Source organism: Ostrea edulis, chromosome 1 (genome assembly GCF_947568905.1).
Source record: "Ostrea edulis chromosome 1, xbOstEdul1.1, whole genome shotgun sequence".
Taxonomy (NCBI): domain Eukaryota; kingdom Metazoa; phylum Mollusca; class Bivalvia; order Ostreida; family Ostreidae; genus Ostrea; species Ostrea edulis.
This window is the reverse complement of record NC_079164.1, coordinates 67,781,423-67,904,423: the sequence shown is the minus strand read 5'-3', so window position 1 is coordinate 67,904,423 and position 123,001 is coordinate 67,781,423. Positions and strand designations below refer to the sequence as shown.

Below are 123,001 nucleotides of genomic sequence, written 5' to 3'. Positions count from 1 at the left end.
CAAAACCCGGGCCTACTTCTGATATCAAATTTGCCATTTTGGTAAAGGACTACCTACTCTTTCTAAACATCCATTTAGTTTCAATTCAGTATCAGTAGCACTATAGAAGTTATTTAAATGTTTACACATAAACACTGTATCAAGTTTGGTCTCGCTCTGGGGTGAGAACCCCTACCCCAGTGATCATAAAATTTACAAATTTTGTTAGAGGCCTTCCTGCTCTACATCACTATGCATTTAGTTTTTCTTACACGTGCGGTTGTAGAGAAGATTTTTGAAAATTTGTCAATTTTTGCTCTGCCCCTAATGTCCCAGGAGTCCTGAGATAAAATTTATGTCCTCCTTGTCCCAAAGATGCTTCATACCAAATTTGAAAAGAATTGGAATAGTAGTTAAAAATGTTCAATTGTTAATGGACGACAACCAAAATTAATGATTATCCTTGTAAAGCTTGCTAATTGGGTGAAATATGAACAAAGGGGTATATTATTTACATACAAGAGGCCCAAGGGCCTAGAATCGCTCTTCTGATAAATTGTACAACCCCACCATTTCTATTCTTAGCCTCTTAGTATTCTAAATCTTTAGTTAAATCCTAAGAATTCAAAAAAAGTAGGTCAATTGACCTACTTTTTGGTCTACACATTTTGAGAACACAAGAAATATCAACTGACAAAGTTTGATGATTTTAAGCCAATTAGTATCTGAATATTGAAATATAGCTGTCAAATTCCAGTCGTAGGTCATGGTGACCTACTTTTTGGTCAGCGAACTCCGAACATGCAAGAAACATCAACTGACAAAGTTTGATGACTGTAGGTCAAATAGTATCTGAAATATATAAATATAGCCGTCAAATTCCAAAAGTAGGTCAAGGTGACCTATTTTTTTCATCAACACCCTTCAAACATGCAAGACCCAACAACTGACAAAGTTTGATGACTGTAGGTCAAATAGTATCTGAATTATATAAATATAGCCGTCCAATTCCAAAAGTAGGTCAAGGTGACCTACTTTTTGTCAACACCCTTTGAACATGCAAGATGCATCAACTGACAAAGTTTGATGACTGTAGGTCAAATAGTATCTGAAATATATAAATATAGGTGTCCAATTCCAAAAGTAGGTCAAGTTGACCTACTTTTCGGTCGAAACCCTTCGAACATGCAAGACCCATCAACTGACAAAGTTTGATGACTGTAGGTCAAATCGTATTTGAAATATATAAATATAGCCATCAAATTCCAAAAGTAGGTCAAGGTGACCTACTTTTTGGTCGATACACTCCGTTGACTCAAGATGCATCAACTGTCAAAGTTTGATGATTGTAGGTCAATTAGTGACTGAAATATATAAATATAACTGTCAAATGCCAAAAGTAGGTCACAGTGACCTACTTTTTGGTCAATACACTCCGAAGACTCAAGATGCATCAACTGACAAAGTTTGATGATCCTAGGTTTTACAGTGCCCAAAATATGCATCTAAAATTGAAAATGTGAAATTTGAATATCTGCAAAATTCAAAAAGTAGGTCACTGTGACCTACTTTTTTATAAATATGTTTCAAGGCCTCAAGATGCATCAACTTACAAGATTTGATGATTCTAAACCTCTCGGTATTTGAAATAACAACTTAAAATATATCTATAAATGATAAGCCATAAAATTCAGAAAGTAGGTCATGGTGACCTATTTTTCAGTTGACGCATTTCAAGGTCCCATGATCCACCAACTGACAAGTTTTGATGATCATAGGCTTCAAAGTGTCCAAGATATGCATCAAAATTAATTTTAAAATAAATACCTGCAAAATTCAAAAAGTAGGTCACCGTGACCTACTTTTGAGACAACTTGACACAAGGTCCTAAGATGCATCAACTGTCAAAATTTGATGATCCTAGTCCTTATAATGACTAAAATATCAAAGATTTAAGGAATTTAAAAAATTTTTTAATTTAGGTCAACTTTGAAGTGACCTTGAGACCACGCCCTTTGCCCCAGGGTAATGCCTTGAACAATTTTTAATCTACAACATATCCTCATCCTTATGTGTAAGTTTGGTGATAATCTGCCCTGTGGTTCTTGAGAAGAAGATTTTTTAGCAACCACTATTTTTTTTTTGTATTTTCCTGATTATCTCCCCTTGTTAAAGGGTCACATCCCTCTATTTAGTATGTATGAAAGCCCTTGGGCCAATGATACCCTGTAACAAATTTGAAAAAAATTGGCCAAGGGGTTCTTGAGTTATAGCCCTTTTTCTAAAAAGTTTACGCACACCGCACACCGCACAAATGGCCATAGCATTAGCTCTTTGAGCCTTTGGCTCAGAAGAGCTAATAACTGCACTCTTGTGTGTAAATATAGTCAGCAACCACATACAGGTGTAGAGGTGAATTATATTAAAATTGATTTGTGAAAGTGACTGAACTCTCCAGCTAATTGCTGGTCTTTCACACAAGACTTACTCGAGTCATCTCGATTGACCTTGCATAATCAGTCTTAAATCAACACAATGTAAGGATGCTTCAATATCAATGTACAATATGATCATTAATTTTAGCTCAAATTCAAATTTGAAAAAAAAAAAATTAAAATCCACACAACTTGGAAATTAAAAATATGTGTGAGCCCCTGATACTCTTATACATATCTTTTCTAATTCTCATGTAAAATTGTAACACCCACCCCTGCCCCAAGGGCTGTGATTTAATAAAAATGACTCTGCACTACATTCAATCTCTACCCAGAGTTATCATTCCTTTCACTCACATATACCCCTGTCAACGTCTTATTCCACATTTAAATCCACTTTTCATGGCTAATAAAACTAAGAACTATTTTATAAAATATCAGGAAAATGTAGAATAAGCAATTATTTGTAGCCCCCCCCCCCCCCCCTCATTACTATACATTTTTCATGTACCTATGTATAGGTCTGGTGCAATAGAACAACCCAATATCCATGTTTCAACCCAAATCAATGCTTCTTGAATCACAAAAAGACTCGACATCTGCTCAGTATTTATTTTCGAATATTTTTGTAACTGAAGTCAAAACCATACTTTATTTGAGCATACGTGCCATTTTACAAGAATCTTGCAAAACCCGTGACGTTGACAGGTGTATGCTAGAGCAAGGAATGACAACTCTGGGTAGAGGTTGCGCTACATTGGAACGCTTGCATATCAATAATTGTTGTAGAACTTGCATCTATGTTATTCAATCCATAGACCATGTGTCTTGATTTTTTTTAAAACATGAATAGGTAACTTGCTTCAGAATCCAACCTTTTTAATGACTAATCTGATACCCTGGAAGAAAATAACTAACAGGAAGGGATATTGGACTAAAAAATGTAACAGGAGAGGAAAAGTGGACTAAAATAACTGTAACAGGAAGGGATAGTGGACTAAAAATAACTGTAACAGGAAGGGATAGTGGACTAAAAAATGTAACAGGAAGGGATAGTGGACTAAAAATAACTGTAACAGGAAGGGATAGTGGACTAAAAATAACTGTAACAGGAAGGGATAGTGGACTTAAAAATGTAACAGAAAGGGATAGTGGACTAAAAATAACTGTAACAGGAAGGGATAATGGACTTAAAAATGTAACAGGAAGGGATAGTGGACCTAAAAATAACTGTAACAGGAAGGGACAGTGGACTAAAATAACTGTAACAGGAAGGGATAGTGGACTAAAAATAACTGTAACAGGAAGGGATAGTGGACCAAAATAACAGGAGGGGATAGTGGACTAAAAAAACTAACAGGAAGGGATAGTGGACTAAACTGGAACTTAATCCTATCAAGTCTCCAGTATCCTAAAAACTGACCTATCTGGTCAAAAAGATAATTCAAGTCTAGTCTATAACAATTTTATTTGAACTACATATTGATTGGAAATTTTCAAATCAATACAAATATACATTGGTAAGATCTATAACAAGTATGTTCATTCAGTATTAAAATGAGAAGAATTATAACATCATGTATATAATGTAATTGTAAAAAAGTTCATAGTAATTTCCACTGAAAATTTGGGTCAAAAGTTCTTATCTAAAGAACTGGAAGTCAACCTGAAATGAAAAGGGAAATGCTTTAAATTTCTTAAAACATCTTATATTAAGAAGAGAAAATCCAAGTAACAAATAATAAATAAATATATAGGCTGTTATAACATTCTCAAAAAAAAATCCATGGTAAAAAAAAAAATCAAAATTTTGGACACTTTCCTTCCTGTCAAAAACCATAGTTCGATTTTATTTAAATTTATAAGGACACATACTATAATTGAAAGTAACAACATCTGTTGGAACTCTTCAATAGGCAGTAATTTTATCTAAAGGGGGTGACATCAAGCACTGCATAGTGGAAATATTTAAATATAAATATTGTATAAGGAAATCTTATTTCAGATATTGACAAATATGAAAACAGTATGCCTTACAATGAATAAATACTGTATATACATATAGCAGATTAGTAAACATCAATCAAGGAGATCGTAAATGCTTTACCACTGGATAATTCTACGCAATAGAGGTGACCTTCGACCTCCCAATCAGTTACTAAACTAAGGACTTAAGTAATTGTTAGTATACAATTACAGGTATGACCAAATGTTGTACAACGAAAATTTTTGACAAAATACAATTCAGATCTTCTCACATGTTAAGACAAAACTAGAGGTATATCTAATTTTAAACATTTTTACTCTGAACTTCAATAGGAAATTGATATACCTAATATTTTAAAACTAATTTTGTTGGTACCCCTGTTGATTTTCCCTTTGGCCTTATGACCCAAAGCAATAGGTGTCATCTTTCTCCCAGGTTGAGTGTTGATAAGTAAATCAGTTACGGCCAAAAAACTTTTCCCTTTAGTAGTACTCTGTTGACCTGACATTTAACATTATCACCTCGTAATCATCTACAAGTCTGAACAGATTAATAGTAGCAAGAAGCGAGAGGTTTTCAAAATTTCTTAACAAAATGAACAGACAGATGGATAAGGGTGATGCCAATAAATTCCCTCAACTTTGTTTGCATGAGTAGGAGAGGGGGTAGAGAGGAGGTGGGGGAGGGGGGGGGGGGGTAAGTAAGGTGTACAGCAAGTCATGAGCCCCGATGCCCACCTGAATCTTTCCCTCGTAATGGTTTTAAAATGTAAATCTACCATTATCTTAATCCTCAAAGAATGCCATGTTCAGTTGTTCCATGATAAACCATAAATATCAGCATGGTTTATCAGTAGAAAATTCAATTTAAATGTTCTCTTGGACAAGAGATTATTCCCCATCAAATTTGACAATGCAGTCACTCTTCCTTCAAAAAATGATAACAAAATGCTCACAGTCACCATGAAGGAGAGTAAATCTGACCCGACATTGAATAGGGGCCATGAAAACAGTATTTTGTTCCAAGGAATACAATACATGCAGCTTTTTTATTGGGAGAAGTTAATACCATTGATACATACTGTACAAAAAGATTAATTTTGAACAGAAATGTTCATCTGAGCCTATTGTTAAGGTGGGCTGGGAAATACCTACAAATTGTGTGACGAGACATAAACCAATATACAACACATCTGAGCCTATTTCTACAGACAGCAAATTTTGGCATCCTTGGAACAGATACAAATATGAATCATATAAATGAATATACATATATCTCTAGGAAAGTGTATTAAATGTAAAAAAAAAAAAAATAAAAAAAAAAAAATAAAAAAAAAAAATTCATTTTCAACATAAACAATTCTAAGCACAGGTATATTTATACTGTCTACATTTCCCTATTTCAAAAATCTGACATAAAGAAATAAATATTTCCATTTTCAACATTAAACAATTCTAAATACAATATGTATATTTAATACTGTCTACATTCCCCTACTTCAAAAAATTTGAAAAACATTCAAGTTGTCTTCTGACAAACACTGCATATAAAAATATATAATGATATTTCTTTATCACAAATTTCTGTTCACATTATAATTCTAAGCAACATTATTGATCATCACACCTAAATCATGTCACCTACTGCATCCAACTACCCACGAGTCTATAATCTGGACTGGGAATTACCCATGAGTCTATATTCTGGACTGGGAATTACCCATAAGTCTATAATCTGGACTGGGAATTACCTCTGACACTTTTCAATCCCTCGCCTAGAGCCTTGAGCACTTTCTGAACATTGTCAGGTGTAGCATTGTACCCCATGATTCCAATTCTCCAAATCTTCCCAGCTTGAGCTCCGAGACCTCCAGATATTTCAACTTTGTAACTAGAAGGGAAACAGCAATTTTTCACACAAAGCACACTGCAAATTTAGGGCTGTACTGCGACTGTTGCATGACTACCCAGTCCACATGATTGATCATAAAAACGATTTGAGTTTTTTAATTGAGTTTTCATTACAGCATTACCATACTTTTACTCAGCATCTAAATTTCTCTGTATACAAACTGTGGCATAGTACAGTACAATCAGACACCATGCCCTCTTACTTACTCTCATATCAGCTGTTTTAGTTCCATATCTTTCCAAACTTGACAGCGATATAAAAATGTCATCAAACAAGATAAACTTTGAATATACAGTGAAAACTGCCTAATCTGACACCTGTGTAATCCATCTCACTGGGCATTACAACCCTTATTTTCATTCTCAGATTCATATTTTCATTGGTTTTTTTACACTTTTTATTCTGACACACTGTGTACTACGAAAAAAAATGTCTCCTAGTGCATGTCGAATCAGACAGGTTTCACTGTAATTAAAACTGGCTTAGTCAGTTATGAAGAGCTTGCAGAATTGACACTTTTTCCATTAGTAGAAGCTTTAACATACTATTTCATGACTTACTTTTTCATGGCAAAGTCTGATACATCCTTCCATTTCACTCCCTCTGGGACCTTAATGCCATTGACACAGGGAAGTCTGTTGGCCTTTAAGAATAAACATGCAGCATAGATAATACACGCATATGGATAACCCAATAACATACGTAAATCATGCTGATGCTGAATCAGGTGATAGCAAATTCACAGTTTATGATAAAATACTCATTCATGCAAAATAATGGAATTTCAATCTAACTTTAAGTTACAAATTATTGAATAGAGCAAAGCAATTTTGACTGTTCTTCCATGTTTGTAGCTCTATATCACCAAGGAGGCTTACAATATAAGGTACAGTTGAACTTTGGTGTCTTGTACACTGATATCTCGAATACCTTGGATATCTTGAAGTAATTCAGAAGTCCCATCTACTTATTCTATAAGTATTTTCCCCTCAATATCACAAATCCTCGGATATATCAAATTTTTATTTTTGTTCTATCAAGTTCAAGATAACGAAGTTCGACTGTATATTGATATTTTGCCACCTGTCCAAAATATTTCAACATTTTTCTAATGTCGATGCAGTTTTCCAAAATTCAATGGGTATCACCTATTATTTCCTACGATGACAAAAAAATGCTGCTGTGTGGGAGGAGTTTGAGGTATTAAAGTGAAAACAAAGACAATACCTTAAACTCCGAGACAAACGAGCTATACAGTATGTACATGTAGGTATGACACATTGTTATAAGTACAGATCTTTTCTCCATTATTTTTCTCTTCGTCCAGAGGTTTATTCCCATAATACCCCTCTTTGTATAAATTACGTACCTCATCTTGGACTAATAAATCGAGGCCCAGTTTCTCCCCTCTCTCTGTATGATGTAAGTACCTTGTCTTGGATATAAACCAGTAACTTGAGTCCCAGTTTCTTCACTCACTCACTCTGTATGATTTGCATACCTTGTCTTGGACCAGTAACTCAAGGCCCAGTTTCTCCACTCCTTCCCACAGCATCTCAGCACATTTCCTGTGAGTTTCCCAGCTTTTTTCCAAACCCTGTACAATAAGTAATCAATTCAATACCATCACTGTATTGCATACCTTAATCAAAGTTATATACTGAAAAACTAATCAATTCAATACTGTCACTGTGTATTGCATACCTTAATCAAAGTTATATACTGAAAAACTCATTTTAAAACCCTGTAGATTCCTCAGTATAGACAAATAATTATCATTCCATTTAATTTGAGAGAAGCCTTCCTCACAAGCTATCACTAATCTACCATTAATTTATATGGAATTGATATCTTGGAGTGTAGCTCTTGTGGTTTTACATTCTCAAAAACTGACAATGAACAGCAATTTCACCAAATCAAGAACTCAAGTACACCGAGTCTGCAGTAAGACCATACGTCTCATCACAAATCTCTCACCTCCTCAGCTAGCCTGGCCAGTCCCTCCCTGATGGCGTAGACACTAGAAATGGGAGCGGTATGGTGGTACCTGTAAGAGTTTTAAACACAAATAAATTAACTCAAATATTCACCAACAACTTTGGTTATTTAGTTTTGGAAAGTATCTTTAAAATCATTCAAACAAGCTAAATACGTATGTCACAAGGTGATTTTTACACACTCCGTTTTGTTGCTTTATTCATCCCATTTGAGAATTTTTCACTCACAGAGACATCAACAGTTGTAAGTGAAATACCACAAATTTCAAAGCAGCAAGGCTTCTTTATCAATGCCAATGCCTACTGTGACACAGGACCTCTGTTTTGAAGGTTATATCTGAGAGATTCACAACATTCTCCTCAAATGTTGGGCCCTTGACTAAGGAACACTCATTATCTTAGGTTTAATGTGGCACTGAGATCGTCAAACCGAAGATGTTTAACATAGGGAGTGACATTTCCTATATGCCAAATGCCTGGCATTAAAAGTGAAAGTCATGGGTCTTTCAGATCAGCTTTAAAAACTGAGGTCCCATGTCAAGGTAGGCCTTATTTGCAAATATAATAAATTATCGGTAGTTTATCACATCTCATTTTACTCACATTCATAGTAGATTCCTGTATACAATACAAACTTCCTACAGTCATTTGAGCATTTATTCAATTGTACAATAAAAAGAATATATATAAATGACATGGAATTAGAGACGGTATGATAAACAATATCAATGATAGTTAATCACCCCGTGACGCACATTTCAGCTTCAAGACACTATTCTTCTACTTTTATTTTAGAACAATGTCTAACAGAAAACTTATCTATTACTGAAATTAAATTTAACTTATTTTTGTGAATCACATTATACTGCATAATGCATTCAAATTGTACGAGTTACCTCCTTGGTTGTTCATCACAACCCCAGTAGTTGGCCAGTTCTGTCATATCAAAGTAGTAAGATCTCACCGGGGTTTTCCTGTTTAATACTTTACTCCTACAAAATAAAAACAGGACAAAAGATTCCATGAAACTGTCTGCAACATACAGTCTTACTTACACGCAGTCCAACTTTCACTGACGATAAGACCAAACCGGTGAAATTAAAACTACAGTGAAATGTAACCTAGCCATAATATTAATATGCAATAGACAAGGATTTAAAACTGTGTGAAACTGTATTTTGACAAGAAACCGTGAAAGTAACAAGAAGAAAATGTACAGCTGAATACAATGACAAAAATTTACATGAAATTCAGATACGTCTCAAGTAGAACACCCCTTTCACAACGCTGACCAGGTCGAGTTCTCCTAGAAAATTCTATCAAATACATGTCTGATAGGTTATGTGACTTACTTGGCTCTGTCAGAGAATGACATAGGACTTGCCCCTGGGGGTGCACTCAATACCTTCTGAGCACCTGTGTAGATGGCATCAATTTCTGTATCAAAAACAAACAAAAATCATGTGCATAATCTAGAAGTCAAGAAACAGATGAAATAAAAAAAAAACATCATATAATTACATCAAGTATTTCACTCAAATCTTTTTTAGCAAATAATGATGTCCATACATGTAGGACATGCAAGTGTAAAACCATAAAATTTTATATCAAAGAACCTCTACTTGAACAGAACTAAGTAAAGAACCTCTACTTGAACAGAACTAAGTAAAGAACTTCTACTTGAACAGAGCTAAGTAAAGAACCTCTACTTGAACAGAACTAAGTAAAGAACCTCTACTTGAACAGAACTAAGTAAAGAACCTCTACTTGAACAGAACTATGTAAAGAACCTCTACTTGAACAGAACTAAGTAAAGAACCTCTACTTGAACAGAACTAAGTAAAGAACCTCTACTTGAACAGAGCTAAGTAAAGAACCTCTACTTGAACAGAACTAAGTAAAGAACCTCTACTTGAACAGAACTAAGTAAAGAACCTCTACTTGAACAGAACTATGTAAAGAACCTCTACTTGAACAGAGCTAAGTAAAGAACCTCTACTTGAACAGAACTATGTAAAGAACCTCTTCAATAAGAATCAGCTCTTACCCCAATCATCCACAAACAGAGGGACACCACCACACGCCGCCACGGAGTCCACCAACAAGAGGCTGTTGTATCTGAGGAAGAAATGTTACTCCATCTTATCTGGCACCATTTTTATAACACCTATTGTAGAATCATTTATATCCAGGGGCAAGCAAACAAATATATACATGTAAGTATATCTGTAGGGACTTAAATTTGCATTGAAGAGTTGTTATTTTACACTAAAGTTCAGCTTCTTTTTTATCGTGGTGGATACGTCTTTACCAGAAATCTCATGAAAATCAAATCTTAAAATCCATGATTTTAGACATTATTTTTGTTCATACATATATATACTTAAAGCACAAACATTTTCATGCAAAAGAATACAAGGACATCTTTCACAAGCATGGAGGTAATCAAAACAGGAAACGTAATTTGTAACCAATACGCAAGTTCTCTGATAATCTCCGGCTTAATAGTCATATATCTGAGATAAGCTCAATTTTGGTCTCCTTAATTTTTTATAATGAAAATAGGCAATGAAATCTGTGATTTATTGCACATCAGAACTGAGGGTGAATTATGTCAGTTTCATGCTCCTGAACCCAGAACAAGTTTAAAGCTATTTTCAACAATAGTTTTACCTCCTTTTGATATAAAAAAAATCACTACTTGTGCAAAATATCAATAAATATTTTTCTAAGTGATTCATCATGTAAAGTGTGATGGTATAAGTCATCTATCTATTTTTACTTATGGCAGAGCTGCCCCAGCCCCTCCAGGGGCTGTAGAGTTGACCCTGAGGACTCTCCGTGTGTCACAAACACCAACACTGGCTTGTACTGCTGTAGACCCTGTCAAAATTCAGACAGTTTTCATGCAATTTCAGGAAAACAGGGATGCAAATCCAATATTAGTAGGAAAAGATCAATGAAAACATGCTTTGTTTAAAACTGAATGTGCACACTGTGATACACGCAGTCCTCAATATCACAAAATAAAAGTACACTGTACACATACTCATCCTAATGGTAATTAATTTCCCAGTAGACAGTCTGACTAAAACAAAATCTTATTTTGACATTTCTCCAGGAACAATGTAAGTGATTCTGAGAAAACATATAAGAAATGAATTTCATTTTTGAAAATACATGAGGGTATACTTGGTGCAGTGTGTTAGCGCCTTTTGTAAAGTATGCCATTGCTGTTCATACCCTCATTTATGTTTAAAAATGAACTTCATTTCTTATATTTACATCCTACTTTCATTTTTGTTAGAATTCCCTGTCAATAAAATAGACATAATATATTTATCTGTATTTAGTTGCACATTGTTTACAACTGTAACACATTCATGAGGAAATGGCTATCATTACGATTTATAGAGATATCAAGGACAAAAACATGGAAATGTAAATATTGGTACAGTCCACTCCAATTATATTGCAGTCACTTATATTGCCCAATCTGTTATATTGAAGTTAATATAATCACCTGTAACATTATTTATATAGTTCAACATCAGTTGTATTGAATTTTGGATATAAAGAACAATTCAGGTTGGTCCCCTGAATTTCAATTTATCCGGCATGTCTGGAGTAGACTATAATTTACAAATTGAGAGCAAATGCAACATGCAGTATCTCACACTTGTCATGCTCTGCTTTTAGAGAAATCCCATCCACCAATTAAGACTAAAAGTTTTAAATCAGTTTGCAAGCCAGATTTTCACCCCAGTTTGCTGTTGTCATACATCTGTAGTTGTAATTCTGTTAGTAAACTTACTGCTTCAACATCCTGAAGTGTGAACACTTGTCCCATAGGCTTCACAATTTTCTGAACAACGGCTCCTAAAACAGCGAGAAGTCAAGTTAAACTTCTGCACAAAATAAATCGCATTGTAACAGCACACACCCTATATAAACTTGAATTTGGAATAACTGCAGTATCCATAATTTTTGTTTTTAAAAGCTGTGCCAAAGGTCTTTGTTTGCTTCATTATTGAATATGGCATGAAATATTATGCACTGTCTGTAAGATTAGAAAAAGGATGCATTTTTACATGTTTAAGGAGGTATACTATACCAGAGAAATTGGATATGGATGAAATGTGGAGGATATGTACAACACTATTTTGCAATTGAAAACTTTCAGATTAATTTTACTTTATTTAGTCAAAAAATGCAGTTTTAATTAGAAAGTAAGCTGGGGGAAAAAAGAAAACCTCTGCAGTACTCGAACTCGTGATCTAAAGATTTGCAGTTGACATGCTAACCAATACTGAGCTACTCAGTTAATTAATTAAATCTAAAAGGAATAGTCAAATATAGCTGATATTTATATTTTCATTCATGTTTTAATAGGAAGTCAGCCATTATGACAATGAGAAATACCCTCTTAAATGAATAAGTCAATTTGAGTCTTACTCTCCTTAATTCTTTTACTCACCATTTCTTATACACATGTCTGCAAATCTCTGACCCCAGAGACCATTCTCACACACCAGGACTGTCTCCCCTGGCTCCAGCAGATTTGTGCAGGCAGCCTCCATGGCAGCATGACCTAAGACACACGATCAAGAATTTACAATCACTGCTGCTGTAAATGTGTGTATTTCTCTAAGACACACGATCAAGAATTTACAATCACTGCTGCTGTAAATGTGTGTATTTCTCTAAGACACACGATCAAGAATTTACAATCACTGCTGCTGTAAATGTGTGTATTTCTCTAAGACACACGATCAAGAATTTACAATCACTGCTGCTGTAAATGTGTGTATTTCTCCAAGACACACGATCAAAAATTTACAATCACTGCTGCTGTAAATGTGTGTATTTCTCCAAGACACACGATCAAGAATTTACAATCACTGCTGCTGTAAATGTATTTAATTCTCTTTTTCAATAAAACAGTTAAAGGTTAATTAAAGATGAGCTCATGTCTATTCTGTACATATTTTTTTTACATTATTTACTGTACACATCTTTTATTCTGAATATGCATTGCTACAATAATATATTTTCTATATAAATTTACATTCATGGTAAGATTTTTTTTAAACTCAGTTCTGCTACTAGCCAACTACCTGTTCCAGATACACAAACTGTCCAAGTATTTTTGGTCTGGAATGCATACTGAATGCCTGCTTTTACTTCATCCATTATCTAAAAGAATGAAATTCACAGTCATTCAAAACTTGTACATATGAAGTATTTATTATGAGGCACTGTTCTTATATTCATAACTGACAAATGATATAACCTATTCTGAATAGGAGATATTACTAATTCAATTTAAATACTCATTATCATTAATTGAAAACCTGAATAGGTGATGGGGTTTTTTTTGTAATACCAAAACGATACCTCATTTAAGCTTTGGTTAGGTTCAGTATGCGACTACTGACCACTGGACCTGACGCGAGTTTGGAAATGACTAGTGTTGAATACAGTGTACACCAGTCTTTTCTAGTGGCACGGGTTAATAGCCAGGTTAACCCTTAGTGCAGTCGGAAATAAAACATTTAATTTCAAGTCTAATGATTGAGTGCAATTCACAAAGGAACACCCTTATACCTGGTTTATAATATACCAACCAACACCAGAAATATTGCTGTTTGAATGGATGGAGTGGATGTATGTTGTTTAACGTCCCCCCTCTCTCTCTCTCTCTCTCTCTCTCTCTCTCTCTCTCTCTCTCTCTCTCTCGTCTTTTACTCTGACATATGGAGATGTCACCAATGCTGGTGAAGGGCTGCAAAATTTAGGCCTATGCCTGGTGCTTATGGTGTTTGAGCAGGGAGGGATCTTTATCGTGCCACACCTGCTGTGACACGGGGCCTAATGGTTTTAGCGGTCTCATACGAAGACTGCCCCAATTAGTCACCTCTTATGACAAGCAAGGGGTACTGAGGATCTATTCTAACTCAGATCATTGCTGTTTGGCAAAAGGTAATTGTGTGAATGCATCTGGTCCTCATGCAGTGAATTGTAGTTCTTAACAGTGGCTGCAATACTGGACTAAGATTTGCAGACTCTCATTGATAAAATTGTTGGCTATAGATTGCAAAGGAGCAGCCAAAGTACCGTCAACATAGACGTACCTCGTGATCGAATCTGGCAAGAGGTCAAATCATTGACATTTACCATTCAAGTTCTACCAGCCAACTTTTGTTAACTTACAATTAGGCCTAGTAGTTTTTCTCAAGTAAGCTTTCATGTTGACCTGCCTCTCCAAAAAAATCATTTTATAAAGATCACTCAAATAATATGTATACATCTATACTCTGGTCCTTAAAATTAAAGAATATTATCTGCATTGACACCAAATCTTAAAGATTATACTAAAACTTTGAGACGACCCCTTTCAACATTCGACCTACATAGTTACAACTATATATTTCTAGATGACTAGTCATCCATAACATGAAATACGACATCAGTTATCATTATCTACCCTGCATTACGTTTGTTGCAAACGCGGTGTCCACAAAATATCTTTAACATTCGTGGGTACCTGAGTAAATTCGGGGTGCAGGTGCCCTAACAGCGGTAATGTCGAGGCATTCAGCACGCGTGGTGGACAGTTTGAAGGTCCTGGTCCCATCAACAGCTTATGTGGGAAATCCATGGGCTTCAACAGACTCTGGGGTGGAGGCGAAGGGCTCGGCATTTTGGATGATACACACCGCACACGTTCTATCGTCCACTTTGGCTTCACTCTGTTCAACACGCAATTCCGGACAACAGTGCAGAAAGGGGAAGCAACTCGCATTGTGCGTTGTCGCCACATGTTATGCACCTGTCCAAATAAACACCTCGGTTCAAAATGTGGAATTACATTAGGGGTCACTAATTTTGCTACCTGAGCGGTGTGGAGATATCATATGACCGGATTCTAACAAAATACCTGTCATCCGACTTGAATATGTACATGAGTGGAAAATGCCTGAGGTGCGTTCAAGATGGTAGCAGCTACGGGGTGCACGACGGTTCGAAACGCCGGGAGTTTGGACTCATGAATAGCCTGCTGCAAGCCTTTAGTTTACTACGAATTCATTGAATAAATGATTACCACTTTATGGAGCGATAAATTAACATAAACTCAAATAATTGAAGACATTGTTGATTATTTGAAGATATCATCAATTTAATTATTACGCGCATCAAATCAATACACGTATCAACACTTCGCCGCAAGTTACGTCCCTTTGCGGGGTCAGCCAAAGGTCAATCGGTGAAAAACCAAGTTTTCCTTCTTTACCTTACCAAATGTAAGATGTTATTACTTTGAATTTTAGCCAATTACCAAGTTTTCATACAAGTTAATGGGTTGCCCGAATCTGGGGCATATTGTAGTTGACTGCAATTGATGGAAAAATAACAGATGTCAAAGCTACAGATAGGAAAATTACAAAGGCCAACGTAGGGAAATACGATTTTTATCCGAGAGATGGCGGACAAGGGACGTAACTTTCGCGAAGTGTTGATACGTGTATTATTGCTCTCATCATATTGAATTGAGGCGCGCATCAATTCAATTATTGCTCTCGTCAATTGAATTAATGGGCGCATTAATTCAATTGATGAGATCAATAATAGATTTGATGCGCGCATTACTTCATTGATGAGAGCAATGGATGCGCAATCATTGCTCTCATCCATTTAACTGATGCGAGCAGTGTGGTGGAATTATTGCTTATAAAAATTGATTTAAAGCTCGATATAAATTATTTGATGATCTCTTTAATTCAATTGAAGATATCTTTAATTATCTGCAATGCCTAATTGGTATAGGGAATTGATGCGCGCATTTATGGAGCGCCAAATTAACATAAACTCAAATAATTGAAGACATCTTCAATATGGATTATTTGAAGATATCATCAATTCATTTGGTGCGCGCAACAATTTAATTAAAGATCTCTTCAAATAATTAATGATATCTTCAATTCTGAATTATTGCGCGCATTAATTGAATTGATAATATCATTAATTCTTCAGCTGAATTGATGCGCGCTTTAATTGAATTAATGATCTCTTCAAATGAATTAATGATATCAACAATTGAATTGATGCGCGCTACAATTCAATTGAAGAGAGCAATAATTGAATTGATGCACGCATTAATTCATTTGATGAGAGCAACAATTGATTTAATGCACGCATTAATTCAATTATTGATCTCTTCAATTGAATTAATGATATCTTTAATTCATTTGAAGAGAGCAATAATTCTTTTAGAGAGGGCAACTATATAATTAAAGATATCTTCAATTCAACATATCCACAATTGATTTAATGATCTCTTTAATTGAATTGTTGCTCTCTTTAAAAGAATTGATGCGCGCAATTAATTCTTTATACAAAGGCATGGTAAATAATTAAAGATATGTTCAGTTGAATTAAAGAGATCATCAAATTATTTATACCTTTCTCTAAATTAATTATTGCGAGCAATATTTCTACGAAATTGATGCTCTCATGAATTGAATTGAAGAGAGCAATAATTGAATTAATGCGCGCATCAAATCTATTATTGCTCTCGTTAATTCAATTGATGCTCTCATGAATTGAATTGAAGAGAGCAATAATTGAATTAATGCGCGCATTAAATCAATTATTGCTCTCATTAATTCAATTGATGCGCGCATCAATTGAATTGAAGAGAGCAATAATTGAATTCGCCCCCTGGACCCCCACCAGGGCTTTGCCCTGGACTCACTGCGGCATACAGTGGCGCCCCCTGTAACCACAATTCCTGGATCCGCCCCTGTATGGAGCGCCAAATTAACATAAACGCAAAGATATCATTAATTATTTGAGGACATCATGGATTCAATTATTGTGCGCATTACTTCAACTGATGCACGCATCAAATTAATTATTGCTCTCATCAATTGAATAGATGCGCGCATCAAATTAATTATTGCTCTCATCAACTGAATGTATATGCGCGCATCATATTGAATATTGTGGGCAGTGATTGATTTGATGCTCGCATCAATTCCATTATTGAGGGTAATATTATAATTGAATTTATACGCTCATTAAATTATCTATTGCTCTCGTCATTTAAATTGGTGTGTGCATCAACGAGGTGGAATTAATTAATGCTTGCAAAATTTCATTTGGAGCTCGGTATAAATGATTTGATGATCTTTTAAAATAGATCTTTTATTATTTCCAACGATTTTGTATAAGGAATACATGCGCGCACCAACTTTTTGTAAAGAGAGCAACACTTCAATTCCAGAGATCATTAATTCAATTTAGGTGTGTTGAGTTGAAGATGCGCGCTTCAGATCAGTTATTGCTCTCATTCAATTCAATTAATGCGCGCTCTCATTAATTGAATAGATGCGGACATAAAATTCAATTCTTGTGCGCAAAAAATGATTGATCATATATTCAAGTAACTAGAGATATAGATAAGTTAGACGATTAAGTGGGGACAAGGACAAACAAGGGATTCCTCCTCTTCCTCCGACCCGTTTTCCTAATCCCTCCTCCTCCCATATTGTCGTTCAACCCCCTTAAATTCTCTCCCCAGTCCGTTTTCCTCCCTCCCTCGATCCTTCAACCCCCCCCCCCTTTCCCGATCAATCTTGAAATTAAACACAGGTAAAACCGGCAAAGTGCTTCAGATTCGATTATCTATTAAATATTTAGCATAAGTTCAAATATGTTCCTATCAATTGTCAACCCAAATCCACAGTTAGCCATTTCTAGAATATGACCAACAAGCTGATTCTCTTGATCCGATGTTAAGTACACGGTTGGTCGGGAGGCTGGGGCATCAGTATCTTGTTCTCATTTCACTCATTTCATGCGTAGATTTTGGTACTGCATACAGTAATTCTGCAGCTCTGCGAAAGCTTAGTTTATCACATGAAGGCTTAATTTTTACTGCTTTTTTCATAGACGATTAAGACCACTTTACTTGTTTGGGATTTTGGATTTTATTTCGTCTTGCCATTACACCTATTAAAAACACTTGTTCAAACATGCATATACCATATGCATGTAATCATAATCAAAATAAAACGACCTTTATTTTGTTTTAAATCTAAGATTATTAATTGAATCAAATCTGATGTGTTCTAAAATAGAAAATTTTAAATTTATTATTTATCCTTTAAACATTATGAACTATCCAAAATCCTGCACCATTCACCAGTTCTAAGGATATCATTTTATTTGAAATGCATAAAATCTGAAACTATTATTACAACTTGAACGACTGTCCCACATGTCCCACTTACCCCAATTCAAAAAGGAAATAGTCATGTGGAGAATAAAATATGCATTTAAATAATTGTTATTGTAATTATTGTACTGGCATTACTACCAACACCTTAAATGAATATAACGAAGATTTGGAAACAGCGGTGGTTTTAACAGAAATGGTTGAGAATAACCCCACTCGCAATATGTGTTTATCAAAATTATCGATTTGTGACGTCACAATATATCAGACCACAGCATCCGGTACAATGTCCTATATTAATTAAATTTCGTAAATACTCTGATCAATTTTATTGTGATAAGATATAAATACTTTGGAAAAAATGTTTATATCAATATTAACATATGAAATGTCCCGCTTCTAAGTATTTTATAAGGTGCATGGTTGTATTTTGTAAAAGACGTCATGAAAATAAATGGTGTTTTTATCCCGAAGGAATTTCTTATTCTGAAATTCAATGCGTCATTGATAAATTGCATGGTACTCATCATTTTTTGCGACTGTTTGTTACGTTTTACAAATTGAGGTATTGGAAAGTGATAAAAACGTTTATCCATATAATTTTAACAAATCAAATTGTTAAATGATTTGTATGATAACAGTTAGAATATCTACATCGACACCCCCCCCCCTTCTTACTGCGTAACATACGCAAAATGTGCTTACCTTTCGGATCAAAGACTCAATAATTGTTCTGTTTATTTCGCCTTCAGATGCCAAATTTCACTTTTTAGCAGACGACATTGAGGTAATTTTTCAACAGAAGAATTTCATACTAGGGCTATATAACGGATTTTTTTTAGGTACAGATGAAAAATATTACAGTGTTCCAGTTACCCCAATTACCCCTATCTGAATTTATGTTGATTTGGCGCTCCATAAATTGTCAAAATATTTAAGCAACTGGTGGCGTAATTTTGAGAAAAATACCGGTATAAGCACAATAAAATAAAATCGGTATAGACATATATATTATGCGATTTCCACCTATCCCTTTGTACCCGCTCTTTTTCCCTCCTTCCACCCCCCCCCCCCCTTTTTTTTTTATCTCTGTCCTCGCCTCCTTTTTATACAATCAATAAATATTCACAAAATAAGCGAATGTAAGTAAATCTCCTTCCTTCTTTTCTTTCTATTGTTCTCCTTCCCTCTCTGATATATCACGTTAGCAAATCAGCCAACAGGCACTGAATGCGATATCTGTTTTATTTAGACCAATCAAACGGCTTCTTACAAGCACATTCTCCACATGGAATAGGACTTCCGGATACTTGACAGGTAAATATAAATAAACGTGGGAGAGTAAGCGTCCCGTGATGAGGTTAAAGGTTAACAAGGAATCGTGCTCATCTTTAAAATCGTATATGAGGTAAAAATCAAAAACAAAAAACTAAGTCTTTGCGTTTTCACACACTACTGTAGGCTGTAGATGCATGGTGTCACATTACTCAATGTCTGAGAACAAGATTCGAATGAGGTACGGGGTAGAAGATATTTTCTGCAGTCCATTTAATTTGGAACCCGTATACAATTAATTATTTGATAAAGGAAGATCTTTTAATGAGTACTGTTGTCATTGCAGGAGATGATTGGCTAATGATGAGAATGAAAGGGTTAACATGAAACTGTTCTATTATGGAGGAAGAAGAAACCCAGCAGAATAAGAATAAACGTTTTTCACAAAGTACTGACTTGGTAAGAAGTGTTACGTATAATATCTTATACATTGGGTTAATTGATATTGCTTTTTCCAAAATTCCCAAATACTGAAGGTTTGGGAACTTAATTGCTGTAAAACGCAGTCGGTTTGAAAAGGCTGGCAATATTACTCTTAGAAGTTGGCCAATCCTGTTTAAAATCAACCATTCCTAATATATTGACGGTGCTACGGTTTGAGCGAGCGCAGCTTCATGTATGTACATATTTTGTAATGTTCATGCTTTGATCAGGTTCAATTTAAACAATATCTACTTGCCAAATACTCATGACATGAATTTTCTCCCAGGGTTTTATATTGAAAATCATTAAAACGTGTATACATGAATGTGATTGAAATATTTTTATGCTATATATACATTTATTTCTGCTGCTTTCACTTTGACTTGCTTAACCTTTGATGCACGACTTGTTCTGAACTGTATGCACTCAGCAGTCGACTGCCTCTACTTTCTTTTTTTTTTACTCTCAATCTTTTCAAGTTACTAATTGTATGATGTAAGAATGCCCAAACCTTTCAAGTTTGTAAAACTGTGTTTAAACAGCCCTTTGAACATAAAACACATTTCAAGATAATGCGCTCGCTATCAAAAATTAGCCAGGCCTGTTTAAAATTAATAATTCTTATTAGAAATTAACCAGCTTATTAAAAAAAAAAATTGAAATCTAAAAACAGTAAAATCTTCGACTGAAAAATTTGGAAACCTGCCGAATTTAGATGGCTTTGATTATGCAGAAATTTAACTTGATCAAGACTGTCAAACGAACTCTAAATGACTGTTGTTCATCCTGTATGAAAATTTTCCATCTGAGGCAATCAGTCAGGCTGTAGTGCCCTAGTCTGGATTTCTTACATAGTGTAGATGTACCCAGTATAGATGTCCAGATGTACAATTAGCTCAAATAATTGACCACCTCAGACATTCCAGCTTGATATACTGATACATAGTTAATGTTTTATATAATTCATATGAATAAGCAGAAATCTAACACCTAGTGAAAATGCATTTGTTATTATTGCATGATTAACCACAGGTAATTTTAGCTTTGAATGGCCATCATCAGGGCCATTTACTATGACTCTGATGATGGTGGTCACCCAAGGCCACATCGGTCAACCACACAGTAATGTTAGTTTGCATTTCCACTAGGCATTGCATTTCTGTTTGTTTATGATATCATTCTCAGATCACAAAACATTTTGAATACTTTAATTATCCACCTGTCTAGATCTGGACTCCGTTTCTTCCAATTCAGTGTCAGAGAAATATTGTCAAGGAATGAGGATCAAATGCTTGATTGTATTATGAATTTTTGTGTAGATTTCTTTTGGTTTTTTACAATAAAAACCTCACTGACAATAGCAATTAACGGATTTAGACAAGAGCTTATCGAGCATTGATGTGAAGTCCTGTACGATTCTAAGTTACTGTTTTACAAAGCCAAACAGGTAGAGCAGCAAAAACTGCATGTTTTTCATATCTTTAGGTGATTAAAGATTTTTCAGCAGTGATTGAAATTCATATATATTCAAACATTGGAAATATGTAAACATGTAATTAAATTTGAATACTTTGTGTTTCATCCCCCTATTTCATGCTTGCAAGAATTACTTCCCATATCTCATATAAAACATAGTACATATATATTTACCTTTGGATAAGTGTTTACCATTCTTGATAATAAAAGTTTCCCCCTTAAGCTATTCAAATAAATACTGCTACATGTAATAATGTTTATTTGTGAACCACAGGAGACAAATGTCGACCAAAACAGATATCCCTTTACACTGAAGGAGTAATTTCATATACTGAATGCTAATAGGTTAAATACCACTCCCTACATACTTGATGCAGTTTTGTGTTTGTTAAATAATAAAACAAATAGTTGATAAATTCACTCAAAAATCTACATAATCAAGATAATTTTGTTCATGCTTCTGTCTTGTGTACAGCAATGTTCAGCAAGTTTCTTGAAGAATCAGCTTATTTAGTACGGTCAATAAATGGAGGTAGAATCATTACCTTTAGATGATGTCATTCACCCCAAAATACTTTAGTGCTTCGCTATTGCTTATTTTACTGATCATTAAAGTAATTGCAAATGTAACGAAAATAAAACCCACTCGAATATTTCCCCCTTTAATACAGTGTATATGTGATACGTTTCAACTACAGTAGAAGGACATTTGATGATGCATAAAGAATTTCAATTATGTACAAGTATCTCATGAGCTCCACAAGAAACTGATAGAAATGAGTAAAGACTCTTAAAACTAATGGACTTATGGACATGATCCAGGACTCAAGCTAAGATGTGAACTTCCTGATCAAATTGAACTTACATGAGAATCTGTAACTGCTTTAGTATGGTGTTGTAGACAATGTCGGTCATGAATGTGTGAAGGTCTAGTAAGAGATGCAGTATGTGGTAAAATGACAAACCTAACTTTTGCAAGTAGTAGGACCGGATTTTCAAATTGGGAATGTCCTCCATCCATTGACAAAAAAAATTGTGGTGGATTCTCACGTAGCCTAACACAGGCTTGATTACACATTCTTCCATGTTGTTGTGTACATAGCTTTCGACATGCTTCATGCTCATGTACTAGCCTGCAAAGGGCTTCTATCCAGTCACCATGCTAATTAAGCAGTATTCTGGAAATAAAAAGATAGTGCTTTATACATTTATAATGCTATCATATCTAATCCATCTTCGAATGGATGTAGATTATTTTCTAAATCTGGATCTTTATTGTGTTTCACTTGCAGGGTGTTATTTCCATTGTATTGTAAACATATTTTTCACTGTGAACTAAAATATCAATCGTAACTACTCGACTATTTCCGTAACCACAAATGAACCTCGTATGTGAATCAACACCATCCGAGTCTGTTGCTACGTGTACATGGTATCAGGACAACTCGCCCCCTCTTTGGGACAACTCGCCCCCTCTTTGGGACAACTCGCCCCCTCTCTTGAGATAACTCGCCCCTTCATATCATACATGTTTACAATTATTATCTTTGGTCTAAATCCAAGAGGTGTATTAGCAAAAATTAATAAATTTCTTATAGATAGTATATACATCACAGACAAAGACATGTTCACATAAACACCGAACTTCGTGTCTTTTTATGCAAGACAAAAGATTTTGGTGAAAATCCAGTATTTCTTTTCAGTAAATTCATCATCACTTTTATGTACATGTAAAATATATAATTTCAGCGGAAGCAAGTTAACGTTTGGTAGGGAGAGTATTAGCTTGGTCTACAGCTGACGTAGTATAATTATCTATAATCTGCGTCTGTTGTTAAATTTAGTTGTTTGATTTCCCCCAAGCTGTTATAAATTTACTTCAAATGTTAAGGTACTCATCATCAGAGTACTTTTCGCTTTGAAATCGCCGCGTAAAAAGAATCAGTAAAGCAAAGCCATTATAAAATTTCTAAAATGGGAATTTTATGATTTTTCAACGGGAATTAGTTGAGAAACGCATTAAAAGATACTTACATGTATCAGAATATTCATGCTTCACATTTACACTTATGTATACTGTATCGATAAAACACACACACCTCCCAACCCCCCCAAAAAGTTTCTCAGTATTGGAGACATTTAAACAATTACCTGAAGATCAGTATAAATATAATTTTCCTTGCCGAATGAATTATGAAATATATAATTTTTTCTGAAATGCCATAATCAAATCTGTGTATAATTCTATTATAATTTACCATTCGTGTTAAAGTATGAAATAAAAAGACGTATCTTTATAGATTGGGGGCGAGTTGTCTCAAGAGAAGGGATGTCTTGTCTTGAGAGAGGGCAAGTTGTCCTGAGAGGGGGCAAGTTGTCTTGAGGGCGAGTTGTCCAGCATTCGTGTACATAAATGTAACTGACGTCACAGTCGTACGTTACAATATGAAACGCAAGCTTTCAAATGCATCTAAAATATACATTTCTAAGGTATTCTACTACTATTATTTTTCACTTATATGTTTAATATATATTAGGGTGAGTAAGATGTTAATGATACCAAAACTGAATCTGTGGTGAAAATACACATTATACACTCTGGGATTCAGTTCTGGCTTTTTAACCTCATCCACAGGCGTGCTTCCGGCAAAGAAGTGCATCAATTTGATGCAATTCTTGCGCCAATCCATGTCCGAGTCTTCTTACCGGTTACAGAAAAGGAAGAGCGTGTGATCCGATTGCTAAAATATGTGAAACAGGCAGTAAATGCATAGTTTTGAGGAATTATTTGTATCTTGATCTAAACTTTCATAAATGTAACTTGCCCTGTAGTTTAATCCTACTCATTGTACTTATTACTGTTATGTATATGATGAATAAAATACTTCTCAAATTGAATTAGAAAAATAGCTGTATTTCTATACAATAATATATTCCTATAAAATATCTATTTTTTATTATATCAAGAAACTTGATACCGATACATTGAATGTCTTTGGTAAATGAATAGATCTAGTATGTGGCAAAAATATAGAGTCCTAAAGTATTGAAACATTTTTACATTTTATATATGTCATGGTGTATTTTGCAGATTGAGCAGGCCGAGGCGATACAGGAATTGTCGCAGTCAGAGTTACTGTTAGCTGTTCGATCGACCGATTCCCACACGGAGAACGGTAGCAGCGGTGATTATACTGTGGATGACATACTGGAGGGTCTAGAAAATGACGAATGTGCTGACACCACAGTATCTGTAAGTCTGCTGTAAAGGGAGATCAATCTTAGTGGGGATTTAAAAAAAAAATTAGTACATGTATTGTGTAAGAATATCAATAATGAATAATGTGTGGCAGAGAAGATTTTGTGAAGAAATGTTAAATGAGCTATGCTTTTACAAAGGGTATATGATAAAAATTCCACTGTAACATGGACATTTTTTTTAACTTAGGTTAAGAAGGATGAGGTGAAACCAGTTATCTTATCGAGCAATGGAGAAAATTCATCTCTGTATTGTGATGCATGGAGTGCCAAGCCAAGTGATACGAAGACCTCTCAGACATCCGGTGACAAAACGATTCAGTCTCCTCTGAGTGATGCAGATACTGCCATAACGCAACCACAGACATCCCAATCTGTGAGTCCAGAATTACAGCCAGCCCAGGAAGATGCTGATGCTGGTAGTGATATTTCTGATAATTCTTCTAAACCAGGATCTCCTGGAAATGTGTTGAAAATAGTAGAATCCTGGGAGGGGAATATAGATGAATATAACTTTCCAGGAAAGGAGTCGAAATCCCCTAGTTCTAGATCAGAGGGCACTATTGAATCCCCAAGGTCAGATTCCTCTTGGGGTCAGTCAGGAACCCTGGGACATTCCTCTGATAAAGAGTATCCATGGAAACCTCCAGCCCATAATATGGCCCCTCTGCCTCTTCCAGGAATGGTGAAATCAAGTATTTATTCCTTGGCAAGGAATATTAGTCTTGATCCTAATTTTGACACTGAAAATATTCCAGAAGAAAATGTGTATGACTTTGTTGCACCGGTGTCCAAGACAGGGGAGAAGAAACTCAGTCCCTATGATCCTCCATGGTCAGATGATTACACAGATCCCACCAGGATCGTAAAGGGAAATAACCCTCTCACAACAGTCAGAGAAGGTCAAGGTAATACATTATTAGAAAATGTGAGTACATGTTTTCTCACTTTGAGTGCGTTTGAGGTTGCCTTTCCTGTTGTTCTCATGCTCTGTTCATAGAGTCGCAAATGACGAGAACATGTGCGCATGAACGTGTTCTTTGTTCTTTGACCACACTACCTACAGAGGTGGCGTGAGTTCTTGCACCTCGAACCCGTTCTCGGGTTGCATACTCAGCGGTTGGAATCGACAGGATATTTGTACTCGTGCGAAGAACGGCAATCTCAAACGCACTCATATTGTTAATATCCACCTGTTCATGCCCATTTACTGAACGTAGAAGGTTATTTAAAACTGTATCTAAAATGTGCATACGTTTTGACAACAGTGTGGTTTTAGAAATGATGCAAAGAAGTGAATGGGTTTAAAAAATAAATCTATTAAAAATTGCAGGCAACCTATTGATAAAAAAAACTATTTAATGTGAATACTGCATGAAATTGCTTTTAAAAAAAGTAAGACTCAGACTTGGTCACCAAAGGCCCATTTAAAGTTCGCACCATTGGGGTCACTCTGCAAGACCCAGTGTGGTGCTCAAAAATCATGAAATTTTTCAATACTCCTTTTATGCCATAGCTGTAGAAAAATATTAGCAAGTACTAATCTTAGTGTTTAACAAAATGTGTAGCATTTTCATCCCCTTGCAATTCATTGTGAGAAGGGATGTGGTAACGGGGCCACTCATGTGTGGGAGTATGTGTGTGTGTAACACTGAGCTTGTAGGTACTCCTCAGGCCACATTTTTGGCACGATTGATTTGATACTTCACATGTAGCTTTATTATCAAGAGAGAGGGTACCCTATTGAGTTTGAGGTCAAAAGTCAAGGCCACTACTGGACTTCATAGAAAAAATGTACATTTACTGATTGTGTATATTGCGAGGGAATGACCTGCTTTGCGGAGCTCTTGTTATAGTGCTCTGAATAAAACAAACTGCAGTAACATTGTTTTCATTCGATGATGCTGATTATGATTAGTCTGTTTTTCTTTCATTAACTGATTGATTGTAGAAACAGCCAGTTGCCACATTGACCTCACAACAGGAGAGCCTCTTTATGACACACCCGAAAACTTCAGTGGAAGTTATGACCATCTGAATATTTTTAAGGACAGGAACCAGTCGGTGAAACTGGAGCATGCTTATGGCATTCACAGTGGTAAAAGTCTGCAGACGTCAACAGAGGAAGGGAAGAAATACAAAAAGAAAAACAAAGGGAAAGGTGACTCTTTTATTAATAGAACAACATACGTACATGTAGAACGCTATATCGGTAGAGAGTTCAGTGGGTTGAGCGTATTGACTGGGCTATATATTACACTGTATACGTCTTTCTACAACAATGTATGACCATGTACATAACACACCAGTAGTCTAATTCACCAGGGACATTTGTTTCCTACCGTCACACTGTCTGTTAAGTTCTAATTTTAGTTCTTCGTATTTAAAATGAAAATGTCATATTGCGTTATTTCAGCAGATATGATAAAGAAAAAAGTACGAATATCACAAAGTAAGTGGCTACAAAACCAAATACTTTTACCTGCTATGAAGATGCCACCATCCCACACAAAATGCATGGGTTAAATTTCCCATTTCATATCCAACTGTGATGTTAACAAGCTTTGCATCCTTATTTCCCATTCAGTATTTATTGTTTGACTTTCAGAGATTCATTAAATGAAATTAATATGCAAAAATGTTTTCACAAATGTATAGATCTAACAATTTGAATAAGGAAATTAAATAATATACTTGTAGATAAATTCTAACAACAATTTCCTGATTTTTAATAGTAAAAGTCAAGTACAATGGTTAATTCCAATGATATTTCTCTCGTATATTGCTCATTATAAGGACAGAGATGTTTTTGTAATGTAGGATTGTAAACTGTACAGCAGACACAATTTGACTGTGTTATTTGAGAGTTCAAAATTTTTATAATTTTTGTGAAATAATATCAACCATCAAACACCCAATTTGGAGTGAAATTGAAAATGAAATTTGGGATCGGAAATTAAGAACAACACAAGAGCATCTTTAGTAAATGCACGTGTAATCTACTTGATCTGACAATTTCATTTGTGAAATTATTGTTGTCATTGAAGTGTTTTTACTATAACTGCGTGATGTATGAAATCAACGATGGTGCACGTATTGTATTGTTCGGTGAAAGTGATGGCAACAAAGTGGTTTTTCCTTTATTGACTGTTCTACGTGAGAGTTGTATGAGCTTAAGGTGTCAATCATACCCATGTATTTTAAGTGGACACTTCATTGCCTACTGTTAAAAATGGATGAAAGAGAATGTGTTTACGAAAACAGTGAAACTTCTTGTGGCTCTGAGGAACCTCATTTGTACATCACGGTACTTGACAATGATGATTGTGTAACTGAGGAGATCTATGAAGACGTGGACAGTGAATATGTTAATGATGGAGCACAGACATGTGAAAGTATGTTGAATCACAAACAGATTTTAGAAAATGTGTTGCAAAGTGGAAACGTACTGATGAAAAATCCTAATGTGATTGTAAAAACGCAGGAGAGACCCAAAAAGGAGGCAGAGAATAGACTGAGTCGATACATCTCAGAGGAAGAGTATATCACACCCAACGTACCCATAATTCAGTTGGAGGATTGTAGTATCTATGGAAACGTGAGTGATGAGGAGACTGAATTAAGAAATAACGAACATGCGACTTACAGGGAGGAGATTGAAACTTTGTATGGAAACTGTATCAAGGAATTTTACCACCTACAAGGCAGGTTCATACATGTACTTGGCTTGGTTATCTGTAGTCCAGTTTTGTTTGCACGGGTGGGATTATGGTAGCTTGAATGTTATGTGGAGTATGATATTAACAGGCTTTGGTTTCTCTATCTAAAGTTCCTACATATGGAGCTTGGGTGAAATTGATTGATTCCTAGAGATGCAATAATTTGAAAATGAGGTTTTTTTTCTCACTTGTATGTTGGCTCATCTGCATTGTAATGTTGCTGTACATAAATCAGAAGATTCGGGGATATATTACAGCTTTTGTCCTGTCTTTTTCTTTATCTAACCTTTTGTCTGTCTGTGTAAAATCTCACTGAATCTGGTTTTTATTGGCATCATCATGGCAAATTTTACCAATTCAAGTTGTGTCATGTTCTCAATAATGAATTTTGGAGGATAGAAAGGTAAATCTGATTAAAACTGTATGTTGATAACTTGATATTCTTGCATAGAAGCTTTACCAACATTTGTATAGCAAATGTTTGTGCGGATCTACCATGAAAATTTGATTAGATTGTGAAGAGGCAACATGTAGTTTGTGTTTTGTTGTTTAAACATATTCTTTATTGATCTAAAGCCCTACGATGGGCCAAGATTTCAAACTATCATTATTGTTTGTAATAAGGAAAATCTTAATTTAGTGATAAGGAGAGGGTTTAAGTCATGTCATGAATAAAACACTCATTACAAGCCTTGTAGCTGACACTTTTAGTTTTATTCACATCCTAATGTCTATTTTTCAGAACCGCCAAAAACATATGAAATAGAAAAGCATCCAGATTTTCAGGGCTCTGGAAAATATGATGAAGGTATTATTTTTTTTTATATCTTTTCACCTATTGCAATATCGTGATATCAATAGATTAATATTTAATTATATCATATAGTTTTTACACATATTGTGGCTTAAAATGAGAAAGTTTATCAAGTTCTTCTGTCCCTTGCAGTCATGAAAAGTACCTACTTGAATTCCCCCCAAACTTTCCACACTTAATAATTCTCATCCTGATCATGCTGATATGAGCTCACCTTATGTAAAAAAAAAAAAAAATGTTTATAGGAAATAGGTACATGTCTTTTTTTTTTTTTTAAAACTTACTAATAAGATAAAAAAAAGGGGGGGGGGGGTGATTTTGTCTCAAACTTTTATTCAACCAAAACATGTATAGCTTCGATCAGCAGCAAGTTGAAAAAAATCTTTGGGAATAATCACTAGATTGCTGGTTGCTGTGTGTCTTGTGAAATAGATAATGATATAGGTCAGTAAAAATATTGAAATTTTGAATTCATCATGGAATTCCAGTAACATTCTACGTGTTAATCAATTAGCATTATCTGTCCCCACTTTTCATTGAATCTGTTTATTTTATACATAAGGGAGGGTAAAATGGGGGAAGTCAAGTAAGGAAAACATTGGACAAAGGAAAGTACAGTTAAAACCAACACTCTATGTTTGTTACATGTAGAGACATTGACTTTGGACAGGAAAAACTGATGTAAATTAACATGAGTTTTACATAATGTCCCTGTTCCCACACCTGTTGTAACAGTAATATATACATGGACTAAAAAATGGTTGAAAGAAACTTATTTAAGCATTTTGCAGTACGCAATTTCCGAGCTGTCCAATAGTTATTTCCCTTTGTCGAACTCTTATGCACGGTGAGACGCAAAATATGTTTTCGTATTCGTATGGTGAGTACAAATGCTGATCACTGCGTTCATATATTGCCTAAAGGATGATTACCAGAACTGCAGAGACACATAGATTTAGTAAGTTTATGAGTATTTGATAATAGAATAGCTCAAAATAAAATTGATAATCTTTCTTTTATAAAAGTATCACTCGTGTAGAAGAGGAAATAAAAAATAATTTTATATTTAATTTAATTCAAACATGTCAAATTATTCTTGATATGTTCAGTTTAATGTATACCAATGGCTGATATAAACAAATTTTATGCTTTTATAACTTTTATCCTTATTAGTCCCCTACCGACGAAGTCGAAGGGGACTTTAGGTTTGTGCTCCGTCCGTCCGTCTGTTTGTCCGTCAGTCCTGCAAATCAGTTTTCCGGACTTTTTTTTGACGTGCTTGCAGATATTCATTTGATATTTGGTACATTGCTTTGTCATAACAAGTTACAGATCAAGTTTGAGTTTCGTCTCGGTCCGTTGATTTTTCACTAAGTTATGGCCCTTGGACTTAGAAAAATAGTATGAATTATCTGTTTTCCGGACTTTTTTTGACGTGCTTACAGATATTCATTTGATATTTGGCACATTGCTTTGCCATAACAAGTTACAGATCACGTTCGAGTTTTGTCTCGGTCCGCTGATTTTTCACTAAATTATGGCCCTTGGACTTAAAAAAATAACATGAATTATCAGTTTTCTGGACTTTTTTTAATGTGCTTGCAGATATTCATATGATATTCAGTACATCATGATGATTGCTTTGCCATACAAGTTACAGATTGATTTTGAAGTTTTCCTTGTGTAGTCTTTGTACCTGAATAGTGGTTGATTTCCAACCATTCCTATCTTGGTTTCCCAATCTTCCCTTTTACCATAACCTTGGTCTCATAAAGAACTTTGAATATTGATGCAGTCCAATAATTTTTGCCTCCAGTAGGGGACTATGTATTGCTATACAATACTCTCAGAATGCTTGTTTACACAGCCAGTGTATGATATGTATACATCTTGTACCCACTCAAGCATTCAACAGATTACAGAACGTACCTCCATCACAAAAGAGCTGATATCTTGGAAATTGCGTATTATGACTGAATTGAAAATTCATGAAAAGTTGAAATTAACTCCATATACATGTACAATGCTTGCATTTTATCTTGCTTAACGTCTCTCTCAAGAGAATTTTTCACTCATATGGAGACGTCACCAAGACCGGTGAAGGGCTTCAAATTTAGGCCTTTTCTCGGCGCTTATGGCCTTTGAGCAGTGAGGGTTCTTGAGTGCAACACAGGACATCCGTTTTTAAGGTCATCTCCGAGGACCCCTGAGATTAACACCTGATGCTGAACGTTTGGCGATGGAACTGTCACTACCTGTTTTAGTGACTTAGGTCTGTCGCTACAATGCTTATAAAAAATGAATTGAATTGAATGGATACATACATTTGCTAGCTTTGAAGTGATATGATATAATTGCAATGTAATAAAAAAAACTAACTGAAGTGAAGTACAATTATTGCGAAAAAGTGCCGTTTTAGTAACATTTTGGCGGTTATCACAAGTGGATGTAAATAAATGTAAGTAAGTAAATGAAGTTTAAGAATCTTCATTGAGTTGACCAGTCTTTTAAAAATGTTGTAAAATTGATATAAATTGCACTGAACAAATTTGTGCTGCCATTTTAGCTCACGTAAGTTGTAAGCTTGTAGGGCTTAATTTTCTGACCACCTGTTGTCAGTTGTCCATCCCTCTGCCTGTAAACTATACATACACATTTTTAACTTCTCCAGAACCCATAAAGCATCTCTGGGTAAAAAGGATTTTAAAATTGTTCAAATGACGGTTCATACACCTTTTCAAAGGGAAGATAATTAAGAAATATTGAAAATATGGTGGCATCTTTTAAAAATCTCCTTAGAATTTTTAAACCAGAAAAGGCTAAACTTATGTGAAAGCTTCTTAAAATTGTTCAAACCATGCTCACCATATAGGGATCAACGTTTTACATCGGAATAAATCATTTATTTTCAAGAGCCGCAGGGCTAGGATTAATCATGTCAATATGCAAGCATTGCTGCATGGGTAGTGCATATTCAAGTTTCTTCTGTGTCCTTGGGATAGGTCTGGGCCACAATGCGGATTCACAGTTTTACATGAGAATGTATGTGGAAAATTTGGAAATCTTTCTTTTTGAAAAAAATATTGACCATGGGGTTAGTGTGGGACTACAATTGGGGATAAAATTTTACATGTTACATGAATATAGTGCTGGGGAAATCATTACCTCATTTAGCTCAGGTGGGGTCATAATATTGGTTCAAATTTTTGTGTGTAATAAAACAGGTAAAAGTTCTTTTTTAAAATCTTCTGAAGAATAGCAGGACCGAGTTGACTCTAGTGAGTGTTGTGTCCCATGGGCCTCTTGTTTCAAAATTGAAATTTACTGTTGAAATTTGATCTTATTTGTAATATTTGTGTACTCTATATTTAGCCATCAAATTAACAGAAACTTACAGTACTTAATTTTCATCTAGAATGTCATCATGAATTGAGTTTAAGAAACTAAGACACTTAAAACATACTTATGTAATTAGGAAATATTTTTCATAGTTTAGGTATTCCATTTAAAACTTAGCCTGCTAAATACTACAATAGACAAAGAAATATCCAGTGGTGGATCTATAGACCTTACTGTGGGGGTTGGGGGGGGGGTTGAGGGCTGAAGAGGGGGGCATGGGAGGGGGGTTCGGAGGGCCTCCTCCGGGAAAATTTTAAAAAGGTTGATTTAAAATGGTGCACTTTAATGCCTTTTTGACTGAAATTCTTGTTCCTTTTTACTTTCATTTACAGTAACCACATCCTTTAAAGGTTTAGGTGTGGTTAAAAAAAAGAATAGCCCCCAGGGGGGGGGGGGGGGGGGTCCTGAACCCCCCCTAAATCCGCTACTGATATCCATTGTCAAATGTTTACACATGTAAACTGCACATCTTTGGCAGAATAAAAATGTGATTTTCTAATAAGGAATTTCATTATGCAGTAACAGATAACCCATATGTCTGATCAGTATGTTATATTGAAGTACTTCGTTGAGGAAAGCATCACCCAAGAGTGTGAGTTTTCCTCTCTTCAGAGGAAATCCTCTGATAGGCTTAATTTTTGAAACATGAAACACTCTGGGTTTGATCTGAAGTGACAGATAATGATATTTTTCCAGGTAGGGTGGGGTGTTTTCCTCCCCTTTTGACCAGTTTGCCTCTGATTTCTGAGGAATTCAGTCACATCCCTTATCATCAAAAGTCCTCAGTCCATTATGCTATGTTTCTTTCTCCACCAGGTGCTGGGCTCATACCTCTGTGTCACTTTTTATCTTGAAATATTCTTTGAAATTTGAGGCTGATCGAGAGGGATCGAAATTTAGCATGTTTTTAGCTAGTAAGCTTATCTTATAAAAATTTGACCATGTTCATCTCTGTTGTGGTAAACTTTTCTTCACATTTCAATCTCTTTTCAAGAACCACTTTGTTGTCGAATCGTAACCAAAATTACTTCAGAGTATCCTTACTTTCACTTTGATTTCATAGTATCTGTACTTTCACTTTCATTTCTAAAATCAAAGATTTTAGGAACATATCTTTTTATTGGTTTGGTGATGCGGGCGGGTGGGCAGGTGGTTGGGCGTCAACAATTGGTTTCCGGATGATAACTCGAAAAGTTTACAATCTAATCAAATGAAACTTTGATATATTGTTGGGTACCAGGTAAGGAAAACCCCTATTGATTTTGGAGAAAAATGATCAAAGGTCAAGGTCACAGTGACCGAAAATAGAATGAAAATTTCAGGAAAATTTGGTTTCTGGGTGATAACTCCGAAAGTTTAAATCCAAATCAAATGAAACTTTGATATATTGTTGGGTACCAGGTAAGGAAGACCCCTATTGATTTTGGAGAACAAAGGTCAAGGTCACAGTGACCGAATATAGATTGAAAACTTCAGACAAATATGGTTTCTGGACAGTAACTTGAAAAGTTTAAAACTGAAATTAGTTCTTCACAATTATAAATATACCACGTCATTCCTGGCTTTACAATGTATCCCATGCAACTCGGCTCATGCACCCCTGGGTGCATATACTGATTTTTATTCTAATATCTAAGCCAAGCAGAAAAATCTTCGAATTTAATATATAAAGTCTATTATTTCTGTTGATCGATTATGGACAAAAAGACAATTTTTGAAATTTCAAATTGATAATCAATTAGCAGCTGAGCATCACTACAGGTTTGGGGGTCAATTACATTGCAAATTAAGTACATTAATTATAATTGTAATTATAAATGACTCTCAATGACTTGAACTTCAATCTCAAAAGTTCTTGATCTTTTGAAGTGAAATCTTGGCCCCAGTTTTTTTCTGTACTTTAATTCATGAACTTTTGTTTTTTCGAAGTTCTTGATTTCATGAAGTAAAATCTGGGTCCCATTTATATATATTTCATTCATGAAAACTCAAAGTATCTGTTGTTTATATATACAAACTGTCAATTAAGCGGGTAATTGATTCTGTGAGGACCTTACCTGAAAAATGTAAATAGCTTGCACGTGCAGTTTTTATCATTAATAGGTTGTTCATATATGTGGTACTTAACCAATGATATCACATCTGGTCACTGTAGATGATAATTTTAAAAGATGATTAATCTTGATAATAAGTATGATAAATAAGGTATGAAATACTTAATTTCCAGACTATAATTTTGAGACATGATAGTAAAATGAGTATTTCGAGAAGTTTGTCACAATGTCACAACTTGCACAGGAAAAGAGTAGCGACACTGAGCAAACTGTTACATACATGTATTATCATTTGAAATCTATCAGTCAGATTGCTGATTTAACCCAATCTTTATAACTTGAACTTGTGACCTCTCAAAGTTTTTAGCATTCTCGTGAACTTGGAGTTATGGAGAGTCACCTCTAATTACTATTACTTCCTAAAGAATAGCTTTACCATTACATTCAAAATAATTAATTGTAGCCATAAAAAATAGCTTTACCATTACATTCAAAATAATTAATTGTAGCCATAAAAAATAGCTTTACCATTACTTTCATTACATTCAAAATAATTAATTTGTAATCATTAAAAAATTATAGCTTTACCATTACTTTCATTACATTTTAAATAATTAATTGTAGCCATTAAAAATAGCTTTACCATTACTTTCATTACATTCAAAATAATTAATTTGTAATCATTAAAAAATTATAACTTTAATTTACCATTACTTTCATTACATTCAAAATAATTAATTGTAGCCATTAAAAATAGCTGTACCATTACTTTCATTACATTCAAAATAATTGATTGCAACCATTGCACATTAATTTTTGTAAAAACGTCCACCATAATCATTAATGATACTAATTTATAGAGGCACTGAACAATGTAGGAATTTTGCGTTAATATATAAGTATTTCATCTTTGTTTTTCGGCAAGTTGAAGTGGGCTAGAATGTTTGAATCCATTACACCCAGTGTTCTATAGATATACGGGTTGAACACATTGAGTTTTAAATGACCATGTGAGAGATGATGTGAGCATACTTCAGATCACTCCACCAAGAACTTTCAGACAGGTGGAGAGTGAAGAGGAACATTGATCAATCTTAATTTTATATCACACATTAAAGCTATTACTATTAATGGCCGTTTTGGTATTTTCAGCCATTTAAGAAATGAGCAGCACTTTTGAGCTGTTCATGGTCAATATGAATGGATTTGGATTCGAGGCAAATTCTGTGAATTGCTAGTGCGATTCACCGAGAATTTGCCTCAAATCCAAATCCGTTCATATTGACCATGAACAGCTCAAAATGCTGTTCATTTCTTATATTCTTATTCATTTACTAATTACATTATAATTATCAACTTCTCACTCATTAAAATTTTTACATCCCCAAAAAACTTTCAGATAAAGAGCTGTTTTGATTACTTTTGTGGTGGTTATCCGTGAGATGATTTGAATTTTGTAAAGTGCCGATAGTAGAATCACCGGTGTAGGTTTCTCTCTTTTTTCACAGTAAAGGTTTTGTAATACCGATACTGCTTTGTAGAAATTTCTCAACTCTCTAGCACATCATCACAATCATCATCTTTTTCACTTTTGTTAACCTCTTTTGTTAAAATTTCACCCTGATGTTTATTTATAATAGTACCATTATTTATAATACCAAGATAGCAACATTTTACAGAGACACAATCAGATGATTGTGTCTCTGTAAAATGTTGCTACATGCATCTTTAGAGTCATGGTCCTTGTGATATACAATTTCATCAGAATTAAATTTTCACTTTGTTTGCAAGCACTTTTTTTATGAAAGAAAAGTTGACAAAAAATAGGAATTCTCTCACTTCTTTTATTCACGAACCAAGCATGATTCTCTATAAAGTAAAGATCACCAGATTGAAGTCATGAAATGCACAATTCTCTATATTAAAGTAAAAATCACCAGATTGAAATCGTAAAATGCACAATTCTCTATATTAAAGTAAAAATCACCAGATTGAAATCGTAAAATGCACGATTCTCTATAAAATAAAAATCATAAAATACACGATTCTCTCTAAAGTAAAAATCACCAGATTGAAATCGTAACATGCACGATTCTCTATAAAGTAAAAATCATAAAATACATGATTCTCTCTAAGGTAAAAATCACCAGATTGAAATCATGAAATGCATGATTCTCTATAAGGTAAAAATCATAAAATACATGATTCTCTCTAAGGTAAAAATCACCAGATTGAAATCATGAAATGCACGATTCTCTATAAGGTAAAAATCATAAAATGCACGATTCTCTCTAAAATAAAAATCATAAAATACATGATTCTCTATATTAAGTAAAAATCACCAGATTGAAAATTTAATCATGAAATGCACGATTCTCTATAAAATAAAAATCACCAGTTTGAAACTGTCTTCTCTTCTGGTTGAAACCTTCTGAATTGTAATTCAAAATTCATGTCTTTGTTCTTTAAAATTGTGTTAAATGTACTTTTAACACTAATCTATAGTCCTATACAACTTCACTGTTAGTTGTTAATCCCTTTCTGACTTTGTTATTTGTGTCTACACATATGGCCTTTCTCTTCTTAGAAGCCATGACTATAAACTGAACATTGCTTTAAAAACAACTCATTGTTATTTCAGAATCCATTCACTACATTGTCTTCCTGTAGAATTGTACATATATAACCTATGATGATCACTGTTTGCTATTTGGGACTAGCAAGTACAATCAGTCAATGAAGTGTGACAGGAGTAGCTATTTATATCAGATCACAGTGCTTTCTACTTATCAGCATAGATTTTGACCTTGTTACATGCAGAATCTTGTTATAAGTGGCCTCACTGTAATCAACATTCTTATAAAAGAAATAATTTTGAACTAAAAATGTTTAGGTTGTTTGTAATATCTGAGCTTGCTATACCAGGAGGCCACTGTGTTTGGAAATAATCAGTTTCCAAGGTTACTGTAGTGAACTTGATGTGTGGACGCATTGTTAGATAACTTGTCTGGGTCAGAATCTTCTGTATATGTTTAGAATAGCAACACTTAGAAGTCCACATTTACTCTGTGGGAGGCATATCATTTGAGTATTTAGAATAAATCTGAGATTTAACCTTCCTTTTCACTTTTGACCCAGTAAAACACAGTTTTTTTAAAAGCATTATTCAAATTGCAGACAATTTGTCCATTTCTGATTCAGGAAATTGAAATGCTTCAAATAACTTATAAAATAACCAATTGTTTAAATTTCATTTGTACAACTATTTTTTAAAATTGAAAAAAGATGGAATGATTTTGAGACTGAATATGAACCGAAAGTTACAAGCAGAATTGTCTAATTATTTAGAAATAACTTTTCAAAGTGATGGTGAATATGATTTGACAGAGGATATTTCTTTTATGTGAGAGAAAATGTTCTGCATGTAGTCTGGATAATGATAATTTTATTAACTTTGTGGTTTGTGTATTTACATAGTGGCAGATGATTGTGATGAATTCTATGACTCTGTGCATCTCAGGGAGAATGCAAGAAACCAGCACTCCTCCACAATGGACAGCACATTTTCCTGGGGGTCAGACTTCAGCAAAGGTGCATCTGAGGAGGAAGAAAATGGTCAGTCTCTGTAAAAGAAAGCAGATTTTATTAGTGTTTAATGTTGAGGAAAATGGTCAATCTTTGTAAAAGAAAGCAGGTTTTATTAGTGTTTAATGTTGATAATATCAATCTGATTTCATTTTGTTGATCAATATTAATTATTCATACAAAATCTGTTTTAAATGCCATATCAACCAGAGACCCTAATATAAGACTGAGGGTTACCTAATTTCCTAAAATAAGACCGAGAGTTACCTAATTTCCCCCAATATAAGACTGAGGGTTACCTCATTTCCCAATATAAGACAAAAAGTTACCTAACTTCCCCCAATATAAGACTGAAGGTTACCTAACTTCCCCCAATATAAGACTGAGGGTTACCTAATTTCCCCAATATAAGACTGAGGGTTACCTAACTTTTCCCATTATAAGACTGAGGGTTACCTAATTTCCCCAATATAAGACTGAGGGTTACCTAACTTTTCCCAATATAAGACTGAGGGTTACCTAATTTCCCCAAAATAAGACTGAGGGTTATCTAATTTCCCCAATATAAGACTGAGGGTTACCTAAAGTTTTACATACAAATATATAGAAAAAATCTTTTAAAAATCTTCTCAAGAGCCATTGGGCCAAAGAAGCTTATATTTACAAGAAATCTTCCTGAAATAGTTTGTAAAAATCATGGCCCCTGGCATTAGGTTTGGGCCACAATAGGGACCAAAGTTTTACATGCGAATACATATGGAAAATCTTTAGATATGGGCCAAAGTGACTCAGGTGAGCAATGTGGCCCATGGGCCTCTTGTTTATCGTTCTGAATGGAAACTTAATGTTAATGTCAGTAAGACAAAGATTTTAGTATTCTCTAAAGGTCCTATGCCAAAAAAGGTGTTTTATTATGATAACAGTGTTATTGAAAATAAGAAAGAATTTAAATACTTAGGGATAATATTTTCCCGCTCCGGTTCCTTATGATATAAGTTATACTTTAATTAACAACAACGTCATTCATGAAAATTTAATGATGTGTATTATCCACTGAATATATAATGAATCAAAAACACAATAATTCTCTAATAGTACTAATGAGAGTAGTAAGATTCTGGACCCTCAAACTTGTTCAAGGAATATTCCTTGATTACCGTAGTATCTCTGACCTTTTTGTGGTAATGTATGAACTCTGTGATTGACAGGGACAATTGAGTACCCAGACAAACCTCTTCCACCGGTTCCGGACCAATCCAAACCACAAAGGGGCCCAGAGGAGGAGAGTCCTGTCAAACCAGTCAACATAAATCTAGAGAAACACCCTCCCCCCAACCTTCCACCGCCTCCAGAGAATCTGTCAAAGGAACAGGTAAATCTAAAAATAATAGGGGAAATCCCAAAATGTTGTCAGTTTCCACTGCTAGTTTGAAGCTTGATAGAGAAAGAGAATATCTAGGATGGGTTATACATGGATTATTCCTCCAAATGTAGGGTGTTTTTTTCCTGTGCCCTTTTAGAGGCATTGATAGGAGTGCTATGTATTCCTTTCACTTAGTCAACACTTCCTCACAATGGTGGTTCTCCAAACAATCTGAAAAGCATCAGATTTACTGCCAAGAATGTGTAAATGCAGATCTGATTAGTATTCATAGGTCATGATTTGCAGGTCTCCAGAACTGCCTGTTGTAAGATTTTTATGTTACTTTTTAATTAAATGAGCGGTCTCTGTACAATGGATTATATACAGGAATGTTCTCTGTGTGTCTAATTATATGTAGGAGCGGTCTCTGTACAATGGATTATATACAGGAATGTTCTCTGTGTGTCTAATTATATGTAGGAGCGGTCTCTGTACAATGGATTATATACAGGAATGTTCTCTGTGTGTCTAATTATATGTAGGAGCGGTCTCTGAACCATGGATTATATACAGGAATGTTCTCTGTGTGTCTAATTATATGTAGGAGCGGTCTCTGTACAATGGATTATATACAGGAATGTTCTTTGTGTGTCTAATTATATGTAGGAGCGGTCTCTGTACCATGGATTATATACAGGAATGTTCTCTGTGTGTCTAATTATATGTAGGAGCAGTCTCTGTACAATTAAGAAACACTATCATTTTTGAAAATACATGCGGGTATGAACTGTGGCGCTTCACACTGGCATCCTTCCTGTACCATGTTAGTGCTATATGAAAAGTATGCCAGTATGAAGCATTGCAGTTCATACCCTCATGTGTTTTCAATGATATATTTGCATTCTACTTTCATTTCTGTTGAAATCTCCTGCTGTTAGAATAGACATACTGTAGCAGGGTATATATCAAATGTTTCTGTATTCATACACACATTGCTCACAACTGTAGTACATTTATGAGGAAATGCTTCTCATTACAATTTATAAAGATACCAATGGCAAAAACACTGCAAATGTAAATATTTCATCATTTATATGAGTAGTGTCGGTATATTGAATTATATCAGGATGTGGAAATTGATTTTTAAGTATATTCAAAACGTACTAGGAAGTATAAATATCTCAGATGATCTTTTTATGAAATTGATAAACATACTGTTGTATGATTGATCTTTTTTGGCATGATGTCTCAGTACTGTAGATATACATTATATGCAATACTTTACACTATTAAGGCCAATTCAACTTAATAAATAGATTATCATCCAGGGTCACCATAAAAGTATGGGGCAGATGGGAAGATTTTATTTTTTCATTTTTATTTTTTGAGAAAAATGTTAATGACAAACATGTTTTTGTCAACAAAAAGTGCATCATTTAATGCCAGATGGATATCAATCTAATAGTATATTTATTTCACAGACGAATTCCAGGTTAACCTTTAATTTCAAACACAGAGATACCAAACTTCTTCAAGATTTACGCCTGCAAGAATGCGAGAAATTAAGAAAACTTTATCTATTTACTTCAAATCTTGTTCAACCAAACACTCAGCTGTCTCTGCAAATCTCTGATGAAATTTACGGAGAAAGCAGAGCGTCTGGTTGTACAAGACTAACTTTCTTCATGTGGCTTTTCACGTTGCTATACTGGAAGTGTAAACAAGAAGTGTAAAGACTTGAGTCGGACATGAAAATTTTCCGGAAATCGCAAGTTTTACAAAATAAAAGAATTTGGGGCGGGTCAATTTTTTAGGGCGGGCTGTTGAATTGGCCCAACTAGAAAGTTAATAAAATGATAAGCCCACTCAAATAATGCACCAAATTTTGAAATGTTTATGATATGATAACAGCATGGGAATTTGGCCAACTAGAAAACGCCAAAATGTAATTGCTATCTCATTTTCAGTATACCATGACACCTTTGCTTAAATTGATCAGTCACTGTTGTCCATGATACTAGTTCTTTTTCTAGAAAATTCTTTGATTATGATGTCTCTAAATTTCATGATGATCGAGGTGCACTTCCAATTCATGGAAAATACTGATGAATTTTATTTAGATTAAATTCTGCACCCCTGAGTTTTTCAAACCTACAAAACGAGGAGTGAGTATAAGCTAATCGTCAATAACCGGGAAACCAAACTATCTTAAATATGGCTTCATTTATTTTGGGGTTTAAACACTTTCAGTGATCCCCAGCTGGCATACAAAATTCTGCTTGATTTGTTTCTATTTTGGAGAAGTAATTGTGAGATAACTATATTAAAAAAACTCACAGGCTTTGGTGAGTGGTGCACACAAATTCCCAAGACTATCATACAGTTCTCTGGGTACCTATTTTAATTGCAAGGGTAATTGAACAGCTTTTTCCTCGAATTCACAATGCTTTCCTTGTAAATGTTATTTGTAAACTTCAGACTGTATGAAGTGTGTATGTGTTACAACTATACCTGCAGCTAGAGAATTTAATTGTATATATAACCTAAATCTTTGTCTGTAGGCTTGAAAAAAATCTTATCTTTTGATTCTCAGACCAAAATTTCAATGATTTAGTGCAACAGATTGGTTTTATTTCTATTCAGTTTTACCCAACAGTAGTTTGATGGTATATGAGTTACTTATACTTGTTTAACTAGGACATTAGAAAAAATATACCAACTGAAATAAGAATTTTTTTTATACACTGTAAACTTTTATCTATTTATTGCATCTATTGAGAGGATGCATTTATATATATCAACTCAAATACTGTATAATGGGTAAATTCTGCTTTTGGAAATTTTTGTGATTTAATAGTAGCAAATTATATTCTGCGTTTCCAATTTCTATGATTGCATTATACCTATATGAACTTATATGCATGTTATATATATTTTGCATTGTATTTTTTGTGGATTTTTCCTATCTGCTAAATTCTGCAAAAAAAGGACAATTGCAGAAGATACCCATTATGTGGTTAATACACTATGTACCCTTTCATTTATGGTCTGAAATTAAAATTCAGTTAATCTACCTAAATTCAAAAGATTTGTTTTTATAAGCTCACCTGAGCTGAAAGCTTAAGTGAGCTTTTCTGATCGCCTGTTGTCCGTCGTCTGTCTGTCCGTCTGTCTGTAAACTTTTTACATTTTCGACTTCTCGAGAACCACTGGGCCAATTTCAACCAAACTTGGCAAAAAGCACCCTTGGGTGAGGGGCTTTCAAGTTTGTTCAAATGAAGGACCATGTCCCTTTCAAAGGGGAGATAATCACAAAAATGCAAAAATAGGGTGGGGTAATTTAAAAATCTTCTTCTCAAGAACCACTGGGCCAGAAGAGCTGAAATTTACATGAAAGCTTCCTGACATAGTGCAGATTCATGTTTGTTAAAATCATGGCCCCCGGGGGTTGGATGGGGCCACAATAGGGGATCAAAGTTTTACATACAAATATATAGGGAAAATCTTTAAAAATCTTCTTCTCAAGAACCACTGAGCCAGAAAAGCTGAGATTTATATGAAAGCTTCCTGATATAGTGCAGATTCAAGTTTGTTGAAATCATGACCCCGGGGGTAGGATGGGCCCACAATAGAGATCAAAGTTTTACATACAAATATATTGGAAAAATCTTTAAAAATCTTCTTCTCAAGAACCACTGAGCCAGAAAAGCTTATTTTTACATGAAAGCTTTCTGACATAGTTCAGATTCAAGTTTGTTCAAATCATGGCCCCCGGGGGTAGGATGGGGTCACAAGGGAGGGGGATCAAAGTTTTACATACAAATATAGGGAAAATCTTCTCAAGAACCATTGGGCCGAAGAAGTTGACATTTACATGAAAGTTTTCTGACAGTGTAGATTCAAGTTTGCAAAAATCATGGCCTCCATGGGTAGGTTGGGACCATAATAGGGACTAAGGTTTTACATGCAAATATATATGGAAAGTCTTCAGATATGGGCCAAGGTGACTCAGGTGAGCGATGTGGCCTCTTGTTATCGTTAAAAATTAGTTTGCTTTTAATACATGTAATATGCATATTTGAATGAAATGATTTGTACTTTAAATTAGAACAATATAATGGTAGTGTGACAGTATTTTTATCTCCTCGCGTTATTAATTGTGAAAAGGATATCACATCGCTAATGTGCGTGTTGTGTGTGTGTGTCTGTTCTTGTGTAAGCTTGTGGGCAGAATTCAAAGAGAACCATAAAACTGACGATGATTATGACTGAATTTATGTACGAGTTAACAATACACATTAATAAATGAACGAGTTCACTATTGACTTGTGCTTTCTTTTTGGTGGCAGATGACAGTATTTTTGGTTCTGCAATATGTGGGTAGGGGGTATACATCAAAGTCGGGTTACTATCTGTTTTCTCAATACTTGTATTTCATACTGATGTAGTTAATGAATTAGTACCCAACATTACATTCATCCATATGTGTATATGTTGTTACACGACTTCTTACTTTGATTTTCTCCCACATAAGCTAAATCCACACCAACCACACAACATGAGAGTACCGTATATACTCGCCTATAAGTCGCATTTTTGGGAGTCAATTTTTGGTCCAAAACTCTATGTCCGACTTATAGGTGTGTCTTAAGAAGATTGGTATTTTTCTGGGCGGCGTAATGTAGTGTTTTTAAACAACTTTGACGATTATCATGGACTACCACACAAATGATTATTGTTCACAAATATCTAGACATATCGTATTGTTTATGCATGTATATTATTTATTTTTGAAAATTGTTTACATACCGGTAACTAATTCTTTCAATTTAACTAATCTATCGTTTATCGGTAAAATTGAATTGCGAACTCGATTTAATATTGAAATATTCATATGTATACCAGCTGAAATATATTTCATAAAAAATTGAATATTGTTAACAGATAATTTAAATCATCATTCTTGACCCTTACAAACTCGATTGTTGATACAATGAATTATACTGGAATCCCACAATAACAGTTTCTGCTACTAAGTAAACACTGTGTCAGGTACTGGTAATTATGAGACCATAATTGCTTAGGTAATCAAGTGATTATTATCAATAATAGATCAAGGGTTGTGTTTAAACTCCAAACAGATATGGCTTGGATATTGAGCACCTCATCATTATTTCAACAGAGGCTTAGTATTTATGAAATAAATCATAAAGCATATTTATTTTTCTTACGCATGTAAGGTATAAAAAAATCGAGATCGTTGTTCAAAATATAGAAGACAAGGTAGATAGCTCTTAAACAAAAACATGGACGAAATAAACGAATTTTGTTGAGATAGAGGTTAAATATAGATGGCATATCCCGACATATTTGAATACAAGTAAATAAATTAGAGTATTGGCTTTATATTGATTTGTTAAGAAAGAAAGATTATACATCAGCGGTATTTCTCAAAATATTTTTTGAAACAAAGGTAAAAACACTAGAGCATTGACTTGAAATTGTCAACCGATTCTGACAAAAATTTGTACCGACTTATAAGCAGGTTAATAGCAAATTCCTACAAAATAACCTCAAAGAATACAACCGACTTATAGGCGGACCGACTTATAGGTGAGTATATACGGTACCGTGCAAGGGGATTTAAACACTGCACACAATGAAGAACTCTGTCTGCCCATCTTCAACATCTACCTTTCATCGGGGGTCATCCACCTTCCCACTCAGCTACATACCTTTTGCTGGACCTTCAGCAACTGATCAAGTGCCTTAGTTTCATTTTTGCACCCATCTTTATGCTAGGCATCATGGTGAAACCAAGTTGCATATAATTATTTTCATTAAGCACTCAGCTACACTTAACATGTATCCAAATTTTATTCCACACATTTCTACACATGTAAAATCACTTCAGATGTTGGGTATTTTATTTTTGAATAAATTTGGCCAGGCCTATAGTTCGAAACTATTCCCTGCGACCTTTGATGTGCGACTTTCGATCCTACGAATGTAATTTGATGAGTTAACTTTTTGTGTGTGTATTTTGGCATTTTATTAAACATTATTGTATATAAATCTTTAGTCATTGTGTATTATTTTCTTACTTGAATTTGAAATTAAGTGTCTAAACATTACACAAGGTAACTTTTGACATCTGTAATTATGACATGTCCGTGTTTTAATGGCTTTATCATAAAGTTTGTGTGTGTGTGTGTGTTGCCGTGTAAATAAATGTTAGCGTATATAAATCTTGAGGCATTGTTACTATTTTACATTTTGAAATCTAAAATATATTAGTCAACAGAAAATTATACGACAACATTTCTTAAAACATCGATATTATATTTAGAACATTGCCGTATACAGCTCATGCTAATAACTTGTTATTGGGGTTACAAAACCATAGACCTTTTAATGCATCAATAAAATGTTCATCATCTGTCTGTGTGTCTATAATTATATTCTATGATACAAAAAACTTACTCTCTTTTGAGAGAAAGAGAGACAGACACAGAGAGAGAGTTTCTACAAGATATATAAGAAGAAAATTCATAACACATCTGAACAAATCCGTCCTGATTTTCCACAAAAGCATTTGGCCTCGTGAAAAGTTTATGTTATACAAGTGCATTCATTTATTTGGTATTGCGAGGGAATGCTCTGCTTAACAGTGCTCATGACAGTCGTTGAAACTTTGTTGTTTAATTTTCAGGAGAAGAAAGCCCATGTTGTGAGGAGCATTATAGAGAGTGAAAAGTCCTACATAGATTCACTCAGTAGAATTGTCAACGTAAGATTCTATCCTTAAAAAACTAATTCTATGTTCATTCAATTTCAAAACTCTAGGATCATATAGCTATGTTATTGCAATATTCCATCTTACAACTCAAAGGCCAAGAAATACTATGTCATTGTAATATTCCATCTCAGAACTCAAATGCCAAGAAATACTATGTCATTGTAATATTCCATCTCACAACTCAAAGGCCAAGAAATACTATGTCATCATAATATTCCATCTCACAACTCCAAGGCCAAGAAATACTATGTCATTGTAATATTCCATCTCACATCTCAAGGTTTCAAAAAATAGATTTTAGTTGCTAGTCATTTGTTATTTCAATAAATGACAAATTCACACAATGCTATTCTTTCTTCTCTTTTCATTTGTAATGTACATCAAAAACAAACTGCAAATACCAGAATTGTTTTTCTTATATTCTTTGGGCAAAATTGTGAATATGAATAACTTTTATGCAGTATTCATTCTCCCAACTCAAAGATTGAAGAAATAACTGTTATTGTAGCATTCATTCTCACAGCTCAAAGCCCCCCCCCCCCAAAAAAAAATAACCAAGTTATTGTAGCTTTCATTCTCACAGCTCAAAGGGGCCAAAAAAATAACCAAGTTATTGTAGCATTCAGTCTCACAGCTCAAAGTCCCAAAAAATAACCAAGTTATTGTAGCATTCAGTCTCACAGCTCAAGGATTCAAGAAATAAGTTAATATATCTAGTATAATTGTTTCATTTCATCTCACAACTTAAAGACCGAAGAAATAACTAAGTTATTATAGCATTCAGTGTATAAAGTAATTGCTTTATATCCTACAGGATTACAAGAGTTCCATTCTGTTCACCTATAATTTGGATAAGGAGTGTGTTCGGGTGGTTTTCTCAAAGGTCCAGGAAATTCTCCATCACCACATGATGTTCCAGATAGAACTAGCAGAGAGTGTGTCAAAATGGTACACTGAAGAGAAAATTGGAGGGATATTCACGGCATCAGTAAGAGACATCAACACATTGCAAAACTGACAAAAAATGGTTGAGCACATACATGTTCTTGCATATAATGAAAGGGCTGTGGTGTTTTATTTGTTTACCAAGATTTTAAGGATTTGTGTACTTGCACTTTTTGAAAAAATTCTCATCAAAAAATTGTTATAGAGTGTTTAATATCAGACTGTATAAGAAGTAATGTCAGCATTTTATTTTTCACAAAAGAAGGGACAGTATCTGATATAGAGATGGTAGATGTACTGTTGTTTATGAAGTCTCTTATTCTGTGAGATGTGAAATATTGACCATTTCCTGTCTGTTTTCTGTGGGACATGAAATGTTAACAATTCCCTGTCTGTTGTTTATGAAGTCTCTTATTCTGTGGGACGTGAAATATTGACAATTTCCTGTCTATTAGTTTTCCAGAGACATGGTTGTCAATGTGTACAGTGCTTACGTAAACAATTTTCCAATGGCCATGGAAGAAATAAAGGCAGCCCAGATCTCAAAACCAAACCTAGACGAATTTCTGAATGTGAGTATGTTTTAATTTGATACTAGACACCCTGAAACATGCCGCTATACCAGTGGTGTGGTTTGGATAATTTTGTTTCTTGTGAAAAAGAATACATCTAAGGTTGCTAACCTCTGTTGAATTTTGTTTTGATCAGCTCTTTGGATGTAATGGACGACAACTGTTTTTTCATGGTGGTAATTTTACCGTTTTGTTGCATGAAACATCCAAGCATGTTGGTAAAAAAAAAAAGGGTTGTTTGGTTGTTGTTTGTTTGTTGAGAATTTTTCACTCCTATTGAGATGCAACCAGTTGTAGTTGAAGTACCACAAATATAAACCTGTGCTTACGGCAGTAGCAGTGAGGGTTCTTTAATATGCCAACGCCTGTCATGATGTGGGATATCCATCTTTAAGTTCATATCCAAAAGATCTGTGATTCTCACTTCTAAATACGGAGGGTTTGATGAAGGAGCAATCGCTTTCTATGTTAATATCATAGATTTTGACTCGGCCATGGCACGAGCAGTGCTCAAACTCATGACCTACTGGTAATGAAGCGAACACTCTACCACTAAGCTACTGCAACTAATGGTTTAAGGGAAGGCATTAACAAGAAAAGATGTAGCGTCATAAATTGGCTCCTTTAAACTTTCCTAAACTTCAAAATCATTAATTATGGGTTACTGACAGATACATCATCAAAAGGATTGCTGTTGACTCCCTGTCTCTCATTATGATGTCATACTCCAGTGGACTTTTGTATTATGATGTCATTTTGCCAACTCTTTCATATCCACCCCAGTCTCCAATACAATACTCTGATAATAGATTAAAAGAGCTTTAAAATTGAATTTAAAAACTCTCCTGGATTGTGGGCTTAGATGATACATTATAATTTATATTAGCTGTTATATTTAAAAATAGCCATAAATATGTTTAAATAAAGTTTACAAAGTTCAGATGCCCATTACTCCTGTAAATTAACTCAATGGATGAAGTTGTGGGTGTGTATGATTATATTGAAGCCTTTACATCTGTGAAGAAATTTCACATAATTGCAAATGAACAGGGCTGGATATGTCCTTCATTAACCATGTTCTCTGTGCTCTGATGGACTCAGATGATTAATATGTTTCACATTGTCTTTATTTACCAATGGCTGAAAATTTTCCTTTTTGTTTTTACAGAACATGTCTAAGAAGAGTGTAGACCGGCTGAACCTGTTTGGACTAATGGTGAAGCCGATACAAAGGTTTCCTCAGTTCATCATGCTCATCAAGGTAACGTAACAGAGACAAAGAAGACAAATGATATCTCAAACAGATGCTGGAGACTGCTTCAGATGAAATTTCACAGCTTTTCACCTCCTCACAACAGTGCCAAAACCACATATAAAAAGTGCCAGTTCAGTGTTTGTTCTTTGTGACCAATTACATTGAAAGAATGGCATAGTGTGGTCTCCTAAACTCACTTTTATTGAAACCATACAGCCTATCATTGAATGAAATTTGTGTGCTCAATCGAGTAAAGTGACTTACTGGTATTGGAATAATAGTATATTCTGAGAAGATGTATTGCTTTTTTTTTTTGAAAAGGCCTTTTATTATAGACATAAGCAGGAGAGCAAGATCATTCTGATATTTGTAGATGTGTTCCAGAATGTTACCAAGCCTGTAATCATTATGAACAGTTATTCCATCTCTAAATCTAAAATCATTTAGTACCTGTTACTTACCGTTATGTTAAAAAAAAAAATCCATTTCAAATTTGATTGTCTTGACAGGATTTGTTAAAGTACACCCCTCACCATCATCATGACAGGTCATGTCTGCAGTCAGCGCTCACTGATCTCGAGAATGTGACTCACATCCTCAATGAGCGGAAACGCGAATCTGAGGAACTCTTCCAGGCTAAAAAGTTACAAAAGGTGCTCAACTTCAAGGTTATTGGAGAGAGGGAACCACGCCTTGTCCGACAAGATGATATGGAGGAACTGGTGGGTAACCTCGGTCTATTTCTGGTTTAAATTGGAGAAGAAATGTCAGTGCATTTTCCTTTGATGGAGAATAATGAATTAGATGTCAGACATGTAAGAAATGTATAATAAACTTTTGGAATTTTGTAGACCCAGGATAGAGGAATGCCTGTCAAGATCAGAAAGCTTTATCTTCTGGATAACTGTGTCATCTGCTGCTCCTTGCAGGGGTTTGTGTGAATGTAGATTTAGATGTACTCAGTGTGTGCTTATTCTAGTGTATCTGAGATGTGGTGCAGTTGGAGCTGATGCGCTAATTTGAGTAATCATAATTTAGCACTTCTGTGTTTGACAATGGATGAAATGAGAATTTACAGATATCAACCATAAATTATCCCTCCAGTTTCACTGCCAAATGTGCTAATGTCATGAATCCCACTGAAATAAGTTCACACACAGTGCTATACCGGGCAAATTTAACCAAGACCTTTGTCACTTCTGCAGGGATTTTACAGTATGTTTAACCACATCTACAGTACCATCTATAGTTTTTGGGAAGACACTGGCATTTGTGCTGCTTGTATGCTTTTATGTATACATGTGATACACATAAATCCCTTGCATAATACTGTTTACCCCCTGGGTCAAATTCATTAGGAGTAAACACAGAGATAAAAATAAAATACTTTATTGCAAAATTATCATGAAAACTCCACATTTTGAGTATTTATACTGTAGTTTCCTTACATTAGTGAAATAGGTTCATTATAAATTCACGAGAACTTTATTAATAGATAAAAGCAAGAATTTTAATTTGTAAGAGTGTCTTGCTAACATTAATTGATTAAGTTGTAGTTAAGTATGAGTGGTTTTATTTGTAGGGCTAATCAACAGAAAGTCAAGTGGATGAAGTCTCTCCAGGAAGTAGAATTAAAGGATACAGCCATTACACCTGACATGCAAAGTATCATGAGAGTCAACTCCCACAAACTCAGTATACACTCAGGGATCGTCGGTAAGTCCACCTCCCACAAACTCAGTATACACTCAGTGGAAGTCGGTAAGTCCACCTCCCATAAACTCAGTATACACTCAGGGGTCATCGGTAAGTCCACCTCCCACAAACTCAGTATACACTCAGGGGTCATAGGTTAGTCCAACTCCCACAAACTCAGTATACACTCGGGGATCGTAGGTTAGTCCAACTCCCACAAACTCAGTATACACTCAGGGGTCATAGGTTAGTCCAACTCCCACAAACTCAGTATACACTCGGGGATCGTAGGTTAGTCCAACTCCCACAAACTCAGTATACACTCAGGGGTCATCGGTAAGTCCAACTCCCACAAACTCAGTATACACTCGGGGATCGTCGGTAAGTCCACCTCCCACAAACTCAGTATACACTCGGGGATCGTCGGTAAGTCCAACTCCCACAAACTCATTATACACTCAGGGGTCGTAGGTTAGTCCAACTCTTACAAACTCAGTATACACTCAGGGGTCGTAGGTTAGTCCAACTCCCACAAACTCAGTATACACTAAGGGGTCATAGGTTAGTCCAACTCTTAAAATTTCAGTAAACAATCAGGGGGTCGTCGGTAAGTCCATTTCCAAACTCAGTATACACTCAGGGGGTCATCGGTAAGTCCACTTCCAAACTCAGTATACACTCAGGGGTGGTAGGTAAATCTAACTCCAGCAAATTCATTATACACTCGGGGTCATCGGTAAGGTCCAGTTTCAACAGACTCAATACACACTCAGCAGTCATTGGTAAGTCTAACTCCGGCAAACTCAGTATACACTCAGGCGTTGTCGGAAAGTCTATCCAAGAATGACTGAAACTAGATTATTTCCACATTTAATCTCTTTAGGTCATTACTTGGATATCTGCATCTTTTAAGATAATCCAACTCTAGGTTAAATTACCACTATTGTTTTCATCAATAGATTTATTTGAAATAATAATTCATTGTTGATTTTAGGAATAATTTTTTTATGAATTGTTGATGTTAGGAATAATTTTGTATGAATTGTCGATGTTAGGAGTAATTTTGTATGAATTGTTGATGTTAGGAGTAATTTTGTATGAATGAAATTGTCGATGTTAGGAGTAATTTTGTATGAATTGTTGATGTTAGGAGTAATTTTGTATGAATGAAATTGTCGATGTTAGGAGTAATTTTGTATGAATTGTTGATGTTTGGAGTAATTTTGTATGAATTGTTGATATTAGGAGTAATTTTGTATGAATTAAATTGTTGATGTTAGGAGTAATTTTGTATGAATTGTCGATGTTAGGAGTAATTTTGTATGAATTAAATTGTTGATGTTAGAAGTAATTTTGTATGATTTGTTGATGTTAGGAGTAATTTTGTATGAATTGTTGAAGTTAGGAGTAATTTTGTATGAATTAAATTGTCGATGTTAGGAGTAATTTTGTATGAATTGTTGATGTTAGGAGTAATTTTGTATGAATTGTTGATGTTAGGAGTAATTTTGTATCAATTAAATTGTTGATGTTAGAAGTAATTTTGTATGAATCGTCGATGTTAGGAGTAATTTTGTATGAATTAAATCGTTGATGTTAGGAGTAATTTTGTATGAATTGTCGATGTTAGGAGTAATTTTGTATGAATTGTTGATGTTTGGAGTAATTTTGTATGAATTGTTCATGCTAGGAGTAATTTTGTATGAATTAAATTGTTGATGTTAGGAGTAATTTTGTATGAATTGTTGAAGTTAGGAGTAATTTTGTATGAATTGTTGATGTTAGGAGTAATTTTGTATCAATTAAATTGTTGATGTTAGAAGTAATTTTGTATGAATCGTCGATGTTAGGAGTAATTTTGTATGAATTAAATCGTTGATGTTAGGAGTAATTTTGTATGAATTGTCAATGTTAGGAGTAATTTTGTATGAATTAAATTGTCGATGTTAGGAGTAATTTTGTATGAATTGTTGATGTTAGGAGTAATTTTGTATGAATTGTTGATGTTAGGAGTAATTTTGTATCAATTAAATTGTTGATGTTAGAAGTAATTTTGTATGAATCGTCGATGTTAGGAGTAATTTTGTATGAATTAAATCGTTGATGTTAGGAGTAATTTTGTATGAATTGTCGATGTTAGGAGTAATTTTGTATGAATTGTTGATGTTTGGAGTAATTTTGTATGAATTGTTCATGCTAGGAGTAATTTTGTATGAATTAAATTGTTGATGTTAGGAGTAATTTTGTATGAATTGTTGAAGTTAGGAGTAATTTTGTATGAATTGTTGATGTTAGGAGTAATTTTGTATCAATTAAATTGTTGATGTTAGAAGTAATTTTGTATGAATCGTCGATGTTAGGAGTAATTTTGTATGAATTAAATCGTTGATGTTAGGAGTAATTTTGTATGAATTGTCAATGTTAGGAGTAATTTTTTATGAATTGTTGAAGTTAGGAGTAATTTTGTATGAATTGTTGAAGTTAGGAGTAATTTTGTATGAATTAAATTGTTGATGTTAGGAGTAATTTTGTATGAATTGTTGAAGTTAGGAGTAATTTTGTATGAATTAAATTGTTGATGTTAGGAGTAATTTTGTATGAATTGTTGATGTTAGGAGTAATTTTGTATGAATTGTCGATGTTAGGAGTAATTTTGTATGAATTAAATTGTCGATGTTAGGAGTAATTTTGTATGAATTAAATTGTTGATGTTAGGAGTAATTTTGTATGAATTGTCGATGTTAGGAGTAATTTTGTATGAATTGTTGAAGTTAGGAGTAATTTTGTATGAATTAAATTGTTGATGTTAGGAGTAATTTTGTATGAATTGTCAATGTTAGGAGTAATTTTGTATGAATTGTTGAAGTTAGGAGTAATTTTGTATGAATTGTTGAAGTTAGGAGTAATTTTGTATGAATTGTCGATGTTAGGAGTAATTTTGTATGAATTAAATTCTCAATGTTAGGAGTAATTTTATATGAATTGTCGATGTTAGGAGTAATTTTGTATGAATTACATTGTTGATGTTAGGAGTAATTTTGTACGATTTTTTTTTAACAGATTGTAAGGAGGATGACATGTTTAACCTTCATCGAGACATCAGCGACATGATGCATGATATGACTGTTCTGGGACAAATCAGCACATTGGTTAATACACTCAAACTATCCTACGAGGTACTGAGAATTTATTACGAAAAATATAGTGCATCCTTATAGCCCATGGAACATATATTTTCTGTCATTATTGTATTTCTCATTTCTCGTCATATAGTATTGTGTAGTTTTGAATTTTATTGCATATGTCAGTTTATGATTTAATTTCAGTTGTAGTCTGCACAATTTGATTGGTTGATGAACATTTATTAAGTTATTTGTCTGCAGTTAAGCTACACCCTATGACAGGAGAGGATAACATCACAGAATAGATTTTCAACGGGTTACAATATTGTTCAGCTTCACGTCTATACTACTATGTAATAATTATGGACTCGATTTTTTGTCCTTTAATGCCGGCTAATCGGGATAGAGCTGTCTTTTGCTTTTTTAAAGTACCTTAATGTAGCTTTCATATTTGAACCTTTTTTTTTTTTTTATTTCTTATGGTTAATTAATTAATAAATTGGTGAAAATGACAAAACAATGTGGAAATTAAAACCAAGATAACTTGAATTTCATAATCAGTACATGCGCATTAGGAAGAGAGGAGCAGGTCTCGAACGGAAGAAACCATACAAACCAAACGTTTGTTCACATTATAATGTGTTCAGAGTAAAAGATTAATCTCCTCTTATGAAACCTATAATTGCACATCTTGCAAACTGTTACTGACGGTTTTTAGTTATAAAAAAAAGATCGAATTATTTGATCACCATTTAACACATTTTTGAGTAATTATCTATGGAGTAATTATCAGGTCTATTTTTATTTCACATAGGGTTTGGATGGGGACATAAGATCTATAAATTATTTTACATCCACCCATGCATGCATGGGGTAATGTCTAGTTAAATTCATGTCTATATGATATAATTTTGTGGGGAACATTTTACGCTCTTTTAGAATTTTTTTTAGCTCACTCAAGTGAGCTTTTCTAATTACCTTTTGTCTATCCATCGGTCCATAAACTTATCATATTTTCATCTTCTCCAGAACAACTAGGCAAATTTCAATCAAACTTGGTACAAATTATCCTTGGGTCAAGTTTGTTCCAATGAAGGGGCATGCCACCTTCAAAGGGGAGATAATTACGAACATGAAAAATAGGTGGAGGTCAATTAAAAATCTTTTCAAGAATCACTGGATTAGAAAAGTTAAAAATTACAAGAAAGCTTCCTGACATAGTGCAGATTCAAGATGATTAAATCATGGCCCCTGGTGGTAGGATGGAGCCACAATAGGGGATCAAAGTTTTACATGGAATTATATAGGGAAAATCCTCAAATATCATCTCAAGTTCTGAACCTTCGTAACCGGGAGGTCTTGAGTTCGAGGCCCGCTTGTGTCATGGCCTCATCAAACCTAAGACGTTAACATAGGTAGTGATTGCTCCAGTGAGAATCACGGGTCTTTCGGGTATGACCATAAAAACAGAGGTCTCATGTCACAGCTTGCGTTGGCATGATAAAGAACTTACTGCTACCGCTCTGAGTGCTAAGCATAGGTCTAAATTTGTGGTACTTCACTTACACCTGGTGACATCTCGAAATGAGTGAAAAATTCTCGACAAGATTTAAAATGAACAAACAAAAAACTGTCATATGTCAGACTTTCAGGACTCATAGACACCTTGTACATCATCTAGGCTAATCATTTATACACTACTAAAAACACAGATAACACTCGCAATTTATTCACATCCATACATGTATCAAAAGGCTATTCTAATAAAGTATACCACATACTGTACTATAAAGTAATTAACAAATATAACATAATCTAAATTATACCACACACTGTACTATAAAATAATTAACAAATATAACATAATCTAAATTATACCACACACTGTACTATAAAATAATTAACAAATATAACATAATCTAAATTATACCACACACTGTACTATAAAATAATTAACAAATATAACATAATCTAAATTATACCACACACTGTACTATAAAATAATTAACAAATATAACATAATCTAAATTATTTGGCCTACTCACGTCACATCGCTAAGTGTATCTTGAAACCCCAAAGCTGAATTCCCGGTTTGACACCCTCAGGAAATCCATAACAAATCTGAGTTGACACTGTTGAGCTGATCAACCTATCTAGTACCTAGCTTGACTCCATTAGGCAACCCATTAATATCTGGGTTGACACCATCAGGTAAATACTAACTACTGGTACCTGGGTTGACATCCTTGGACGAAGACTTGTACCAGCTGGACTGACATCATCGGGTAGTACTAGAGCTAATTAATGTTATAGTACTAGCATGTTACCTCAGGTTGACACCGTTGAGGCGACTCTTAGAACTAACCTAAACTTTACTTTATCTGAATGTGAACAAAAGGCAATTGTTGTGTGAGAGCCCCAATGAATTATGAAATAAGTAGATGTTGGGGGAAGGTGGGAGGATTAAGCGAAGGAAAACACTGTTGCACTTCTGACAGTAAACAAAGAACTGATGCACTCTAAGTGAAGCTGAGCTACCATTGGTCAAGTGATCTACATCCTTGGTCAGTCATGCAATCCATTGCCTAATTTGTCCAAAGAATGCTGGAACCAGATTGTAACATGATACTTACTGGTAGTTGTAAAACTATTGTGCTGCTGTCTAATTTTTCATCAGTAGGAACACTTTATTATATACAGTGCTCCCTCGATATATTGCCAACTTTTGTTCAATACCAATTTGGGAATAAAGCAGTGGTGGCAATATAGCGAATTCACCATTACAGAAATTCACTGAGCAGTCAAAAGAAATTCAATTCTGTAAATTTATTTGGGCTCCATTCTGTATAAACATTTAGATAATCTTGAGTTTAATTAATTCAGCAATTATTTGTAATTAACTTGACCATCTGCATACCATGTCCAGACTGTCACAAGCTTTTTTTTCTTAGCAAAAATTTCATTTCATTTGCAACATTAATATTCCTCATTGTTGACACACGGCACGAACACTCTGTGTAGCCACATAGAATTTTAGCTTACTTTTTGCCTGTTGATATAAAATATGGGAAATGCTTGTGTTTGTGGCATCATACTTGGTAAATCCATGATTTATGACTAAAATTATCATTGATATATATCTCACCTATTGAACAACAATATTTACAATCACTTATGTCATTTATGTAGTTTAAAGTTAAGGTAAAAGATGGAGACTATTTGTGAACTTAGCTCAAAATAGGCCAAAATTAGCACTATGTCAACAAACACCTGCCATACAGTATCATGTAACTATAGTTACTGCATCTTCGCAAGCCAAGTGTCTGATTCTGACACTTAGCTTGCGAAGATGTAGTTACTGATGAACAATTTATTTCAGTGTATAACAGAGGAAAAAATCCAGGAGGCTACCACTGACCTACAGGTGAAAATCCAGGCCAAAGACCAACAGCTGCAGGTCATCAATAGCTCTACCATCACTTTACAGGACCCGAAGTACAGTGGGTAAGTGTGTCACCACTGACAGACACACGGTAAGGCAGGTGCTTGTATTATCACTGACAGACACACGTGGTCAGGCAGGTGCTTGTGTTATCACTGACAGACACACAGTCAGGCAGGTGCTTGTATTATCACTGACAGACACACGTGGTCAGGCAGGTGCTTGTATTATCACTGACAGACACATGTGGTCAGGCAGGTGCTTGTGTTATCACTGACAGACACACGGTCAGGCAGGTGCTTGTATTATCACTGACAGACACGTGGTCAGGAAGGTGCTTGTATTATCACTGACAGACACACAGTCAGGCAGGTTCTTGTATTATCACTGACAGACACACGGTCAGGCAGGTGCTTGTATTATCACTGACAGGCACGTGGTCAGTCAAGTGCTTGTATTATCACTGACAGACACATGGTCAGGCAGGTGCTTGTGTTATTACTGACAGACACACGGTCAGGCAGGTGCTTGTGTTATCACTGACAGGCACACGGTCAGGCAGGTGCTTGTATTATCACTGACAGACACACGGTCAGGCAGTTGCTTGTATTATCACTGACAGACACTTGGTCAGGCAGGTGCTTGTATTATCACTGACAGACACACAGTCAGGCAGGTGCTTGTTTTATCATTGACAAAAACATGGTCAGGCAGGTGCTTGTGTTATTACTGACAGACACACGGTCAGGCAGGTGCTTGTGTTATTACTGACAGACACACGGTCAGGCAGGTGCTTGTGTTATTACTGACAGACACACGGTCAGGCAGGTGCTTGTATTATCACATGTAGTGTATTAAACAAAAGCATTACTTCATTTGACAAATCTCAAATTATTGTGTTGCTTGCTGATTTTATGGAGTGGTGATAATGTATTGAAATTTTTGTAATGATTATATTAAATTGTGTTGCAGAAAAGAGAGTCGCAACATATTTCAGACATCCTCACCAGAAATAAAGCAGGAATGGAGCATCGACTTTATTATAACAAAACTCGCAATAGGTATGCATTATTTTCTTATTTATGATAAAAAGTAAGAATAATGCTATGTGGAACATCCCTTTACAATAAATCAGAATAACATGAGAAACATGGCAGGTGTAATGTAATAGTATTACTCAAACTGAGGTGCACAAGAATAATCAGCTGCTTCTGTTTTTAATGATCTATACATTGCAAGAGGTGGTTAGGAAAGTTTTGTGTTTGAAAAAACATTAACTGATCAAACATTGCCACAGTGTAAATTTCATAGATTAGCTTGATGTGATGTCTTTGTAGACCCCCAGAACAACCCTAGCTGGCACATGTCCAGTGCCTCTGGTAAATCCATCCACCAACCAGCCATGTATGTCAAACACATGTCCCTAGACCTGCCCAAACACTTCACAAAGGTATTTACATATTTTATTTAAAAATCATGTTTATTTCGTATTTATAGTTCTGGGATGATCAGTGGTGTTTACTGACACTCACACACTCATTTGCTTTTTGTAGTTGGTTACAGCTGTTCAAAAAGACATTTCTGTAGTTAAAATACAATATATAACAATAATGTTTAGAAGAAAACCAAAGTCATTGATTGATGGAAATTATCTTCAGTTCCAAATTCTTTTTTTAAAAAAAATGTCAAGTTTAAGAAATGCACCTCTGGCACAAGAATGGATACATTGAAATGAATCAGTCATTTGTCTGCTCTCAAACATTTGTTCAATTCTTAATACGGGGTAACTGCCAAATTTTTCCTCCTGCAACGTTTTGAATAACAGCAAGTCTGATAACTGGAAATGCAAAATAATTTTCTTCTAGTTACACTCTGATTATTTGTTGATTTGTTTCTGATTATCAGTCAATTTGTTTCTGATTATTAGACGATTTGTTTCTGAGTATTAGACAATTTGTTTCTGATTATTAGTCACTTTGTTTCTGATTATTAGTCGAGTTGTTTTGAACACCAGAATTCAGAACCTGACATGTGTGGAGAAACTGGACAAATGCATCTGTATTTATGAAATGAGTTTGCACTTGTTGCATGATAAGCTTTGATAATTTGGAGTTGCCTTTGAAGCAGACAGGAGATTGGTACTTTGCATGTTTATTCCCTGTGTGAGGGTCATTTGGTATTTACCATGGATCTTTCTATTTGTCAGATCTTGGTATTTTGTAATCGTAAGAAATAAGGATGTCATATTTAGCATGTACATTCCTTGTTCGAAATTATATCATGATTTATAATTGCTATTAAAACATTTTTGTTACGCAATCCTGTCTTTTTAGGCTTTTATATAGAAGAAAGTCCACTTGTACTGAAAAGGTTACCTCTAGGTGTCCAATAAGTTGACAATTACTGTCCATTAATTTTAAGAATGGACAGATACTGTTCATTCTTAAAAATAATGGACTGTAATTGTCAACTTATTGGACAGTACCAGGTAAACCCACTAACTTATTAGACATCTACAGGTAGGCTGAAAATAAGAGAAAGACAATCCATTTGTCAACGAGATACAAATTTAATTTTAAATTCCCTACAAGTAAGAATCAACACAGATATCGGAAAAATCACTGAAACACTTAAAAACAATATTTCCCTATAGTAGAATCTCTGCTTCAACTCGTAAAATTCACAATTTTTTAAATTCCATTGGCCATTACTATATCGCATCAAAACTTAAATTTGAAAGACTGTATTTGAATTTGACTGGATTCAGAGGCACATTTCGAAACTTCTTCACAACGCATTTTTATCTTTTCTCTATTAGCATATCCTAATTCTGAATTATTATTTTCGCTTTCATGAATAATTTCATTTCACGAGATAGGTGTATTGGGTTGTTTTGGCTGGCGTTAGTTATTTCCTCATCCAAATATTCGAAAACACAATGCTTTTCAGATCTCTCACCCTCCATATCCAGAATATTTGCAGTACTTTCACTAAAATCCTTAAATTTTGACTGTGCAATGAAAATGCTCTCCCAATCATAGGAAGACATGTTGATATGGCTCAGTACTATAGAAAGAGTGAATATAAAACCTGCAGTAGAAGACTACTCACCTGACACTATCCAATAAGTGAACAAAAAAAACAGAATTCTACGCACGACTGGTTATATTGTCAGACTATTCAAAATAGCTTTATTCATAATTATCATTTTCAATGGGTTTACCTGAGACTGTCCATTCTTAGAACAAAAGATGTAATGTTTTAAGTAGGATATAAGCCTCAAACTGTCCATTTTGTGAGAGAAAGAACTGATCGAGGCCCGTAGATCAGTTCTTTCTCTCACAGAATGGACAGTTTTTGGCTTATATCCTTTACATACATTCGATACATAGGTTCCTTGTAATACTTTAGTTTCATCACAAGCAAACAGAAAATAAATTGAAATGTTTCATTATAAAGTTTTCGCTTGAAATACAGACTTCCAACCAAAAATGTTCAGAACTAGACGATCAGCTATGTGTTTATAAGACTAGAGCTGCGAGACTCCAGTGAGAATTACATTTGGTCTTTCATGGTAATGGTTAGCATAGTTCAATGTTTAGGTAGCATTTTTTGCCTGTAGTTTTCATACAGGTAAATTGCTTTCCATCAGGTGAAGTGTGCGGTACCTGTTTACCTGTCTAGTAGGACGGGTAACTCCGACATCAGCATGCAGCATCTTTGGGTCGTCACGACCTCAGAAACACGTGCTCAGGTGTCCCTCGTCTCTGTACACACAACTAGACTCGCACTCATCGAATCCTTCAAAGCAGCCGACACAGAGATCGTTGCTGTGGAAACAGTCCCAGCCATTTCAACCACTGACCAAGATGAGGCATTTGTTGAGGACACGGTGTGGATGTCCACTGAAAAAAGCGAGTAAGTGGACCTTAGACAGGGAGGAATCATGAATTCCATGCATTACAGTGCTCTTAACAGGCTGCATAATTCACTGTGTTCTTCCTACGGATGATAGTCATTCTCTTAAAGAAATATTCCTTGACAACCATCTGTAGCAGTATTTGATTACTTGAAATTGATGACACATAATAACAATGTCATTTCTCTGTTTTGGTAGGATATTAGTATATAGTCTGTTGGACGAAAACGGAGTCAGGAACTTTACGAGTGGTGGACGAAAGCCCCGCAGCAAATTCTATTGTCATGGTGTTGCTGTAGCAATAAGATATGCAGATGACAGAGTTTTTGTGGGACTCCGGGATGGGAAACTTTTAATATATGATAGGGATGAAAGTAAGTCAGAAATACATTATGAAGTCATGTGATCTAATATATGATAGGGATGAAAGTAAGTCAAAAATCCATTATAAAGTCATGTGATTTAATGTGTTGGATTGCATAAAACAATCTGTTTATAGGGATGAAAGTAAGTCAGAAAGAAATCCATTATAAAGTCATGTGATCTAATGTGTCTCCCAGTTGTTGTTGCGAATGCAATATAATATGGAATGTTCATTGTTGTATCCTTCACATGATGCTGTCAATCACTTACACTTCAGGATATTTTATTTTGCATTGTTGGATTTTTCAGGCATAATTTTAGTGAACATACTAATTGTTCATCATTACTTTTTTGCATGTGCTGTAAAAGTGGGTATATTGACAAGACGAATATTTGACAATATTCTGATCTGAAAAAATATGTCGATAGGATACTTTGATGAATTTTCTCTCCGTTTTCAAAATAAAAATGAGTTCAAATATCTTGTTCTATGTGACCGTTGTGGAATGCGTAAGATGTGCAATTATAAGCCCCTAATGTTTTGTCTTTTTTTTTTTTTTATTTTGGAACCCGATTCGAAATAAGCTTTTGGATGTACTTTGTTGAAGGTATTTCCTCTTACTATCAAGGGACTCGTGTCAAATGATTACAACAAAGTCACACTATAGGTAGTTCAAGTTTTCTTTAGTTGTTAGTTGGCATGTGGTATTGGCTCAGTTGGGCCAGACCCATCATTCTAAAAAAAAATACAGGAAAAAAGATTTAACAGGTGAACAAGCTGGCTGATAAGGACAGTTTCATTTATAACATTCCCTTCAAAATGATTAAATTTGAAACGGGTTGTTTGTTTTGCAATAATTCATCTTTGAGTTAATATCGTAAAATTGCTTGAGACAGGAAACCTGCTGATCAAACTGGTTTGGTAGAAATTATGTCTAATAGGATAAAAAAAATAGACCCGAAAAGTACTTGGTAGTACCAATTAAACTCATCTATTTACAAAGGATTATCAAAGATATAATGTCTACACTACTGATCCTCAGAATATTTGAAATACACTGCTGTGTTAAGGAAATTCAATATATGTAAGTCATTTTAACGAGTTAACAAAGACAAAATTGGTGAGATGAAACTTTGACAAATTTATTTGTCAATTTCATCAGGGTTTCCTCCTTGTCAAACTTTCCACTTTTACAGTTTATGCAACAATATTCAGAGAAAATGTTAATTTCGTGCCAAGACAACCTCGTGTATTTACACACAAAGATGAAAGTTATCGTGAATAAATAGGTGATAGGCAGTACTCTTGTCACAAATGTTTTAGTAACAAACCCCAGTGAAATGTATCGTGATGTGGATTTTTAGCAGATGGAAAGTGGAAAGTGGATAGACCTAATATAGTGGAGATAGGCAGCGACATGCCAATCTCCTGTATCATAGCAATAGAAGATGAGATATGGGTGGCCTGTGGTGATACTATTTATATCATCCCTGTAGATGAAAATGAATTTCAGGTAAATTTGGTTGAAATGAAATTTTGTAAATCATTAGCTTCATATATGAATATTTTCTTATTTATCTTTATATCAGCGTGTCATATATATTTTATAGCTAGCACTGGAATTTGCTTATCTACATTATCTATGATTTCTGCTGATTTAAATTTATGTATGTATGTTGTAATCTTGCATAGCATCTATCTATATATATATGATAATAATGTACATGTAATTGATCTTGGTTTTTTTGCCAATAGTTTTTGAAGTTTTACAAATAATTTATATGCTGGTGTGTTGCATGATACTATATATTGTAATAATTGATTAAATAATACATAAGGGCTGTTTATCTAGTTTTATAGGTTAATAAGTAAGTAGATGTGTTCTTGCATGACATATGTACCCTATAAAAGTCAAATATATATCAAGAACATGTACATATATGAATATTGTAGCAGTTAGTACCAATTCTTTGCCTGTAGAATAGAAAAAGAAATTATGTTAGTGAATTATTCATTTTTCCCCTTATTTCACTTCATATTTTCTATAACTGAGTTTTTGATCCAGTTGATGGAAAGTGAGATCATAATTACTGACACCATATAGTACAATGTCTATCACAGGAAAACTCCAAACTGAAGAAATTTCATGTTTTATATTTCAAGCATGCAAAATAGTCTAGAAAAAAAACCATGATAGCAGTGCTTTGTGATGCAACGCTACTGTATTAAAATTACAATGAATACAAAATATTTGGAAAGAAATATTTGTATTTTTCTAAATTACATATTCATGTAGAGCCAGCCGATTTCTATTATTTTGACAAACACTAGATTTGTCCTGTCTTATTCATCTGAGACATTGCACCTTTACAGAGCAGAAAGCAATATTTACAGTGGGTGAGGGAGTTATTTTACTAGTATATATTTCACTAAATGCATGCAATATATCTTATAATGAGCTGCGGACACTGCTTGCTTACATTGTCTATCCTGATAATATACCCAGTAATCCTTGGTAACTTTTCAGCTTAAAATGCTTACTATGCATTGGACTATACAAAGCAGCATTTTTAAAATGCTTCATTATTTGTATTTTTTGTCTTCTGTCTGATAAGTTTTAAAACTTTAGATTTTACAGGTTTTTGTCCAGATTTGAATAAGTTACCTGTATTCTATTTTTCATTAATTACTATGAATGAGAATGTCATTAAAACTTTTAAATTTTTTTTATCTTGTTAATTTTTCTTCTATTTTTCATTAATGAGTATTGATCTGCATTAATTGTCTACTGAACTGGTAATTACTGAATATCACATTTTACTCGCAAGAACATTATATACATGTAATTTAGCATATATACATGTAATTTTGTGAGACTAGTCATTCACGAAAACTTCGTTCTCACAAATAAAACTCTTAAATATAGAAAACTTAAACAATAAATAATGATTCACAAAAGTTATGTCTCCTGAGTAAATACATCATTGTATTCACGTGAAAATAACGTCTTGTGAAATAAAAGTGGTATTCAGTACTGTAAATGAATTTAATTTCCAAGATTTGGAACTATCTCTTTATTATGAGTACAAGTATTTCTCAATGTGAGCAGTCCCGTGGGGATCCAGGTTAGAATAGGTCCTCAGTATCCCCTTGCTTGTTGTAAGAGGCGACTAAATGGGGCGGTCCTTCGGATGAGACCGCAAAAACCGAGGTCTTGTTTCACAGCAGGTGTGGCACGATAAAGATCCCTCCCTGCTCAATGGCCATGGGCGCCGAGCGTAGGCCTAAATTTTGCAGCCCTCACTGGCAGTGGTGACGTCTCCATATGAGTGAAATATTCTCAAGAGGGACGTTAAACAATATTCAATCAATCAATCATTGTGAGCAAATCCCTTCATTAGGATATTCAGCATATTCACTACATGTATATGCAAAACATGAAGTCACAAAATCTTTCTCCCTTTCATGATCAATGAATAAATGTATCAAAAATTTGAAAGTCAAAATATGTTATTAGTCACACATGTTATTAGTCACATATGTTATTAGTCACATATGTTCCGTTTGTATTAAGGAGAAATAACACATCTGAGAAAACTGTTATGGATGGAACATGGAGGATATGTACAACAGTGTTTTGAAATTAACATTTTTTTGTAAAAAGTACAGTTTTCATATATAGTAACTTGAAAAAAAAAGTGCCCTTCTAGATTAGAACTCATGATCTGAACAGATCAGCACCCTTGCATGTTAACCACTGAGATATCCAGCTTCATTTGAAAAGTACGAGTATATTGCTGATATTTATTTTTCTCTTCGTGTTTCGAAAAGAAGTCGGCCATTATGGTGATGTGTTACTCCTCCTTAATTTGTCGATTTATTTGAGAAAAACAAAAATTAAAAAATTAAGTATGCAGAAAAAATTATAATTTTCAGGAAGTAGAGAATTTTTTCTGTAGATATTTTATGTTGTTCAGTTATTGTATTGTACAAAAAAAAAATATTCTGTTGATATTTCGTAAAGGGTCTTATATCTTATCACAGGATCGACTGATCTGTGACGGAGATGCTGTGATATCAGAAATGGTTCGCTCGGGCTGTGGTCTGTGGATGTCATTTAAAGACAAATCTTATGTCCGCCTATATCACTTGGAAACCAAGGAAAACCTTCAAGAGATTAACATTGGTTCCACGGTGGACAGAATGATGTCTGGTAAGAATTGAACAAGCATTCCCAAACAAGGCAGAAAATGAAATCAACAATTACTATACTGTAAATAGGGAGCTACACAGCAAGCTTCATGTCAAAATCGCAAAGCACAATCACATCAAAATCTCAAAGAACAATCAATTGTCAAAATCTCAGAGCATAATCACATCAAAATCTCAAAGCACAATCACATCAAAATCTCAAAGCATAATCATGTTAAAATTTCAAAGCACAATCACATCAAAATCTCAAAGCACAATCACATCAAAATCTCAAGGCATAATCATGTCAAAATCTCAAAGCATAATCATGTCAAAATCTCAAAGCACAATCACACCAAAATCTCAAAGCACAATCACATCAAAATCTCAAAGCAAAATCATGTCAAAATCTCAAAGCATAATCATGTTAAAATTTAAAAGCACAATCACATCAAAATCTCAAAGCACAATAACATCAAAATCTCAAAGCACAATCATGTCAAAATCTCAAAGCATAATCATGTTAAAATTTCAAAGCACAATCACATCAAAATCTCAAAGCACAATCACATCAAAATCTCAAAGCAAAATCATGTCAAAATCTCAAAGCATAATCATGTTAAAATTTCAAAGCACAATCACATCAAAATCTCAAAGCACAATCACATGAAAATCTCAAAGCACAATCAATTGTCAAAATCTCAAAGCACAATCACATCAAAATCTCAAAGCACAATCAATTGTCAAAATCTCAGAGCATAATCACATCAAAATCTCAAAGCACAATCACATCAAAATCCCAAAGTATAATCGTGTCAAAATCTCAATGCATAATCACATCAAAATCTTAAAGCATAAAGGGAAAAGATGTGGAAAATGTTAATATAAATCTACATTTTATAAAGAAGTTTTCATGCATGTCTTGGCTTTTCTGTTGAAAATCGTTCCTCAAAAGATTTTTTAAACACACCACACTGTTTTAGATTTGTTCTTGATTATCTCCCCATGTTTTGAGCAAGCTTGAATCCCCTCTACCCAAGTATCCTTTGTGTTAAGTTTGGTTGAAATATGCAAATGGAATATGGAGGGTTTTTTTCTACTGAACATGTAGGGAGCACACACAATGTTCAGAGATGATCCATTCTAAAGCAAGTTGAAACGACAAATGTCAATTTCTACATGGTTAAATGTATTCAGTAAGTTTCAAACATAGTTTAATCACCGGAATAATTTGGTTGTCACACAGACCAAGTAAATTAATCAATATTTAGGGAATAAAGAAACATATGAAATGCTTACTATAGTATGTATAATAAAAAGATTTGAAATTTATTGTGTTTTCTGAAAAAGCAGACTTGCATGGGCTTTGGTGCATATCAGTGAGCACTGTTCAAAACTGCCTACATCTTGTTATTGTTTTATTTCAGTGATTCTTGTCTGCTGTTATTTTAAACTTAGTCTTCAAATAATTTGAATCTTCGGTATATTATCATACCTTTTTTATTTCTTTCAGAGAGCAGATATTGTTCTGAGGAGAAAAATCCCAAAACCACAACAGTGACTAGTTTGATGGCTAGTCGGGGGTTACTGTGGGTAGGAACAAGCCTAGGTATTGTGTGTTCCCTCCCTTTACCACGGCTACGAGATGGGGTTCCCCTAATCAAGGGCCGACCAGACGTATCATTCCACTCTCACAATGGACCAGTGCAATTTCTTATTCCCATTTATTGCGGGACTGTAAACTTGTGGCAGAGGGCTCAGGGACTAAACTCCACAGAGTCTGTTGTTTGGAGGGAGAATGCCACAAGTGTGAAACAGCGAAAAGGTAGCAAGGACTCTGGTGATGATGATGGTCCAGACTCGGGTAATAAAAGTGAACCGGAAGTATCTGAAGCCAAAACCAATAGTCCAAAAAATAGTGAAACTGAAAATAACCTTGAAATGGAAAGTAGTGGCCTTGATAAAAGGAAATCAAAATCTGCTGAAGACTTGATTTCAAAGTCTCCCAAGGCAGATTTCTTATATTCTGAGAACATTCAGACCAAGGCTTTAACACTGAGAACAGAGTTAATGCAAAAATTAGCCAAAAGAAACATGGCCACCCCTGACACCAGTTCTCAGGGGGATGAAAATGAAATCAGTATGTACTATGGGGATTTGATGGGAAATGAGGATTTGAAAAGGAATCCACCAGTGAAACGTGACATTTCCCCACTGGGAAATCAAAAAATTCTCCGAGAGGAAAAACCGGAGACAGAAAAACCCACTAAACTAAAGAAACGATTTTCAGCTCAGTTCAAAGAGTTCAAGAGAAGTTTTACTAACAGGCAACATTCTGTGCGTATCCCTGGTGACGAACGTTCATCTGCTATGTACGAAACACTGCGGAGGAGGAACTGTAATGCGGTGGTAGTAGTCAGTGGAGGGGATGGCTACATAGACTGGAGGAGCACCGTTCAGTCACATAAAATCCACAGTACTGAGGCTTCCATGATGCTGTGGATCTATAAATTCTAACAGACACACCCAATTTCAATTTAAGATTGCTCAAGGTGGGCAACTGCCAAATTTGTCAAACAACCAGTGAAAGGATTCCATCCACCGAACTCAGATTAACTGTTATTGAAATTCTTTACTACATCTTCACATGTGCTTGTTCTAGAATGCCCTTTTTTTCAGTGAGAGCATAGCTGCTTTAGTGCTCAAAAGAATTATCATGATATTTAAAATTGGTTTTATATTTTGAAGCAGAATACTTTTTGTGATTAATTTGTATTTTTATACATAGAATATGTAATTTTATCTATTTTCTCCCATTTCATTTTAAAGGAATTTTTAGTTAATGAGACATATTTGAATGATATACAGTGTGTCTCTATTTTAAAATCTTTTTTTATATACATTGTATGTATTTATGGAATGAAATTCACACTGCAAATTTCTCAAATCATGCAAATTTTAAAGTAAGAAGCAAACATTAACATTTTAGGGTGAATAGGAACATTGGTAAATAATTCATAATTCCATGACCATTTCAATTCTCTCAACCAAAAACCTTTTTTAAATGATTCTTTGAGTTTGTGAGTTACACGAGCATTTTTGAAATAAAGGAGTATGATTAGATGAAATGAAGGAGTATGATTAGATGAAATGCACTTGGTAGGTTAAACATTGTTTGTAGACATAGATTTTTTCCCAGGCTTGAAAAGTAATAACTGTCACATGAAAAACGTGAACTATTGACCTTAACTGCATTGTACATATCATGATATGGCATCCATTCAGTACACACATATCTCATTAAGACGTCACAGTGGGATTATATTACAGTGTTTATCCTTGTGAACAATGCTGCTGTTGTTGATATGATTGACTGTTTTGTTACTTGTTCAGTCATAGTTTGCCAAATGCAAAGTTGTTTCCATTAACTGTATTTGTTTTGATCAGGGTTTCTGACCATCAGTAATGAATGCGTAGAAATGCTACTTCCTGTATTTATTTTGATCAGGGTTTCTGACCATCAGTAATGAATGCGTAGAAATGCTACTTCCTGTATTTATTTTGATCAGGGTTTCGGACCATCAGTAATGAATGCGTAGAAATGCTACTTTTACCCAAATAATTCAGATAATTGTACATAGTCATTTGAAAACAATAATTGTGTTTCCATAATCAGGAATTAACTGCTTTAATATCATTTGATTACAGGCTAGTATTTATTAATATTTGTGCTAACATTATAAAATGATTTAAATATGTTTGATTGATACCAAAATCACCTATATTGTCCTAATAGCATGACGTATTGCAGTTCATACCCTTATGTATTTTCAAAAATGAAATTTACTTATTAGCTCGCCAGGACAACTGTCCAGAGAGCTATTGTCATGACCCCAGTGTCGACGTCACACTTTAAGGAAAAAACTTCAACCTGGGCTGTATCTTTTTAACCAAAGGAGATAGGGTTTTGATATTTCACATCTAGATGTCTCATGAAGAGACCGTTCTTTTTGGTACCAAGACTTGTGATGTAGTGACCTTGACTTTGATCTACTTTTCAAAACTTTAACCTGGGCTATATTTTTTTAACCAAGGGTGATTAGGCTTTAATATTACCATAAAGATGCCTCATGAAGAGATGTTTCTTTTGTTACAAAGACTTTTTGATCTAGAGAACTTTTCTGTTGACCTACTTTTTAAAAACTTTAACCTGGGTTATATCTTTTGAACCAAGGGGGATAGGGCTATGATATTTCACATATTGATGCCTCATTACAAGGCATTTCTTTTGGTACCACAACTATTGACCTCGGACTTCGACGTACTTTTCAAAAACTTTGGCTATATCTTTTGAACCAAGGAAGATGGGGATTTCATATTTAGATGCCTCATGACCAGGCCTTTCATATGGTATCAAAACTTTTCATCTAGTGACCTTGGACTTTGACCTACTTTTCAAAAACTTTAACCTTTTGAACTAAAGGGGATAGGTTAAGTAGAGTTATACTTCCCGGCAAGCTATGTTGTCTTCTGACAGCTCTTATGTTTAAATTCCACTGTCTTTTTTTCTTTCGGAATTTCAAGCCATTGAAAGAAGCATACTATATTTATCAAGATTCATACATGCATAGTTTACACCTACAGTGCATTCATGAGGAAATGGCTATCAAATAAAAAATTTAAAGATATTAAAGGCAAAAACATTAAAAATTGTAAATATTGACTTACAGATACAAACTTAGTGATTTTTTGTGCAATATTTCTTGTAGATTTTGATTCTCTCTGTATCAGGGACATATGTTATCATGCTGGTGCAGAACAAAATGTGATACATATATTTTTAAATGTATTTTTAAACCTAGAACAAATTTACTGCGTTGTACAGACCAAGTGATTTATTCAAGTTCATATTTTGTAAACTTTACCCTTACAATTAATTTTATTTGCTGATATTTATTCATATGAAGTTTTTGCTGTCTTGTTGAAATGAAGAAAAAAACACAGAGTACATTTTCACATCATTTTTCTGGTTATGTAATGTTTAGATAGGAAAGGTTTTTTTGTATGTGTCACAATGATTGCATGATTATTGGATGGAAATAAATTTTTAGAAATTATTGAAATTGATATATTTCATAATCATCCATTTTCATATTCCATATTGGTTCCCAAAGGTTTCTGTAAACAATTTGTGATTCATTCAGAATTTTTTTCAGATCACCTGAGTTGTTGTCTGTCGTCGTCTGTCATGCGTTAACAATTGAACATTTTTAACTTCTTCTTGATAACTACTATTCTAATTCTTTTCAAATTTGGTATGAAGCATCCTTGGGACAAGGGTGACATAAATTGTATATTTCAGGACTCCTGGGGCCCCAGGGGCGGGGCGAAAACTGCCCAAAATTGACCAATTTTCTAAAAGGTTCTTCTCTAGAACAGCACATGTGTAAGAAAAACTAAATGCATAGTGAAGTAGAGCAGGAAGACCTCTACAATATCGTAAATTTCATGATCCCCGGGGTAGGGGTTCCGACCCCAGGGCAGGGCCAAACTTACTATTAATAGTGTCTGTGTAAAACACTTAAATAACAACTTCTTTAGTGTTATTGATACTAAATTAAACTAAATGGATATTTAGAAAGAGGAGGTAGTAAATGCATACTTAGGAATAGCAGAAAAGGATGTACAAAAATGGTGGATTTCACGACCCTGGGTTTTGACTCTAGGATGGGTCCAAATTAGTCATATTATGTAAAGCCTTTCATCAGTTTATGCACTTTTGAGGGCATTGAAGTTTCAAGAACACATCTTGTTTTATACAGTTGCTGCACATTAGAATTTAGCATAGATATTCAGAACAAGAATTTTTTTTCTAAATTTCATAGTCCTTGGGAGTAGTGATACTTTTTCACAAGTACTCAGGTGACCGATAAGGCCTGTGGGCTTCTTGTTTCATCCATAGTGTGTGATAGCAGAAATTTGCATTAGCAGCTACTGATGGAAAGGATTAAAGATTAAATCACCTGTCATTTTCTGCAAGGTTCAGACATTTCGAATCATGTAGACTCTAAGTGGGTAAACAAAATCTACAAGTTTTTGTTTACAAGATGAAAGAAATAAACTAAAGGAAATGTAATGCGATAACTGTGATCCGTGATGTAGAAAGTTGCATGGCTGATGTGTTACATTTGTACCCTTTAGACTACAAAGTAAAGCAGACCATGGACAGTATAATTATCGGGAACCTGTTGACAACATTTAGTGGGTGCCGTTCTACTATTCATCACTTTTTTCTTTATCATCAAAAAATCATTTTTTTTTTTAACAGTAATCAAATTTTGATGAATGATATGAATAATTTTGAATCTTGATAACAAATATTCCCCTAATATTTATTGATATCAATAACTTGAATTTTTGACATTGATTATATCAATAAGTAGGATTGAATTCTTCCATGATGTCTATAGAATTAAAGGAATATTCAAATTATTGCATCCATAGTAATTTTTAAAAAGAATTTAGATTTATGATATCAAAAATTTCAAGTCACAGCTTAAAAACATGAAGAAATTCATTTTTGTCAACAAAATTTATTCCTTAAATTTCATTAAAGCGCGTAGTTAAAAATGACGGATACGAGGGGGAGGAATGTGATACATGAATATAAAAACAAACAACCGAGAGATCAATGGTAATTATTTATATAGCGCCTTATATGACTATAAATAACCACTCTAAAGCGCCACCCAATAAAAATGATGCAGCATGTTATTAAAGTAGTAAATGGGAAATGACGATAGCATTAAGACGGGTAATATTAAAACTATGCTAGCAAAACAATAATGTGAAATAAAATAAATAGATTGTGTAGTGCTCTACGCCAAGCGAGAAGGGCTTTGTAAAACAGCGAGGACGAGGTTAGTGGGGGAAACTGAAATTATTGACACAACATATGGCTAAATGCTTTAAGTAAATTTCCCACCATTGCATCCTCATCTCTTGCAATAATTCGTTCAGTACAAATCGTAACCCATATTGTTCATGTTTTCAATTTAATAATCTAAAACGACTCCTTAGTCATAAACTTTGTAATATGCTTACCATGTCTAACTAAAATGCAAACAAATTTACAATTGTATGCATAAAATGATTTTAAGTACAACGGAGGAGCATCTAATTGGTAATTTTTACATTTCCAGTTTCGTCTCTGATGGTTTTTTTTTACAAATTGTAATGACAGCTACGATGTAGTTTTAAATAATACACGTGTGAATCTTGATAAAACATAGTACGTTTATTTTAATGGCTGGGAATTCCGACAGGGTGAAAGTAGACATAAATTTCAATTTAGAAAATACATGAGGATATGAACTGCAATGCCAGACAACATATCATGAAGTGCTAACAATTTCTTCACAATATCATTAATCATGCATTATATATCATATTTAAAAAATCGATTTATCGATATCATTAATTTGAAGTCATAGTTATAAACTATTGAGAAATATTTTATATCAGTAAATCGAATTCATATCAATGATTCATTGATATTTTTATATTAACAGATGTATCTACATTTATTATCATAATTCGAATTTTTTATGCATGTGTATATTTTTTTAATACAGAATTCTTGATATCAATATTTCGAATTAATGTTATCAAGTAATAAATTATTGATATCTTTAATTGGAATTATTGATATTAAGAATTATTTCTTGGTATCAATGAATGAGCAATAAATAGTCCCTCATCAGGCCCACAAACACGTGACTTTATTATATCATGTAGAGAGGGAAAGATGCTAAATTAGTTGTGCACTTTAGAATCACTGGTTTTAGCTGACTGTTTTGTGAAACTTCCCATAATTTGTATTCACATGTTTAACATCTCTCCTAGTACATGTGTACTGTTTGAAGATCGCTGTTGTGGAGACGCCCACTTATAATTATTCCGTAAGCAGTCGTGAAAATGACTACTTGTTTGGTATACACGTACTTGAATCAGGTCGGAGTCATAACCCACTTGCGATCAATCAAGACACGGATCATTAGCAAGTTTCATATTAATCTTCGTTAGCCAGGGGAAAAGAAACCTTCAATATATTTAAAATAGGCGATGTACCACGTCCCGATAAACAAGGGTATGATATTAAAGAACCCCCATTGATTAGCTTGAGCTCTAAATATACATGTACTATACAATCAGGGCCCAAATGGGTGTAACGTGTGTGTGTGTGCCAAAAAATTGCGAATTTCGGCAGTGTTTGCCACACCCTTAATACTCCGGGGATACAGGAGTCCTGAAATTTACAATTTATGTTCTCCTTGTCCCAAAGATGCTTCATTCCAAATTTGAAAAGAATTGGAATAATAGTCATCAAGAAAAAGTTTTAAAATTCTATTTTGTACACATTTAATAAATGACCATTTTGGCCCCACACTGATACCAAAACCGCTACCCCTGGGATCATCAAATTAACGATTTTGGTAAAGGACTACCTGTTCTTTCTAAACATCTATTTAGTATGAATTTAGTATCAATAGTACTAAAGAAGATGTTATTCGAATGTTTTACCCATAAACACTATATACCCAGTTTGGCCCCGTCCTGGAGTCAGAATTCTACCCCGGGGATCATGAAATTTACAATTTTGGTAGAGGCTTCCCTGCTCTACATCACTATTTATGTAGTTTTTCTTACACGTGTGGCTGCAGAGAAGAAGATTTTTTAAAATAGGTCAATTTTTTCAGGAGTTGCCTCGCCTCTAAGACGTTAGGGGTGCAGGAGTCTTGAAAATTACAATTTATGTCCTCTTCGACCAAAGATGCTTCATGCCCAATTTGCAAAGAATTGGAACGGTAGTTGTCAAGAGGTTAAAAATGTTCAATTGTTAACGCATGAAGGGCGATGACGGACGCAAACCAATTGCAATAAAAATACACCATAACTTGTTTATTCAGTTATGGCTTGTATGTACACCGGATATCATAGATAATCCAAATACACCATAACTTGTTTATTCAGTTATGGCTTGTATGTACACCGGATATCATAGATAATCCAAATCCAATGTAAAGGGCAAAAATATACCTAGTACACACGATGCACATTTTAATACGTATTTCATTGGGTTTTTAAAAAATCGTTTTAAAATCCCGTAAGCTCAGTGAGTAGCACGTGACACATTACTAACATTAATACCCCAATATAAGCCGGAACTGAACGGGGACCCCCTTCACAGGTTGGACTTTTAGGCGATAAAGCAGGTAAAATATAAACTTTTGTTTCTGTAAGCGTAATATAATATAAGTATTGAGAGAGAGAGAGAGAGAGAGAGAGAGAGAGAGAGAGAGAGAGAGAGAGTATTTGATGTTTGCTGTTTTCCAATCTCAATATTCCAAATGATATGTATGCATTCATGTTTATCTTTATTAAAAATAGATACAGTTTAATTTATTTAGTGTCATACGTATTTAATAATATAGAAAAGGAGCTGTGTTTAATTTGATGTACAGTTACAATTAATTTTGAAAAATTACGCACTTCGAATAAAATCAATACATATAAAAGTGGGTTAATTGGTTTCGACTCGATCGGTGTTTATTTATTTGTGGGGTTTTTTTTTCTCTCTCTCGAAATGCAATAATAAGATGGATTGAAAATTCGTTTTATTTTGGTTCCATATGGATATTTCAAATAACCAACAAATGACCATGTACAAGAAGTCACGTGATATAATCAGACGGAATGTTAGAAGTGATGTGATTGATATATTTATGTACAGTGTAAATAATAACGCTTTCCAAATTACAATTTCGGAGTCTTGCTCCAATTCTCTGTAATCACTCATCTTTGATACCGTCTTTTGAATTTTAAATGTGTAGGAGGCTAGCTCCGGTTTGGTATTCAATATCCTTCGATAAATGACGCCACATATTCGATATCCGAATCTTCTGAAAAGGTAACATCACCTATTTATACATTCAAGTCAACTGTACGAAATTTATGCTTCATAGGTACTAGTAATTTCTTCAGCACATAGTAATAATGAAAATAAAAATAAAATGCAAAGTACATTGCAGGGCGACTAGATTGTAATTCAAATGGGAGATTTTGCTTTTCTGTCAAATTATACTTTGAAAACTGTGGTTTTCCATTTCAATTTTAAAGATTTAATACAATTGGACATTTTCAGGGTGTGAATATAAACTTGCGCCTAAGCAGTCAAGCAAAATTGCTGACACCCCTCCCCCGATATCGTGACAAGGTGAAATGTATTTATAACCGAACATTTGTGTTGTAAACAATGTAGAGAATTAGAAATACCTTTGACGGTACAACTGTATTTTGTCAGAGTTGATTAAGGCTCCACATTGAAAATGTGAGAGTCCTACAGTAATTAAACTGTCCGCCTGTCCGTCTGTCTTGTTGCCCATCTGTTCGTTTAAACTATTGGTGTGAGTCAATAACTTAGTTTTCACCATAATGTTTTCATTTCTTTAAGAAATATTTTTCAACGAGAGAAAGACAGATATGAATTTTAGGGTCTTATCGCGTTGTCTGTCTGTCTGCATCCTATAACAGTTTTGTTGTGACGTAAAAATTGCAGTTTTCATCATAAAGTTTTTAAATATTGCACAGAAACACTTTACCGTGAAACAAAACACCTATAAGTTTTGGGGATGATATTGATCTGTCAGTCTGTCTGTCTGTATATCTATCTATTGTGGCCCAATAATTCAAACAATCTTCGTCGTAACAACTTCAAATTCTATACAGAGAGAGAGTAACCACAAGGAGGGTGCCCATTAGTTAGGACCGCGCATTGACAACACGGAAACCCTATAGAAGTCACATTGTCCACCCGCCTGTTCTTCATCACTTTCGTTATGGCACAATAGTTCTAGAATATATAATTTTCAATATAAAGCTTTTGTACTTTTTACAAAGGTAATTGATTATGAAAGGGGAAAAAAAAACACCTATATAATTTGGGAGCATGAGGTCAAGGTCATTCATAACAGTCCTTATCATACTTTCATTGACACGATAAACTGTAAAAGTTTCAACATAGACGTCCGCCGTCTATCTATTCGTGGTCACTTTCATTGTGACGCGATATCTCGAATAGTTAAAAGGGTTTCTTTTTAATGGAAAGGTAGATTACTATCAATGAAAGATACCTATAAATTCCCAGGTCACCTGAGTCACTCAGGTGACCTATTGCTGTTGCTCTACGTCCGTTGTACATTAACAATTGAATATTGTTAACCTCTTGATAACTACTCTTCCAATTCTTTTCATCTTTGGAACAAGGAAATATGAATTGTAAATTTCAGTTCTCCTGCACCCACGGGTCCTTAGGATGGGACAAAAATTGAAAAATATTGGCCTTTCTTTTTTTTTTTTTGAAATCTTCTCTACAACCGAACATCTGTAAGAAAAACTAAACACATAGCCATATGGAGCGGGAAGACCTCTAGCGAAATTGTAAATTTTATTATCCATAGGGTAGAGATTCTGACCCCAGGGCAGGACCAAATTTGGCATATTATTTATAGTGACTATGTGCAAAATATTTAAACAACATTTTTCTATGATCGAATTAAAATTCTTGCCTGGGTCCTTTCTGAATGAGTAAGTTTTTTAGGTTAAGCCAGTAACAAATGGCACAACTCACTATACAGACTCAGCAACAACAAATGACAGCTTTCATTTACTTCAGTAAAAACAACACAACACGCCATGCAACAACAAGAAATGGCAGCTTTAATTTACTTTAGTAAAAACAACACAGCATGCCATTCAACAACAAATGACAGCTTTCATTTACTTCAGTAAAAACAACACAACACGCCATGCAACAACAAATGGCAGCTTTAATTCACTTCAGTAAAAACAACACAACACGCCATGCAGACTCAGCAACAACAAATGACAGCTTTAATTTACTTCAGTAAAAACAACACAATACGTCATGCAACAACAAACGACAGCTTTAATTTACTTCAGTAAAAACAACACAACACGCCATGCAGGCTCAGCAACAACAAACGACAGCTTTAATTTACTTCACTAAAAACAACATAACACGCCATGCAGGCTCAGCAACAACAAACGACAGCTTTAATTTACCTCAGTAAAAACAACACAACACGCCATGCAGGCTCAGCAACAACAAATGGCAGCTTTAATTTACTTCAGTAAAAACAACACAACACGCCATGCAACAACAAATGACAGCTTTAATTTACCTCAGTAAAAACAACACAACACGCCATGCAGACTCAACAACAACAAATGGCAGCTTTAATTTACTTCAGTAAAAACAACACAACACGCCATGCAGACTCAGCAACAACAAACGACAGCTTTGATTTACTTCACTAAAAACAACATAACACGCCATGCAACAACAAGAAATGGCAGCTTTCATTTACTTTAGTAAAAACAACACAGCATGCCATTCAACAACAAATGACAGCTTTCATTTACTTCAGTAAAAACAACACAACACGCCATGCAACAACAAATGACAACTTTAATTTACTTCAGTAAAAACAACACAATACGCCATGCAGACCCAGCAACAACAAATGACAGCTTTAGTTTACTTCAGTAAAAACAACACAACACGCCATGCAGACTCAACAACAACAAATGACAGCTTTAATTTACTTCAGTAAAAACAACACAGCATGCCATGCAACAACAAATGGCAGCTTTCATTAACTTCAGTCAAAACAACACAACACGCCATGCAACAACAAATGGCAGCTTTAATTAACATCAGTAATAAACGTTATGATCATGAGAGGGGGATGACCAGGGGAGGTTATGATATACATACATGTATCATGGGTATACATAGAAAGAGCTATAGTAAAACGTTGTGCTTTGTTGTATCAGGGGATTATTGGCAATAACCAACCTTTCTCCTAATTTAGTATAGTGCTTTTATAATAGATCTACCTTGGTTTTAAATTCTGTCGTTATAATTAAGGCCTAGCCAATTTTATCGTTCATCTTATTCCCTTAAAAAATACCCATAATTTCGTTGCCAAGTCATCAAGGAAGTAATCAATTACTGTAATCTTTTAGTATCATTAACACAGAATCCCGAGGATTGGTAGCAACGAAAAGAAGGTAGGTATTACATGATTGATATAAAAAATTATTTCACACACATACTGATATTCAGCTTAAGATTACATGATTGTGCGCATCGTACGATGTTGACATTCCGCCATTCCAATAAAAATCGTGGGTATCCATGGTAATTCACTCTGGTGAACACTGTTAGAAATAAAGGCGGTGGCGACAGGGATTAATATATAAACAAAAATTATGTATATACCGGTAATATATTAGACGCATGTACATGAATATATCACGTGAGATAATTAAAAACTACATATTGAGAGGGGAGAAAATCTAATTTAATTTGTTTGTATTCCTTTAGAAAAGCACGCGTAGTATATTACCGTGACTGTTGTGTTCATCTTGATGTCTTCTGTTTTATTTGTAGTTGTTTGTTAGACAAGTTCCAAATTCATCTATGATGCTGAAAAGTCTATTGTTTCTACTCCTGCTGTCATCGACCCAAGGTACACTGTGTATCAAACGCATTATCGTCAGTAACTGTTGAATGTTACTTATTATCGTCAGTTACTGTTGAATGTTACTTATTATCGTCAGTTACTGTTGAATGTTACTTATTATCGTCAGTTACTGTTGAATGTTACTTATTATAGTAAGTAATTGTTGAATGTTACTTATTATCGTCAGTAATTGCTTAAAGTTACTTATTATCGTCAGTAACTGTTGGATGTTATTTATTATCGTCAGTTACTGTTGAATGTTACTTATTATCGTCAGTTACTGTTGAATGTTACTTATTATAGTAAGTAATTGTTGAATGTTACTTATTATCGTCAGTAATTGCTTAAAGTTACTTATTATCGTCAGTTACTGTTGAATGTTACTTATTATCGTCAGTTACTGTTGAATGTTACTTATTATCGTCAGTAATTGCTTAAAGTTACTTATTATCGTCAGTTACTGTTGGATGTTATTTATTATCGTCAGTTACTGTTGGATGTTACTTATTATCGTCAGTAACTGTTGAATGTTACTTATTATCGTCAGTTACTGTTGGATGTTATTTATTATCGTCAGTAACTGTTGAATGTTACTTATTATCGTCAGTTACTGTTGGATGTTACTTATTATCGTCAGTTACTGTTGAATTTACTTATTATCGTCAGTAATTGTTGAATGTTATACATTTATTGCATGATAGTGAGGGAGATATGAAGATTTATTCACCCAAGAAAAATCATATTCCCCGAGGGCAACGCCCTCGGGGAATATGATTTTTCTTGGGTGAATAAATCTTCATATCTCCCGAACATTCATGCAATAAATTGTTTATTATACCAAAACAAAGCAAGACCACAAAATTGTATTTGAGATTGGAGTTTACTCATCTATACATCGTACATGTATGTAGCTGAGATCGCCCTAACAGTAACATCGCGCCGTCAACGTATATATAGAAGGTACAAACAGCGAAACACAGTGATATGATAACCAGTTTTTGTATTTCCATTCTCCTTGAATGCTGATTTACTTGCATGTTTTGATATCAACCAAAATCAGTCAATTTTAAAACTGTATATCAGAGACCCACATATTTTGTGCCTTACGAACTATGAAAGTAGAATGACTCGGACTTATTGTGACGTCATAATACACTTCGTCTACTTTGACGTTAAATTTATGGAAAATGCACGAAGCTGCCCAAGGGGAAATATGATGGGAGATATGATGTTTGAGAGGGAGATATGAAGTTTTGTCTTCCCTGGCACGTGACTGTCTAGACCAATCAGATTACGCGTTGCATAGAATTCTCATACTGAGGTATAATAATACTTATTATTATACTTTCATGTAAAATACTCGAACCTGATTGGTCGAGAAGCATTTGAAAAAACATATTGTTACCCTCTGAGAACAAAAAAAAACCACGCGCCCCAGGGTGATAGTATCTAGCAACGGGTAACAGTACTTGACAACGGGTGATATTATAAAAAATTATCACATGCGTCAAATTTATGCGCGTACGGTTCGCCGTAGATTGCTAGACGACGTCGTTTGAGCGTTTGTAATAAACGCGAGTACCCGCATCGAAATACGAAATATCGCATGACAGTGATTGATCAAATGTCAACAGACGTAAGTTTTTCTGCTTTCCAGTTTACATAACATTCAGTATAATAAAACAAATATTGCATGTAGTTGAGGGTAACATTGAAATTTTCACCCCTCGAGAAACCATTGTCAACCTCGGCTACACCTCGGTTGACAATGGTTTTCTCGGGGTGAAAATTTTCAATGTTACCCTCAACTACATGCAATATTTATATATTATCGTCAGTATATCCTTTTCCAGGTTGGTGGATTTTCAAACCAAAAACCAAGAAAGTTTGTTTTAAAAACATCGGCTGTTTCAGCAACGCAAAGCCATTTAATAATGCCAAAGGGACCCTACCCGACTCACCGGATAAGATTCAGACAACCTTTAGGTTGTACACTAGACAGAACAAAGGAACTGCCCAGATCCTGAAACCCTACGATTCCAGTAGCATCACCAATTCCAAATTCGAGGTCAGTCGTCCCACCATTTTCATAACTCACGGATTCACAGACACGGCTAAATCTGGATGGCCACTACAAATGAAAGACGCCTTACTCCAAAAGGTGGGTTGTTGTCCATATATCTAAGCATAAACAATGAACAAGGACTTATATATATATATCTATATCTGTGTGTGTGTGTGTGTGTGTGTGTGTGTGTGTGTGAAAGGCGAAGATAACTAACAATGATCAATCGCATAACTCCTACAAGCAATACAAAATAGATAGTTGGGCAAACACGGACCCCTGGATATACCAGAGGTGGGATCAGGTGCCTAGTAGGAGTAAGCATCCCCTGTCGACCGGTCACACCCGCCGTGAGACCTATATCCTGTTCAGGTAAACGGAGGTATCCGTAGTCAAAATCAGTGTGCCAAGAACGGCTTAACAATCGGTATGAAACACGTCAGACAACATTTATATTTGAAATTTTATTGCATAGGTCAAATAGGAAGCTGGTCAGAATTCAAAATAAGCTTTTAGTACATGTATATGCATTTGATATATTTTACTGACTTAGGCCGACATGAATGTGATTACTGTTGACTGGTCCCGGGGTACTACAGGCTTCAGTTACGACAAGTCCACCGCCAACACTCGTGTGGTGGGAGCCACGGTGGGGAACATGGTGAAGGCTTTGAAGGACACTGTTAATTTACCCCTCAATCGGGTTCATTTAATTGGTCACAGTCTTGGAGCCCACGTCATGGGATACGCCGGGGACTGGACACGTGGAATTGGTAGGATCACTGGTGAGTAGATCTAATACATAAAAGCACACTACTAGCAAATACATGTATAATAGTTATTGAATTGGTAATCTAGGTGAAAAGATAAAAACGGTATCCCGAGAAGGATAATTCCCGGGGGAAATAGTTGTATCACAGAATTTGGAACTCAAGCACTCCCCTGTTTGCTTATCGCTCTTTATGTTCGATCCTTAGTACTCGTTTGTCGGTTCCAATCATCATCAGATGGTCTCAAACTTTCCTCGGATGTTTCGACACTTGACTGACATCTTCCAATTAATGGCTCACCAGTGGTGGCACCAATCCACTACTCGATAGACACCGGCTGCCAGCACTGATCGTCTCGACGGTGGCACAAGCAGGAAGGTTTTTCAGTCTTTTCACGACTGTCGTACTCGCTCTTCCACACATAAATACTGTGGAATCATTTTAATTCGTAGGGGCCAATGTCCGTGGGTAAGCAAAATTTTTGCTGGTTCGTGGGGACAGAATTTCGTGGGGAAGCGATACGATGTCACTAGGAGAGATATCTCAACTTGGTTGAAAATAATGTTCGATGACACGTAAATTCGTAGGTAAGAGTATCCCCCACGAAATACACGAACATCAACCCCTCGCGAACAATGATGATTCCGCAGAAGTTGTCTGAGGAGATGTACCAAGAACACAGGAAACACCACTCTATCTCGATCCCTGAGGTCTGCCATTATAGGTATGAATACTTGAAGCTCTTTCTCTCATGTGCCTCTTTAAAATCTTCTTCCCATGACACGGTCAGTTCTACTGAGACCAGCGCCATTGAGTGCTGAGAGACTTGCACTGTGTTTGGTCAAAATGTTGTTTCTCCGATGTTAAGGGAAACAACCTGCCTAATTCCACCTTTAGCTTCCAGTCTCACCCTCTACTCAGCAATGATGTATGTCTTACTGTTTTTCTGTTGGCTGTTGTTTCCGTGGACTGTTTCCGTTTCTTTTTCACCTCTAGCACATCGACTACCTTCCGCATGACTCTTTTGTATTGCCATGCTACCTGGCATCCTAATGGAATATATACCACCGTCCCTCTCTTTCCACACAATATTTGCAGCTTGGATCTTCACTTAGTCCCCAATATTGCAAGTTTACATGAGATGGGAGCGTGTCATAGACGGACCTCACTAAGAAAGAAACTCGTAACTGGTCTTTCTCCTACAATTTTGCCCAGGTCAGCTCGTGCTCAGGTAAGTCCCACTTTATCCAGACCCCCTGCTTTCCAAGCTCAGTTGCCCTTGCTCTTCCTTTGTTCTCCTCTATGTTTCTTACTTCTACTTACAGTAGCACTAATGCGCCTCTCCGATATCGATACTTTAAAGCACTGCTAGAAGAGTGACACACTTATGCGTTTTCTTGCAGTACATGTGTTTCCAAATAGAGCATGCTCTCTGCTTGGTTAACTGATGTTGTTACGGACTACTTCCTGTTCGTGTCTGAATCCCTGCGCTGGAAACTCTGTCGTCTGCTGAGTCCTAATGCTATGTTCCCACTATCGCGACTCGCGGCACGATTGAAATCAAATCTTACCTAATCTTGGCGTCAGTTGTGACAATCATGTTGATCGTAGAAAATCTTTTGACTGTCAAAAATTTTCCACGATCAGCACGATTAATTTTCAGTCGTTATAATAGCATCAGATCGTATTGCATCGTAACAAAGCGCAACATATCGCATCTAATCGTGCTCCCAAATCGTGATGATACCAGTCAATCTTTTACATGGTAAACACCACGCTTTGTTGCGATGTCCCACGATCTGTCACGATAGTTATAATATAAGCATACAGTAATGCTGCAAATGCCACGTTGTCATCAACCTCAACTTCTGCCATTTTTAGTGGTTGGGGGTTGTGTTGTTCCCTTTCTAGATGTTAAAAAAATGAAGTAAAATGGTTAATCGGGCTGTATGTATACCAGTCGGGATCCAATCGTAACTCAAACAGTGATCATTTTCGATGCTGATCATGAAAAACATCGCGATCACAATCGTATCATATCGTAACATAGCGCATCGGTTCGTGATTAACGTATAAGAACGTATCTGTACGTACATGATCGTCCCAAATCGGGAATCTGGATCGTGATGATCGTATAAGATCAAGGTTCAATCGTATAAGAACGGATTAACTCGCATCATCTCGTATCAAAACCTAAAATTCCAGAAAACTTCCGCGATCAGCTACAAATGGTCAATTCGTGGCGTTCGTAACGGATCGCTCGACAATGGGAACAAGGCATAAGCGCCGGTACTTGGCTATCCTAAATTCCTCCACCACAGACGACAAAGGCACGCATAATTGGGATGAATCTCTGTAAAGTACAATTGACGGAAACGACGGTGGAACTCCGAGCCATTTCCTCAGGTAAACAATTACTGTTCGTTCCATGGTTCCAACTGTCGCGTTCTCAACTTCATATATAAGGTAGTCTAGGTTGTACCCCGTGCAGGAAAATCCAGGCTCTGTAATCCCTGGGTAATCCACTATCATTAACTTTATCAGCCACGTCTGTACGTTCCTCTTGGTGTCCTCGATGATACCTTTGCTTGTGATTCACTGAACCATTTCCCCAAGCATTAGATTTCCTACGACAGATGGGGTTTCCTACTCGTGGGTGTTCTGGCATCTTGACTTGAATGTTGACGCGTCCCTGGAGATGAAATCGTGGCTCTAACTTCATGTGAGCCCAGAAAACACTATTCCAATGCAGACAAGACTTACCATTCTATAACTGTTTCACGTGTTTCATAATGAGTATACGAAATGTACGTAATCATTTATACACATTTCAACTGACATTTCAACCAACGGTGACGTTACATACATGCTGTTGGTACACATGTACACTGTGAGTGCGTTTGAGACCGCCGTATTTCGCACGAGTACAAATTCCTGCAGATCCCAAATGTGGGGTAAACATCACGAGAACGAGTTAGAGATGCAAGGACTCACACCACCTCTGTAGGTAGTGTGGTCGAAGAACAAGAACACGTTCGTGCGCACATGTTCTCGTCGTTCGCGATTCTAAGAACAGAGCACGAGAACAACGGGAATCGTCTTCTACTTATGATGAGTAGAAGATATCAACCGTGGGTATCCGACGATGTCTGTATCTATGGATGGTAATTTATAATGCGTTCGTCTACATGGCGCTCATAAACGAATTCATTTAAAGCTGTTGAGTTTTCGGTTCGCATGGGGCTTGTTACAATTTTTATGGTACCCGAAATTTTTCGGGGGAGCATATTGTCGCTGTCGTGTCTGCCTGTCCTTCCGAGTTTATATCCCCTAAACTTTTCATCAGATATTGATATAAATGATCACAAATGTTTCTTGAAACAAGAACTTGTGGACCAAGGTCTCTCAAGGTCCTTTGGAAAGATCAAGGTCACTCAACATATAAAAGTTCCTTATTTCAACAGTTTTTGATAAAAAGTTTCCATCTCCTAAACCTTTCATCAGAAATTGATCATAATTAATCACAAATATTCTTTGGAACTGGAACTTTTGGACCAAAGTCATTTTTGAGAGGTCACTCAGAACATATACCTTATATTCATATTAGGAAAAAGTTCCTTATATCAACAGTTTTTAAACATGTATTGATAAAAAATCACACAAATACGTAACAGGTAAATTGCTTTCAGTCAAAGGTCATTTCGGAAAGGTCAAGGTCACTCAGAAATCTTACATGAGGAAAATTTTCCTTAGGTCACTCAACACTGAGAGGCATCATTAGCGAAATAAGAATACTCGTTCTTATTTTTCTGTTGTTACTCTTGATTAACAGACTACACGCGAATTCGTGTTACTACAATTCAATGTACACGAGTCATTTCGCCATATTGATTAAGTACTCGCGTAAAATAAGGAATCTACACAAGGTTTACTATTTTAAAGACATAGAGATGATTATTGGATGGACCATGATGGAATTTTACCTGCATTAGATCTCTACTTTGAAATTACAGGTCTTGACCCAGCTGGTTTGAATTACGAAAGATACGATACCAAAGTCAAATTGGACCCTTCCGATGCCAACTTTGTCGATGTTATACACACAGATGCAGCCTCTCTTTTGGAAATGGGTATGTTAACATTCAATGTAATTACAATAAAAGTAGATAGGCGCGGATCAAACAATCTATTTCTAATCAGATTGGCTATCAATCTGATCAAAACCAGATCTTTGATCCGCTCCAATATTCTGATGCCGCTAATACACAGCAACATGAGAATATAGGAGTGAGTAAAAAATTTATATTGGCTAAAGGTTGTTAAACAAATTTCATCGAGTTCACTATTGAAATTGTAGACCAAAAATAACCTTTTTTCCAGCCTTTGGGATCAGGACACTTAATGGACATGTCGACTTTTTCCCAAACGGTGGAAGCAAACAACCCGGATGCCAACGAAGCCTGTGGACAAACATCCAGAACTTTTTGAAGGGAAAGTTCGGAAGTATGTATTTTTCCAAACCTTTCTTCCGTTATTAATGTCAAACTTTCTCAAACACGGTTCTATTTCTAAGAATCAAGGGTATATAACAGTAGAAACATATGGGTTTTCTTTTGTGTCTGCACCTTGAGTGACTCGTGAAACTCGCTGACTGCATATCAAAGTCCTACTAACAGGGCAAGTGTTGTCGGCAGCGAATCAGTGTAATGATATTACAACAACCTTATCAAAATGTTCTAGTACACGATGTTTAAAAAAAAAAAAAGATTTGTGAATTTTGAGACAACTTGAAAGTTTTAATTCTCTCTCTCTCTCTCTCTCTCTCTCTCTCTCTCTCTCTCTATATATATATATATACATGTATATATCTGTGTGTGTGCATGTTTAATTATTTCTCTCTGTGTGTATGTGTGTGGAGAGATAGAGAGAGGGGGAGTACACCAATGTTGTGTTTTGCAGGAATTACAGACAGCGTGGCCTGCAGTCACATGAGGGCTATCTACTACTTCATCGAATCTATCAACTCCCCCTGCGAATTCCAGGCGTTCCCGTGTAACACTTACTGGGATTTCTACCAGGGAAAGTGTGCGACTTGTAATGAAGGATGCAACAGAATGGGTTACCATGCCGACGAAAGTGCCACCGGCAAATTTTATTTACAAACAAATGCTGCATCCCCCTTCTGTAAAAACGATTGATGTATATTTCCCATTATTTGGATACTAATAGCGACATCATTGTTATCGTTGCTTAAATCAGAACACTCCCCCCCCCCCCCCCCCCCCAAATTGAATTGTTGTGTTTCCGCTAACTTTCAAGAGTAGGTTGGTAAGAATAAATTCAAACTTATTTGAAGAGTACACAAGAAACATTCTTATCACAACCTTCATTAAACATTTAAGTTGGAGGTGTAAATATATCGAGGGGTTCATTATCCACTATCAATGCAACTTTTAAGTATGCATTGTTTAAATATCTCTTGAACAAAGTGTTAATGTATTTTAATGTATAACTATCATAGTTCATACCTAATAAACAGATGGTGGAATTTTTGTAATCATGATGTCTTTTTGAAGGGATCATCAAATGAAAATAATCCACTGTTGGATTTAAAAAAAATTATATTACTGCTTGATTTATTTGCCCTTGAATCTATGGAAAAAGCATGCTTTATCAAAACATATTAAAAAGAAATTATATTTTCATACAAATCTCTTGGTGAAAAGTTACATAAACTTTCTCTTTATAAAGATATGAAATAAAATTAATCATTTACCTACCGCACATAAATTTAGAAAACTAGACTTTTTTGAAGTTTGAAGATATTTACCAGTCATGTGAATTTGATCTACTTCACTTTCATCATTATCTAACAATAAACATTTATTTTGATTTAAATCATTCAAAATTGTTCCATTTCCTTTCGTTATACATTGAATACCTAAGTAAAAGCTAGAGTAGAGGTTATAATTTAGGGTCGGTCGGGTTAGCGAAAGACAACAATTCTTATTTTATGTGCTGTTGAAATTATGTTTTACAATGAACTTGCAAATAAAGGATTGTTTAAGAAAAATATGTTCTGAATTGAATTCTGAAAAACAAATAACAATATTACATGTAGTTTGTACATGTAGAAAAGGGTTCTCAATATGGATTAAAACTACGTCAAATAGTTTTACAAATAATTTCTAGTAAGTTCTAAAATTCTCCTGAGTAACATATTACCGGCTGACTGTATCAATATTCCAACAGTGACTAAATTTTTGATCCGCTCCAATATTCTGATGTCGCTAATAGCGGATCAAAGATCTGGTTTTATTCAGATTGGTCCTAACTTGTGAATAAAATAAAATGATCAATACGTGCATGCATTAAAACTCTTTATTTCAGATATCCATGCATGTATTATACAAAGACTCGGGTTTTGATGTCATAAATTGAAGGACCAGTGATTTTTTCAGATGTTTTGTCGGTGATCATAGATACATTTTCATCATGACCGCCATAACTGAAAGGAAGAAACCATTCTCTGAAAAAGCTTTCCGTCATAGAAAATATCCTGTACTTTGAAAAGCATTTGTACACGTCTATCTAGGAGTCTAAAAGTCAAGTATCTTCTAAATGACAAAGGAACACAAAGAACTTTTTTCTAAAGTAGGACAAATGTCATGTACATGCATAAAGATGGAGCTTTAAGAACAATTGACATATCTAAGTAATTTCACTTCAAAATGACCTGTGTAAGGTAAAGCAAGTAATTTAATATCAAACAGTCGGCAACAATATCGTCAGTGTACTTTTTTAATTGGTGTGTCCTTGTTAATAAGAGGACGATAAAAGAGAATACTCAGAAATTCGAAGTTTCATTGAAATTCGACTCTGTGCGTCATACGTGTCTATTTAAGTCTGGTCCTAAATCAATGCGATCAGTCAGTTTTCAGGTACTGTTCAAATTGTCCTTTTGGTGTTTGGCTGTTGTACCATATCCATCCAAGATGTTAAAGAGTCTAACGTTGCTGTGCCTGCTCTCATCAACTCAAGGTAACTAGTTCTGTCAGATATTCTAACTCGTATTTGATTAATATCGATGTTCCTTGAACACCATAAAAACTTTTTATTCTTTGTTTTAGCGTTTTACATGTAAAGCACTTTGGGGTAATTGTGTTAATTGGATAAGTCGTAAGTTACATTTTAATTTTGTCGTTTTCTCCTCCAGGTTGGTGGTTTTTCTCTAGTAGTACTCAGAGTGTTTGTTACAAAAACGTCGGCTGTTTCAGCAATCAAGCACCATTTGATAATGCCAATGGATACCTACCCCAATCTCCGGATAAGATTCAGATAACCTTTATGTTGTACACTAGACAAAACAATGAAACTGCCCAGAACCTGAAACCCTACAACTCCAGTACCATCACCAATTCTAATTTTGCGGCTAATCGTCCCACCATTTTCATTACCCACGGATTCACAGACACAACCAAATCTGGATGGGCACAAGAAATGAAAGACGCCTTTCTCCAAAAGGTGGGTTATTTCGTATGTGCATAAAAATTCTCAAACTACTGCAGTATACATGTATTGATATACATGTATGTATGTAATGCATTCTTATGATAATTACCTTCAGTGCCAGATTTTCTGAGATGTAATTGAATGTAACTTGGATCATAGAATAGATTAGATAATTCCACATCTAGAGTTCTAAGAAAATAATGTAGGGTGTACTAATTGTCACTTCAATTTCAATTCTTTATTGTCCTTGAGTTATACAACTCATCGGGATACATCTAGTGCATGTACATGTATATACACAATATATCTAATCGTATAAGATAAACAACGAGTGGATAAGAGGAGAAATTACCAATATAAGATTATATAGATATAATCCCATTATGAGATGCACATGTTATTAGAAAAATACTTTAATTACATTATTGACTTACAACGCTAAACTTCGTATTTTCACAGCTTGTACTAAGAATTTTCCCAAGTTATTGAGTTCCGTAGTATTGTCTACACTAAGGAGCTTAATTAATTTAAAAACACTTGGTTTTGAGTAATAGAAACCCTTAATATATTTCTTTTTCAAATCGATGTAAAATGGACATTTCAGGATAAAATGAAATTCATCTTCTTTATCATTATAATCACATAATTTACAAAGCCTCGCAGTCCTTAAAACATTGTTATGCCTGCCTTTTTCAATATTAAAACAACGTGAAGAAATGCTAATTTTTCCCCTTTAAGTTGATTGGTCTTTTGAGATATGATTGTAAACAAAAGTTATCTATTAAACGTTGATAAAGTACACTTTTTGGTGAACTTGAAAGAGAGGACATTAGGTTTTGTTTGTAAATATCCAATATTCTGAATTCTATTATTCTATAATCTTTAAGCTGATTCACACACGCCTTTTCAAACAAATATTCTAAACCAATGCTTGACAGATCATGTTTCACATTAACAATCCAGCTGTCACCGTTTGCAAATTTTCATTTAAAAAAAACTTTCAAAATACAGTTATTCGTGGTATTAATTTTTAACCAGAATTTAAAAATTCTCAATTTTCTTCTAGCGTAAAGAGGAAATCTAGCAAGTTCACAATATACCATACTATTGTCAATGTTAAATGGCTAAACATAATGTAGCGTGTGCTAATTGTCAATGTTACATGGGTAAACATATACTAATTGTCAATGTTACATGGGTAAACATATACTAATTGTCAATGTTACATGGGTAAACATATACTAATTGTCAATGTTACATGGCTGACTTATAGGGTGACATGAATGTGATAACTGTTGACTGGTCCAATGGCGCCGATTTCTTCAACTACGACACGCCCACCGCCAACACCCGTGTGGTGGGAGCCACGGTTGGGAACATGGTGAAGGCTTTGAAGGACACTGTAAATTTACCCCTCAGTCAGGTTCACCTAATCGGTCACAGTCTTGGAGCCCAGGTCATGGGATACGCCGGGGATTGGAATCGTGGAGACATTGGCAGGATCACTGGTGAGTTGTACAGGTGCCACTGAGCGCTTGGCAAGCAAACACTACTTTTCCGGTTTTCTTCCTACAGGTATCGTATTGTAGCCCCTATACTATCGTGATATATTCCTTTGTGCGATATACAGGCACATAACTTGATTTGTACATGGAATTAATTTTCAAATGTGTTTTAAGATTTTCCCCTTTTCACGATATCTGCAGTGTAAATCATAAAAAAAACTATTCGGAACAAATTGTGAGTAACTCGCTATCGCTCCTGGAGAAATACGAAGTCCAGTGGCGGATTTAAGGGGGGTGGCAGCCCTTAAAATATTTTCATTTAAGGTAAATGTTTAGGAAAATGTACCAAACGATAAAAGAAGCAATAATTTCTTCCACTCCCGGAGAAATAAATGACAAAATCTTTTGAATTCTTGAATTACTTTATTGGGAGAACTTAATTTTTTCCAAAAACCCTTCAAATTTGCGTCATTTTATCAATTTCACCTTATGAAAAATAATAGAAAATAGTACAAATGACTTAAAAGGACACATATTCTAAGCCCTATAAAATATGTAAAATCTAGGAACTTCCGGAGGCTTTGCCCCCTGGGCCCCCACCAGGGTTTCGCCCAAGGCGACCCCTGAACCCCTGCCTCATAAAGTGGCGCCCCCCGTAACTGCAATTCCTAGATCCGCCCCTGCGAAGAATCATTCAGAAAGATTATGTAAAGGGTCATAACTCTTGCCTAAACTATGACAAAAGTTAGTTGTTGCCTGTCAGCGGTAAGCACAGGTGTAAGAGTCGCTCAAGTCTGTCCGTCCTCCATAACACTCGATTAACCTGTTTATGTAATCTGTAGCTACCATTGTTTCCATTCCATCTCCTAATATGCAAACCAAAAACTAAATCAAAAACAAAATCAATATATAAAAAAACGAAATTATTAAATAAAAACAAAATTACTAAATAAAAAACAAAACCTAAATAAATAACGAAATTACTAATTACAAACAAAAATCCAATTACTAAATAAAAATCAAAAGAAAAATTTATGAAAAAACAAAAAAAAACAAAAACGAAATAATGAAATAAAATTCGAAATTATTAAAGAGGTATTAGCTGTTATTTTGTCACCAAGAATGGAATTCAATGAAAAATTGCCTTATATTATATATTTCAGTAATGGCACCAGTATTTAGTTTTTTCAAACACTTTTTAACCTCAAAGCAGGCACATGAATGTGAAATTTTGGTGATTAAATAGTTCTTGTCTTGCAAGACAATAATTCTTCCTTTTATAATTCTTTACACTAAAAGCGAATATATATAAAGTAGTTTTATGAGATTTTTCTCCAAAATAACTTTTTTAGTCATTAATATATATTTTCAAAACCATTGACTAAGAGATTTTAAGAAAAAATGTCGCCATCACTTTCACAGCTAATGGGGCATTTAACTCAAGTTAACTAAAGAAAAAAAAGAAACTTATTCTCTGAAACTTAGAAAATCATGCATTATTTTATGGAATGAAATATATCATTATATAAAATAATGACGGTTTGGATTTATATTTCCAAGGTGGCCATTTCCTCACGCGTATTAATCTTGATAAATATTGGTCGCTTGCTTTAACGACCGTATAGTTTGACACACAGGGGCTAAGCCCGTTTCGGCCCGAACTCTGATACCATAAATATAGAAAGGGGTCTAACTCTGACACAGATAAAAAACTAACCACTCGCTTTTTAATTGACAGGTCCGAAATCTTCCACACTAGTCTGAATTTCGCTGCTGTCATAGGCGAGAAACGACTCCGTGACCTGGACCGGTAAATGTCCTAGTAAAAATAAACAAGTGAAATCGAGAGAACGATGACGTATATCTTTGTTATTTTAAGAACCTGTGACTTGAAATTTGGCATGCAAGTAGTTAAAACATTAATCTATGCAAGGAAAACGACAAATTACGCATAGCATACCTAGTTTAAGATTTTTTAGGCATTTGAAGCGAGTGGTTAGTTTTTTATCTGTGTCAGAGTTAGACCCCTTTCTATATTTATGGTATCACAGAGTTCGGACCCAAAACGGAATTAGCCCCTGTGGTTTGACAGGTAAATTTTGACAGAAATAAAAGTTGAATGTAAATATATAAAACAAAGTTGTAAAATACGAGTAGATCTATGTCTTTAAAAAACCCATTACATCATCCAGTAGTTTATAATTGTATAACTCGAGATTTTGACATTTCATGAACCTCCAATTACTGTATTACACTGGTGTATAGATACTTACCTGTACTTTTGAATTATAGGTCTAGACCCAGCAGGCGTACATTTTGAAACTTACGACACTAAAGTGAAACTAGATCCTTTCGATGCTAACTTTGTTGACGTCATTCACACAAACGCAGCCTCTCTTTGGGAAATGGGTATGTAACAGTTCTTTTGAAATAATAGTTCTTTTGAAATCAAATTGAAAAAATCTACACAAGATGATAATTACATTAAAAAATGTCTTCCTCAGCTGCTGGAATTAAGACACCCAATGGACATACCGACTTTTATCCTAACGGTGGCAAACAACAGCCCGGATGTAGCGGCTACTTCTGGACTAATTTGAAGCATCTTCTTTTTGGGGAAATAGAACGTAGGTCTTTCTCAGTAAAATTCTTATCTGCAATTTTTTTTCAATTTGGTAACTATCATGAGGGGGGGGGGGGGGGGCATGATGAAGGGCAAGGGGAGGAAAGTTGTTGGATAATGATCAATGGAGGGAAGGGGGAAAAAGAGGGAAGGGGAATAGAGAAAGAGATAAAGGGAGGGAAGAAGGAGGAGGTGAAATTTCCTATCCACCCTTCTGTGTTTATGATACTCTAAAATTATCGTGCAACTTAAATTATTTCTTAAAAGATGTACTGGTACCAGAACGATGGAAATGTCACTATATTTCCCATCTTCAAAAAAGAATTTCATTCATTGATTTCTGATCCGATTTATTCAAAATTTAGCATAAGCTACATTTCTGTAGTTTCTTACTTTCTCTCTTTTCATTGATAACTCTTTGACGTGCAACTGCTAAAGATTTAAAAGAGTCCCTTTTATGTATACAGATAAAAGTATTTAATTGTGGTCATACGCTGTTATAGCAAAAAAGATTTGATAAAATTCGGACCAAAAATGGTTTCAAAATAGGTGCCTAATAGTCAGCAAAAAAGATCAATATGTTTTCAACCGTTCAGGTACTTTTAGGTGGGCCCAATAGTAAGACAAGGCGCATTAGTAAAGCAGCTTTCTTGTATCAATCTTAGATGTATTTTGTAGTAAAGACGTTTGTATTTTTCAGCGATTACAGACAACTTGTCGTGCAGTCACATTAGGGCGATTGACTTCTTTATAGAGTCTATTAACTCCCAGTGCGAATTCCTGGCGTTCCCATGCAAAACGTATTTGGATTTCGTTCGTGGAAAGTGTACGTCCTGTGAGAAAGGCTGCAATAAAATGGGCTACCATGCGAACAATAAATCCACCGGCAAATTTTATCTGAATACAGGTGCTGACCGTCCCTTCTGCAGACGGGATATGGATTAAAATTGAAGCAAGGAGGAGGGGGGGGGGGGGGGGGGGCAACAAAAATAAAAAATCAGTGCTGTCAAATATTATCATACCTCAGGAATTGTTGTATCAGAAGATAAGGTGACATTAATTTATTGTTTATACGTTGATATATACATTTACTTTTTAACCCTTTAATAAAATGCATGAGAGAGTTTTAATGATAGTTGTTTATAATTGCTAAAAGCGAAACACTAAGTTAGGCGCATAAACACTGTCGAGCATGTCGTCTGCATCTCGGCCCACAGGAACCGGTGATTAGGCCTATATGCGATTAAGAAAATACGATTTACATGACAACTCAACTGTATGACAAACGGGATGATTTCAGCTTCTTCATCGTCAACTTCCCATATTTATGTAGCAATATTGATATGCAAGAGCTTGTTCTGCGTATAGTCAGTTTTTAAATCGAGGTAAGCTACTGACAAACAAGTTGATGGTACAGGGATTTCAACAGTCTCGATTGAAGTCAGCATTTCGCAAATTCTATGGTCGTTATAACGATCTACTTCGTCAGTACAACCTCGCATTGGGTCAAATGCTGTCTGACTGTTTCATACCGATTGTTAAGCCGTTCTTGGCACACTGATTTTGACTGCGGATAACTCCGTTTACCTGATCAGGATATAGGGCTCACGGCGGGTGTGACCGGTCAACAGGGAATGCTTACTCCTCCTAGGCACCTGATCCCACCTCTGGTGTGTCCAGGGGTCCGTGTTTGCCCTACTATCTATTTTGTATTGCTTATAGGAGTTATGAGATTGATCACTGTTCGTTATCTTCACCTTACATGCTTTTACAGATTTATTATTTATGGAGGGCCAAATCAACATAAACTCAAATAATTGAAGATATCTTCAAATAATTAATATCTTCAATTCTGAATTATTGCACGCATTAATGATGATAGCATTAATTCTTCAGCTGAATTGATGCACGCTTTAATTGAATTAATGATCTCTTCAAATGAATTAATGCTATCAACAATTGAATTGATGCGCGCTACAATTCAATTGAAGAGAGCAATTTTTTTTATATAATGTGCGCATTAAATCAATACGCCAGTTTCGAGATACGAACTCTTCTGTTTAGGAGGTGCATTTAGTGGAACTTTGAATGACTAAGTGGGACAGAGTGGACCTACAGTCAGCGAGTAAGATGATGAAATGTATTAAAAGCGGCTTCTCTTTTAATATGTAAATGTGGGAAATACAATATACTATCGAAAGAAATGTTTTACTAAAGTGGAAACATAAAAACAATGTCATATTTGCAAGTAATATCTTAGATATGGTACTTATGACCAACGAAATAACGTGATATGATAAAAATTCTATGTATTTAATTACTCCCTAAATACTTATAACTTACTTAGTTTGTGTATCAGTCGAATTCGGGTGATCTAACAGTGTATGAGAAACTTACTGAGTACATTCACTTACGCAGTGATGAATATTAGTCCCACTCCCGCGTGTAAACAAATTGTTTCGCGCCTCACTATATACGAGAGTTCTCCAAAGGGAAATAACTCGGGTGCATCTCGAAACCGGCGTATTGATGAGAGCAATACTTGAATTGATGCGCGCATTAATTCATTTGATGAGAGCAATAATTCTTTTAGAGAGAGCAACTATATAATTAAAGATATCTTCAATTCAACATATCCACAATTAAATTAATGATATCTTTAATTGAATTGTTGCTCTCTTTAAAAGAATTGATACGCGCATTAATTCCTTATACAAAAGCATTGTAAATAATTAAAGATACCTTCAATTGAATTAAAGAGATCATCAAATTATTTATACCGAGCTCTAAATTAATTACTGCGAGCAATATTTCTACGACATTGATGCTCTCATCAATTGAATTGAAGAGAGCAATAATTGAATTAATGCAAGAATCAAATCTATTATTGCTCTCATTAATTCAATTGATGCTCTCATCAATTGAATTGAAGAGAGCAATAATTGGAATTATTTTATAGCTAATGAATAGTCTATTATAAAGTCTGCGTAAAATCTAGAGAATGTTAGCGTTCAATATCTTGCGAATTTATTGAACGCTAACTCTGCATTGCGTAAATTGTATGCGTCCGAAACATTCCGAGTATGAGCGTTCAATATTGACGTTACCGTAACGACGTAAACAAGCCAAAATGGCAGACGACGGTCCTCCGAATCTGACAGAGCCGTATGGAGCGCCAAATTAACATAAACTCAAATAATTGAAGATATTTTCAATTATTTGAAGATATCATCAATTCATTTGATGCTCGCAACAATTTAATTAAAGATCTCTTCAAATAATTAATGATATCTTCAATTCTGAATTTTTGCGCGCATTAATTGAATTGATGATAGCATTCATTCTTCAGCTGAATTGATGCGCACTTTAATTGAATTAATGATCTCTTCAAATGAATTAATGATATCAACAATTGAATTGATGCGCGCTACAAAATTGAGGCACTCGTTAGAAAATGTCATCGTTCGACGGGGTGCAGATGTAGGCAGTGACCATCACTTATTGTTTGCAAAAATCAGAATCCACTTGAGAAAAGCTGTGAAAAGATCAGAGATAATAAGAATAAAGTACCATACAGCAAGACTGAGAGATCCAGGTATACAGAAAAAGTTCTCTTTGACACTGAGAAATAGATTTCAGACACTTGGAGATATTGGAGAAGGTTTGGAAAATAACTGGAATGCGTTTCGAGACAGTATCATATAGACCAGTGCAGATGTGCTTGACACAAAGACAAGATCAGACAAAGACTGGATACATGGAAGCTGATTGACAAGAGGAGACTTCTTAAACAGAAAAAGCAGAATGCAAGATCAGAACGAGTAACAGCTAAATACAGTAAAGAATACTCGTAATGCAATAAAGAGACCAAAAGAAAGTTAAGGAAAGATAAAAGGGAATACTTTGAAGCAAAAGCAAGCGAGGCAGAAGAGGCAGCAAAAAAAGGTCAACAAGGAGAAATTTTCAAAATCACAAGAGAATTGTCTGGGAAATATAACAGCGGAAGCTCCATCATAAAAGATAAAAATGGAAATAAGATAACCTTAGATGAAAAACAACTAGAGAGATGGGCAGAACACTTTAGCGAGGTTCTTAATAGACCAATGCCCTCAGCCTTCCCAGACATAGACGAAGCTATTGGTGATACATTAGAAACATTCGAAGCAAATCTTGAACCACCAACCAAAGATGAAATATTTTAAAAAAGCAATAAAAAGTCTGAAGAACAACAAGTCATCAGGTATCGACAACATCAGTGCAGAAATGCTAAAAGCAGATCCGAAACCAATAGCTGATAAACTTTACGAACTTTTTAATAAAATATGGGCTAACGAAGTACTACCTGCGGACTGGTTAAAGGGTCTTATTGTAAAGCTTCCCAAGAAAGGGGATAAAACAGAATGTACAAACTGGCGTGGTGTTACCCTGTTGTCTGTGCCAAGCAAAATATTCTGCAAAATCATCTATATGAGACTCAGTGATGTCATAAATGATATAATCAGGAAAGAACAGACTGGATTTCGACCAGGTGTAGGCTGTATCGACCATATATTTAAATTAAGAAATATCATAGAACAGTGTATTGAGTGGAACAGCAAAGTACACATAAATTTCATTGACTTTGAAAAGACGTTTGACAGCATACACAGAGAGAGCCTTTGGAAGATACTCAAAACGTATGGAAGCCCAGAAAAATTCATTAACATCATCAAAAGTTTTTAAAAAAACTTTTCATGCAGTGTCATACATAACAACACACTGAGAAACTGGTTTAACATAACAAGTGGAGTACGCCAGGGATGCATTATGTCACCTATGTTTTTCTTATTTGTAATTGATTGGGTTATGAGAAGAACTGTTGGGAACAAACGCAAAGGAATAAGATGGACACTGCAATCTATACTAGAAGACATAGATTTTGCTGACGACATCGCATTAATATTGTCAACTGCTGACCATCTTCAAAAGAAAACAAAGGAACTGAATATAAATGCTAACAAGATCGGCCTTAAAATAAACAAGAAGAAAACAAAGACCATGCAGTTTGTTCCTGCACCACCACAAATAAAATTAGAAAATGAGAACTTGGAAGAAGTAAATGAGTTTACATACCTTGGAAGTACAATTAGCAAAAACAACGCAACAGAAAAAGACATCACCAGCAGATTAAAAAAGGCAAAAGCTTCCTTTCACCAACTTAATAAAATATGGAGGACTAGTAATATCAGCGAAAAGACAAAGATCAGACTATACCAGAGCAATGTCCTATCAGTCTTGCTATATGGTGCAGAATGTTGGAGACTAACGCAAAAAGATAATCAAAGGCTGTCCGGATTCCACACAAAATGTCAAAGGAAAATATGCAAGATTTACTGGCCCAGGAAAATATCAAACAAAGATCTATATAAAAGAACAGGACAGAAAGATCTAATCACAATGATTAAACAAAGACAGTTTAGATGGCTTGGTCATGTCATCAGAAAAGGAAACGAATCCATTACAAAAACAGCACTTAAATGGACTCCAGCAGAAGGGAAGAGAAGCAGAGGAAGACCTAGAGAGACATGGAGAAGGACTATAGAAAGTCATATAAAGAAGATGGGGAAAACCTGGAAGGAAGTAGAAAAGATGGCTATGGACAGAAACAAATGGAGGGGTCTGGTATCAGCCTTATGTGTCACTGGGCACGAAGAGGATAGGTAGGTAGGTACAATTCAATTGAAGAGAGCAATAATTGATATAATGCACGCATTAAATCAATTGATGAGAGCAATAATTGAATTGATGCGCGCATTAATTCATTTGATGAGGGCAATAATTGATTTGATGCGCGCATTAATTCAATTATTGCGCTCTTCAAATGAATTATTGATATCTTTAATTCATTTGAAAAGAGCAATAATTTTTTTTAGAGAGAGCAACTATATAATTAAAGATATCTTCAATTCAATTGAATTAAAGAGATCATCAAATTATTTATACCGAGCTCTAAATTAATTAATGCGAGCAATATTTCTACTAAATTGATGCTCTCATCAAATGAATTGAAGAGAGCAATAATTGAATTAATGCACGCATCAAATCTATTATTGCTCTCATTAATTGAATTATTACGCGCATTAATTGAATTGAAGAGAGCAATAATTGAATTAATGCGCGCATTGAATCAATTACTGCTCTCATTAATTCAATTGATGCGCGCATTAATATTAATTTAAGAGCAGTAATTGAATTGAATCGCGCATTAATTCATTTGATGAGAGCAATGATTGATTTAATGCGCGCATTAATTCAATTAAAAAGAGTAATAATTGAATTGATGATATCTTCAAATAATTGAAGACATCTTCAATTATTTGAGTTTATGTTAATTTGGCGCTCCATAGATCTTACCTCTAATGTGTTTAATATCACCAAACAAATACAAGAAATTAATTCAAATGCGGGATTTGTCAACAATTCTTTTTTCAGTAATTGTACTTTCAATTTCTCGAAGTGACGACATGGCCGACTGGCACCTATAGTGACTATACCTATGCTGTTTACAATTAGATATGTAGACTGTTTCAAGTTCAGATTGTACAACTTTATTAATAATTTGATTATTATGATATGTAATAGAAAATAAATTCAAGAATTGAACTATTGATATTTTTTTTTCAGCATTACGCACTCTTTTCTTTTACGTTATGGCATTACATTTTGCTGTTCCATGGCTGTTCCATTAATCGCTACTTACCCAAAAATTAGCCCGGAAATTAAAGATATAAGTAAAAAATTCACACATTAAAAATGTTTTCAAAATGTAAATATAAGCAATGAATTATTTTTTGAAAGGTGTATTCTCATAGGTTCATAACTGCAACGATGTATGCAAACAAATTTTCATAACGCGCGTTATTCATTTTGATGCGCACACAGTTGCAGTTATGAGACTTCATCATTCAAAAAATACTATTTCATTGCTTAAATAGTTGATAAATCATCCCTTTGCACCAAAGTTCGAATCGAAAACTCGGTGTAAAATTCGACTGTTTGCGTTAAGTTAGTTAATAACAATCCCGTCGATGAATGCATTTATTCATATTTCCAACACTGCCGGTTGTTTTTTTTTTTTTTATCTTTGTGTTATCTTAACAAAATAATTGACATAAAATGAGGAATAGATCAGTCCTCTTTACGTAGAGCAAGCTCGTGGGTGATCAAAAATAATCCCGGTATCTTACGAGAGTCTTATATTTAATACAATATTCAAACTTATTCAATATTTTTTTTAAAACCGAACTCACTGGAATAATTTGAAACACACCAATATGCTTCAGTTGTTTGAGATGACTGCTCTTTAAATGATGTAGAAAAACTTTTAAAGGACAACTAATTGCCATAAGAATTTTTACACTCGTCCTCGAATTGCAGCGTTTACTGCATCTTTTTATTCCAAAACAGGATTGAAAACTTTAAAACATCGAAGCTTTTCACAAATTTGACTGATATTTTCTGACTTCACACAGTAATCATTCCGAGCACATGAGAATAAAATTCGAAAAACAATACTCGTAACGAAGATTGTATAACAGTTCCAAAAAGCAGATAAGAAGTTTTAATAATTCATTCGTTCCTGAAGCTGTCAGAAATTAGACATAGAAACAAGAGAAACCACCTAAATCAATGAACTGCGTAGTAGTATAATTAAACGAACAAATCTTTTAAAACCACCGCCAAGTATTTTGTATTTGGCAAGTTACTCTATCTAAGGGACAAGTGTGTGGATTTGCTTCATGGAAAACAGGACGATACGTTCCATTACTTTATTATAAATCACGTGAAAAGTATTCTAGATAATACAATGTTTTAACCATTGTATAACCAACGTTTCAAGATATAGAATATACATGTACATCACAAGATATAGAATATACATCACAAGATATAGAATATACATCACAAGATAAAGAATATACATCACAAGATATAGAACATATACATGTACATCACAAGATATAGAATATACATCACAAGATATAGGATATATACATCACAAGATATTGAACATATATCACACAAAAGTTCAGTCGTGTATTCCTACTTATTTCAAGTTCAAGTCTACACCCAGTATTTCCTACAAATATACTTCTACTATTGCATCCAAACTTTTCAATTAGAAACAGACTTTGCAGTGCCTAGATATAGACCATCTTATACTTAATGCACTTACGTGATCTTGTTCTTCGTCTTCTTTCAACTATAGTCCAGCTCGACATGTCATTAATGGTGACGTTGATATGTTGAAAATGAGGATCTCAAATCACTTATTCTAAAAGGTCCTAAATACGGTGAACCTCGGTCTTTCATTTGGCGACAGAACTTCTTTTTTATTATGAGTTCTGTCCAGGATTATGCCAGACAATGGGCTAAATATGAAAAAGAACTTGATATATTGTTAGAATGGATTAAAAGTATAATAGGAATTAATTTGATTAGAATTTAATTTGATGAAAATCCTGCAATAGACATATGGAAACAAAAGTAAGTACCATCTATCCTTCTGTGTTAGTAAACCAGAGGTGATAAAAGAATTAGATAGGTTACATGAGGAATATGTTTTGGTTCCAGCTGAAAAGCTTGTAACAACATTGTTTTTGTTTGTAAGGCTCATTATCACAAATGTATATTAAACGAACTTGGCATTACTTCCATTTTTAGTAATCGTACCTATACTCCAACTGTCCTTTCAAAATAGGAAATTCTTCATAACTATGTTTCAGTTTTAGACACATTTAATATCCCAGTCAATGGGTCGGATGAATATGAGTTACCGTACCTATACTGGATTCCTAAACTTTATAAAATCCCTTGCAAACAAGGATACAATGCTGGATCCAGTAAATGTTCTATCTTTGCCCCTCACGAAAATATTAACAGCTCTGAAGGAGAAACTTCAAATGTACTGTGCGACTACATATACCAGAAGTGATGTTAATCAAATGTGGATTCTAAAAAATTCTAAAGAACTTTTAGTAAACTTGAAATCCCAAAACTTTTCCCAAATCAACAACATCAAAACGTATGATTTTTCAACTCGTTACACGACCATTCCTCACGATAAATTAAAGGCTAGACTTTTTGACATCATAGACAGTTGCTTCTTCAACAAAAATGGAAAATGCAAATATTCCTATCTAGTGATCAGTCATACAAAAAATTACTTTGTTAAACCCCACTCTGATTCCACGCACAGGTACTCTGAAGTTGAAATAAAAATATGCCGGAGTTCCTCATTGACAATATCTTAGTGGTCTTTGGTGATGAGATCTTCCAACAGTATGTTGGAATCCCCACGGGCACGAATTGTGCTCCTTTGTCAGCTGACCTGTTTTTATATTCCTATGAAGCAGAATTTATTTAAAAACTTCCACGTGAGAAGAAAAAATCTCTTGATGTGGCCTTCAAATCGACATTTAGATATATCGACGATGTATTATCTGTTAACAATAATAATTTTCATTCATATGTCGATTCAGTATATCCCAGTGAACTCGAAATAAAAGACACCACAGAGTCGTCCACTTCTGCTTCATACTTAGATATTTTATTGAAAGTAGATATCAGCGGCAAACTAACAACTCAACTTTATGACAAACGGGATGATTTCAACTTCTTCATTGTCAACTTCCCATATTTATGTAACAATATTCCATTATCACCTGCATATGGTGTTTACATCTCTCAACCGATTCGATACACAAGAGCTTGTTCTGCGTATGGTCAGTTTTTAAATTGGAGCAGGCTACTGACGAACAAGTTGATGGTGCAGGGGTTCCAACAGTCTCGTTTAAAATCAGCATTTCGCAAATTATATGGTCGTTATAACGATCTAGTTTGCCAATACAACCCCTATCATGGGGTCAAATGCTGTCTGACGTGTTTCATGCCGATTGTTAGACCGTTCTTGGCACACTGATTTTGACTACGAATAACTCTGTATATCTGATCAAGATAAAGGGCTCACGGCGGGTGTGACCGGTCGACAGGGGATGCTTACTCCTCCGAGGCACCTGATCCCACCTCTGGTAGATCCAACGGTCCGAATTGCCCAACTCTCTGTTTTGTATTGCTTATAGGAGTTATGAGATTGATCACTGTTCGTTATCATCGCCTTTCACTTGTAATGGTTTTGGTTTTCATGAGCATTTAATTTGTTCTTCTTTTGAATATTTAGTACCTTTACTTACGTCTCTATTCTTTTTCTTGTACATCACTTTTGTGTAAAGTCCAATTTAGTTGTAAATTGTTTACTTTATTATTTCCACACATGTGCCATTTCCGCGCATTCCGTTGTTGAATTTACCTCCATCTTGTCAATCATTCCGAAGTTAATTTGTTTCCTGTCTTTTCATTGGTTTAAACCTTGTACCTTAAACTTATCAGAGGTCATTTTAGATCTTCTCCTTGCTCTTTTAAAGCCTGTAAGTAAAGTAATTTTCATTGGTTAGAGGTAGAATATAAACAACGATAGCGGCATTTTCAAGTTACTTTGCTAGGGCTAAAGGACCCACAGGTTCGAGCTCTCTCTTCTTCTCTTCTTAGGATTGAATCCCGGACTGCTCGTGCAGCCTTATTTTTTTTCGTGTTAAGGAACTAGTCTAAATTCTTTTAAATATTACCTAATTTTGATTTAGGGAACTTGTACTCGAAAAACATCGCTTGTAAGCACCATTTTAACCACACTTATCAGCATACTTCATGATAATGTTCCATCACATATATCTGAGCTTGTGAAGCAATCTTTAAAGTCGGAGAAGGTTACCGTCTTGCCATAGCCACCATACTCTCCAGATCTAACCCCATGCGACTTTTTCCTTTTTTCAAAACTTAAAAAAGTTCTTATCTGGTCGTCGTTACAAGCCCTTGGCTCAGCCATCAGTCATTGCCTCAGAGGTCTACATAAATCAGCGTACCGTGACGCATGTCAAAAATGGATTCAGAGATTGTGAAATTATGTATTTCAAACTGCGGAGAATACTTTGAAGGGATGTAAAGTTCATTTCACTATTTGAGTCGAATGCTTTTGAGATATCGTACAATACACACTGCATATCGAACAGCTCTCGAGAGGGCTGTTCGATATGTAATGTGTATTGAACCACAGCGCGATAACACTTTGTATGAGTTCGTGGATGATGATACTCGTGAATAGCTCTATTCAATACCTTTCCAACGGTATAAACACGAGCCTTCAGCTCCACATAGTTTAAAGCTTATAGTCATTGCAATAGAGCCAGTCGTTGACTACTGTTGTAAAAATGGTTGGGAAACGGGTTAAAAATATTGAAGAAATTAGAGCTTTTATAAAAGTTCGCACAAAACTCGGTCATTCTGTAATGCAAAATTTTACTGAATTTGGGGAAGTTTATGGGTCTGATAAGGTATCTTATGAGACAGTTCGTAGATGGAGAAAGAAATTTCTGACTGGCACAGTCAGTCAAAGATCCAGCTAAATCTGGCCGACCTGTGTGACTGTAACAGGCAAGGCAAATGTCTCAAAAGTCAGGGAAATAATTGAAAGTGATGGCAGATACACGATTCGTGATATTGCCAAAGCTGTTGGCATATCGCTATCGCGGGTGCATTTCATTTTGAAAGTGCGAAAGATTTTTTGCCAAATGGATACCGCATATATATTGACAGATGACAAAAACGGGTACGAGTACAAACCGCTAAGTAATTGCTCAAAATGTTTCCTAAATTCAATCAAAGACAATTTGCAAACATTGTTATTGGTGACAAAACATGGGTTCACTATTTCGAACTAGTAAGAAAACTTGGGAACAAAATATGGCTAACTAAACACGGTAGAAGGCCAGTAATTGCCAAAAGAGCCATAAGCACAAAGAAGGTTCTTTATTGTATATTCTTCTCATGTGATGGTATAGCCGTACAAATTCCGGTGCCGGAGGGCAAAAGTTTTACAAGTCGGTATTACCGAGATGTTCTACTAAAAAAAAGCTCAAGAAATATTAGCATAAACGACGCCCTGTGTCAGGATTTAGGCATGTTCGTCTACCTCCTACATACATTAAAGGTATTACCCATTTGATTCTAACATTGTAAGCAATTCACCAATACTTTTTACTATCATGCCAGATGCGAATATGGTGGCATATGTGTACCCCATACATACAAGATAAGACTTTGATTTTAATATGGGCAAATACTTAGGCAAAAAAATGTGTGTTTTTATGGTCACTCGATTGTCTCTATATTTTTGCCCCGACCATAGATTTTTTCATCGGAACATAGATATTTTTCTGGAAATTTCGTCTCCTTCCGGAACCAAGCTTCCTATTACTCCACTTACATAAAAATGGCGACTCCCGCCATTGGGGGTTCAGTCAAAACGGCGAGTGTTTTATGATATCTCTGACCTTCCAAGAATGTGCCCACCTGAGAGAGTCGATAATGTTATTGCACCATTCCAAAATTCCTTGGCATTTATAGATATTTTCAACCAATATCATGACCTCAATCTAAAGAACCTATGGGGATACGGGCTAGAATAGGTCCTCAGTACCCCTTGCTTGTCGTAAGCGGCGACTTTAGAAATGGGGCGGTCCTTTGGATGAGACCGCAAAAACTGAGACTACCTGTCACAGCAGGTGTGGTACAATGAAGACCCCTCCCTTCTCAAAGTCTACATGTATAAGCGCCGAGCAGAGGCCTTTTTGCAGCCCTTCACCAGCGTTGGTGACGTCTCCATGTGAAAAATTACCGAGTGAGACGTTAGACATAACTACAACCCACTAACTAAAGAACAATGAATGTACAGTAGTGGCGAAATTACACGAGATAACACTATCCCTAGCAGTCGGTGAGGCAATCTGATTAAAATTAGATCTTTGTGTAGCGACATAACAATAACGGAGCGGATCAAAGATCTTATTTTAATCAGATTGTCGGTGAGGTTGTATAAAACTCTCAAAATATACAACAAGCACACAAATATAGCCCAAAAAAATTTTGTTTTAAAAGTTCGGCCCACCGACCCTAGTTCTTTTCAGCAGGTTATCGTAAACACTTTTTTTTTGGCCTTACTAAATTCAATAACTACAAGATGCAACGTATTCATGTTGACATGTGCCTTATTTATGCCGACATGCGGAATAATTATGTCAACATGCGACACAATTAACCATATCAAAATCTGATTCTCTAAATAGATTGGCAACTTGTATATTAACTTATTATCTTGCATGAAGACATAATTATTTTGCATGATTATCTTGCATGTTTTGGGCAGACATATGCCATCATATGTAATTCTAGAGTTAAGAAAGAATAACACATCGTCATAATGGCCGACTTTCTTTTGAATTGAATGAAAATGAATTGCCTAGCTGGGTAGATCAACTACTGACCTATTTATAGAACGTGGGTTTGAGTCTAGCAAGGGTTTTAATTTTTAAAATTACTTTCTACTAAAACTGCATTTTTTAAAACAATAAGGTAAAATTGAAACTTTTCAAGTTCAAAATATTATCGTACATATCCTCCAATATCCATCCATATCAGATTCTTCTGGTGTTATTCCTCCTTAACCCCTTCTCTACCGTGCCGGTCAATTTGACCGGTGGCGCGTAAAAACAGGGCAACGCAAAAGGAGTGCCTCTAAATCTTTGAAACTACGGTCATAAAATATATGATCTATATATCATATTTTTGGAAATTTCCTCTATTTTTTGACTATGTAAAAATCAATAAAGTAAGTAAAGCTATTAAATTAAAAAAAGCATTTAAAGTGAAGGATGGCTTCGTCTAAATATGACGCAACACTTTTTCAAAAATGTGCACATAATGACCTTTGACCCCGTAGATCTCTTTGAGGTCATGGGATACCTTGACAAACTTTATAAGAAATTATTCCCTGTCCAATTCCTAACAAAATTATATGTCACATGCCTATCCCAAATCGTGATACATGCAGATTTTATTCGATGTAAAAATATTGTCATTTAGTCTTTAAAAACCTCTAAAATGTGCCGGTAGAGAAAGGGTTAAGACAGTTGTTGTGGATCACTAGTAGTTGTTCTCTTACAATGTTAACACCATGAGTCCAATGTGGAGCTCCATCATGCTAACTTCGACCCACCTCAACCCTGCAGATGAAAGTGAGACATGCCAGTCTATGATCTAACGACGTCCATTGTTCTTTAAGCTTGTGGAAGATATATTGTTTGTTGATAAGACTTTGATAAAAAGGTATTTATAAAAACATCTTTTAACAATTCATTGAGATACAAAATTCTACAGGTGCGTAATTAGATTTTCTGTAATTGTTGAGTTTTACTTGGGAATCAAAACACTCACCTGTCTGTCCGTTTGTCGCACTTTCCACCACAATCTAGTCATGAAAAACTTTCTGGTATTGTACTTGACAAAAATTGTTTATGTATCCACTGCAACCTAATATCGATTTCACGAAAAAAAAAAAAAAAAAAACAACCAAAAAACTATGGAAGATTTAATTAAATGCCTACTATGTATTTGTGAGTACATCTAAATTGACCTACAAAGGGTAATGTTCATGTCACGATCTCTAAATCGTTTCAATCCATGATCGGTACATCTTCGCAAGCCAAGCGTTTTCGGTCCGCTTCGCTTCGTGGGGAGCGAAGCGGACCGAAAACGCTTGGCTTGCGAAGATGTGATCGGTACAGAGAAGCTGTCCATGCACGAATTTTACATAAATTCCATAGGCGGATCCAGGAATTTGTGAAAGGGGTGTGCGTGTCTAGCACTTGATATTTTAGCTACTTTTCACAATCTCCATCCCAGCCCCATTGCCATAATCATGTTATTCGATCCGTGGACTTTACGATAGCATTTATTCCGTAAATGTGACTTTTAAAAACGGAATAAATAGCATGATTAGTTGACATGAGTAAAATATACAAGTATTAGTAACTATTTAGTCTGTGTGCCAACCATCTATAATTATTAATCTTTATACATATAACCATGATAACGATATTGTTAAGTACGCGGATCGAATAACACGATTCTATCTGTTTATTTCATTACTTGTTTCCCCAAGTTTTGGTCATTGTTATCGCTATACTCAGATCTAAAAAACTGATTTAATGGTTACTCCCAATAGGCCAGGGGTCTGCGGTAAATGGTGCAAAATCCTGCATTCTGAGCATTTCCTGATACTTCTATTTCACTTTGAAATTGTTTACTTCTTTTAAAAAAACTTATATTACATAAACTTTTTAAGAATTCTTAAGTGATACTTGTATCTGATGAAAAGATCGTATATATCGATGTTTCGTCTTATTCATCGTAGAATTAAATGATATAACTGATGTTGATATGAATGATGCAATTACAATGTACATGTAAGTATTACCCTTCATATCATCTGGACTCCAAGTCTCACTAAAATGAATAACCTTTTTTTGGTCCGCAAAAAGGGGAGGGGTCCGAACCCCCATGACCCCCTCTGGACCCGCCCTTGCATTGTACATAGCATTGGTACTATTGTCAGATCTACAAAACTTGATGCCAAAAAGTAATGTCTCCCTTAGACCTCATCGTCGCAAACCACGGGTTATTGTTTCATTCTATTTCACAAACTCATCGTCGCAAACCACGGGTTATTGTTTCATTCTATTTACAATAACCCATGGTTTGCGACGATGCTTAAACCCAAGCGAAGCAAATATTGGAATAAATGGAAACCTTATTTTTGTCTCTCATTTTTTAAAATTGACCGAGTACTGTCTAACATATGATGATGAAGTTACAGGAAGACAATACTGAATCTAATAACTCTAATAGGTTTGTTGGCGGCTGTGTATTTTTACATAGCCCCGTCACTTTTTGTCTTACAACTCTTTATCGCAAATTTATAACACATCGCAAATGTGCGGTCATAAGATCTCAGAAATAAAATTACAGACTGCTAAGGATATTTTTTTTAATCAAAGAATTATTAGTGATATTCGATACATTTTACTTTTGCAGTACGTCTTTCTGCTACCCATATCTTTCCCTGGTCATCAATGCAAAGGTCACACACTTTGTCCAATATTCCTCCACACGTGATGTATCGAATGAACACACCATTTTCATCGATCAGATGAATGCATCTATTGTCTAGGTCTGTCAGTAAGATGTTGCCATTTGTATCCGTAGCAAGGCCTCGTGGCTTAAATGGCTTATCAAAAGTTGCAAATACGTTACCATGGTACTTAAAGCGGAATTTACCAGATTTATCTACCACAGCGAGCGATGTTGTATCAGACACACAAACATCGCCATTTCTGTTTTCTGTGAGAAAGTAATCATAACAGCTCGTGTGATAGATTTCTCTACCCTTGTCATCGTACTGAAATTCGCCTCGGACTATGGCATCGATCACTCGGACAACTTTGGATTGTCTGTTGTCCTCGCGTCTCAAAAACACGAGCAGGGCACCATTGGGGTAAGACGACGTTGTGAGTGCTTCAGCGCCCCATCCTTTGGGGACGTCAAAATACGAGTGTAAGGCGCCTGTTATTTCTCTTTTAATGACACCCAAACCGTCACAGACAAACAGATCTCCAGCGGCAGTAACACAAAGGTCAATAGGATTCAAACTTAGCACTGCATTGTCGAGTATAGAGCCAGTGTACATATCCAGACATTTGATCGTGTTTTCATATCCGCTTGTCCATAATTTCCCAAACTTTGTGCAAGATACTCTGAAAAGCGACTTATAGAATGTAGGAAACGAAGAAACCACCCGGTCAATAGCTGCAGGCGTTGAAGCGCTAACTGTGGAGCTGACGTCACTTGTTTGTAGAGTGTAACCCTGCTTGAACAAAACAAGGGAATCGGGTATGGTTCCAAAGAAACTCTCCAGTAACTCAATAGATACAGGTTTTGGTGCAAAAGTTGGAGGAATTATGCTTTTCGATTGAGGGATGTTTCGAAGTTTGGAATTTTCTGATTTGTGGTTCATCAGTTCTGCGGCATTCTTTGATCTAACTACTGCTTTATTTCTTCTTGCAGCCTGTTTCGCCTCACACAATAGCACAGTTACTTCTTCTTTTTGCTGGCCTAACATTTTAGCATCAGCTTGCATCATCTGGTTAGCTCTGTCTTTGTACTTCTGTATTACAATATCTACCAGCCTGTGAACTTGTTTTCCGTGCTCCTCAATGGAAGACTCAAATTTGTCATACTTCTGTAGCATTGTCTTCAAATTCTCTCCTTCATTTTCCATAATTTTATCATATTCAGGAATGATATACGATTCCAGTTCATCTGTTTCGTTTTCAATTTCATGCACGAGAGACTTGCATAACTCGGTAACTTCTTCCACTTTGTGGCTGTTGTGGTCGGAGGAGAGGCATTTCAGACAAACAGGAATCAAACACTCCTTACAAAACAGCTCACATTTGAGCTTGACGTGGGATGAGCAATTTGGCAGTATGAGATCTGTTTTCGCAGAGTGAAAGAGAACAATATCATGTTTCCTAGACCTGTCCAGTTCCATGTGTTTGACAACACAAGGACTGCAAACATTCGTGTGGCAGGTGTTACAATGCACCTCCGCTGGCGACTTTTCAAGATCTGAGCAAATGTCGCATCTAATTACATCCTGTGCCCCTTGTAGGGGATCCATTTTCTGCTTTTCTGGAATAAAAACAATACGTCATTGAGAGAGATCGAGAGATCAAATGATGGTAAGTATTATCAGATGACACGTGACAACACAAGTACACCGTTTTACATAATCATCTTACCTTAATTGAAGGGTTTTGTTAGCAGTGTTGAGAGAATTCAACTGTTTTAAAACTCCCTTGTGCTACATGATAAACCTGCTTACTTCTACGGTGACTACCCATCTTACACAAAGCCGTCATGGACGATTCAATCTCCGTTCTAAATCTTAACCTCCGGAAGTGAATTTTTCGCGCACGCCCTTCGTGAATATCGTTTTCGGTTGAGGGATGCAGAGGTTTTACTATGACTGTTAAATATGTAAATCTTTTTCGACTTTCATGCTCATTCTTCCACTTAAATGTGGTAGTATTTGGCGCCTTTTGAAACTACGAAGAATAAAATACTATGGGTATTTCATGTCAATGCTTTTGTCATAAAATGTTGCTATTTTCCTTTAAGGTGGCTCATTACACTAACTTTTGATTTAATGGCTCGTTTAAGCACCCACAGGAATCGGTAATTTTGCCTGTATTAATAATAGTAAGGGTCTAAACCATACCACCACAACTAAAAAACCCACAAGGAATGAAACGAGTTTCCCCTCAAAACTCCGATTCAAAATAGCTCTAGAATTTTGCTTGTATCGTCTCCCACCCCAAAGCTCTTTCTGAATATTTATTCCATTGATCCATCATAAAAATAATCCTCATTGACACGTATAACCATGAGAGTACTTGGTAGTTTTTCTCGACCACTTTTCGTATCATTCCCTAGTTTGTCCTCTACGGAAGCCGATAGGTGCCAGGGTATAGAATTTATATTTATTTAACTGGCGGCCGCCACTTAATTTATGTGGCGGCCGCCACTTAATTTAACTGTCGGCCGCCACTTATTATCTGGCGGCCGCCATATAAATTAACTGGCGGCCACCAGTTATTTTATCTGGCGGCCGCCACTTCATCTATATATGGCGGCTGCCAATACTTCTCATTACCAGCTCATTAGAGTTATCGCTCTTTGATGACTCTTGTGCGTCATTGGTAAGAAAATGCAGAAGTCTCGCGAGCAAGTGCGAGATTACTGGGACATAAACGAAACGTTCATAGCACCCCCCCCCCTTTTTAAGTTAAAGTACATTGTGTATCTTTAAATAGAATAGCCATTGGTCAAACTGCATTTTTTAAATATTCTAACACTAGTTTATCAAGGATGTTACATGTTTTTTTAAACTCTACTAAACCTAATTTAAAAATTCCAAACAACGATGTTCTCTGTCCTAAGTCAATCAATATTTTGTAATTTTCAAAGAGAGAGAGAGAGAGAGAGAGAGAGAGAGAGAGAGAGAGAGAGAGAGGTACATGAACGATTACAAAGTCCATGCCCATATGAACCTGTCCAAATTGTATGAACAAATGGAATGTCTTCATAGTCTGACAGAATAATTCTAATAACATATGAATCCCATTAATTACAAGAAAAGTTATTGTGTCGGATGTGCATTTTGGTTTTTCCCTTCACAGTTCTTCTTGCGATTGGTGCTTTATATCGGTTAGATTTGGCAGATCCTTCACATAGTCTAATAAGTTCGTCTGTTTTTTTTTGTAAGAATAATCAATTCCTAAATTTGCCTTTAGAATTTTAATCAGTGTCGTGGTTTGATTCGATACCATAATTTATATTACGTATGCATAAGTAATGTTTACGTATGTTGTCCCGATAGCACGACTTTACGCGCCTTTAATTTGAAGAGTTCCACTAATGGAAATGATAAGTATAGGGGATTTTCGAGTTCTTCCATGTCCGTGTTTATTCTGCATTTAGTCACTAAATTACGTCATACTTTTTTAGGCATGGTCATATCCGGTTTATCGTAGTTAACGTAAATACACTATTGAAATGGACGTTGATTCTATGCAAGTATAATCGAACTAAAGAAATTTTTTGTAATAGATTCTTGTTTCTTGTTCCTTTTACCGTAAAAGTAATATACAAAGGCTATGTAAGCTTGCGATTGGCCCTATAATCTAAATTTTGAAATCCTTTCCAAAAATGTTGGTGTCTGATACATAAAAAGAATTGATCTCAAGCTCTTGAAAGTCAATCGCCGATCGGTAAAGAAAACTGACCGAGTTGTCGGAAATCATCAATAAAATTGTGGGGGAAAATTGAATGAAGATATACCAGCTATTGAAAGTTATTATGTCATGATTTATCTTTACAATTATTGGACACCATTGGAATGAACGGCGATTTCAGCATTGCAAATCCGATAATGGATAGGCTATATGGGTACTTCTGAGGCATGCACGTAGAATGAAGGGGGGGGGGGGGGAGGGGGGATGGTCCCCATTTTAACAACCATAACTTTCTATTATTTATATATACAAATAAAGATATATTTCGTGACACAACCACCAATTAACCCCCCCCCCCCTTCCGACTTTTTATCGGCAGAAGTGAATGGTACGAATGCAATTTATGAAGTGAACCCATAATGTGTTCTCCCTACGATTCAAGTAATCAGAATTGGGGGGGGGGGGGGGATTCTTATGCAATATACATGATGCGCTACTACCCTACCCCCCCCCCCCCCCGGGCGTTGGCACGATAAGGAACCCTCACTGCTACGGCCCTGAGCGCTAAGCATGGGTCTACATTTGCGGTACTTAACCTAAAGCTGTTGGTGTCTTAAAATGAGAAATGAGTGAAAACTCCTCGACGAGTCGTAAAAACAATCAATCATTCACCACCACCACCACCCCTTCTGAATATTAAAAGGTGTAAAAATATATATATTGAGGTATAACAAGTCGTATGTCACTATTTAACCTTCATCCATGCATTTCAAATTTGAAAGATTTTGAATATTAGTCAAAAGAACATTTGTTTGTTTTGATATATTTATTTATTCTTGTCAAGAATTTTAGACAAAGTAGTGTGAAGGCATCTTAATTCTCTGACTACCCATCCCCTTCTCTGACAAACGATGTTACGTGCCTGTTTTCCCCTCTTACGTAAATCCGTATTGCATCCCTCTGCCACACACCAATGGCACTGGTACTTAAATTCGGTATCAAAACCAGTGAGTAAAATAAATGAACGAAATTGTCTGATTGTTAGCTAAACCGGAAGAACGGAGCCCCCTCCCTCCAATTTAGGAGTACGAAGTTTGGACAAAACAGACATTTTAGGTTCCTTTTCTGCTTGTCAACAATTGTAAAACACAATTTCTCCTCCGACTGTCCCTATACACTTTGAAAAACGATGCTGTGTGTTTGCGTACTATTCTAAATCTTTCCAAAATAATCATTCAGTGATACAAATTACATTGTTTTTGCAATTGGCAGCCGCCATATATAGATTAAGTGGCGGCCGCCAGATAAAATAACTAGCGACCGCCAGATAAAATAACTGGCGGCAGCCAGTTAATTTATATGGCGGCCGCCAGATAATAAGTGGCGGTCGCCAGTTAAATTAAGTGGCAGCCGCCAGTTAAATAAATATTAATTCTATACCCTGGCACCTATCGGCTTCCGTAATTAAGAGACTCTAGAGTCCAAAATTCACTGTGTTTTGGTGCATTATATGAATACCCAATAAAACATGCCTAAAACACTCAGATAGATGTTCTAATGCGCACAACAATTCAACCAATGCATGCAATAATCTAAAATTATTACTCTCTTCAATTTAATTAATGATATCATTAATTCAGTTGATGCACGCAATAATTCTTTTAGAGAGAGCAACTATATAATTAGAGATATCTTCAATTCAACATATCCACAATTGAATTAGTAATCTCTTTAACTGAATTGCTTTGTTTAGAAGAATTGATGCTCGCATTAATTCCTTATACCAAAATCGATGTAAATAATTAAAGATACATTGAATTGAAATAAAGAGATCATCAAATTATTTATACCGAGCTCCAAATCAATTTTTGCAAGCAGTACTTCCACCACATTAATGCGCGCATCAATTGATTTGATGAGAGCAATAACTGAATTGATGATATTTTGAAATAAATTATTGCTCTCATTAGTTGAATTAATGCGCGCATCAAATCAATGCACACATCAAATCAATTAGGTATATTGCTCTCATCAATTGAATAGATGCGTGCGTTAATTCAATCATTGCTCGATGAGACCAATAATTGAATTGATGATATTTTCAAATCATTTAAAAAGATATCTTCAGTTATTTGAATTTATGTCAATTTTGGCACTCCATACATCCCGACTTTCTGTAAGTGTCTTCAGTTCCACATAGTTTTAAACTTATAGTCATTTCAATGGAGCCAGTCGTTGACCACTGTTGCAAAATGGTTGGGAAACGGGTTGGGAATATTGAAGAAATTAGAGCTTATATAAAAGTTCGCACAAAACTCGGTCATTCGATAATGCAGAGTTTTTACTGAATTGGGGGAAGTTTATGGGTCTGATAACGTATCTTATGAGACAGTTCGTAGGTGGAGAAAGAAATTTCTGACTGGTAGAGTCCGTCAAAGATGCAGCAAAATCTGGCCGATCTGTGAATGTAACAAGCGAGGCAAATGTCTCAAAAGTCAGGGAAATAATTGAAAGTGATGGCAGATACACGATTCGTGATATTGCCAAAGCATATCGCTATCGCGTATATGCATTTCATTTTGAAGTGTATTTTGAAAGTACGAAAGACCAAAAACGGGTACGAGTACAAACCGTTAAGCAATTACTCAAAATGTTTCCCAAATTCAATCAAAGGTAATTTGCAAACATTGTTACTGGTGACGAAACATGGGTTCACTATTTCGAACCAGTAAGAAAACTTGGAAACAAAATATAGCTAACTAAACACGGTAGAAGGCCTGTAGTTGCCAAAAGAACCATAAGCACAAAGAAGGTTCTTTATTGTATATTCTTCTCATGTGATGGTATAGCCGTACGAATTCCGAAATGGTGCCGAAGCAATCGGAACACGCTCGGCCTTTTAAGAAATGGCCGAGTTGTTACGATTGGGTGACGAAGGGCAAAATTGTTAAAGTCGGTATTACCGAGGTGCTATACTAAAATAAGCTCAAGAAATATTATAAACGACGCCCTGTGTCAGGATTTAGGCATGTTCGTCTACTTCATGAAAATGCTTCGTCACATACATCTGAGCATGTGAAGCAGTTTTTGAAGTAGGAGAAGGGTACCGTCTTGCCACACCCACCATACTCTCCAGATCTAGTAGCCCCGTGCAACCTTTTCCTTTTTTCAAAACTTAAAAAAGTTCTTATCTGGTCGTCGTTATAAGTCCTTGGGTCAGCCATCAGTCCGTGCCTCGGAGGTCTACCTAAATCAGCGTACCGTGACGCATTTCAGAAATGGATTCAGAGATCAAGAAATTATGTATTTCAAACCGCGGAGAATACTTTGAAGGGATGTGGTGTTCATTTCACTATTTGAGTCGAATGCTTTTGAGATATCGTTCAATACACATTACATATCGAATAGCCCTCGTGTGTTCTATTTACATGTAAATGTCTGGTAATTCAGAAATAAAAGTAGAATGTAAGCATAGAAAATGAATTTCGTTTTCGAGAGTAGTACATGGGGTATGAACTGCTACGCCACACGCCGGCATACCTTCAATAAACGTTGCATGAAATATGCCAGCGTAAACCGTCGCAGTCCATACCCTCTTGAATGTTCAAAAATTCATTTGTTATATACTATTATCAATAGCTATTTCTCGATATAAAAACTTCGAATTCTTGATGTCAAATATTCCTGCGGCATGTTTGTTGATATAAATAAATCGAAATCGTGATCAATCTATCTATATTTATGAATTAACATATTTTACCAATAAACTCCGAAACGATTGCTCCAGAATTACTGCTTGCACCTTTAATATTGTTTTACATATGTTAGATGAAGTCCGTAAGCTATAATAGAATCTTATTTGATTAGTAGATATCGCAAAATTTATTAAAAACCTACTTTCGTTTTTGATATACTACCCTGAAATAGCAAAAATGAGAGTAAAGTGGCAGGAGACGCTTTGGCAAATCTAAGCCAGTTCTCTCTCTCTCTCTCTCTTTAAATGACAACTTAAGATAATACTATATGAAGAAAATCCGTTGTTTATCGATGCTTGGTTTTGATCTTAAGAAGAAATCAGTTTTGACAATTGTTGAATAAATAAAATATGCCTTTTAGTTTCTTCAATCCGTGATTTTAGTCTTGAATCAACCTTATGGAAATTTCCAGAACGAAGCGCCCAGAACGAGGCGACATCTTAGACGTTTAGGTCTACAACCAATCTTACATTCTCGGGCCTTTCCGATGTAACATTAAATAATGACCCTGTTGAAAAACGACCCCATGGGTAATTTCTTAACATTAAAAAATGATGCCGATCAAAATTAAACGTTAAATTTTGTTCAGTAATGGGATAATTTTTAACGGCTACTTAAATATTACACACTTAATGTAAATGTTTAAAATGGATTGAGAGAGAGAGAGAGAGAGAGAGAGAATGAGAATGAATTATTGCTCAGGCAACAAAGGGACAAGGGGCATTAAGGGTCAAAATTTGCCCAATGTTAATCTTGTCATGTAGAGCAGGAAGGTCTCTACCAATGTGTTAAACATTTTTAAACGATATTGATTTAAAAAATGAAACTTTTAATTCTTTATTTGATGCATGTATCAAACGAAAAATTGGACGGAAAACTTTTTCATCAATGCGCTACGCGCATTGATGAAGTTTTCCGTCTAAGTTTTCGTTTGATACAAGCATCAAATAAAGAATTATAAATTTCATTCCTTAATTCCTGAGAAAAGTAGTCCCGCGTGTTTAGTGCAGATGGACTCCGGACGAATTTTTTTTTATACTAAGAAATCAAACAAATTTTTCATCCAATCAGCATCGTTGTTAAGTCATCTTAAGTCATCACTTTAAAAGTTATTAAATGATACTAGATTGAAACTAAATGGATAATATTTAGAAGGAGCAGATCGTAGAGTTTTGGTTGTAAGATAGGGCCAAAATTATTATAGTAATTGTAATGATTTCTTCAATTTTGCAGATGCTGTATAAAGAATAAATGTATATTTAGGAAAAGCAGAAGGGATGTACCAAAACTTGTGAACTTTGCAAACCCAGGACTTTGACTGTATGGCGTGTCCAAAATAGTCATATAGTAGTAATATAACATATATCATGTAAAGCCTTTCACCAGTAAGGGCGCATTCGGGGGCATTTGTGGTTTTTGTTTTACTGCTGCTGAATATTAGAATTTACCTTCTAAAGATATGCAAAAATACGAAAATTTCTATAGATTTCATAGCCCTTGGGGCTATTGGTACTATTAACTAATACTCAGGTAACTGATAAGGCCTTTTGTTAAAATCGTGTACAAAATCGTAGAAAGGATTTGAAAAAAAAAACTACCATATTCTAATGGCACGGTTGCGCCGTCGTATCGTCCACTTTCTGCAATCCCAAATAAAAACAAATAAATTAAAAAAAAAATGGATGAAAATGGGATGGGGGGATGGGTCAGTAACCTTCGTTGGTTAAATGCTCATGGGCACAGTTTAGGGTCCGTATCTTGAATTCCGAGTCTACATTTGAATTGTCAAGGACATTTTGATATGAACATTAATATGATTACTTATTAATATAAATGTCAGAGAGAGTTTATTACAATTACAGTACTCCACAATCGCACCATTTTTACTCCAGAACACAACAGCAAGACCACGTTAGTAATATTTTATAGATACATCCATATGTTGTGTGGATTGAAGACCCTGAGGGGCTATGGCGGCGTTATAGTATGGGGTCAAATTGTTGGAAATAAAGAGGGTAACATCTTTTAAAAATCTGATAAGAACGGCAAGGTCATTATGACTCGGGTGAGCATTATGCTCCATGGGTCTCTTGTTTGTGTGTACAGTGGTCTGTACTTATATACAACGCCATAAAGTTAATCTAATTTAAGATATCAAAGTACATTAGTTTTCTCTTCCAGCCACACAAATATAGAAATGGAGTACATCATGTACATATATTTTGGATTTTTTTTTCATCATTGGCAAACGATGACTGGTGCCCTAGGGTGAAATATTATGGATGTTTTCTTTTATATGAGCTTAAAGGTCTTAGGATATATCATTCTGTCAAAGCATTCCTAGTTTCTTTCTATTGCATGTCTTCGGATCCCCTCGGATACCGCCATAGTACTCAAAGTCAAAACCCCGATTTGCATCAACTTAATTTTCGGCGTATTTGTGTATCATTTAGTACCAATCTGTTCAAGATTTGAATAACAGTTACAGTCACTTCAGAGAACACTTATAAACTACACATTGACTTTTCTGTCTCCTTTTTTGTTGTTCTGTTATGTTTTTCTTCTTGCTTTGTTTGCTTTTGTTTTATGGAGCGTCAAATTAAGATAAATTCAAATAAATGAAGATATCTTTGATCATTTGAAGATATCATCAATTCAATCATTGCGCGCAAGAATTGAATTAATGTGCGCATCAAACCAATTATTGCTCTCATCACTTCAATTCATGCGTGCATCAATGTGGTGGAATTATTGTTTTGGAGCTCGGTATAAATGATTTGATGATCTCTTTAATTTAATTGAATATATTTTGTAATTATTTACAACGCCTTTCTATAAGGAATTAATGCGTGCATCAATTCTTTTAAAGAGAGCAACAATTCAATTACAGTTATAAGGGGCCATTGATTCTAATGTGGATATGAAGATTTCTCTAAAAATATAGTTGCTCTCTCTACACGAATTCTTGCGCGCATCAAATGATATCATTATTTCAATTGAAGAGAGCAATAATTCAAGTATCGCGCGCATTAATTGATTTGATGGTCGCTACAACTCAATCGAAGAGAGCAAGAAATCAAATTATGGCGCGCATTAATTGAATTATTGCTCTCTTCAATGGAATTGTAACGCTCATCAATTCAAATTCTTGATGTAATCCATTCATTTGAAGAGAGTAACAATTCAATTAATGCGCTCACCAATTCAGCGGAATAATTAATGCTATCAACAATTCAATTAATGCGTGTAATGATTCAGAATTGAGGATATGATGATTTATTAATCTTTAATTGAATTGTTGCGGCATCAATTGAATTGATGATATCTTAAAAAAATGAACGATATCTTTGATTTGAATTTATGTTAACTTGGCGCTCCACATTGTTTGGCCATGTTTGGCTGAAAGATTTATTAGATATTAAGACATTAAAAGGGAATCATTTACTTTTTCTCAGTATGAAGTTATTGATTTGCGTGTAGGATGCACAATCAAATATCTGGCAACTGTTCACCGCCACCCCTCTCACTAACAGCTGACTAACTACGACACGTGTAAAATTCCGTCTAAATCGTTGGCATAAACAACTTTATCGGGTGGTCTGATTCTTACGAACCCTTCTTTTGTATGTGACAATTTCAAGATAGAAATCCTAAATTTTCAGTGATTGGGAGGGATTAGCATACAGTGGTCATTCTTTGAGCGAGGCCTTTTTCATTCTACACACACTTTTACATATGCTCAACATCATGGTGATGTACCCTAATGTAACCAGACTGCATCAAGACCTTTAAAATTTAATCCCGTGGGGATCCGGTTAACGAACAGGTTCTCTGTACCCACTTGCTTGTCGTAAGAGGCGACTAAATGGGGCGGTCCTTCGGATGAGACCACAAAAACCGAGGTCCCGTGTCACAGCAGGAGTGGCACGGTAAAGCCCCTCCCTGCTCAATGGTCATAAGCGCCGAGTATAGGCCTAAATTTTGCAGCCCTCCATCGGCAATGGTGACGTCTCCATATGTAGATACATGTAATCAATCAATCATTTTAAAATTTGAATTTGAACGGGGTGATGTCCAAGAAACCCATACCAAGCGCAAACAGAATATTTAATTCTCAGTGGAGAGGGAGCGGCGCATATGAAGACAGCATATTTAAAACCAGTACATCTTTTTTTTTTTTTTTTTTTTATCATTCATGAATAATTTTAATTTGGCACCACATCAGATTTAATTTTATACTGGCAATATGTTTAAACATTCAGAAGTAAAATATCAAATGATATATGTAATTCTATTAATGAAGTACATTAATAGATTAGTATACTGCTGTACCATTATTATCATCATCATTGGAAAAAAAACAACAAAGAAAACAAACCACTAAAACGCATTACCCTGAACTTCTTTCTTGTGAAACACTGCTTAATAATAATTGGTTGTTTTATTTATATTTCACATAACAATTCTGCTTATTGAGTATGGAAGAGAAGGCCCCCAAAGGGACATTCAGTTTGTTAATGGTATGTTTAGTGTTTGTAGACCCATGAAATGGACCTGTGCCATACATTGCAGTGTCCTAGCGATTCTGGATACGAGGAGCAATCGATACAAATATTGGCCTCGCAGTTTTATCAGAGTTATCTCTCTTTGTCAACGTCTCGTGGAGTAATACGGCCACCTCTCACTATACTGTACGCGAATGTGGAAAAGGAATACAATAACAAAATGCTTTGATGAATTTTACATTAACTTATTGATCATAAAGTGAAAATTCCAGCCTCTAAGGTACCATGGAGAATTTATCTATAACTGGCAAAGAAATATGCTCTTTATACCAAACCAAATGTATCTCAAGAGAGTTTGTGTTCCAGAATTCATCTGGATGCAATTTAATTGAGCTTGTCTACAGATTTACATTCATTAAAACATTTTATGATGATCTTTGGACTGGTTTTTTCCCCCCATATGCTCGATTCCTTATAAACGAAATTCCGATTCTGATGTTTCTGATAAATATTTTATTGAAGGCAAGATGCCATAATACTTTGTAACAAATCTGAATCACAAATAACATGTACATAAAACCTGCATCACAGTT

The 123,001-nt window shown here is 35.1% G+C and overlaps 6 protein-coding genes and 1 long non-coding RNA gene across 33 annotated transcripts in view; 3 read left to right on the top strand and 4 right to left on the bottom strand.

Moving 5' to 3' along the window:
• Positions 1-3,865: 3,865 nt before the first annotated feature.
• LOC125646124 (alanine--glyoxylate aminotransferase-like) lies at positions 3,866-15,392 on the bottom strand. 4 transcript variants are annotated; one of them, XM_056157802.1, is made up of 14 exons: positions 15,250-15,313; positions 14,857-15,141; positions 13,427-13,505; positions 12,787-12,900; positions 12,124-12,188; positions 11,092-11,192; positions 10,357-10,427; positions 9,662-9,746; positions 9,206-9,301; positions 8,290-8,359; positions 7,814-7,909; positions 6,873-6,955; positions 6,152-6,291; positions 3,866-4,080 (listed from the first exon to the last, which is right to left on the bottom strand). In XM_056157802.1, the coding sequence occupies exons 2-14, from the start codon at positions 15,130-15,132 to the stop codon at positions 4,076-4,078; spliced, it is 1,281 nt and encodes a 426-aa protein (XP_056013777.1). In that variant the 5' UTR covers positions 15,133-15,141; positions 15,250-15,313; the 3' UTR covers positions 3,866-4,075. The 4 variants fall into 4 exon arrangements, with proteins under 4 accessions (XP_056013777.1, XP_048728245.2, XP_056013771.1 ...); XM_048872288.2 differs by having other exon boundaries at positions 14,857-15,392; XM_056157796.1 differs by having other exon boundaries at positions 3,866-6,291.
• Positions 15,393-19,810: 4,418 nt separating this feature from the next.
• Positions 19,811-71,397, top strand: LOC125646134 (rho guanine nucleotide exchange factor 10-like protein). Of its 16 annotated transcripts, XM_056157735.1 has the most exons (28): positions 19,828-19,866; positions 20,011-20,065; positions 20,171-20,283; positions 24,875-25,036; positions 25,232-25,949; positions 26,993-27,202; positions 27,458-27,493; positions 29,503-29,568; positions 38,505-38,642; positions 39,821-39,984; positions 42,096-42,140; positions 46,688-46,765; positions 47,589-47,762; positions 48,175-48,291; positions 49,460-49,552; positions 50,056-50,268; positions 50,398-50,477; positions 51,129-51,262; positions 54,302-54,417; positions 57,743-57,867; positions 58,778-58,866; positions 59,143-59,255; positions 61,458-61,723; positions 61,923-62,098; positions 63,453-63,601; positions 64,462-64,485; positions 66,133-66,301; positions 67,793-71,397. In XM_056157735.1, the coding sequence occupies exons 3-28, from the start codon at positions 20,224-20,226 to the stop codon at positions 68,794-68,796; spliced, it is 4,719 nt and encodes a 1,572-aa protein (XP_056013710.1). In that variant the 5' UTR covers positions 19,828-19,866; positions 20,011-20,065; positions 20,171-20,223; the 3' UTR covers positions 68,797-71,397. The 16 variants fall into 16 exon arrangements, with proteins under 16 accessions (XP_048728262.1, XP_056013736.1, XP_048728269.1 ...); XM_048872305.2 differs by lacking the exon at positions 20,011-20,065 and having other exon boundaries at positions 19,811-19,866; XM_048872312.2 differs by lacking the exon at positions 20,011-20,065 and having other exon boundaries at positions 19,818-19,957.
• On the bottom strand, positions 20,750-27,735 carry LOC130052566 (uncharacterized). Its single transcript, XR_008800908.1, has 3 exons — positions 27,524-27,735; positions 27,236-27,314; positions 20,750-22,961 (listed from the first exon to the last, which is right to left on the bottom strand). It is a non-coding gene; the product is annotated as an uncharacterized LOC130052566 (long non-coding RNA).
• A 3,954-nt stretch (positions 71,398-75,351) lies between the features above and the next one.
• Positions 75,352-88,797, top strand: LOC125646176 (inactive pancreatic lipase-related protein 1-like). 4 transcript variants are annotated; one of them, XM_056157713.1, is made up of 8 exons: positions 75,352-75,554; positions 79,390-79,434; positions 79,817-79,895; positions 81,743-82,050; positions 82,508-82,739; positions 86,738-86,854; positions 87,105-87,227; positions 87,684-88,797. In XM_056157713.1, exons 3-8 carry the CDS (start codon positions 79,847-79,849, stop codon positions 87,920-87,922), a joined length of 1,068 nt encoding a protein of 355 aa, XP_056013688.1. In that variant the 5' UTR covers positions 75,352-75,554; positions 79,390-79,434; positions 79,817-79,846; the 3' UTR covers positions 87,923-88,797. The 4 variants fall into 4 exon arrangements, with proteins under 4 accessions (XP_056013688.1, XP_056013685.1, XP_056013701.1 ...); XM_056157721.1 differs by lacking the exon at positions 75,352-75,554 and adding an exon at positions 76,178-76,249; XM_056157710.1 differs by lacking the exon at positions 79,390-79,434.
• A 107-nt stretch (positions 88,798-88,904) lies between these two features.
• On the top strand, positions 88,905-95,494 carry LOC130046320 (inactive pancreatic lipase-related protein 1-like). The gene is made up of 6 exons (XM_056157705.1): positions 88,905-89,765; positions 89,941-90,248; positions 91,510-91,744; positions 94,034-94,150; positions 94,246-94,368; positions 95,065-95,494. The coding sequence occupies exons 1-6, from the start codon at positions 89,645-89,647 to the stop codon at positions 95,307-95,309; spliced, it is 1,149 nt and encodes a 382-aa protein (XP_056013680.1). The 5' UTR covers positions 88,905-89,644; the 3' UTR covers positions 95,310-95,494.
• Positions 95,495-110,326: 14,832 nt separating this feature from the next.
• Positions 110,327-112,032, bottom strand: LOC125646212 (uncharacterized). The gene has a single exon (XM_048872404.2). The coding sequence runs from the start codon at positions 112,030-112,032 to the stop codon at positions 110,356-110,358; it is 1,677 nt and encodes a 558-aa protein (XP_048728361.2). The 3' UTR covers positions 110,327-110,355.
• A 10,872-nt stretch (positions 112,033-122,904) lies between these two features.
• Positions 122,905-123,001, bottom strand: part of LOC125646191 (uncharacterized) — a 45,220-nt gene continuing 45,123 nt past the window's right edge. For all 6 annotated transcript variants that reach the window (XM_048872378.2, XM_048872391.2, XM_048872383.2 and 3 more), the window contains one exon: positions 122,905-123,001. This exon is cut by the window's right edge and continues 1,411 nt beyond it. The gene's annotated coding sequence lies outside the window, so the exon portion shown is untranslated.

What these genes read in the sequence shown, in the direction of transcription:
- LOC125646124 (XM_056157793.1), bottom strand. Translation starts at nt 15,132, where the DNA reads ATGTGGCGACAACGCACAATGCGAGTTGCTTCCCCTTTCTGCACTGTT. An exon ending in TCTGTTTGTGGATGATTGGG is followed by an intron (nt 9,747 to 10,356) that starts GTAAGAGCTGAT and finishes TTTTTGATACAG; the next exon opens with AAATTGATGCCATCTACACA. An exon ending in TCATTCTCTGACAGAGCCAA is followed by an intron (nt 9,302 to 9,661) that starts GTAAGTCACATA and finishes TTTATTTTGTAG; the next exon opens with GAGTAAAGTATTAAACAGGA.
- LOC125646134 (XM_048872305.2), top strand. Translation starts at nt 20,224, where the DNA reads ATGGAGGAAGAAGAAACCCAGCAGAATAAGAATAAACGTTTTTCACAA. An exon ending in AAGATGATATGGAGGAACTG is followed by an intron (nt 50,269 to 50,397) that starts GTGGGTAACCTC and finishes GGAATTTTGTAG; the next exon opens with ACCCAGGATAGAGGAATGCC. An exon ending in GGTGGACAGAATGATGTCTG is followed by an intron (nt 66,302 to 67,792) that starts GTAAGAATTGAA and finishes TATTTCTTTCAG; the next exon opens with AGAGCAGATATTGTTCTGAG.
- LOC125646176 (XM_056157710.1), top strand. Translation starts at nt 79,847, where the DNA reads ATGATGCTGAAAAGTCTATTGTTTCTACTCCTGCTGTCATCGACCCAA. An exon ending in AGCCTCTCTTTTGGAAATGG is followed by an intron (nt 86,855 to 87,104) that starts GTATGTTAACAT and finishes CCTTTTTTCCAG; the next exon opens with CCTTTGGGATCAGGACACTT. An exon ending in TTTGAAGGGAAAGTTCGGAA is followed by an intron (nt 87,228 to 87,683) that starts GTATGTATTTTT and finishes TGTGTTTTGCAG; the next exon opens with GAATTACAGACAGCGTGGCC.
- LOC130046320 (XM_056157705.1), top strand. Translation starts at nt 89,645, where the DNA reads ATGCGATCAGTCAGTTTTCAGGTACTGTTCAAATTGTCCTTTTGGTGT. An exon ending in AAGACGCCTTTCTCCAAAAG is followed by an intron (nt 90,249 to 91,509) that starts GTGGGTTATTTC and finishes GCTGACTTATAG; the next exon opens with GGTGACATGAATGTGATAAC. An exon ending in AGCCTCTCTTTGGGAAATGG is followed by an intron (nt 94,151 to 94,245) that starts GTATGTAACAGT and finishes TGTCTTCCTCAG; the next exon opens with CTGCTGGAATTAAGACACCC.
- LOC125646212 (XM_048872404.2), bottom strand. Translation starts at nt 112,032, where the DNA reads ATGGATCCCCTACAAGGGGCACAGGATGTAATTAGATGCGACATTTGC.